Source organism: Cryptomeria japonica, chromosome 3 (genome assembly GCF_030272615.1).
Source record: "Cryptomeria japonica chromosome 3, Sugi_1.0, whole genome shotgun sequence".
NCBI classification, from domain to species: Eukaryota; Viridiplantae; Streptophyta; class Pinopsida; order Cupressales; family Cupressaceae; genus Cryptomeria; species Cryptomeria japonica.
In genome coordinates this window covers 239,778,728-239,922,906 of record NC_081407.1, presented here as the reverse complement: position 1 = coordinate 239,922,906, position 144,179 = coordinate 239,778,728, and the positions used below count along the sequence as shown (strand labels likewise).

Genomic DNA, 144,179 nt, shown 5'->3' with positions numbered 1-144,179 from the left:
TCCTTTTTGCTCTATTGGGCTCCACCGAACTGTTGCTTCCTCATCACTCTGACAAACTATCCTTTCTTCTTTGCCTTTCCTGCCTCCTCCTCAGACTCTGTCTTTGAAGCCATCGAAGATACTGAAACATAAGTTATTTTAGGCTTCTCCTTCTTCTTCAACACACGTTTCCCAGATGGGCTAGGTTTTGCAGATTGTGTCACCGGAGTAGAAGCAAACTATGTCTCCTTCAATTTGACCTTGGAGGGAACCGAATCAACCTTGGGCTTCTTGGTTTCCTCTTTGGCCTCGTTCTCCGCATATCTCTCCCTTTCTTTCTTCACCTCCTCCTTGGTGAAACCCATCTGAGTTGCTACTTATCTTAGTAACTTTCCTCTTCCAGGCAGGTGCAGTGAATTACATGTGTAAGATGAGGTCTTTTTCGTTGAAAGTCCCAAATCTCCCTTCCTTGGGATCCACCGGTTGACTTAGAAGATGTTGGGCATATGCCTCAAGTGTAATAGAGTCAACTTCATACCCCATGGGCATGATCCATACAATCCTAGGTTCCACTGCTTCCATTAGGCACTGATCCTTGTCGATCATGAAGCAAATGGTTTGCTCATATTTTTCAAATATCTCCTTAGGGATCCTTTCCCTACTATTCATTGCAGCTTGGAAGGTTTTGAAGTATCCCTGGAGAGAAGATATTCTCATGGTTGCATCTCCAACTCCCCATAATCCTTCTTTGATCTGCATGGCCACCGGTCTATCATAGGCCCATTAGACCTTTCCTTTTACACCAAGTATCTCATTCAAGAAGTATAAAGCCAAGCAAATAAGAAGTGTACCATATTTGAATGTGATCATTTTATCCTTCTTGATCTTCTTCAAATTTCTCAATAATTCATTTAGGAGGGTTGTGCACAAATCATACCTTTTGTCTTCCTTGAGCATCTGATATGCAAAGTAAATAGCGATACCAGAGACAAAGTTGTACCTGCTTGACTGGTAAAATTTGTATTCGACTACCTTTGATGCAAATTTCACATCATTCTCCAGAATGTCATTAATGGTCGTTGATCTACTATCAAACTTTGATTCGATGGCTATCACTGTGTCTTTTGATACTTTCCTCAAGCTGGGCACCTTACCAGTTTTAGCTAATCTTGTCATAGCTTGAATCGTCTGCTTGGTGATTTTGTGTGGCCTATCAAGCCATATGAAGTCATCATGAACACGGCTAAGAATAGACTGGATCCACTCTGCTTCATTAAATAATAGAAAGTGAACAAACTGTGAGAAACCCTTGTCCTGAAGCACCTTGCACTTGGGTTTGAGATTGCCCAAACTATTAGCCAAATGTTTGTTGTAAAGATCTAGCATGTCCACATTTTGAAGCTCTTTGAGATCACAGTGAATGTAAGCCTTGATATCTTCATTATGGAGCACATTGTAGGGCACCGATGGAAATACACCTTTTGGATCGTCCTCAACCGACTTAAAAGGGTGTTTTTTGAAAATAGGTCGGGCCATGTCCTTAATCTCAACCACCAATGGGTAGCAACACCAGAAGCTTAAGCCATTTCGAATGTTAGGGTTTGTGAAAACAGAAAGCCTGAACAGATAAATACCTTTCTTCATAGTCGGGCGTTGAAATTCGCTTTGGAGTCATTGAAATTGTTGTAAAAATCACCAAATCTCGTTGTGCTCTTCTCTACTCTATTCGCTTGATCACATTGTGACAAATGAAACTTCAAAATGCACTTTTATCCTTCAAAAACCTAATTTTCCACTGTAATAAATGCAACAATCGATTATCATGATTTTCATGAAGTCGCATACCGAAGCATCAAATCATTACTGAAACTTATGGATATCATCCATACACATGATTCAATCCTTCTGCAACCTTCTGAAATTAATTGCAAACCACTCAAGAGGGGGCTCTTAGAATCTGCATGAAAAAGCTCCCCCTAAGGCTTAAAGCCCTAGTTACTGGATGAAGATCCTGCATCGGATTCGGGTGCGGACCCATTTTCTACTTTAGATTCATCTTTTCTAACCCACATCTTCTCATGCTTCTCCTTGATCTCTTCTACTTTCACTTTTCCCTTCTCATATGGTTTTCTCTTGTCTATCGGAGCATTGTTCTTGCTTCTGCAGTGCTTTGCAATGTGACCGGTTTTGTTCCATGCATGGAAAACAACATTATTTTGCATAGGTTTGAAGTTTATTTTATTTTGTCTTATCTTGCACTGATTATAGTTATGTCTAAACATCCCACAAGCATAGCATCTTTTGTTTTAGAAGCTATTCATTACTGCTCTACACATATTTGACTTGTGACCAAAATTATTGCATATGAAACACTGACCGGTAAAGGTAGGAACATTATTCATGTTGTTCATTTCATTATTCATCCTACTTCTGCATTGATTCACCATATGACCAAACTTATTGCAATTAAAGCATCTACCATTGAATTTGTAAGCATTAGGTTGTCTTACCGAAGAATTCTTGTTCCTCTTTTGATCAGGTTTAGCATTGCCTTGTCCAAATCTGAAGGATTCACCTTTCTCAAATCCAAGTCCTCGCATGTCCTTTCCAGCATCTCATCAAGCCTTTCTGAGCTAGCTTTGAATTTTTCTTTGTATTCATTGGTTGCAGCAAGTTCATCTCTTAAGGTAGTAATTTGTCTTTCAAGTTCTTGACCATTATTCCTTGATTATGTCAACTCAAGATTCAACTAATCATTCTCCTAGGTAAGCCTGAATCATTCATTAGCTCTTTCCTTCAATGATTGTGCCAGATTCTCTTCATTCTTCTTCTGGTCCTCAATCTTCTTATTCAGCCTCATCACAATGGATTGCATCTCATTCTTCAAAGCAACATTCTCTCTCTCAAGCTTGTTAACTTCATCAACTTTATCTTGGTATTCCATGATCTGATCTTATTTCTCCTTCAGCTTATCCATCAATTATTTCCTCTTGTCTCTTGAAGTGTTCACTTGATCCTTAAAGTCATTAATGAAATCATTAGCGGAATTCAGGTTCTTCTTCAAGGTACAGATCTAATTTCTAGTTGCATCAAGATCCTCAAGTGCCACACTGAGTTGTCTCTGAAAACTAGAATCCAATAAATTAATCTCTCGGACCTTCCTCAAGCGGTTAAGCTTCCTCAGATGTACTAGGCTCTAATACCAATTATTGGAATCAGGGATCACTGAGAGAGGGGGTTGAATTAGTGATCTACTGGTTTGCAAATTTTCAAACTTAACTTTTAACTACTAAAAGCAAACACATAAAACTGAAATGCAGAAACATGAAACAAACAACCACAAGATCATAACACCGATATTTTTACGTGGAAACCCAAATGGGAAAAACCATGCTGGGATTTGAACCCACAATATTATTCCACTATGGATAGTAGCAAAATAATATTACAAAATGGGAATGCACAGGCATTCAGGCACATTGCCCAGAGCTCACTAATCAATTACAATAACCCGAAAGGCTACAACCCTTAGGGAATTCTCATTGTCTTAAAAAGTTGTTATAGTGATGAATTACAATGTATGAACTCTAAAATAACATCTAAAATTCTTGGATGAGTTTTGGTTGAGTGTTGAATACACTAACTGGATCACCTTCTTTGTTCTTCTTTGTTCCACCCTGTACTCTGTTTCAATCAACTACTGGATCAAGAATGCGCACATGAAACTATGCCAAAATGGATTCTCGATCTCCTTTTGCTCACATACAATCATACCATTTACTAGAAAAATCACCCACACCAAACTTATATATCGGCAACCACAAAATAGATCATTTATCATGTCAGCCTGAAGGTGTAACATGTAGTCACATGTTAGCTTGACTGGATCCAAAAGAATAAATGTAGATCACCAAAATGTTAATATAATGATGTGTCTAAGTTGTCACAATCATCCCAAACACACTTCAATGCACTACAATCACCGAAAAGCTTTCAAACCCAAAACTACTATGTTCTTCCTTAAATAACAATTGATCAACTACCAGTTAACACCCGCTTCCGGATAAGAAGAATCACAACCACCAGATCGAATCTCTATGAAGAGTTGCCATCAATGACAACCCTAAACTAATAATCATCCACCAAAAATCACCAAAAACTATCGGATGAGTGTCAATTGACAACAGTTCATCCTCCTTTTAATGTGATGCATGTGAAAGTTAGGTCATTTCCTAGTTTACAAAGCATAACTTGTGAAACCCTAATTTTTTGTCTATTACATTTTGGTGAACCTTTCATTCTTAAATTTGAATTATTTCTTATTTGTGGTCATAGATCTGATTTGTATGCACTTATACTTTCATATTTGCAATTGTTTCTTAAACATATAGCTTATGCACTTTCATTAATTGCGTTGGTTAATTCATATTCTTACACCTAGTTAATCACATACTTGCTTCATTGCTTAGAAATTTAGTTTTATTTCTTTGTATAGTTTCTTTCATTGCATTGTAAAAAAAGGGACATTTTCAAATCTTTTTCTGTTACCAAAAAAAATTTGAGGCGTTGCCCTAAACCCCATTCCATGACATCAATTTTAGGCTAAAATGTCAACCTTCAACCAACTTGTCTTTGCATCATGATAGTTTCTTAGACCTTCTTATGACCCTTCACCCCCTCCTAAAGATGCTCCCAAGGAAATTTTGAGGCAAGAGGATGATTTCAATAACACCTTTATTAACGTGCTTCCTTCTAAAGATGAATTACTAATAAATAGTGCTTGTTCCTCTCCTTAAATTGGTCCTACGCATGGCTCATAAATGGGCTTTTCCGAGTGGATCTAGAAAAGAAATTTGGGAAAGGGGAAAAAAGGGTGGGGATTGAATGGAAGAAGCCAAAGGAAGGTCAGGTTAAGGTGAAATTCGATGAGGCATTAAGGGGTAATATGGGGCCTTCTAGGGTTGGATTTGTTGCTCAAGATTGGAATGGTGATATCCTAGCTATTGGGGCTAGGAGATTGGTGGACTACACAAACAATGAAGTAGACGTGCAAGAAACATTGTGGGGGATGAGGATGGCATAATTTCTATCAATTCCTTGTTTGCATTTGGAGGGTGACTCAAATAAATTCTAATGCCATTATGAAAGGCGAGGCAACTGCATGGAAAATCAATAAATATATCCATTTAATTTAAATGGAATTAGAAACCTTCCATTCTTTTCAAATTTATCGTGTGTTAAGAAAGTGCAATGATCTAGTTGATGTACTTTCCAAATCAGCTACATCATTTCATGAGGTGGGCAATGAAAGTCTTTGGGAGGATTATCGAGGTGTGAAGCTAGCCAAACTATGATTCATACGTCATCAAGGGAGAGTGACTTAATGATCATTAAATATGAATTTGACAAGGGGTGATGTGGTGTATTGTAAATGCAAGGGTGGGCTTGGTCATTTTGTATTTCCCAGGTTGAGGTGTGCACAGGAAGCAACTGAGATTGTGACACAAATGGTGACTGGGAGAGCAACAACTAGTGAGCATGGAGGCAAATTTTTCACTTCATTGTGGAATTAAACAACTTACCTTTTTTGGCAAAATACCTAAGAAAAGGCTTGAGGGTTTATTTGAATTTGATGACCCCATTTTCTTGCAGATTTTGGAAGTGTTGCTTGCTGATAAATACTTGAGATTAGAGTTTTATTATAGGATGAACGTCAATATTTATTTCCATGGTAGTTGCATGGGGGCTAGTTTTTTCCTCGAAGAAGGAGGTGGTGTGGGTGGCATGAGCATGCATCCCTAATCATTCTTTATATGGGATGACATCTATCATAGTGTAGCATCCTAAAATTGCGACACTTGCAATTTCGACCGCATTTGGGTCTTCACGATGGCGACGCAACATGCAACCTGAATGGAGACCCCGAAACCTGATTATGACGCTGAAAACTGCATTTTCTTGCACCCTGGCCTGAACCTCCTTTGCACCCTGCTGTCCCGGGAGGTGGGACCAGAGCGCCCAGCGCCCTGGTCCTTCAGGACTAGGGCGCCCAACGCCCTGGTCCCTGGGTCCTATTTTGGGCCCGGTCTCTTTTGGACTTCAGGTCTTTATGTTTGCAAATTGGAAAATTATCTTTCCTGGTTGGCCTAAGGTCGGGAAAATCAGTCTATCAGCCCTAAATGACAAGTATATAAACTACATTTTCCTCTCTCATTTGGGGAGATAGATACATGACGGAAAAAGCGTGGAAACTATACTCAAGCATTCAAGCATTCAAGCATTCCTTCAAGCAATTGATCATTTCAAGTCTCCATTCAAGGCTAAGTGTTGCATTCAAGACAAGGATTCAACCATTGAAGAGGAGATCACTTACAACAAACTACTACAACATACAACATCTATACCTTCGCACATAAGGATACAAACATCCTTACAACAAGGTATTAGTACTTGTTTTTCATTACAGACATTTACATTTACAGCATTGCTCATTTCTTGGTTAATTCCAAAACCGGGGTTTGACCTAAAGGCAAACCCCTAATCCCTAACCCCCCAATCGTCTTCGCTTTTCTGTGTGTAGGTTGCAGGTGCGCGGCTGAAATTGAAGATCTGGAATCCTTGTGCAGAGATGAACAGATCCCCCTTTGTTTCGCGGATTTTTCGGAGGACCGTGGCGCTCGGGCGCCATCATCCCGGCAACTTTCGCTCAAATTTGCAGGACAGTACCGTATCGACATTTTACTGCTAATTCCAAGTCCGCAGCTTCATACTGTATTCCTATCTCAGTTTATAAGCGAATCTTTCTCACTTTCTATGCATTTCTAGCTTAATTCCTCTATGCACATTCTTTACAAAAGAGGGTAGCCTTGCTGTCATAGCCCTTGAAACTCATTTAGCATCCAATCTTGCATTACGTGGGATTGGGTCTTGTGGGTTTTCAACCCCTCTTTTGAATGTAAAGTCTCTCCCCTAAGTGAAAACCATCAACCCTAGTGAACCTCCCTTCTCTCTCCTTGAAGTTGGAAGAGGGGAGAGCAACTAGGGTTCGATCGCGATTTTCTAATTTACATTTTGGTGAACCCGACGTGAATCATCCTTTCTGATTATTCATGGTTAGATCTGAAAATTGGATTCCTTGATTACATTTCCATGTTTGATCTTTTGCAAATTTTAGAGGTTGATTGCATAAAAACCCTAAATTTTCTTTTTAGTAATTGAACTTGTGAAATGTCTAAATGTTAATGCTTGTTTCAGATCTGCCCTTCTATTACAAATTATCAATTCATATCTATGCTTTAATTTTAAAAATTAAGTGGTTAAGTGTTAAAACCCTAATTTTTGAAACCCTCTTGATTCAACCTTTGTCCGACAATTTCACTGATCAAAACATCTCCAAATCAGCTGTAACTTTGGATTCCGCAATAAAATCACAATATCTTTCATCCCTGAAAATTTGGAAAAAAGTTGCGAGGACCGTGTGCACTCCGAGCGCCATCGTCCCCGACATTTTTTCTGAAATTTCGGGAGCTAGATTTTACTGTATTTTCCTGCTAAAATCCAGAATTTTGGCTGATTTTATCAATTATAACACTTTCAAAATTAAAGTCAAAGTTGGTCTTGTGATTGCTTGGATTAAGGCTTCTAAACATTCAAAAAATCATCGAAATTGAAATTTTGTGTCAAAATTTTGTTCTTACTGTCCTAAATCTGAAAAGTGTGTTTGCATTCATTAAAAATTTCAGTGCTTTATTCAAATTCTTACAATTTGTGACTTTTGAAATTAAGTGCTTAATTACAACAACTTTAATTTCCGCTTTCAAAATTGAATTTTGCGTGAAATTGAGTCAACTTTTGAAAATCAAAACTTGCATTGCTTTCGGCATTCCCTCTAAAATCATAAAATTCAAAATTTTTGTTTCCCTCTCTTTTTCAAAATTCAAATTTTTGCATTTTTCGACAATCTTGGTAGGGTTCAATTTTGAGATTGCAACTTTAATTTGGCCTATCTACAGATCGTAAAACCACTCAATTTTTTCAAATTAGCTCCAAAATCATCATAACTTTCATCCCTACAAATTTCGAAAAAAGTTGTCGGGACCGTGTGCACTCCAAAGCGCCACGGTCCCTGACATTTTTTCTGAAATTTCGGGAGATTGTCGTGATTGCATTTAACAGCTTAAATCCAGAAGATTGGCTGATTTTACTGAAAATTGCTACCTCTAAAATCAAAATTTTTTCTCCCTCTCTAGTGCATGAGTTTTACAACAATAAGCCCTACTTACACTATTCCCGTTAGACGAAGCCGTAGAATTAAGTCTTTCCGAGGTTTAATTACCGAGGAGATGGAACCTAATTTGAATAGCCTTTTTAACGAGGACATGGGTAATTCCTCTAATCCTCCTAATGATGAAGAAGCTCTCCATGAGGTTTCTGAAGAACAACTTTCAAAATTGGATAACCAATTTGACGATTTTCGACAATGGATGTCTCAAGAATACCCCGATAGTCAAGCTCTTCCTTTAATTGAGGGTCTAAAACGTATGCTTCAAAGTGATAAGAATGGAATTGATATTTTGCGTGGTATTGCACACATTGTGGATTCGAATGTGATGCCTATGAAGAGTTGTGCTGAAAATTTGGGTTATACACAACCTCCTACTCAAGTCAATCATTCTATTCCTTTGACGACTTCTATTGCTAGCATACCTACCTTTACATCAAACATAATGGCTACTTCTACACAAGACATTCCTCCTGTGATCACTAGTCATGGGGGCAATCCTTCTTCTTCAATTAACCCTCTTCCTTCATTTAATCCGACTTCTTCATTCATTCCTTCAATGAGTGTCCCTATTATATCTCCACAAATGAACATGACGCAAGGGGGCAATTCATCCAATCATTCCATTCCTCCTTGTAGTGTTCCTCCTGTCCAATCATCTCCTATGACTAATTATCATAGGGTCCCACCACCTTACTCTTTACCTTCTTTCAATAACATAACACCTCCATCACAATCTAACACGTCTAATATGAACTCTTCGACTGAAGCGACCATTAACAATCTTGCACAAACTGTCTCTTCTTTACAGCAACAAATTGCCTCTATGAATCAATCTAAGTTTAGTGTGCCCACATTTGATGTTGCAAGCCCACTTTCTCTTGACATTGTTCGAGCTATTCCCCCTAAACATGTTGAAATTCCACATTTGGAGCTTTATAATGGTAAAGGTGATCCTCTAACACATGTTAAGACTTTTCAAACAATATGTACCGATTTTGCTTATGACCAAAGGTTGCTTGCAAAATTGTTTACTAGAACATTAAGAGACAAAGCCCTACAATGGTATTGCTCGTTGCCTTCTTATTCTATTACTTCTTTCGAACAACTTGCAAATGCTTTCATTCAACAATTTCAAAACAATATAAGTCCTAAAGTTACTTTGATTGATTTAATGCATTGTAAACAAGGTGTTAAAGAAAAAGTGACTGATTTCATTGGTAGATATAAGCATTTGTATGCTCAAATTTCTTTTCCAGTGCCTGACAATGATATTCAAAGAATCTTTATTTCTAATTTACAAAAAGATATTCGAGACAAACTTTTGTTTTTTGAGTTTACTTCTTTCCAACAGTTGTGTGCAACTCTTCACAATTATCAACTGACTGTGAGTCAAATGGAACAATCACATCCTATGGCTCCGAGTGATAAGGGTGATAGCAGTCAACAACCATTTGGGAAGTTTAAACCGAACAGAGATTTCATCAAATTCAATGAAAACATCATCAACAACAATGTGAATGCAGCATCAGGTGTGCCTCCTATTTCTAAATTTTTCAAGAAAGAAAGAAAGTATACTCCTTTGAATGAATCATTGCATAGTATTATGAATAAGTTATTGGAACAAAATGTGCTTACTCTTCCTCCTATAAGGAAAATTGATCCTGCAAAGATTACTTCACCTTATTTTGATAACAAAGTTTTTTGTCAATTTCATCGTCAGCCTGGGCATGATACTGAAAAATGTTTTTCTTTAAAGGGGAAAATTCAAGATTTGATTGATAATAATACTATTTCTGTTTCTGGAGTGAATGATAAAGGCAATACATCTGTAGCTCCTCCTAATCAAAATCTTCAGATTTTCACTGATCCATTACCTTCTCATACCTCTAATGCGATTGAGACTAATGATTCCTCTCTTTCATCTGATGGTCTTGTGTCTATGACTCCAAATGTGATTAACTTTGTAGAGCAGCAAGAAAACCCTAAAGAACCTTCCATCACATTTGATTCCAGTGAAACCATTAGGGCACCTGATGGTCCTTTATACATAGTTGCAAAAATCAAGAATACACCTTGCCGTGGAGTGCTTATTGATCCTTCGTGCATGGTTAATGTTATTACTGAAGAATTTCTTTTTACTTTGCAATTGAATCAAGTGATATATGACAAAATAGATGTGATTGTGAAACTATTTGATGCATTTTCTTCTCCTGCAATTGGTTCTATTACATTGCCTATTGAGGTCCATAACAAATCCCTTGATGTGGACTTTGCTATTATTCCATCTTCCGAACAATTTCGTGTGAAGCTTGGCTATCCTTGGCTATCTTCCATGAAAGCTATTGCTTCTCCTATTCATAAGTGTTTGAAATTTCCCCATAATGGTGAAGTTGTTACTGTCAATCATAGTCTCTTTAAACCAGCTGAAAGAACTTCTAGCGTTCCTATTGATTACTTTTGGCCTAAACAATTCCAATCTCTTCCTCCGCGAAGTGATCATCTTTTCAAATCTTATCAAAAGTGGAAAACAGATATGATCCTATCTCTAAGTGAACCTAGAACACCCAAACTTGACATTCCTATCATTCTTGAGAAGGAAGTTCTTCCTTTGAAAGATAAAACTAATGTCTTTCCTCAAGAAGATTCCCAACCCATCCCTATGGATGTGACTATGCCTATGATTAATAAACTTCCTAAAAGTAGACCTATACCTCCTCGTCATGATGGACTTGGTCTTCTTCCTAAACCAAATATTCCTCCCTTGTATGGAGCAGTCCCTCCTCCTTCTTTTTATAGAGAGAAGAGACCTTCTTCTTCTCCTATTATCCAGCCTAAGAGACCACAACCTAAACACCCAAGTGATAAGGATGAGAACATTCCTCCTCCTCAATCTTCTTCACTTCCTACTAAGACTAGACGAAATCGTTCTGCACGTGAACGCCGACGAAAGCGTCGTCTTAGAGCTCAAGCAGCTGCTTCTCAAACTTTGCAATCTCCAAAAACACCTTCAACAAGCATTATTCCATTTTCTCCAAAATCTCCTAAACATAAGATGCATGATGGTCTTGATCCTGTGCGAATTAAAGACCCTATTTTTATAAATCTTGATGATGCTATAGATGAAAATGTTATTCATGATGAAAATGCTACTTCTCTTGCTTCTGATAGTGAATATGAACTTGTTGATATTGATAACCATTTATCCAATGAATTTTCTAAAGCACTTATCCTAGCTCCTAGACAAGAACACCGTGGCTTGGAACATGAACATAGCCCTTGTTTGGATCTTGTGATAGCTCCATCTGCTGTGTTGAATGTTCCTCCTCTAGCGTGTTCCCTGCCTTCCCGAAACATTGATCAGCAAGATCGGGGGGTAGATGACGTGCTAGACTAGATACATTAGCATAGCAGATTCTCTCCTCCTCTCTTGTGTTACTTCTTCTATCTGTTATTCTCATTCTTCTATTTATTGTCCTTAGTGTTGTCTACTTGAGGACGATGCAAAGCATTGAGATCTCTTTTGGTCTCTCTCATGTTGACTCAAAAGACACATGTGTTCCCTTCTTCTAGGTGACCTTCCTTGATTGGGGAATGAAGAACAATTATGCATACATACATATGATATATATACATGAATTATCATACAGCATACTGACCCCGAGGAAAGCGAAGTCACCTTGTGCTTTGTGTTTTGTGTCTATTATCATTGGGCTTATCTCACACTTGGGGGCTAAATCCTTGTGATAACGTGCTCCTTTCCCTTCTCATTCCTTATATGTATCACTACCTTAAAGCAATCACCCCCGGTGAGGCCTGTGCGATCACTTTAACGTAGGGGGGCATACATCCCGTTCATATCTTTTCAAGATACTTGAAAATTTCTTGGCAAATTTAACCTTGCCTTGAAAATTTTTGATATCTTTCTTGCATGACTCATAGTGAGGGAACCTTACTACTGACAGTCATGGCTCTCCCTTGTGATCTTCCCTTTTACTTTGTCAATCGAAGTCGTAAGATCCTTAGTCCACTGGGGGCTTGGTGTATCTTGCCTCCTTGACGTGGTGAAAGTCTTTCAATGTTGTTTCCTTGTACTTTACCGGAAGTATGAGCATACATACTCCTGCTAAAGTGGGGGCTAAATGAAGCGTCCTAAAATTGTGACACTTGCAATTTCGACCGCATTTGGGTCTTCACGATGGCGACGCAACACGCAACCTAAATGGAGACCCCGAAACCTGATTATGACGCTGAAAACTGTATTTTCTTGCACCCTGGCCTGAACCTCCTTTGCACCCTGCTGTCCCGGGAGGTGGGACCAGAGCGCCCAGCGCCCTGGTCCTTCAGGACCAGGGCGCCCAGCGCCCTCGTCCCTGGGTCCTATTTTGGGCCCGGTCTCTTTTGGACTTCGGGTCTTTATGTTTGCAAATTGGAAAATTATCTTTCCTGGTCGGCCTAAGGTCGGGAAAATCAGTCTATCGGCCCTAAATGACAAGTATATAAACTACATTTTCCTCTCTCATTTGGGGAGATAGATACATGACGGAAAAAGCGTGGAAACTATACTCAAGCATTCAAGCATTCAAGCATTCCTTCAAGCAATTGATCATTTCAAGTCTCCATTATCGGAAGTATGAGCGTACGCTTATACTCCCGCTAAAGTGGGGGCTAAATGTAGCATCCTAAAATTGCGACACTTGCAATTTCGACTACATTTGGGTCTTCATGATGGTGATGCAACGTTAAACCTGAATGGAGACCCCGAAACCTGCTTGTGACACCAAAAACTGCATTTTTCTGCACCTTGGCATGATCCCTCCTTGCACCCTGCTGTCCCGGGAGGTGGGACCATGGCGCCCAGCACCCTGGTCCTTCAAGACCATGGTGCCCAGCGCCTTGGTCCCTGGCCCTATTTTTTTGGGCCCGGTCTCTTTTGGGCATCGGGTCTTTAAGTTTGCAATTCAGGAAATATTGTTTCCTGGTCGGCCTAAGGTCAGGAAAATCAGTCTATCAACCCTAATTGACAAGTATATAAACTACATTTCCTCTCTCAAAAAGGGAGGAGAACATATGTGTGAAAGAGGCGGAAGCGATATTCAAACATTCAAACATTCAAGCATTCAAGCATTCCTTCAAGCAATTGAGTATTCTAAGTCTCCATTCAAGGCTAGGTGTTGCATTCAAGACAAGGATTCAACCATTGAAGAGGAGATCACTTACAACATACTACTACAACATACAACATCTATACCTTCGCACATAAGGATACAAACATCCTTACAACAAGGTATTAGTACTTGTTTTTCATTACAGACATTTACATTTACAGCATTGCTCATTTCTTGGTTAATTCCAAAACCGGGGTTTGACCTAAAGGAAAACCCCTAATCCCTAACCCCCCAATCTTCTTTGCTTTTCTGTGTGTAGGTTGCAGGTACGCAGCTGAAATTGAAGATCTGGAATCCTTGTGCAGAGACGAACAGATCCCCCTTCGTTTCGCGGATTTTTCGGAGGACCGTGGCGCTCGGGCGCCATCGTCCTGGCAACTTTCGCTCAAATTTGTAGGACAGTGCCGTATCGACATTTTACTGCTAATTCCAGGTCCGCAGCTTCATACTGTATTCCTATCTCAGTTTATAAGTGAATCTTTCTCACTTTCTATGCATTTCTAGCTTAATTCTTCTATGCACATTCTTTACAAAAGAGGGTAGTCTTGTTGTCATAGCCCTTGAAACTCATTTAGCATCCAATCTTGCATTGCGTGGGATTGGGTCTTGTGGGTTTTCAACCCCTCTTTTGAATGTAAAGTCTCTCCCCTAAGTGAAAACCATCAACCCTAGTGAACCTCCCTTCTCTCTCCTTGAAGTTGGAAGAGGGGAGAGCAACTAGGGTTCGATCGCGATTTTCCGCTTTACACATAGCAAGAGCGAGAGTGGGTAAATTATTATGGTGTCATTTTGGAGAAGGCATAATGCAAGATGGAAATGACACGGAGTTCAAGCCCTTCATCCTTTGGAACGATGGAGTTGATTGTGATGCTTGAACAGAGGAGGCATGTGTGGGTTGGGAGGATTTGAAGGACTTTATCTATGAGGAAGAAATGGAGATACAATTGGCACAAGAGGCAAAGCAGAAGGATGCAAAGAAGAAAACAAAATTTGCTCCTGAATATTTTTGGGTCAATGGACTGGGTAAAAACAAGAAAAAAATTGTAACTCTATTTTAGTTTTTATTTCACATTGTGGGTGGATGGTCTTTAGGTCTGTTTTTTATTTAAATTTTGTATAATGTAATTGTGGCAATAAATCCACATTTTTGTGGTGGCCAGATAGTGGACTGTATGCAGGCAGGGTGTTAAATTCATGTGTAGGTTTATGGTTAGTGATAAGGCATCTTTTGGTTCAGGCGGTATAGATGTTAGTAGTATTTTCTTTATCAAAGACTAATATAGGGCTTAATCCCTAATTTTGATTTTGATATCCTTTATGTATTAAACTGCTTTTATATTAATAAAATATACTTATAATCACCTATCAAAAAAAATTGGCGAGGACATGCCCTAGTTGAAGAAGAGAGTGTGTTTTCACAAAATGAGTTACCTTTTAAGGATACTCAAAATCAATATGATCCTCTTATGATTGTTGTTCTTATCAATGGTAATGTTATAAGATGAACCCTAGTGGACAATGGATATGGCCTTAATGTTTGTAGCATTGATTTATTGCATAAGGTTAATGTGGATCCTTCTCTTATTCAACCTTAATCTCTTTCTAATCATGGGGTTTGACAATGTTACTAGACCATCTTTAGGTACTATAACCTTGCCTATCAAGATAGGACCTATTATTTCACCTACAACTATCAAATTCATGCCCGATGGTCTTACTTATAATCTTCTATTAGGATGACCTTGGATTCATAGTATGCAAGCTATCCCTTCTAGTCTTCATTACCAAGTCAAATTCATTTATAATAATAAGATGTATACTTTGCACGTTGATACTAATTTACAAGCTTGTTTGCAAACTTCATCTGATTCTAAATCTTCTTCACATTATTCTACTACTCAAGTTGAAACAACATTTCCTCCTGAAGATAATTCTTCATCTAAAGAGGTACTCTTAGATGATGATTGGGGGTTTTATATTTTACATGTCTTCTTTTATAAGAGAATATAAAATGCCTCCAATAGAGCCTAAGACTAAAAAGGATGATGATATGGTGGAACCTAAGAAGAAAACAATTTTGCCTAAACAACTTACTAATAATTTTGTGGTTACTTCTAATTCAAACAATTCTTCAAAATCTTCTTCTAGTTCATGTAATAATGACATTGAGACCTATGAGGCCCTGCCATCTCTTTCCGATATGGCATCCCTTTACGGTTTGGGTTTTCACATTTTAGCTAAAATTGGTTATAATGGCAATGGTTGTGGTTTAAGTGAACAAGGGATTAGAGTTCCTTTAGAAAATAACATACGAGAAACGTCATTCAGACTTGGATATAATCCTTCAAATCCCACCAAAGCATCTAAAAGATCATCTCTCGATGTGAATGTCATATTTAGTATCGATGACTGTGATATGTTAAATGAAGCCCTTCATGACTTTATTTCAAGTAGATCATCCTCTACATCTCTCAACACTCATTAAGAAATAGTGATGATTGACAAACCCCTTTATGACCTCTCCAAGAGGTTAATAGGACTAAAAATCCCATTTGTGAGGCTTTAGCTTCTATTCATTCCAATACCCTCGCTTATAAAAATGAGGCCCTAATGAATTATGATTGTCCCTCTCCTAAGGTTTATTTTATGTATGAGGAAGTTTTTGTTAAAGAGGATCATGACTTAGAGGCCTACTCTTATAGAGATTATTTTGTTGATCAAGATATTTCAATACTTTTCATCATTTGTATGGTTTTACTTTCATTTATTTTAGAGCTATTAAACATATCATATTCAACTTCTTGCTGGCTTGATGATGATTTTTATAATGGATGACTTTATGTGTTCATTGATGGCACATATACACACACATATGTTCATATTGTCATATCCATCTTATTGAAGACAAACCGGTACTACTCCTAAGTCTTTGTATTGCAAATCGGTATCATTTGTATAGAGAAGTCCAACTGATTTGAAGGTGTCTAACCAGTATATGCAGGAATGACAATTGGTTTTGGTCATTTTCACTAACACCAGTATGGAGATACTGTGGAGATCAACAAGGAGGCAAATAGAGGAAAATCAGTCTATGAGTTGGAAGAGGTTAACACTCAACCGGTATCGATGTTCCAATCGGTTTCACTAATTGTGTGATGAGTTATCACCGGTTTTTTATGAGTTATCTCTAGCTGATAGATTTGGTGGTGATCTATGATGTGTTATGAAAGATTGTCTAGTTATACTAAACCTAGGAAATTGTGATGAGGTTCCTGAGCCGACATGAAATCTAATGTCTATAAAAAGACATTGTGATGAACTATTTTGCAATGAAAGATACAAGTGTTGTTATGAGTTAGAGTTGATGCGATTTATTGAGGGAGTTGTAGAGTATGTCGGTGATGAAGTATTGAGTGAGCAAAAGAGGATCTTTACAAGCAAGATGTGCTATTTCTAGATCATACCACCTATTGTTTTCTAATCACTACAACAGTTAAATCCCCTAACCGGGTAAGCTCTAACAAGCTTCATTGTACAAATCCTCTAGCCAGGTGATCCATTAGTTTGGGTTTGAAATCCTCTACCGAGGTTACTCCTAATAGGGTACTACTTTTAACTGGGTATAGCTCCTAACAGGTCTTTGGGATCTTTAACAGGATTCGCTCCTAGTAGAGCACTTCGTAGACCTTAACTAATCAATTACCTATTTTTGCAGATATTTAACTTGTGAGTCCCATCTCACTGTGGTTTTTCCCAGTTGGGTTTTCCATGTATAAACACTTGTGTTATGGTGAATGTTTTACTTGTTGTGGATGCTTTTATAACACTTTGGATCGTATGCAAACTCTTAAGTAAATTGGTTAATTGTTTATACTGATCTGTGTTTAAAGTGATATTCTTTTTGCTATCACTGATTTGCCCCCCCTCTCGGTGCTTTATAAGTCTATCAATTGGTATCAAAGCTTAAATTCCTTTAGGCTTAATCGCTTGGAAGGAAACCCTAAAGCCATTATGGGCGATATGAGTTATAGAGAGATGGATAGAGTGTTTGATGAAACCAGGGAAGAGCTTGAAACCCTAAGAGGCAGATTTAAAGCTTCAAAAGTTAAGAGGAGAGAGATGACTTAGCAACTACTGGAGATCTCTGACAACGGTTCTTCAAATGAGGCCAACATTGATGCATTGGCTCAAGAAGTGGAGAAACTGAATGGTGAAAAGCTAAATCTAAGGAGAGAACTTGAAGCCCTAACAATCTTTACGAGTCAAGAACTTGAAGCAAGGAGGGCAGCTAAAGACCTAATCAAAGAGAGAGATCATGAGATTTATAAGATCAAGCAGGAGAATGCAGCTTTGCATGAACATTGACATGAGGAGAAGGAAGAGAAAGAAGCGTTATAGTTAGATCTTGAAATGGCAATGTCTCGTAGAAAGACTCTGACAAAGAATAATTATGATCTTACCAAAGAGCTTACTGAGGCCAATGGGAAACTTGAAAAATTCAATAAAAGTTCCTCTATGCTAGATGAATGGATCCAATCTCAGAGGATGAAAGGTGACACATCTGGACTAGTATTCAATACATCTAAGAAAGGAGAATCTTTCAGTACCAAGAGAAATGTGCACAAAGGTAAAATTGCTCCTAAGGCTAAGAAGCCTACTGGTAAGAAATTTTTTAAACTTGTTTTCTTTATCTATCACAAACCTGGACATATTGCTAGTGTGTGTAGAAGCAAATCTAATGTGAACACGGGATATAATGCTAACACTAGATATGTGTATAGAAGATTTGAAGGTCATTGTTACACATGCAATATATATGGACATAGATTAGTTGAATGCAGATATGGAGCAAACAATCTGACACCTCACATAAATCCAAGACCTATCGGTGACTGGAGAAGGACCTAGGACAACCGAAGAAACATGAGCTGGCAAAAACCCTATGTCAATCGGTTCAGTCCCTATGAAATGGAGAAGGTAACAAATGTGATTTGCACAATTTGCAATAACTATGGACATGTGGCTATGAACTGCAGAAGGAGAACTGGAAGAGGTAATGTGGGACCTTGGAGAGCATCCGGGATGGCCTGCTATCATTGTCACAAATTGGGATACATTTCAAAGATATGTAGAACCAGAAAGAACAAATTGGTTAACCACTTTGAAGATCATAAACGTAAGCAGAAGGTTGATGTTGAAGAAACTAGAGCAAAGATGAACAAAATTTGGAAGAAGAAAAGTGAGGACAAGCCAGCAGAAGAATCAAACCCTTCACCTAGTGTGGAGAATCCTGCATTGGTGAATTAAACTTTTCAACAAGCCTAAGGGGAGCATAGCAACAAATCTACTTTCGTACCCCTTGAAGAGTGTATGGTGAGAGAGTTTTGCATTTCGAGTTGTATTATGATAATTCTTGATATTATTATCTATTGGTTTTCTAAGGTTTATCAACTGGTTATATACCTATCGGTATAGGTGAGCTTATTAAGTGGTAATTAGGGTTTGTTACCCTATCGATTGAGTAATTAATGTTGTGGGTAAGTTTATAAAAGAAAGTTTTTCTAAGTTATTTTTACCCTAATTGCATTCAAAGAATAATTTGTGAGCACTTGCAAAGAAAAAAAAAGCATTGTTAGCTGATTGTGAACGGATTTGTGCTACGTATCAAAAGTTGAATCAGATTCAAAGATAAGGAAAGGCGAAATGGGTGTGCATACGAGAGATCAACTGAAAACCCTACCAGTGCGAAGGGAATAAGGTATTCTTTTGTTATTCTCTCTCAAATCAAAATTATCTAGAATGGCATCATCGTCTACACCAGCAGAGAGTCTTATGATTACTGTTGAAGCTATGGAGTCAATGGAATTAGATATAATAGAATCTTATAATGCATTGTCTCAAGTTCCGCAAGGTGTTTTGATCAAAGGTGATTTATCTAGTTATATAGGCTGTAAAATTGAGGATCTAGGATCACTGTTAATCTATTCGCAACTCAAATATTTGTGTGATAAGAGCAGGAAAATCAAACCCAAATACATTAGGGTTTATGAAAAGGGTTTTCACAATGTGGCATATTTTATTGAAAATTTTGAGGATGAGCATGTTAGGATTATCCTTAGTCATGTACATGGATGGAATATGTATCTTGACAGGTCGCACACAATCACAAAGGAAGTAATTCATGCAATGACTGGTTTCTGGCAAACCAGTGAAGCACTAAAACTAAGGACAATTTCAAAAGAGTGTGATTGCACTGACACAGACCACTATTAACGGTCATGCTATATCGGTAAACAACATTGCAGATCCAGCAGTCAGATTTGCAACTATGGTTATTGGCTATCGGATATTCTATTCCAACAGGATGAACAGTGTATCATTTGTTGTTGTGCATGTCGCCTACAGGATGATAGTAGAGAATGTAGATTATGATTTGTGAGAGGCAATGAGAATTCAATTGATGTTGAAGTTAAAATCAATTAAGAATGACAATAGTCAAAAGTTCAAATATGGTCAACTGTTGATTGGTCTGTTATTCTTCTTTCAGAATTTCATACCAGGAATTGGTGACATTCAATGGTCTAAAGACATATTGGTTACAACCCAAATCAAAAATAGCATTAAGGTTGTAAAGAACACATTTACTGTTTCCATGAATAGATATTTTAATGAGTTTCAAAAGAAGATGAGCATGAGGTTAAGGCTATCTGATGAAGTGGTGAAACACTTTGAAAAAGATATCTATTTCACTGTAACCACTAGCTTTTGCCTTATAGAGGCCGTTGAACCCAAGGAAGAAGAGATGGAAGAAATGAGCTATGAAGTCAACTATAACTTACTAATCGGTTATGCCAACAAACTTTTGGAATCTCCTAAGGATAAGAAGAATAAAAGATTGGGAACTTACCAAGAAAGGATTGCACCTACTCAACCCAGTAGTGCCAAAGAGAAAAAGAAGAAAGTTGAGCAAGCAACTTTTGTGACCACTAGTACAAGGGTGACAAGAAGTATTCAAGTCAAAAAGGAACCGGTATCCAAGGTGTATGCAAATAAGTAGACTGCAACAAAGAAGAGAGATAGACATATCATTCTTCAAGTAGAATCTGAGGATACTGATACTGAAGAGGAACCAAAGAAGATGAAATTGACTGGTAAGAAATCCAAACCAGTAGGAGACATTTTAAAACAAAGTAGTCCTATTAATGTTACATCATACAAACCAATGAAAAATTTTGAGAGGACATTAAAAACATTAGGGATGAAAAGGTTTGATAATGTAAAAGAATATTTTGATTCATTTGATGAAGGACAGAAACAAGAAATTATTCAAGAGGTAATCAGCCATCTATGAAAATACAATCGGTTGCCTCGAGATATTGAAAAGGACATTTATGATACTTTGTATTCTATTCTTGAAAATAAATGGAAAATAGTTGTAGAACAGGATCAAGAAATTATTTATAGAGTTTTCATTCAATATTTTCCTGAGTTGTCTAGAGATGAATTATTAGCATTACTTGCTAAGTTCAAAGGACAGTTTCATTCTAAGACAAGAAGATTGAGGTTATTAGATGGAAAGATTCAACCTATTGAAGATGATACTCACCAGATAGTTAAAGACATTCAAAGGATGAATGAGCAATTGAAGTATCATAAAAATAAACCTGACCAAACAGAGACTGGAACTCCACTGGAGCTAGATGTTGAAGAGTTTATTACACCAGATGTTGTCTATCCTATTAAGAATAAGGATGACACTAGTTCTCAACCAGTTATTTTCTTTGTAGATGATACTGAAGAAATCCAGGACACTATTGACACAACTGGTAATGTCATTGAATCAGTTAAGGAAACTGAACATCTATCGGATATTGTTGAGCATCAATTAGTAGTGGAAGCACCAGTCAATGAACCAAGTGTGGATATTCAACCGCCACCAAAAAAAGAACACCAAGTTGAAAATCAATTGCTACCGGTCACTATAGCTACACAGGAGAAACAAACATAGAAAGAGAAACCGGAGAAAGAGGTTGAAGAGAAGGAGACTGGAAAGAAAAAGGATGAAGAGAAAGAGAAAATAGAGGAGAAGATAGTAGAGAAAAAAGATGAAAAGAAAAAAGCAAAGGTGAAGCAGCAAACTGATGATGAGGATGACTCAATAAGAATTAAAGGACCTATAGATGTAGATAGTTTGAGTGCATCTGAACTAATGGAGATTGCTACAGTGATGCAATCCTAGGCTCAAAAGAAAAGGTTAAAAAAGCAAAGAAAAGAAACACAAACTATAGAAAAGAAACACAAACTCAAATCCTTGAAAGAACTAAAGAACTAGTTGAGTCCAAAAGTGGATCTTACAAAGGGCATACAAGGATTCAACCTTGGATTTTGGCAAATCAGTTGATGCTTTACAACATCGGTTAGATGTTTATGATTTTGAACAGGCTAAGTGACTCAAATCCTTGAAAGAACTAAAGAACCAGCTGAGTCCAAAACTGGATCTTACAAAGGGCATACAAGGATTTAAAAGGGGTTTTGGCGACCCCGGATGAGCACAATGGATGCAATGTAAGAATCCGTTGCACAAGTTATGACAACTATTGAGATCACTGAAACATTATTAATAACATGGGATAATGATTTTGTACAGATGAAGATCACTTTCAGTGACATTTTCTTAAAAATTGCAGTGAACACTCCTTGAAACTCTTATATTTATGTATATGTAGTTTTTGATGCAAATTTTGATATAACATATATATATATATATATATATTTCACTTTTGAATTTGGAATTGTTGTCAAAGGGGGAGTAGAAATATGTATGTATGTGATGTGAAAATTTTGTATGTACTATTAAGGGGGAGTTTTTAAGGGGGGGTAGAAATATGTATGTACAATTTTTGTAAGCACACTTAGATGTAAAGTTGTAAAATTTTCTAAGTGTTGCCATCAATGCCAAAGGGGGAGATTGTTGGCTTGATGATGATTTTTGTAATGGATGACTTTATGTGTTGTCATTGATGGCACATATACACACACATGTGTTCATATTGTCATAGCCATCTTAGTTAAGACAAACCGACACTACTCCTAAGTCTTTGTATTGCAAATTGGTATCATTTGTATAGAGAAGTCCAATTGCTTTGAAGGTGTCTAACCGGTATATGTAGACAACCGATATATGTAGGAATGACAATTGGTTTTGGTCATTTTCACTTACACCAATTTGGAGATACTACAGAGATCAACAAGGAGGAAAATAGAGGGCAATCGGTCTATGAGTTGGAAGAGGTTAACACTCAATCGGTATCAGTGTTCCAATAGGTTTCACTGATTGTGTGATGAGTTATCACTGGTCGTGATGAGTTATCTCTAACCGACAGATTTAGCGGTGATTTGTGATGTGTTATGAAAGATTGTATAGATACATTGAACCTAGGAAATTGTAATGAGGTTCGTGAGCCGACATGAAATCTAATGTCTATAAAAAGACATTGTGGTGAACTATTTTGCAATGAAAGATACAAGTCTTGTTATGAGTTAGAGTTGATGTGATTTATTGAAGGAGTTGTAGAGTATGTCAGTAATGCAGTATTGAGTGATCAGAAGAGGATCTATACAAGCAAGATGTGCTATTTCTAGATCATACCACCTGTTGTTTTCTAATCACTACAACAGTTAAATCCCCTAACCAGGTAAGCTCTAACAAGCTTCATTGTACAAATCCTCTAACCAAGTGATGCATTAGTTTGGGTTTGAAATTGTCTACTGAGGTTACTCCTAACAGGTTACTACCTTTAACTAGTTATAGCTCCTAACATGGCTTTGGGATCTTTAACAGGATTTGCTCCTAGCAGAGCACTTTGTAGATCTTAACCGGTCAATTACCTATTTCTGCAGATAGTTAACTTGTGAGTCCCATCTCACCGTAATTTTTCCCAGTTGGGTTTTCCACGTATAAACACTTGTGTTATTGTGGATTTTTTACTTGTTGTGGATGCTTTTATAACACTTTGGATTGTATGCAAAGTCTTAAGTAAACCAATTAATTGTTTTTACCGATCTGTGTTTAAAGTGTTATTATTTTGCTATCATTGGTTCACCCCCTTCTTAGTTCTTTATAAGTCTATCACTTCTTTGTCCAATATATCATATAATTAAATAACATTAGTGGCTATTATGTTGCTCCTCCCTATGTGACATTTGTAGCTTACCTATTGGAGGCTCATTGTCATTCATTGTGGTAAAATTCATGTTCAATCATACTTTGGTAGCAATGTAATAGCCTATTTTTTAGCTTCTTTTTTCTCTATGTTGGGGGGAAAGAATGATTTTCAACATATCTCCTTCTTAAGATTAAAATTTCCCTTTGTGAAGTAGTGTCTTCTATAAGGATCTCTCATTGATTGTGGAGGTGTTTATCCCTAGTGATGATCTTCTCCCTCTTATTGGAACAAGTATCCCTGATGAGGATCTTGTCCTTGCCTTATAAGTACATATCCTCAATTGTGACCTCTTCCCTAGTATTTAAAATCTATAATCATTCACCAAATTCTTTCCATTTATTGAGTTGTATCTATGAACCCTTCTATATTATGGATGTGCATATCTCTAATGGGATCTCATCCCTCTTGTAATAAAATAAATCCTTGATGAGGATCTTTTATTTATTTTAGAAGAGTGTTTCTCTTTATGATTTCTCTTTGGAGGTTGTTTAATCCTTCCCCTTGTATCCATGCTTGGGGGCATTGATCTTTCCTATCTTTTCTAAGGATCCACTTTTCCTTTGTTGAGTGGTGTTTTCTTATGATACAATGTTATTCCTTGTGTGAGGTTGTTTGTTTGCTCAAGGATTCTCTCTTATGAAAGAAGTGTGTATCCTTGTGTATAACCTATTCTTCACTTGGTAATGTATATCTATTATAAACAAATCCCTCACTTTGGGTCAAAAGTGTGTTATCCTTCATCAAGAATCACTTTTTCCTAGCAATAGGAGGAAGGTATGAATTCTTGTTCTCCTTCCTTTCGGTCGATGATGTTATATTTTTTCAAAATCTCCTCTTGGAGGTAGATGTCTTTCAACAAAGTTCTCTTACTCCTTCTCTTCCAAAGGATTCCCTTCACACTTGTTGCAAGATATCTCTTTACAACTATCTTTCCCTTGCTTCTAAGAGTCCTATCTCTTTAGCTTTGATTTATGTATGTTGTTGCCTAAAGGATATGTCCTTAGTGTTGAAGGTGTGTCTCCTTGTTTCTCACTTCCTTAAGACATCAACATACCTTAATGTTGACATCTTAAGGAGGGGCATACATAACGCCCTCTTTCTACTATATTTTTTATTTTGCATGTTATATATGGGGTGCTCATTCTCAAAACCAGACCACCAAGTCTTCTACGACATGCTTCATGCCCAAAACCAAAAATATTTTGGTTTTTATTGCATTTCTTATGCAGGTTGATACATTCTCAAAACCAAAACTAAAGTCTTAAATGAGATTATTAACTCTTGAAACTAGATGACATTTTAGCAAAATAAGTGGAACTATCATAAAATAGCTTGCTAAACTATTCCAACACTTACTTTCAACATAGATCACCTAGCATAACACAACTTGCTAGCCTAGGGAATCCATGTTCCTTCTTTCTCTCCCATGAACCCATAGCATAACACACTTTTCTAGTGTTGGATCATGGTTTATTGTGCTTTCAATTGGTGTATGGCCTTGTTCTTTCTATAAGTCCACTTGTGATCTTGCAATAACATGTCGAGAATGATATAAGCAGTTGAGACATTTTGATCATTGAGGTCTCTTCAACTAGTTGACTTGGAACTTTGTGTTTTAGTACTAATGTTGTTTTCTTTTCTTTATATTTGAAGGTTACTTGCATGGAATGATAGGATCCTATGCTTGGGGGCTTCACCATCCCCTAATATTATCTTATCCAGAGTTTGTCTTGATCTCAAATTCTCTACCTTTTCATTTCTACTTTACCAAGAGTATGACCGTAAGATCATACTCTGCTAAGGTGGGGGCTAAATGTAACATCGTAAATTGTATACCTTTATTAGTATGTCCAATTTCACACTCTCCTAAAACCTATTTTAGTATTTCCCTTTCCTCTATTAAGTATAGGATGGTTTCTAATTTAAATTAATATTATGACTCTTATTCTGCTTTACGACATCATCACACTCTTATTTGGGCCTTTAATTCTAGGTGTGCCTTAATTATTTTCTGATTTATCCTTAATCTTACCCTAACTTCAACTCTCAAAGCATATTTATCTTACCTATGCATTATATTTGGAGCCACCGAGTTGGATTTGATATTAGAACCCCATAATATTCCATTCCCTAAAAGTCAAAAAAATATTGTCGGGACCAGGTTTTATACTACTCGATCTCATACTTTTTTCCTCGGATTTCAAGAGGATAATAAGGCGATCCTACCCTACGCAAATCTCACTTTATACAAAAATATATCTATTCTAAGTCACCCTAATTGTGGTTTTAATTATGAAATCCTTTTATAAGACATCTCTCTCATTTTATTTTCAACATAATTACATCTTATGCTAACATTATCATCAATTTAAGAGCAATACTTCTTCCTCAAGAGAAGATTTGATTCAATGAGCAACAAACTACATCAAGGAATCTTCAACTTAAGTTTTATCTATGATTTTATGGTGTATTTTATGTAATTTATCATATTATTGCATCAACACATGGAGGACTTATCCTCAAAACATTGCATCACCTATTGAAGGTATAATCATCTACATTCAAGCATTTCAATTCCAAGTCTTGCCTTTTCCCTCAAAAGGCATGCTTTCAATTCCATTTATATTTCAATTAGAGTTAATTCCAAACCCAAGGTTTGACCTAGCGCAAACCCCTATCCAAAGCATAATTTCCATTATTTTGGTGTGCAAGTGACAAATTTGGGAGCTGTGAAAGCGAAAAAAGATAAAGACAAAAACAGATAGAACTAGCTTTTGTAGAAGTTTTGAAGACCTCTCAAGGCCAAGACGCTACAGAAGGACTAGGATGAATTTGGAGGACCATGGCAAATTTTTCCCTAGTCCCAAGAATTTTCCTAGATATTTTACCAATGGACTCAGTGGGTCTTACCATTCTCAGAAAGACCCAACTTACTTATGTTTGCAATTAAAGGTCCATAGCAATTCTCAGCTAACTGGTCCTGGAAAATTAGCCCAAATTTTTAGGTGTAGGTTTTGATCCTCTTCTACTTTCCATATCTCACTTTACAACTTTATTTGACTTCTACAAAATTCTATTTTCATCATTTCACTTCAATTTCTCATTGTTAGCCCTAAAGTCAACTATATGATTCAAATCCATTTTCAACTCAAACAAAAGGGGAATAGGACTACAATCAGTATTGAACCCTCTTCATAATAGAATTGAGGTTAGATCTATTGTGTTCATCCTAGTTTTAATTTGATACATGTGAAAGTTAGACCATTTCCTAGCTTACAAAGCATAACTTGTGAAACCCTAATTTTCCATCCATTACAGTTACAATCTTATAGATGGTGTTGCATAATGAAATAGGTCTAAAATTAGCAAAGGAGATTGAATTAGTGCCTTTTGGGATCAAATCAATAAAGGTGGTGTTGGATTACTTTAACATGTTTCCATTTTCCCTTGATTCTTCAACAACCATAAGGATGTCAAAGGATATGAATGCCCATGCACATCCTAGGCAAAAAAGTGTAGTGAAGTCATCGGGGCCTGGGGCTTTATCTACTACCATAAAGAACACCATATTTTGGATTTCCTCTATGGAGAAAGGCTTATATAAAATAACATTGTCTTCCTCTCAAATAAGTTGTGGGATATTTTTAATAATTGAATCCTCTATAAAATTGGAATCTTGATTGGGATCAGATTGATTGGATAATAACTATGAAAAGGAGACTGCTTCTTGTTGGATATCCTGCTCCTTGGTTATGCAATTTCTAGCCCTATATGAGATCTAAAAAATTGAATAATACTGCTTGTGGATCTTGGTTGATGCATGGAAGAATTTTGTGTTACGGTCACCTTCTTGGAGCCACAATTCCCTTGATTTTCGCCTCTAGTAAATCTCTTTCCTTTGGTAGATCTCTTGAAGTTGGTTTTCAAGGGCTTTCTAAGAAGCGTAAGAGGATGTAACCAAACCATGTTGGATGATGTGCTCATTTAAAGCAGCTAGTTGATATAAGATATCCCTTTTTTGGAAAATATATTTTTGAAGTGGTGGATGTTCCAAGCTTTAATATGTTGCTTGACTAATTGAATCTTTTTGCACAGTTGGAAAATTTTGGAGCCTTGCTGGTAAGGAGTTGATTACCACCAGTACTTAAGAAATAGGATAAAATACGAGTCCTTGAGCCACATTGCCTCAAACTTAAAGTATGATATGATTTTGCTAGAGTTGTTCATTGAATTGATTGTGAGTTGCAATGGGAAGTGGTTTGAACTTGTTAAAGGAATGATTTCATTAGACCATTTGAATTGGATGGAGTTCCACATCGGATTGATAAAGAACCAATCTAATCTGAGAGCAACATGCATAAAATCTTTCCTCCTATTTTTCAAGTATATTTTCCATTGATCGACAAGTAATCTAGCAACCCATTTTGGTCTACAAAATTAGTGAAATTGGCAACAATTATTATTATTATTATTATTGGGGGGGAATGATACCTCCAAATTTGTCTTTAGTTGAGAGGATGGTGTTGAAATCTACCCCTAGGATTACCAATTCATCTTTTAACTAATCCAAAATATGAGATTAAGTATGCCATAGAGATTGCTTATCTCATATGGAAGAGGGGTCATAAATATGAATTAACTAAAGTTTAGTCTCAAAATGTTTGAAATAGACAACCAATAAATTTGGGGATGCAACTACCATCTTACCCAAGACTGTTGCTTGTTTCCATGGAGAGGATAGACCACCAAAGACACCATTGGAGGGAGAGAAAACATAATTCAAGGATGACCATTTATTGAGAATCTTGGAGGCTTGATTATCTGCAAATTTTATTTCTTAGAGAATAATAATGTCAGCTCCACAAACATCAATCTATTTCTTGATGAGGAGCCTCTTATTACATTCTGGAAGGATCTTCATTGGTAGCGAGGAGGGATTGAACAATCCCCCCTCGATCTACAATTCATGTCCAAAATGGCTTGGATACCAACCTCAAATTCTTCTTGTGTTTTTTGTCTACCTCTTTTTCTAGGTGTGATCACTTCCAAAGTCTTTTGAGACAATTCTGAATGGTAAATTGACAATGTTTCATCGAAATTGAAGGTAGGAGGTTCATTACTGACCTCCTCATTCTTGAGGGAAGGGGGTTCATTACTAACCTCTTCTATTATTTTATGCACAAGCTGAGCTTCAACTTTGTCATTAACCAGACCTACAATTTCTGAATCCTTATTTTGTTGAAATAATGTATGAATATCTTATAAAAGAGCTTCATATTGGTCATCTAGAAGTAGACGAGGACAGATGAGGTCCCGATCCTTTACAAATTGCTACTCCTAGGAAGCAACATGCCAAATTGAAGGAGTTTGGTTGACTTAAGGGTAATGGAGACCCATCTCTTGAGGGTCATGAAGAAAACCCTCTTCATGTTGTAGACCAGTTGGACAAATAGGGGAGGAGGATTCCTTTTGGGGCTAGAAATGCCTATCATGTTTACTTGAGAGCCATATGAGATGATGGTGGAGCATTTTGGAGGTCACCCTTTGGGTCCACAAAATATGGGCAAAAGGGGAGCAACTCCTCTTGCAAGGCAATGAAATTGTGGACTTTGTTCCTTAACTTGGGGATTTCAAAAGTTTTTGGCTCTAAAGAAAAACATTTTTCATATTTGGAACAAATGAATGAAGAATGATGCACTAGGATGTAATAAAGTCCTTATCATGGGTACCCTTAAAGAAGATGGGCACATTTTCACCTATTTTAGAAAGATTGAATCCATGAATCAAAGGATCCTCTAGAAATTTGCTCAAATTACACTTTATCAGGCCATCAAAGGCTACCTCGGTTTGAGCTCTAGGTCTATTGGGAGGCTCTATTCAGGATGAAGCTCAAATTCTTCAAGTCTCAAAGCATTAGGGACTTGAAAAGCTTCTAGATCTTTACCAATTTGGATATGAAGGGAACTCGAATTTGAGCATTCCCTACTGAGTGGCTTGATAAATGATATGAAGCACAAACTAAATCCAGACCTTCCGAGAAAATGGGTTGAGTCCATAACCCATTTTCAAATTGAATGTGAATATGTTTGGGCAGATCTTTGGTAGCATCCAACAAAACACAAAATCTCACTGGGTATTCAACATTACCAAAAAAATCATGGTCATGCTTTTGGAAATTTCCCATCTAGTTACCCAGAATCTCAACCAGTTCTAGTTCTCTATACTTCAAGGGAAAGGAATGAAGTTGGAGCTAAAATGGGATAAATCTGGTATATTATCAGATGGGTTAAAGTTTGGGGTCCACTATTGGGCAATAAACCCAATCCTTCAAGTCTCTCTCTCTCTCTCTCTCTCTCTCTCTCTCTCTCTCTCTCTCTCTCTCTCTCTCTCTCTCTCTCTCTCTCTCTCTCTCTCTCTCTCTCTCTCTCTCTCTCTCTCTCTCTCTCTCTCTCTCTCTCTCTCTCTCTCTCTCTCTCACACACACACACACACACACACATTTGATGAGAAAATAATGACAAAATAACCCTACACGTGATTTGTGTGACTCTCGCCTAGTGCTCATCTATCCATTGAATCAAAACTTCTTTAACAAGGCAAGAGTCCCAGATTTTACAGATAAGAGCCTTATCCCTCAAATCTTGTGTTTGGGGGTGCAAGGATGCCTCTGGAAAGGTCACTTTGATAATGCCTCCTTCACTTTCTCGATTGATATTTTCCGAGGTGTAGGACCTCACTTTTAAATATCTTCGTTTCCAAGACTGGTAGTCTTTTGAAACTATAAGTACTTCTAGAGATCTTGTTTTGGGACCCAACGAAGGGTTTTGACAGTATTTCTTTGTAGTTTTTGAGAGAACGATTTTTGTGAAGGTTGACCTTAGCGCTTTCTAAAAGCCTTATTATGAGGAAATCTGCCATGACACTTTTGGCTAAAGTGGGTCTTATTCCTTAGAAGAATTTTTTTTGGAAAGTTAGTTGCGAGGACCTTTTTTCCAATCTAAAACCATTAAAGGAACACGGTCTTTGAGAATCTAGGGCCCATCTTGAAGATTATGCTTCTGACAAAAAGCTATCCAAAGTTATTTACTCTTATGCTACTACCAGCTATTCAGACTGTTCCAAGCCTCTGGAGCCCTAGGAAGGGAGGAATGTGTTTGTTCTAAAAATGAAGGATTTGAAATTTATCAAAGTGCCATCACTTATTTTTAAACTTTAAGATTAGTGAAAATAAACATAGAATAATTGATTTATAAGAATATCAAAAATATCTTGAAAACTAACTCTTTAACTCCCTTTAAAAATAATTAACAATTTTTTAATCAAAATTTATAACAAAATATTTAAAATTTTTTAAAAATATCATTCTAATACAATTTATATCCTTCTAATAAAAAATTAAAAAAATATAAAAAAGAAATAAAAAATTTCATTCATTTGTAAAACCAAATTATCTTATAAAACAAGCACAGAATTAAAATTTCTGAATAAAATTTGTATAATTTATATTTATTTTTTATTTTTTATGATTATATAAATACCATTTATCTTTTTCCTCATTGATCTATATCACAAACAATCACTTTAAAATTTAATTTTGTTTTTTAAATATTATATATTTCATTACATCAATCAAATCAAATTAAAATATGTCAAACAATTTATTTCTGATATGTACCACAAATAGCTATAAAAAGAAAAAAACAAAACTATATAATATCTGGTACAATCAAATCAAATTAAATATATATTGATATGTACCACAAATAATCATAAAAAAGAGAGAGAAAGAAGCTATAATATATCCCTCTCAAATACATCCATTACCCTCTCGTGCCTCTCAAATACATTTAATGCATTCTGAAAATAAAGTTTACCAATGCAAATAAAAGTTTATCATTGAGAAGAAGGCCGATTAGAAAATAGTTTTATGGAAGATATTTTTAACAAAAGAATTTGATTTTTTTTTAAATTGGTGCAAAATTTGTTTAGGTTTTGAATTGGTGACATAATATTTATTTAATAATTTATTTATATTTCAATATTTTTTAGAAAAATTTAATCATGATTTATTAAAAAATAATTTCTCTTTGTTGTATAATATTAATTTAAGTTTTATTAATTTTTAATTGCTAATTATTTTATTTTTATTTTTTATATTTTTTAAAACAAATCAATTATGAATGATTTATTATTCATAAATTTATTTTTAAAACTAAAAAAAATTAAACATTATAATTAATTTCAATAATTTATTAAAATAATCATTAATCTTAAAGAAAAACATTCCTAATTTAAAAGTAAAAAATCACTCTACTCTGGAAAAGCAAAGATGCGAAACAAGGTTTTCACGAATGTACACCCTCCCTCCAGGTTTCCAATGCAAAAGTCAGACAAGAATGACAAAAACATGCCAAGGAACTTTAATCTACAAAAGCATACATCGAGGGCAGACTGTTTTTTTGTGACTCACCCTCGACAGGCTATGGGAGCTAGTAGGATTCCCTTGGGCCCTCAAAACATTGCTAACAAATCCATTGGCGGGTGGACAAAATTTAAACCTCAAACTGGAGATTACAGGCCACAATGGGTTTTTGCAAATGGCAAATGGGTTGATAAATGTTGGCAAATTCATAATAAGAATGAAAGTCAACCAATTGCCAATAATGACTGGCAAATTGTCAAATCTAGGAAAACAAAGAGGGCTGAGAAACTTTCATAGTGCATCTCTAATCAATCCCACTCTTACCAAGCAAAATTTGATAAGGGATGGAGAACAAATTCTGGAAAGGGACTTAAAAAGTTTGGCTTTGAGGTGGCTCCCATCAAGAAACCTGGCAGAGGACATTTAAATTATGGCAATATAAGGGTCAATCCAAACCCTAGCAATATGCATGTTCGCAAGGTTTTTAATAATCCGGTTGATCCTAAGATGGCTCTAGTGAAGAATCATTTTGACAGAAATCCCAAACAATCAAAGAATCTAAACAGAGGAGATAGCAAAGCTTTTATCATTCACAACAAGGTTATAGATACCTACTGGGATAACTGTGAAAATTTCAGGCTATTCGCGAAATGAAGCGGCTAGGGACAATCAATTAACATGATTGAACAATGGTGGCATTGGGCATACCACCAACAGCTAAGTATATCTATCCTTCCTAATGATTTTCTCTTTATCAAATACAAAACTAAGGATTTGAAAAAAGGATTGTTAAATGGGAAACTAATTGTTTTCTATTGGTGTAAATAATTATTCATCATGGATATTATTACACCTTACTTAAGTTTACTTAGGTACATGCATTTCATAGTAGTCTGGGTATGAGACACTTGGGTGTTTGTGCCACATTGGGATAGTGTGTGTAGGAGAATTTCCACCTTTTATGGTGTGATCTTGTTGTTACACTCCACATTCAATGGGTGATCCACCTCATGTGGAATATTATATTGTTTCTCCTACCTACCCTTGTTTATTATTGAGCCACATGTCATGTTTGTGTGCTCACATATCCATATAGCCTTGCCTATATAAGCAGGCTCATATTCATTGTATGGAACATTTGATGATCCAGTTGATCAGTATTTTCATCTTGATAGAATGCAGTTTATTTCTATCATCTTGATAGAATACAGTTTATTTCTATCATATATTTTGTCTCTCTTATTTGTGCTTTCCATTGCATCTTGATCTTGGCAAAATCTCACATGGTATCAGATCTGGTCTAAATTTCACGTAGTATCAGAGTCATTAGAGTGTCATTGGTTTGCTAATTGAGAGAAATTTGATGCTATTCGGGGTTTGCATTTTGGATCTTTCTATTGCAAGTTTTTATTGAAGCTTGATGGTTCAAATCTGAGGTCATCATTGGATTGAGGAGGTCCAAGAAAGTCATTTTTGCCTTTTGTTTCATCCAAATCGAACTTTGGAGGCCAAATCTAGAGGCATTTGAAGTTTGACGCTGCGACGGAAATTTTCCAGAAATTATAATTTTGCAGGCAATTTTCAAATAGCGATATCTCACTCATACGGACTCGTTTTTTCGAGAATTTTTTTTTGTTTCGGGGTAGAATTTTGTGATCTGTATAGTGGTGCAGGAGTTTTCTGATTTTCGGATACAAGTTTTTTCAAAAATCGTGAAATCCCGGTTTTTACAACTTTGGAGGCTTCATTTGGGTTCATATGGACTCCTTTTCAGGTGCCGTTTTTTTTGAAAGTGCATATTTTTTTATCTACTTTCATAATTTGTCATCTGTTTGCAGCAATTTTAAGTAAAAATTGTACTTTCAGTATTTGGCCATTTTTGGCATATTTGGTACTTGCATTTTGCTTGGATCTCAATTTAGATCACTAGCAGTATTTTTTGAATTCTCTTAGATCTCATTTTGAGAAGTTGTAAATTGAAACCAGAAGTCCACTTTGCCTTGTTTTGCAAGTGGCCCATTGTATATGCACTAAATATAAAGTGCCAAAATCATCATTTTGGGGGGATTTCTTGATTGAGTATTCTGGGGGGGTGACTTGTGTGATTATGCCTCTCTCTATCTTGTGTTTTTTCATTTTGGTGCTATGGGTTCTCCTAAATTTCAACTTTTAACTCCTCATAATTATGCATCATGGAAAATTAAGGCATGGAGTAAACTAATGGAAAAAGGAGTCATTCATTATGTAAATGAAACTATTAAAGCACCACCTAATCCTAAGGCTGATCTTAATGCTCAAATTGAATGACTTACTAAGAATGCTATGGCACTTGGAACTCTTAGAAAGTATGTATCAGATGACCTCATTTTTCACATTGATAAGTGTACAACAATTAAAGAGGCTTGGGATATTTTAAAGAAATTGTATGGTCAAGTTGATGAGATTAAGGGCTACAAGCTTGATAGTGAACTCACAACTTTGGATCCCAAGGATTTTGATACAATCCAAGATTATGTCACAAAAGCAACTGAGCTAAGAGCAAAGCTAAAGGATTGTAGAATTGACAAAAAGGATGCTCAATTGGTTTATAACTTGTTGGACAAGCTTCCTTCAGAGTATGCAGCCTTTGTATCTAGCTTTCACACCCATAGGTTAGCTCAAGGTTCCTCATACACTTCTTCCTCATTTGATTCATTCACGAAGATGTTGATACTTGAGAAATCTAAGTTGACCATGATGGGGATTTTCAAATCTTCAAAGTCACAAGCTTTGGTGGCTAACAAAGGGAATCAAAGTAATCAAGGAAAAGGCAAGAATCAAAAGCAACCTAAGTCTAAACCACAACAAGATGGAGCACTATCTTCCACTCCACAACAAGGTGATTCACCATTCTCACCTAAGAGGAAATCATATAAGGACAATCTTTTTGTGGATATTGCAAGAAGTCAGGACATAATGAACATCATTGTTATAAGAAGGATATTGATGAGTTGAAGAATCTTCTTGAGAATAATAGAATCAACCTACCTTCTAGAATGTCTACATCAGCTTCTTCTTCCGAGGATAAAGGAAATGATCACTCTTTTGGGATAGATAAAGGAAAGGGACAAGCTCTTTGTGCTACTACAAGTCATGATTTAGGGAGATGGCTTCTAGATTCAGGGGCTTCTCATCATATGGCATCTTCGCAGTCTATGTTTTCTACATTTGAGTCTTGCCACATGCCATAGATTTTGATGGGCAATCATACATACATGGATGTGATTGGGAAAGGATCTATTTCCATTGGGGATAACTCCTTCAATGTTGTGTTGTGTGTACCCCACTTGACAAATAATCTTCTTTCCATCTATCAAATCACACATGGGGCAACTAGGAAAACTGTGGAGTTCACACCTGATTTAGTTATCATTAGAGACTTGGAGAGTGGAGCTATCATTGCGACTGGGGTGGTTGATCATGCATCTCAGTTGTACTCTTTTTTGCTCCTATTGATAAGGTTGGTTCTTCCTATGTTGATGATTCAGATTTTGAGGAGAACTTTGGGCATTTGAACTTGGGGATTCTCACATGTGACCCCATTCTTGAGCCTTGCATTTCATCTCCTTCTATTGATATCACACCACGTATTGCACCTGATGATGCAACTAGTGCGACAGTTTTGCCTTCTTATGATTCAGTGCAGCAGGATATTTCATGTCTTCCAGCTTCAGTTGATTGGGATGCCTACTTGACAAACATTGCAAGTTTGTTTGTGGACTCCTACATTGCAGATTTGGGAAACATCATTGATGATATTCATCTTCTCTTTGATGAAGATGATCCTTCTTTGATTGTTGCGAGGGATAACTATGACCCTCTTGTGCATTCTCTACATGATCAATCTTTAGAGGTTGACATGATTGTGGATACTTTTGTACAACACTTGGAGGTGGTATCTTTATCTTTTGAGGAGACATATGAGTCTTTGGATATTGTTCTACATTCATCTCCACTAGATCTTAGAGTGCCTTTTTCAGCAGTGTGGCACAGTTTACCACCTTTGGAGGGGGTACCTTTCAGCATCGACATGGGGACACTTGAGCAGTTTTTCAGAGATTCCTTTCATCATGAGTATTTTTGCTTCATCTTCCCTTCATGGTTGGGGAGACTTCATGGATACACCTTTGGTTTTGCTTCTTCCTAAGGGGAGGAATGGTGTTTGACGTTCATGGAGCAGTTTCTTCATTCATCTTTGAGCTTCTATCATTGGTGCAGATTCCAGATTGAGGGGGGGCTTCCTAGTCTCTCTTCTTCTTCTCTCATATGGGGGGGACTTTTTCCTCACATGGGGTTTTGTCCTTCACATACTTCTATGAGAGTTCTTTGTATCTAGTTTTCATCTCTCTTTTGGGGGAGGGTTTTTTCCCATTGGGTTTTTCTCTCTTTCCCCACTTTGTGAGAGATTTCCTTGCATTGGTTTTCATGCATTTGCATTTGTACATGGGTACCTAACATGGCCTCGTAGTCGGGACCCATCTTGCATTGCTTAGTTGCATTGTAGACTTTAGTGCATTCCCCTAAGTTGCACTTAAGGGGGGGTGTTGGTGTAAATAATTATTCATCATGGATATTATTACACCTTACTTAAGTTTACTTAGGTACATGCATTTCATAGTAGTTTGGGTATGAGACACTTGGGTGTTTGTGCTACATTGGGATAGTGTGTGTAGGAGAATTTCCACCTTTTATGGTGTGATCTTGTTGTTACACTCCAAATTCAGTGGGTGATCCACCTCATGTGGAATATTATATTGTTTCTCCTACCTACCCACACCTATTTCCTACCTACCCTTGTTTATTATTGAGCCACATGTCATGTTTGTGTGCTCCTGTATCCATATAGCCTTGCCTATATAAGCAGGCTCATATTCATTGTATGGAACATTTGATGATCCAGTTGATCAGTATTTTCATCTTGATAGAATATAGTTTATTTCTATCATATATTTTGTCTCTCTTATTTGTGCTTTCCATTGCCTCTTGATCTTGGCAAAATCTCACATTTTCAAAGGATACAGTTTTCATTTCTTAGACTAGCATATTAATTTTAATCCATTTGAGTATAAACCTAAAACATTTCCTAGATGGATCAAAATTAACTATCTGCCTGTAGAACTATTAAATTTTGATACCCTAGCGAAAATAGGGAATGTGTTCGGATCTTTTATAGGGGTAGAAGAAAAATTTATGAGTTCACACAAGTGAAATTGCTCATAGAAATGGATTGCAATGACAAAAACCCAAAACCCATGGAATTAATCACTGCTAAGATGACTTATAATATTAAAGCTGAATTTTACAATGGGGTTATCCATGGCAATGTGATTTCTGCTAAGGAAGATTTGGACATTAAGGATAAGGTTGTCTCTTCTCCCCAGATTGAAATAGGAATTAATATTAACTTTAATAATGACTTAGGTGGCAATTTTATAGAGACAACTATCCCTAGAGCCATAAAAAATAGAGAAAATAATGAGAAACCTTTAAGTTCAAAAATCACAAGAATGTCACAAAAAATGGACAGGTTAGACCATAATCCACTCTATTTGGAGGTCTGGAGCAATAGGCGGATCAGGAGGAGGACCTGTTTAATCTGGATTCAGCGGTGTAGGAACATGTTCTGAATAATTTGGAAGTGGTGTATGGACTGATGGCTATAAATGACTCTGAGTCAGAATATGAAACTAAGGAGGAGAACAATGAATAAGTTGTCAAGGAGAAAACAAAGATCATCAAGAAAATCTTGGAGTTAGACTCTAAGACTGAGGGGGAAGATAATGATGTAATTCAGGAGATCAATATGACTAATGCAGAGTACAAGGGCAATGCGGTTAATCTTGGCTTAGCCTTAACTTGCCCCGATAAAGATACCCCAGATTATGGGACAACTTCCAGGAGGAGAGGTAGACAGTTGCTTACAGAGCTAAGAGAAAGAGTTGGGGAAGCAGAAGATCAGACAAAAATAACTGATCTATTTCAAGTTGGGAAGGGGAAGTGCCTTCCCAAGGAAAAATGAAAATTACAACCTAGAACGTTAGGGGATTAAACACCCCTAACAAGCAACACTTGATCAAGCGTAGTCTAACTATTTTCCATTCATATATTGTAATGATACAAGAAACCAAATTTAGGGATGAGGAATGCAAGTTCCTTAAAATGAAATTAGGGATTTGGAATGTGGAAAATAACTTAATAATAGGGGTTGCAGGTGGTCTGGCAGTACTTTGGGATCCAAGAAGAATTAGATATGAGCCAATAGTGAATAATGTGCATTGGCAATGTGATAAGGTCAGTAGTTTGCACACCTCATTAAGCTTTCTTCTTATAAATATTTATGGTCATTTGAGTACTATTCATAAAAGGGATGTTTGGGTAGAATTAGATACCTTTATGTTGCAAAATCTAGACTTAAACTACATACTAGGGGGAGATTTTATCGCAATATTGAGTCTGTCAGAAAAAAATGGGGGTTTGCAAAACATTTCTCAAGCCCAAACAGAGTTTGGAGAGTGGGTTAATAGAAATAACATGGTGGATATCAGGATGAATAATGGTTCCTTTACCTGGAGCAATAGGAGGATAGGAACTAGCTACATAGTAGAGAAACTAGATAGGTTTCTCTTTAAAGAAGATCTAGCAACTTTTCAACATTCTTTGAGCTCTTCTATTATTACCTTGGCAAGTTCTTACCATTATCCAATCCAATTAGATATGGCAGAGGATAAGAGGCCCAAGCGTTGCCCATTTAATTTGAGCACATGTGGTTTTAGGACAAATATTTTATTGATCTAGTAGATAAATGGTGGAATGAGGAGCAGTTTCAAGGGTCTAAAATGTTTTGCTTTATTTCTAAATTAAAAATAAATAAATTAGATATGTTGCGATGGAATAAGGAGCATTTTAAGAACATTTTTAGTGAAAAAAAAATAGTTGAGTTAGAGTTGAACAAAATTAATGACAATATTATAAAGGAGGGTATGGGTCAAAATAAATATTTCAAAGAAAAAGAAATGTTCCATAATTATGAGGATCTATTGACAAAGGAGGGGATTTTTTTGGAAACAGAAGTCTAGAGAACACTGGTTAGGAGCAGGTGATAAGAATTCATAGTTCTTTCATAACAGTGTGAAACATAGAAGGAATTTCAACAGAATTAGCAGGATTAAGGGAGGTAGAGGCACCCTTCTAGAGGATCCAGAAGAGATTGGAGTTGAAATAGTGAATTATTTTAGGAATATCCTTAATAATTGGGTAGCTCAGATTTAGCGGCCAAGCAAGAGTTACTTAGCTGTATACCTAGAGTCATTTCGGCAAAGGTTAATAGTAGTTTTACATTTGCAGAAATTGAGACAACTTTAAAACAATTACATCTGGATAAAGCGCCTGGGCCAGATGGATTCACTATAGGTTTCTTTCAGAAATGCTGGCATATTGTTGGGAAGGAGATATGTGGGAAGAAATAAAATGTATGAGGAACTCAGGTAGAGTCCTAAAAAAAATAAAAAAAATGTTTATAAAACTTATACCCAAAAAGAATAGTGTAGAGGAATTGGATGACTTTCGGCCAATTTCATTATGTAATACAGTATACAAGGTCTTATCTAAGGAACTAGCTAATAGAATCATAAGTATTCTTACTTTTGTTATATCATAGGAGCAAATGGGCTTTGTCCCAAGCAAATCTATCCTAGATGGAGTAATAATAGCTCAAGAAACCATCCATACAATTCAGCATAACCATAATTCTAGTATGATAATCAAATTGGATATTAAAAAAGAATATGATAGAGTAGATTGGAGGTTCTTATGTAAATGTTTGGAAACATTTGGCTTTGATAAGCAATATGTCAACCTAATTTTTAACTGTATTTCTACGTCGAGATTCTTTGTCTTGGTAAATGGTTCCATAGAAGGGTATTTTGAGTCAACTAGAGGGTTGAGACAAGGAGACCCTATTTCACCATTTATGTTCATCATTATGGAAGAGGCCTTTGGCAGTTATATATGTAGAGCTAAACCCATGGGTTGAATTATAGGCATTATAGTAACAGAAGGGGTTAGCACTATAACCCACCAGCAATTTGTTGATGATACAATGCTCTATGGAGATGGTAATAAATTTGAAGCAAAGGCTTTTAAGAAAATTCTAGATCTATATGCTTCAGCTTCAGGACAGGTAACTAATGTTAATAAATCAGAGATTTTCTTCTTTAACACAAATCAACAAAAGGAAGTTGAGCTTTGTCAAATTCTAGGCTTTAAGAGAGGCAAATTCCCTAGCAAGTACCTTGGTATTCCTTTAGATAAAGGATGTAGGGTTAACAAGCTATGGGACCCAGTTGTGGGCAAAATGGAGAAGAAAATGGAATCATGGAAAGGCAAGTGGTTGTCCAATGTAGGTAGAGCCACAATGCTAAAATATGTCTTATCAATGGTTCTGACATTTCAAATGTCTTTTCTACCATTAGGTCAAGGTGCTAGAGCTAAAATGGAAAAGAGAATGAGGAATTTCTATTGGCAAGGGGTTTCCAAGGATAGGAAATTAGCACTTATCAGTTGGGATAAGATTTGTAGGCCTATAAGCACAAGAGGCATAGGGCTTAGAAATATGAGTTGGCAGAGTAAAGCTCTTGGGGTAAAATTAGTTTGGACTATGTATAGAGATCCGAATAGGAAATGGGTGAGAATTTTACAACACAAGTATCTATGTGGAAGTGATCCGTGTAGTATTTTTAGATCAATAAACCCTCCTAGAGGACCTAGGGTTTGGAATTTTATCCTGGAATGCAGGAAGTTGATCTTGGGATATTGTGGATGATAGTAAAGCGTTATTCTGGAAGGATTCATGGGACGAATATGCAGCCTTGGATAGTCTTCCCATCTCCCTAAGAATTAAAGAAGTTTTAGAAAGTACATGGGGTATACAATTAAAAGATTACATTGACTGCTATAGTGATGACCCTACTTTAGGATAGAAGTGGAAATGATTGGACAACATGCCTCTTTCAGAAGGAGAAAAATAGGAGCTAAGAGATGTCCTATCCACTAGGAACATAACCATCAAGAAAGGGGTGGACAGATTGATCTGGGTAGGATCTAACTCAGGTGAGTATAAAGTCAAAGATGGATCTATGCAGAGTTGGTTAAGTCTCAGCATTGGAGAAAAACAACATTACCAATACAGTTGTGTTGGGATAAGGAGTGTCTTCCTAAAACAGGCATGTTCCTCTGGGTTGCTCTTTAGAAGCGAATATTAATAGTAGAATGGTTGAAAAAACTCGGTTATGAAGGTCCTTCTAGATGCATTCTATGCGAAAGTAGTGAGGAAATTGTCAATCACTTACTCTTGAACTGCCCTTATGCCTCAGAATGCTAGAATTGACTATGTAAGAAGTTAAATTGGAAAACAATATTTCGAAATGATATTTTAGAGGCTATGAAGGGCTGGCCAGATATTTGCAAGGGTAGTCTTTACAAAGTCTTATGGAAGGTAGCTCCCTCTATTTTGGTGTGGGAGATCTGGAAGGAAAGGAATAGAAGAATATTCCAAGATAAGAAGTTGGATGTCAATAACTTCACTAATAAAGTGGAAGTAGCAATAGATGAAGTGACAAACAACATATTAAGAAGTAATATGCTGGAGGACAACTTCTTCATGGTTTGGGATAGCGAGATCAGGAAAGAATGGTGTGGATTAATTATTCCCCCCAATATGGCAAAGGAGGAAGGGTAAGTAAGGAATGCAAGAAACAATGTGTTTGGTCTAAACCGGATTATGGTTGGCATAAGCTCAATTTTGATGGGGCATCTAGGGGAAACTCTAGAGTAGAAGATATAGGATGTATCATACAATTATGGGATGGGTCTATATGTGCGAAATTAGCCAGACCTATTGGGGAAACTACAAACAATCTGGCTGAACTAGAGGTTGTCATAGAAGGATTATTACTTTGCAAGGACTTAGAAATTTAAAAGCTAGCCATTGAGGGGGACTACCAAATTATCATCAATGCCTTAAGAACTAGAAGAACCCCTAATTGGAAACTTAACTCAAAATTAGGTAGAGCCTTAGAGTTGATTGACTTCTTTGATGAAGTGTTGATTAATCATATCTATAGAGAAGGCAACCTGGAAGCAGATAAATTAGCCAATGTGGGAGCAGATGGCATTTACATTGAAAACGTAGGATGTTCGAATTGAGGATGTCCGTTTGAATTTGAATTCTACGGAATATTTTGTCTTATGGCGAGTCTGTATATTAAGTCATACAGATTGAGAATGTTGGTATTTATAGTTTTATGTTATCATATTAGGTAGTGGGTTAGAAGTTAAGGTGGGGTCCACTAGGTAAGGATCAAAAGGACAAGAAATACTCTGTATACGGTGAGATGCATCGTCTTTTTAAGCCTCAATCATTAATAGTTAAGTTTTCGCCACTCATGTCGACGCATGTAAGTTGTATTGCCTCAATTTTAGGTTTCCTAATTAAGGCCTTCAGGAAACTTCTAGACACTAATCTTCTTTAACTAAGTGAGTAGGCTTTAGAAAGCCACATTTGAAGCATAGAGTCAAATTTGAAGCTAGTGTCTACAAAAGATAATCTGCTTATGGCTTTCAGGGGTGGTGTTAAGGCAAAATGTTGGAGCAAAATTTTACTAGAACTGGATGATTTGTCGGTTCGTGTTGTTCAAGAGATAATGGGGGAAGACTTATTCAATTATGAGTAGATTTATTGGGTAAAATGTGACATCTCTACCACCTTTGTTGCTATTTTTCTTTCTGTAGGAATCCCTAAGGATGATACTAAACTACTTTCTAGGAATTTGTTTAAGGAGGAACTTCTAGGTAATCTAGATGTAGTAGTTAACAGTGTAGACCATAATTTCACCATTCCATTTTTTGGAGAATTATGGGGTGGATCAGTATAGTAAACTAGAGGTTAGAATTAAGGGACAATCATTGCTGGAAATTAGGGACCAAGAGAGGTTTGAACAAAGGAAGCAGTTAATTTTGAGGAACATCGATTTTCTTCTCAAGTGGCTCCATCTAAAGGAAGCGGTTGGAAATAAATGGTGGGTGGATTATCTCGTAGTAGAAGGTTTTCAACCCCCTAAAGATATGGGAGAGGTGGAGGTTGAAAGGATCCAGATGATAACTCAATGATGAACGGATAGTACCAAACCGGTACTGAGGGGGGGGGTGTGAATTAGTACAGACAAAAACACAATCCTAAACCAGTTTGTTAGCAGACACTGTGCTTTGGCAGACAAACAGTAACACCGGTCTTAAACATAGTACAACCGGGAAAACCCAGAATAACTGAGACAAGCATAAACCGGTTGACACTTATCTTTTCATACAATCTAATAATTCATTTCCATTTCACCCTAGTGCATGAACATGTAATCTATCATCAAAGATATATAAACAGCTAGATCAACATGATTTACCTTCAGACACAAATCACTTAAACCATCACATGAACAACACCACACATGACACACATATTTTTCATGTGGAAACCCAAATGGGAAAAACCACAGTGGGGATGAATACCCACAAGTTATTTTTGAACTCTTTAGAAGTTCGCTCTGTTAGGAGCCTTGTCTGGTTAAAGACTGATACAATAGGTTCTGTTAGGAATCGATCTTGTTAGGGATCACCCGGTTAAGGGATGGCTAGAATACCCAGTTAAGGGTTAAACCCTATTAAAGGTTACCTTGTTAGAGGATTTCAAGAACTCAATGGTTTTGAGTCACCCTGTTAAAGGATTTACAGTAAGCCGGTTAAAGCTACCCTGTTAAGGGATTTCCCAACTGTTGAAGTGGTTAGAGATCAACAGGTATTACAATGATCTGGTAACAACACTCAATGCCAATGTAGATCTGCTTTAGCTCCTCTTCACCTTCAGTACTTACACTATGCAGGTATCACTTCTCTCCTCTGGTCTGGCAAGAATCATGTATCCCTTCACTTGGATACACACACACAACTTTTGCCAACAACCTCAGAAAGAAACACAACATCAACCTTATAGGAAACAGATAGGTCGGTAGCATAAACCCTAAACCTTAAACCTGTTAGGTTAAGCAATTCAAACGGTTCAATCCTGACCGTTGAGCACATTGCATTAAATGCAACAGTCTTGAACCAATCTCAAGACATTCTCCATCGTTTGTTTTCCACCGCTTTCATGGCGGCTGATAACCCATCATGCATTTTCACCGTTTACAGACTTCGCACATTCCCGAGGTAGATAGGAACAATCTCCTTCATGCAAGATCCTTCACGCACACAAGGCTGACGTGGCAACACGATCTGTTCTTCGTTACAATGCTAACTCATCACACAAAGTCACCGGTTGAGTCACACAGGCTTGAAGTACTTCAACCGGAAACCTTGAAGTTGAGACTACCAATCGGTATTCATACAAAGCTTCCATGTACCGGTTCCCATAACCACATGCTGGTTCACCTTGAACAAACACGCTGCTTCACTTTGGCACATATACCAGTTCACAATGTTATACTGGTTCTCACATATACCGATTCTTGGTAACATACCGATTCTCTCTTCTTCAGCATATTGACATCAATGACAACATACAATGTCATCATGTCCTCATACCAGTTCACATAATGCCAACACTAGATGCTCCCCCTAGTTATCATCAAAGCTAGTTGGATTAAAAAGGCAAGGAAAAATCAGGATTCATCAATGGAGGGTGCAGGACCGTTTTGTCCCCATACTGATGACATGGCTAGTGATTATGTGGATCACAACATTATCAACCTTTATTAGTATAGGATTAAGGGCTTAGTTCTGCTTTGGCTAGGGCCCGAATTTTGGTTTTGCCTTCCTTTTAAGGAATTTTTGGATAGTTAAAATTTGTATCTATGGATCGAAAGATAGATGATAGGCAAGGGCTTCCTTTAAGACTTATGAAAAATATTCGTATACTGGTAATACTTTTAAATATGCATGTTTTGATACTTATATTAATGCAATGATCTTTCGTGGTTAATGAATTCTGTGAGTAAGATGGTTATGTGATTAGTTATGGTTTTTGGTATTTTTCTTGGTTTATCTCTAGTAGAATAGAATTATTTGGAATTCACAACAAAGCTGGTAGCATTTGCTTATAATAATTTTTGGTATTAAGCATGAGTGCATTGGCATATAGGCGGATGTATTTAGTCTAGGCTAGTAGTTAATGATATCTGAGGAATATTGATTTAGCGGAATACAAAGTATGGGTGATGAATAGGTATGAACTATATGCAAGCATTGAGTTCTTTTTGTCTGAATTATTCATGTTCAGTCATATTATTTTTATATACGATCAACCAACAATTTGTTAGCTTAGTCAGATTTCTCTTCAGTAGGATTATATCATTAGTCAAATGGTATTGATGAGTAGGTTAACATTGGTCTTCAATGATAAGGTTTTTTATTTAGGTTTATGTGGTAGAGAAATGTACTCTTATTTGTTTTCTACACAAAGGGGTTCTATGTTATTTATTTAAGATGCTCGCTTCAACGGTCATATGTTTATTTTGTGGATAATAGGATTTCTTGTCCAGAGAGCATGTGTTTCAAATAGAGCATAGTAAGCTTTCAATACATGAATAGCTTCAGATGGTTTTACTTAATTAGATGTATGCATGGAACTGACAAATTTTCAACTAACATGATATAGAGCTTTGTTTGAAGGTCACAATATTTTTCTGGATATAGAGAACAATTGAGGATTCTTTCACAAACTAGTTTATGGTTTTATTGACTAACAAGCTAACAAATCATTGAGTTCTAGTGATTCACAAAATTTCGGGGTAGGAGTTATTGCTTAGTAAAGGTTATGAATGATTATTATCCAAGGGAGTAGAGAAACAAGTTGGGCCTTCAGATGTATTATAATCTATGGCAGTTAGCTAATGATGTAATTAATGACAGATATCTAAGAATGTAATTTTGTAATGTTTCCAGGTTTGAATTCCTTGGGCTAGACCGGAGGTTTTCTTACCCGAGTCTTTCCTACCGGTGCCTACACTGAATTGGGATTGTAAAAACTCTTTAAAAATCAATAAAATTATTCGGCTACGACTGTTTACCTATATAAAAAGATCATTAATCTTAAAATTCAATTTACAAATAATTACTTCTTAAATATACAATATTCAATATGTCCAAGGGGTTGAGCTTAACTGGTTAAAACATTAGGTGTGGAGACCCAAGTTCAAAATAAATTAAACATTATAACCATTTTTAATACTTGATTTATTAAAAATTGCTATTAATCTTAAAATTTAAAATTTAATCTATGAGTAATTACTTTTGAAATATACAATTTTCAACACTAAAACTTTATAATACTAAGCTCTATTACTTTAGAGTCTTAACTCAAACTTTATTAATATATTATAAATTTAAAAGATTTATTTATTTATTCAATTTTACCTTTCAAATGACAAGAATTTTACTTTATTACTTTTGAATATTTACTTGTTCATCTTGAGTTGTTCTTATGCAAATATCTATAATGTCATAATATATTTCAAATTATTTTATTACCAATAATAATTCTAGATTTTTGCAATATTTATTTATTCATCTTCTACAATGTCACAATATATTTCAAATTAGTTTATTACTAATAATAATTCTAAATTTTTTAATGAACATCATACTAAATGTTTTTCTTGTTTAATTAATTGAATCAATAAAAGAGAGATATTTGAGGGTTAATAGATTCCGAACTGTACTTTCACTGATCATGCCATCCGAATGGATATTTTAATAATAAAATTAATAAATTAATTTTTTTATTTAAAAAAAAATCTTATTTCCCAAAACAAATACAAAAACAACAATATCACCAGTCCACCATAGTAATTCCACTGCGAGTGGAGAAAAATGGCCACGCTAATGGCAGCGGTAGCTGTTTCAATTCCTGCCATTTCAACCCCTTCTTCAAAATATGTGCAGGCATTTGGCTGCAAAAATTCAGTTCTGAAGAGCTTTTCTGTACCTGCCAACGTCACTTCTACGAGAGGAGGAGAAAGGAGATTGTCCAGCAGCTTCATTTCTTCTTCTTCTTTGAAGAAATTCAGGTCATTTTCTGTTCAAGGGGAAACAGACAGTAATAGCAGCGTCCAAGAAAAGGTAAGTCCTTATCTTCGTTTTCTTTTTAATCAGGTCTAGAACAAGGAATTCTTATTATTAGTTCTAAGTTATATCATCTAAAGAAACGAATTGGTTTTGTTTCTTTAAATTTCTAATTTTTATGGGTAAATACCTTTAGATTCTTTATAGAACCTTCCGTTTAGATACCAGAATCTCGAGGCGTCTGTTCCGTCAAATTCACGTTTGGCTTGCACCTGGCCTCGTCTGTTGTGCGAGCGAGCTAGTTGAATGTGGGATTTTAGTTAGTTTTAACACTTTATTGTGCTTCCAGATTCGAACCTGAGGCTTGGTGTTCCACTAGGCGACTTGGATGTGGGATTTTATCTAATACATTTTATCGTGTCTCATCCCGTTTGACGTTTTCTTTATCTTAAGCAGTGAATTATTATTATTTTCTCTAATTTCTTTTAGTTTTGAGCAAAATTTTGGATAGAATAGGACTTAAAACGCCCGACTTCCCTTTTTATTTGACTCTGTAATCTCGAATCATCTTCAAGGGGTTTTGTAGTAAATTGTAATGGGCAGCTGTGAGCCAAGTTCAAATTGCCTTATTGATATAAGACTGCCCAGAACTCTGGCAGAGATGTTTTAATGTTGTAGTGTTAATTACGTGGTACCGTTACATATTACTTAATTTTGAATTTCCTTATCAAAATAAGGCAGTCCATAACTCTAGCAGACTTATGGTAAGGTTACAGAACAATAATCTTTAGGCACGTTGGAGTTTAACATATGATTAGAAATCTTTAGAATGTAGTCCAAACTTGCCTCACACCAAATTTAAAACTGTGCATAACATCCTTGCCCAGGATTTAGCAAGCAATTAAAACAGTAAATCATAAATCCAGAATCTTCTGTTTCATTGGGTTTATGAACTCTCCATTTTTAACTTTCTTTAATCTGACCATTCAACACAATGCCAGCAATTGATGATTTATGTTAAAACCTAAGTCATAAAGTTTGTGTTTGCATTAGAATTCAGTGACGAAAAAATTCAGAACAAGTCTGACAGCCGATAAAAGTTGGAAAATAAAGCTGTGATTAATCTGCATTTTTTATTATATTTACCACAAATAGTAAATCAATATAAACAATAACACATCAGAGGAAATCAAATAAAAAGACGCCAATGTCACCTTGGAGAAACCTAGTGTGGGCAAAAGGTTCATGCTTCATTTACATTTATTGCTTAGGAAATAATGTGAAGCAGAAGCTCCTTGGAGCATGGAATTTTATTAATCCTACAACTTTGAAAAGTTAGTGCTTTCCCAGAAAACGATACAATCCTTACTGTTAACCCATCATAATGGATGAATCCTTTCAATTTGGAAAGGTTCAATTGAATGTGTTTGGGATTATGTTTGAACTTACCTTTATCTTCCAAAGATTCCGGACTCTTCCAGGGTATTTCCCTATGACTCCTTGCATTTTTGTGCCCCATGGGTGACTGTTCAGCTTCTTTATGTGACTCCAAAACTGCCAATCAGATGTACAAAATCACTAGATGTATGGCAACTGTAGATCTACCACATTAGCAGTCCAAACCGACACTTTGCAAACTGAAATGTCTGGTTTGCTTCTTGAAGAAATCTGACTGGTCAAATGGATGAATTTATACACAAAATTACTGGCAGCTTGAATAGCGGATCCATCTCACTGACATCAAGATTCAGGATTTTTGGACATCACATGCTAAGGTTAATTCCTATGCACTTAATCTGCATGTCTGTGTGTTGTCAATGGAGCAACTACTCTCTGTTGCTGAGTTAAAAACCCATAAAAAATCATCAGAGATCCATGAACGCCTTTGTGTAGTTAGTGTTTATCAGATTTCATGACCTCATATGTCTATTTAGGTGTTTTATCTGAAATCCTTCTAGGTGCTCTGGTCAACTAATTGTTCACTACAAATTCTTGACATTCCTTGCTTAAACCAGAGTGGAATGATTTCTTGTACTCATGAATGATTGTTTATGATACATAAGACCCAAGATGTTGATCAAGAGTTTTGACTAAAAGCTCCTTGTCCTATGCCAGTACTTGCTCTCTTCATCCTAAAATCAATACTTCCCATTTTTCCATGGCAAAGTATTTAAAAACAAGGAGGATATTGAGTGGCTTAGTATTCTGAGGCATTGTCACAAGCTAAGCTCAATTGTGGCTTGCAACCTTCAGCACCTTATGAGATTGCAATGGCTCTTTCTGCCCAGGATATGTACACCAACAAAAGTAGGAAAGTTTTGTCCTTGTGTAGAATCTGTTCAAGTTTGTGCCCACATTAACAGCAATAGCATTTGATTTCATCTAGCTAAGGTGAGTGATGTAGAGAGTGTTGGAGCTTGGTTCAATACACCTTCTTGAGTGACTTGTCCTACTCAACCCTTCAACTACTCAAGTCCATCCAATGGCACTTAGTAGGGGTTATGCTAATGAGACCTCCAAGGTCTGAACCTCTTTGGCTTGCCTCCTAGGTATAGCCAATGGTTTTGGACAATCAACTCCACCTCTTGAGGTTGCCACCTCAGTCACACACACTCCACTCCAGGGCTCCAACCACTCCTGCAAGGATCTTAACACACGACCACCTCCTATGGGTCCCCAATGCATCTACCAGGTGTCTTTGAAGTATTTTGAGGCTTTAGGCTCACAAAACCCATCGCTTTAGCTTCCTAACCTTTCTAGGTCCCTACCGGGCTCAAAATAGGCCTAATTGCATTAGCCCTCCCTTGGCGGTTTTAGGGTCTTAGTTTGTAAAAGTCCCAAACAAGGCTAGAAATAAATCATGGATTCGAGTACCCTTTTGGAAGTTACAGACAATACTGGAAAAGTGCATCTGGGTTATCCGTACAAGTGGGGTTTCCAATGCTGCACATTTTTGAAGGGTTTAGGCCTCACCGGGTGACTTGGCAAGATGGGTCTAAAACTCTTCACCAGTCAAGACTCCTGCTCAAAACAATTTGGGAATCTTCAAGGGCACTCAGAGGGCTTTACATTCATGTGTCACTTGTTCTTGCACCAATCCCCACGTGCTCATAAATCACACTTTTCTTGCTGTCCTAACTCACCTACTCCCAGTGGTGAGCCTAGGGCTTCATTGTTTCTCCTCCACAAGGACCTGCAAAACCACAAATCCTATCCTAAAGCTATGTACAGACCCTAACCTAGCATTCTTAGTGATTTCAACAGGTGCCATCAAAGAATGCCTAGGTTAGAGCCATTTTCTTGCTCTTAAACCCTACTTGCAAGGGTTTTGCACCTAGTTGCAAAGAATGGAAGAAATCTGCAACCTAGGACAATCAAACCTGCAAATCAACCTTAATGAAGACAAATACAATGAACACTCAAGAATTGCAAGGAGTTTACACCATCTAGTCCATACTGGACCGTACAAGCAATGAAAACAAGTGAAAATCTATCTTTGCAAGTTGATTCTTACAATTGGTAACAAATCTTTTTGGAATTCGACATCTCATGTAAAAAATACTATCATTTTATATATTATGTTTAGGATTTACCTTCATATTGTACCTAAGCTCATATTAATTAGAAATTAGAACTTTTTTATTGGCCTCTTAGTTTCATCTATTCTTGAATTCCAGTTCATATGTATGCCACAAATGTTTCATACCTTTAGTTTATTTATCACAAATAGTCAAGATTGTGATATTTTTCAATATTCCAAATCTTACTTCTAGAATAATCTAGAATTGTCTTAGTATGTAGTTCTATACATTTTCCCTATGATTTTCAAAATTCATTTTTAGTCATGTTGGCAACGAAATTTGTATGGCCAAAAATGCATAATCTTCTAAGTCTTATCTCCCCTATGTTGCCTTGGCCATATTTTGACCATCATTAATATTAGATAAGAGAAATCCTTCAATGGACCCCCTTGGTCAAATTTATTAAGTCTTGTTTTTTACCTCCCTTCACACCTTATTATACCCCCCTTCACACCTTATTATACCCCTAAGTCTCAAACATGCAAATAATCCTAAGTCTTAGGGTTTATTTTGTGCCGTGTTAAAGTTGTCAAGAGTTTGGGCTTTTCTTTACTTGATTATTCAATAGGAAGGAATCTTGCTTCCCCTCGCTCCATACTTCACCCTTCTCTATTCCTCTTTAAATGGGTTTAGGACTTTTCATTACTCATCTATTTGGAATCTTATTCTTGCATATTTATTTTTCTTGTCTTTTGTGTACTTTTTGTTGTTGAGCCTAGGCTTTTGGACATTCAACAAACCTTGTACCTCATAGACGGTATTCTCAAATTACAATTTACAATGGGGTTTTGTGCTCCTTTTCCTTTGGCAATAAGAATTCCATGATTTCGATCCCTAACTCTCCCATCTTTCCTTCTTCCTCGCATTGGTCTTTTGGGTTTTTGCTTTAGCCTTTGCTATTGGTACTTGGGACACTATCAACTCGATCCCTAATGTATTGTGGCCCTTTATAGATCTTCAAACTTTCCTCTACCTCAATCCCTAGGATCTATCCTAGGTCCCAATCTACATAATTCTACTAATACTCTCTCCTTGGGCATCTGGGATTTCCTTTCCCTTTCTACACTTTTTTCGTGGTAGTGGGTATTCCCTTTCTCAATCCTCACTTCTTGTCACACCTTTGGTTTTTAGACCTGTAGGATTCTTAATGTCAACATACCTAAAGCAAATTTCCATGTGGCATCCCAAAGCCTTGAATCTTGATTCCTTCATTCTATTTCCTTGAGCCCACAAACTTTCTCTTCCATTTGCTTGGCATGCCTTAGTCTTGGCCCTTGATTCCTCGTCCTCCTTGGCTTTTTGTGCTCCCTTTAAGATTACTTTTCCTTGACACCTTGCGTCCAGCCTCAAAAATGCTTTTTACCGTTCAGCTACTATTCAAGCATCAGAAATTGTGAACTTCCATTGCTCAAACTAGAGACTCCACCTACCTCTATGCATGTCCTTAGGACATTATAAACAACCACAAATGAATGTGGTGGATGTGTAAAATCATCAGAATCTCACCAAAATAACATTGAGCCCCTCAAAGGCATAGATCCACACACAAGGCCATGAATTGATTATGAAAGCGGATATGGGTACCTATAATGTCCCAAATCATATTTTTCAATGATAATAACATATTTGAACATAAACAATAAACTTCACCAAATTACACCAAACAACTCATATTTTTCAATGATAATAACATATTTGAACATAAACAATAAACTTCACCAAACCACACTAATAAAACTAGCTAGACAACAACCAAACTTGCACAAATTGAACTAGAAACACATGCAATTTTGATATTGATATGATTCTGATTTTTACAGTATAATGGACTGATGTCACAATCATGACAATAGTCACAATGGAAAATATAGAATTCTGAAACTAACAATGCTTAACTCCAACACACGCTGCCAACCAAACCACTGAAAACTCTTAGATTTTCTCCACAACAAGTTTGATATTCCTAGCTTTTGGAAAGGATTAGGAACAACAAAAAGAACAACAGTCATCATCACCTCCCCAGATGACAAGATGAAGGCACTATGCTTGCTCTGCCATCGCTCCACTAGTGCTATCATCGTTGCTAGGATAGCCCTAATCTTGGGCATGTGTGTGCTGTACCATAATCCCACTGTGTTGAGGAGTGCTCCATCTCACTTAGGGTGAAGCAAAGTCCTTGAAGGAGATGGAAATTGTCTGATACACTCCAAATCTTTGTTCTTGACTCTCCTTCAATAACATGACTCACTAATGAACATGAGGTGAGTTGTTTGTGGCATCAACGGTTTGACCTCTTGGACTACCATTACTTACAGCAGCTTGGTCAAAAGGATGTGGTTTTAGGGTTGCCTTATATTTTCTTTTCTCATGGAGTTTGCTAAGGATGCATTCTTGCTAAGCATCTTGAGGAGAAATATGATAAAGGCAGAGCATGGAGGGCTACATAACTATTGTGGAGAACTGAAAGGAAATTGTATATTTGTTTTCAATATAATGACAGTCTGAAATCACACTCCAAAGCTTTCTGAAGATACATAGAACCAGATATCAATTGCTCCTATAGCATTTGCAAGCCTTAGTCCTCTTTAATCGCCATATCCAAGATATAAATCAGATTGAATATGTAATTCTAATACTGCTGTCTTCAGTCAAATCTGTTGTGAGGTATTCACACATCACCCCATCGCAAATGGGGACCCCCACCTTTTTCTTGCTTTCTAGGTGGTGTTAGAATCTTTAGCTATTAGCCTTTGCATTAGAGGGGTATAGGTGGTCAAAAGCTAGGAGTCAAGTGGATAGCCTTGTATGAGTGTGAAGTGAGTAAGTTTGTAAAGTCTAGATATCATGAATTCAATCATGAGTGAAGAAGGATTGCTAATTAGAAGGTCACTTCAAGTGCTTCTCTTGAGGAGCGAACTTCACTTCATATGCACCCCTTATGTAGCAAACTTCTTGCACTTCTCCCACAGAGCGAAAACTCATCCTAAGACCTCATGTTGAGCATGTTATCATGTATTGAAGTTGAGAGAGTAAGTGAAAGTGAGCAAAAGAGAGTTTAGTCTTGGTTTGAAATCAACTTCATAAACTCAACCATATGAGCGAACTTCAAGATTCAAGGGAGATGAGCGAATTTCATATTCAAGCACCTAAGAGTGAACTTCATGATTTAAAGGAGCAAAGCTAAATTCATGTTGGAAGTAAAGAAGCAAAGGAGGTTTGAGAGCGTTTACCTTGAAGTGATTCGATTTGGAATAAACTTCATGTTCAAACACTCAAGAGCGAACTTCATGTTTCAAGGTAGATGAGCGAACTTCTCAAATCAAGCTATATGAGCGAAATTCATGAACTCAACAACAAGAGCGAACTTCAAAAATGAAGACACATGAGCGAACTTCACAAATTGGGCTACATGAGCGAACTTCAAAGATCAATGCACATGAGCAAACTTCAAAATTCAAGGTATATGAGCAAATTTCATATTTTGAGGATGAGTGAACTTCAAGATTCAATTTCAAGCGAACTTCATGAACTCAACTACATGAGTGAACTTCACAAATTGGACTACATGAGCGAACTTCATGTTTTGAGCTATACGAGTGAACTTCATGATTAAAGGGAGATCAACGAACCTCAAGAATCAATGCATATGAGCGAACTTCATGATTGAAGGGAGATGAGCGAACTTCTCAAATCAAGCTATATGAGCGAAATTCATGAACTCAGCTACATGAGCGGACTTCATGATTTGGGGTAGATGAGCGAAGTTCATGTTGGAAGTGGAGGAGTGAAAGGGATTTGAAAACATTTACCTTGAGTTGATTCAATTTGAAACAAAATTCATGAACTCAATAACAAGAGCGAACTTCAAAAATGAAGACACATGAGCGAACTTCACAAACTCAATGACATGAGCGATCTTCAAAGATCAACATAGTGAACGAACTTCAAGGATCAGCATAGGTGAGCGAATTTGCCCAAGACAAGATACAAGGCAGCTAATAGATCTTTTCCTAGAGCTAATTTGATACTTTAGCATGCCTAAGAGAGAACGATTTTGAATGATGAAAGACAAGTAAGAAGTTAACTTCATGAACTAGAAGGAATGCGTAAACTTCATGTTTTGAGGTACATGAGCGAACTTCACAACTTGAGGTAGATGAGTGAACTTCACAACTCAAGCTATATGAGCGAACTTCATGTCTTGTAGATGGAAATTGAACTTCATGAGAATGAGTTTGAGAGAGAATTTCATGTGATGACCTCCAAGAGTGAACTTCATATGCAAAGAAATAGTGATTTTGAGTTGAAAGTGAACTTCATAAACTGAGTGGGGGGAGCAAATTTCTTCTAGTAGTCTTCCCTAAGGGCAATTCATCATATTTACATCAATAAATGGTGGAAAGGATCAACAATGAAGATAAATGAATGAAAGTGAGTTCAAAGGCAAGTTAAGGGTAATTTCATGAACATCAGAGGGTGGAGTGAACTTCAGGAGCTCCTCTCTAGGAGCAAAAAACAACTTCAAGTGCTCCTTCATGAAGGCGAACTCTCTCTAAATCCTCTTATCAAACCTGCAAAACACATAAAATCAAGGGATATATCAAGTTAAGAAGAACTATCAAAGTTATATATTATGTATTTGATATCATTTTTGTTTTGTTTTGCAGATGAGAGAGGATGGTGATTGTAAAGTGGAAGGAGAAAGATTGTAAGATCTACATCACCATGCAAGGAAGAAAACTTCATAGAATGCCCAAGAGGAATCTCAACTCTCACAGCACCAGGGAGTCACAAAGAAAGAATTCCAAAGGAGAGAAGCAGTGGTGACATCAAAAGTTCGTTCCAAGGCAACATCAATACTTCAAAACTAAGAAGAAGACAAGATCCATACTTTGCACCTCCATGATCGAAGCCCTCAAGAGGATAGTTTCAGGAAGAGTTAATCAAAGTTAGAAGATCATCATCATCATCGCTGAAGCTGAATAATGTGGAGTATCAAGAAATATTCCTTCATGATGATCTATCAAGCCTACAAGTGCAAGTTAAAGGTGGAATCCTAGTCATCATCCCAGTCACCATTCACCAATCAAAGAAGTTCCACATCAGCACGTCTTGATGCAATGTACTTGTCTCATCCATGATGGCACAAACTTCGAGGCACCTACCCTTATTATCTATTGGTCATGCCAAAGTATTGTAATTATTTCATTGGCCAAAACTGAGTTTGTTGTAACAAACCCTAATTAGGGTTTTCATTGTAAAATCTCGTCCATTGATCTCAAATTGATTTGAGCCATTGAATTGTATTAAGATCTCTATAAAAAGGCTCAAATATTTCATTTGTAAAGGTTAATAGTGTTAGCTAATAATTAGCGAATAGTAGTAGGAGATGGATAAAATAGAAGTTAGAGTAGATTAGAAGGAAGAATTGTTGTTATGACTTGTAAACGAGATACTCTTTTCATTGAAGTTGTGGTGAAATTTGTTATTTCAGCAAGCCTCATGGTTCTACTTCTCATTTTGTTTTCATGTTGATTAGATTGGATGGAGGAAATTGTTGAATGCATTTGTGTGGAATCCGTTTCATCCATACCACTAGCCTCTTGCTGATTGTAAGTGTGCCTTGCATGGTCAACTGGAATGATATGAGCTTAACTTCAAATTGTTATGCGTCCATTGTTTATGCATTAACTTGAGTGGTGAGCAATGTTTGATGGTAATGATTTGAACATCTTTGAAATGTCCTTAGAAGATTGCACTGAGCTTGTGTCAAATTGTTCAAGTTGATGGTGAGGCCTCGCCCAGTAGGATTCCATCTAATCATTCATCCATCTTCTTACATTCTAGGTCTTAGAATAAACTCCTTCAACCTATTACCTTTTGCCCTTTTTTCAATTCGAGCTAGTTTAGGACAAAAAGCATCACAATATTGCAACATCAGATGATCGAGTTCCAACGATTCAAGCATTCGACAATTCAACGTAAGTTCCCTTGTGATACCAGCAATCACATCAACCAATTGTGCTTATCCACACATCAAGACCTGACATTTATGAACCTTGGAGTTATCTCAAGTGATCCTGAAGCCAATCTTCAGCATTTGGGAAGCTTTGTTCAAGAGAGGATAAGATACTTTTGGGTATTTTATTTTGTGTTCGCATGTGCATGAAAAACACATCAACAAAACCCACACCCAACCAAGTTTGCAGTGCTAAAATAACCTTTGTCCAAGTCACCCAGCACCACGACTTCTCTCTATCTCTTCACATTTGTGCCAAGGTCGCCAGTTATGGTCAGATCGGCAGATACGTCTAAGGAAAGACTCCCATGAATTGTAGGAAGGGGACTAAGATCCATGTCTAGCAATGATAGGGGTTTTAAAGGATTCAACCCCTTCAATATGCCCAAATTAACTCAATCAGTTGCCCAAAGAAGTAAGACAAACCCTCATGGATCTAACTGATAAGTTTCTACAATATCAGACAACCAACACAAGATGAAAATGCAATTCCTTCACACTGTGAGAAAACTCCATCACATGACCTGCAAGCATTTAATTCCTAACTTCCAAACGCCCAGCACATTGATTTATTTCCTCACATTATGATAGAAATGTATTTTTCAAAGAAATCATGGCAATAGAAATATTTTATCATTTTGCTTTATGCGACCAGCAACTATAAATATTAACTTTAAGTGATCAATTTAAACCAAGAAAGAATTGACCTAAAGCTTGTTTGGTATGTGCAATATATTCAGCTATTAAATTTGTCTCTCATAGACTTCACAAGTTTTGATAAAACCAATCGATGAATCCTTTGTGAGAAATCTAAGTAATTCCTCCAACAATTGGCTAGGGCAAATAGTTCCAACTGCTGAAACCAGCAATCCCTTAGGGTTTTCATCCTAGGGTTTAAGCTCCAAGAAGCTCTCCATAATCAACAAGAGAAAATAATCCAAGCATATCTCAAATCAGCCATAAAACGCTCTTTTATAATAACCCTGGAAGCTTCTGGAAAAACCTTTCAAATTCTCACTCTTTTAATATTTTAATTTAATCTGGGAAATAATAAGCAAATTTATTAAATTCTTTCTTAATTAACCATTAAAGTCACTTTATACAACTTATAAAATTAATTAAATAATATTACCCTTATAATAAGCTTTGTTGGATAAGATTAAATAATTGTTCCAACTATAGCCTACGAGAATTATATAGGCTAATAAGTCCTCCTGGATTACTCGGTGGAAAGGGACATTACAGGAGAAACAACAAAGTAAATGAAAGGTCATAGTTGAGTATACAGAACCTTTCCAGCTTCCATTCCCTTTGGGATTGTTTTAGCTAACAGCTGCAGAAATCTTTAAAAAATTATGATTTATTCTTATTAATTTCCACTTGGCCCTAAAGCCAAGTTTGAGAATTGATCAAACCAAAATTTGACCAAAACATTGCAATTTTTTTGTTTATGTAATGCATTTATGTGTCTTGTTCCCTCATTTCTGCAGCAATTTTTCACAATTTTTATAGAGAAATTTTGAATGAAATTTGACCATATCTTTGACCCTAACCCTATTTTTTCCAATTAAAGACTGATATATTGAAAAATATCTTTATCTGTTGTTTTGCCAAGTTATTTCTAAGAGATATTTTTGCTACTATGCTCTATGGGTCTATAAATATTAAATACCTGTATCAGTTGTGTTGGGACGGTTGAACAAATGCTTGCAGCCTTTACCATGTCAACATTTGGGTTCTACTTAGTGTTCCGTTATCATACAATGTCTTTATCATGTTTTATTATAATGGTTGTAAATTATTTAATAATTGCTTGTTGGCTTTCGGGTAGTTGTAGGAGTCAGTTATAGATGGTTATGTTCTAGTTGGCAACCATCAAGTTCTTTAAATAAATTTTGTGTACTCAAGGAAAGTAGTTTGATACTTGGTTGATGATTTCGAGTCTACTTAGAACTACATGTGAATATAAATTTATTTTAACTACTCTATCTGGTATGCATTGTTATTTATGTTCATTAGTTGAAGTATTAGTTAAATCAGATAGAAGAGTAAACATAGTCTTGTTCTAGCATTATTGCTTGCATTGTGCTCTTATCAGTTCCTAATATACTCTTTATTCTTATTATCACTTAGTATATAGTGTTTCATTGGTCATCATGTTTAAGAATTCATCATGGTAGTGCAATGCATGATAATGCCCTTGTTGGAGGTCACATGTCTGCTGACGTAGAGGAGACAGATCATCTCATCTGCATTCTAGGATCCACATGATCTCTTCTCTTGTCTATTCTCAATCAATATTGATATAATAGACTTTTTTTGTCTATTCTCAATCAATGCTACGTCTGATTGCTTGAATTAAAAAAGTATAAAATAAAAAGTATGTGTATAAAAAAAAGGTCAAAACCTAAAATTTATTGCTGTTGTGAGTGTGCTTTCTCATACTCTTTGTTTCAGCATTAGCATTAGGGTTTGTTTTTGCCTGTTTCCATTTATTTTTTGTTATTGCTGTTTCACCATTAGCATTAGGGTTTTTTGTATGTCCATTTCCATTTATTGTTTATTATTGCTCTTTGCATGTTAATCAGACAATAAACTCCTTGTTTGTTATCAACTTATCTGTATCTTTGTATGTTTCAATGGCCAGATGGATTTCAGGGACAGCAGTCTAAAGAGGCATTTTTTGGGATGAAAATATAATGCTTGTTGATTTGAGTATAGGAGCAATGAAAATAGAATTTTCTGAATCCATTGTTCATTTCTTTTCATTACAACAAAAGACCCAAAGGATACACAATCATAAATGAAAGTGTTATAACTTATAACATGGCACATTTCTTACAACTGTATGCTCTTATTTGACATATGCACAATTTCACTTTACAACTGTTTGCAATCAAACTTTTGCTCATTCCACATCTGCATACTCTCATTATATAATTGTCTGCTCTTCTACAGTTGTTGTTAGATGCAATGACAGTCCCAAAGACACTGAGAGTGGGGGGGTGAATCAGTGTCTAACCGGTGTATGGAATAATTAAATTTATTTATAACTTTGCAACCCAAATCAATGTACCGGTAAATAAGAAATAATGCAGTAAACAGAAATAGCAGAGACAGCATAAGTGCACACCATAACACAAGATATTTTAACGAGGAAACCCGGTGTGGGAAAAACCTCGGTGGGATTTGTGACCCACAATACTTACTCACTGGCCAATATGAATAAATATTACTTACAATAGGGGCCTGCACATGCAGGGAGGCCAACAACCTAGAGCACACTGCTCAATGAAGAGTCTCACTGACTACAATATGGATAATTAAATCCAATACAATGTACTGCTCAAATAGCATCTCTAATGCTTGGTTCAGTACCGGTTTAAGCTCAGTCATATACCATAACCAAAACCTTCGCTGTCCACTGTATCACAATAATTTCCTATTATATTCAACCATGTCTACCACGTCTACCACATCAAAATGACCTATAAGATCTTATACATATATGAGTCTTTACAATATACCAAGTCGGCTTTACAAAAGATAATTATATTTACAATACAATTCGCATAAACAAAACTTGTCACATGTCGGCCTGGGTGCCGGTATACTTTATTGCCGATGTAATCTGGATGCCGGTGAATAAGCCTGCCGGTGCCGGTGCCTGTCGGTGATTGTGTCTGCGATGCCGGTGCATGTAGAATCCTGATACTGGTTGGTTGCCATCAATGACAACATCAACCATATTCTCATTAGAGTGTAGAATGCCAATAGTTGTATGACATCATAGAATTGCCCATTGATGAAAAGGGTAAAACTGTATGTTGCTGTTCACTAGGGGTACATTTTCATTCCATAGTTGTAAACAATCATTCCGCAACTATAAATTTTCATTCCATTGGTGCCTGCATTCACACAATTCTCATTGATGAAAAGAATAAGAAATGTATGTTGTCTTTTCATTTCATTCTACAGTTGTATGCAGTCATTCAGCAATTGTACACTTCAATTCTATAATTGTATGCAGCCACTCAATAGGTTTACACTTGCTTTTGACTGTTGTATGTACTCATATATTTTCTCTTTGTAATGTAGATTTCGCTTTTGTTAAGAAAATTTAAACTTCCGGAGGGGATGTCTGATTGCCCCAGAGACAGTTGAGGGACATCTCATATGTCCCTAGCTGTCCTGGATATGACAAGACATCCAGAGGATATTAGGTCTCTGGATACTGTCTTAGAGATGTGTCATTGATTTCCACAAAGACGGGATGACAAGGGTACGTCCTTTGCCATCCCACTGTCCTTAGGATACTGGGAAGGATGGGGACGGTAGTCAGGGGGTAGTGATTGCATCCCCATGTAATGTAGGTTTCTTTCTTTCAGCTTGTTGGCTTGATTATGTGTGTGCTTTGAGGTGTCTGGTTGTTGTTTGCCATAGATGAGATTTTACTTAATTGCATTTAAAATGGTTTCAAAGTGACATTAAGCTAGTCTATCCTTCTTTGAGCCTTGTTAGTCCTTTCCGAACTTTATTGTGTCAATTTTTATCAGTGTTTCTCTAAGTTTCTGGAAAGGGGGTACATGTAGATGCGGTATATGGACAGCTATTTTTTTGGTCCAAATTATGGGGATGGCAAGGGCATGGCTATTTAAATAACTTAAAAAAACTAAAACACCTGAAATTTTAAAAATTAACTGTGTTGGATTTGCAATGACAAGTGCCCCCCTTTTAGGTTTTTAGCATTTTTTTCTGTAGAAAGTTACCTTTTTTATTTTTATGCACCAAATGGCAGGCTGTCCAGTTCTGAAAAAAGGGATGTTGTCTCCAAGTCCACTAGTCCATGGAATGCCTAGGATATCATCTAGATCCCTAGGTACTCATCCCCCTGGAACACTGTTTTTCATTGCAAATATTCACATTTAATTTATATATTCAACCTTATATTTGGTAAGTATTGTATAACTTCATCTGCTATGAAATTATCTTACCCTTGCTTATTCGTTTTCTAAGCTTTCCAATCTTTCATTTGGAGGATATTGGGTTAGCTGTTTGCATGAATAACCTATGCCTAAACATACTCAAGGGAAAATGGAAGTATTTTGCAAATACTTAGATTATTTCATTAGTGCAGATCAACATGTACTTTGTGCCAGGTCCTTTTTCTGTAAAAGTTAAATTTTCTTCCAGGATATTTCCATTTGTTTTAATGACTTATATCCTATAGTATGTACCCTGACAGGCACCATTTGGATATACAAGGAAGGACGTTTTGCTCATTGGTCTGGGGGTGACTGTTCTTGGATTTGGTCTAAAATATGGATTGGAGGTACCCTAAACGTGCACAAATAATTAATTGCTGGAGTATTGTGTGCTTCAGCTTCTCACTTTTTCAGATTGCAGTGCATGAAGTTGAACTTGCTAACTTTTTGGATTTATTTTTATAATATTTTTGGCTCATTTTGTGGTTCAGTTTATTGGAGTGGATTCTCTTAAGGCAGGGAATGTTGTGCAACTGGTGCTGGTTCTTGGGCTCACTGTTGGTTGGATTCTAACATACATATTCAGGGTTTCAACAAAGGACATGACTTATGCCCAACAGCTCCGTGACTATGAAAATAAAGTATTGGAGGTATGTTGATTTATATCAGCTGATGGCCGCTATTATAACATGTTTCAGGGTTTCAATGAATAATATCTTTTTTTTTCTAATAACTGTTCTTTATTTTTGAATCCATTGATTTATTATGGAGATCTTAATTTCTTTGTAAATTTATTTTAAAATGCATTATAAGATTGTCTGGAAGCCTTAACAGTTCATCTTTTCTTAAGAATTACACCAAGTTCCATATATAATGTGTTTGCTTAAATGGGTAACTGTAATTTGACTATAAGTAAACATTCATTCTGTGTTGGTATACAGGACTCTGGTAAGAGTTCAGACTATTTGTGTTTTATCATAAACAATTATGAAGTGGGCATCAAATTGTATCCTATATGCGTGAGCATCAAATTGTATCCTATATGCGTGAGCATCTGAGTGATTGAGACTCTTCTCCTGTAAAGATGAGGCAACGCCTCGTAGATATCATTCAAGCCATGCTAGGGAATAAAAGTCAAATAATTTTGGGTTTTCATCTGAACCCAAGTCTTTACTACTTGAAATCAAAGGGAAAGACTATAATCACATCAATGTTCCTGTACAAATGTTCCAAGATCATGAATTTGTCTTTTAATTTTCAAATTTTCTTTCATCTATGGTTGGCTCAGTCAGATTTTGTTAGACAATATAATATTATACCTTTGTGAATAAAGGTGTGAAAGAAGCATTGTTTTCTTGTTTGTACAGAAAGCTATTAAAAGGAGGCGTGTACTTAATAAGCTAATTTTGTTACAACCATTAGTTTTCATCAACAACAATGATTTTGTCAAGTATAATCAATAGGACTTGTTTGTCACTTCTGTGTATTGGGACTCTTCACAATGCTTTTTCTTTTGGTTATAGAGGAAAAACAATGTAGAGGAGTAATAATTATAAAGAGCAATATATAAATTATAATATTGGCCAAAAAATCACAATTGGTGGACCCATTGCTTAGCAGGAATATCTAGAGGCTAGGGAAAATCATTCTGTCATCCAATAAGTTTTTGTACCTTGAATTTGAAGTGATGCTTGTACTGATAATAACTAATAAGCATTGAGGGTTGATTTACTCCTGGAAGATAGATTGCATGAGAAATGTTAGGATGTCTTTGTGAACCTGTTGTGACCATTTCACACATCGCCCCATTAAAATGGGGACCCCCTCTTTTTCGCTTCTATCTTGCCTGTTCTTCTCTCTGCTTTTAGGATTTTGAGTAAGTGAGTGAGTCGTTTGGACTAGGGTTAAGCCTTAGGAGTTGCCTTTTGATATTTTCAAGCCGAGTCCAGTCTAATTTTGAAAGATTATTAAGCATCCTCACGGAGATTGCAATTTTGAAATAGGATGAGCCTGCCAGGAAGTCAAGTATGTCTCAGGATGGGTCCAGTTAAGATTTTGAGGGCAAATTCAAGTTAGGTCTTAGGGTTAGCATTTTAATGATGGAATTATACATTTTGTCTGGGCAAACTCTAACCAAATTTTGGAAGGAAGGTGACCAATTCCTGGACTTGAAGATGACTTAGCCCTGCATGATGGAGTGATCTGAAGACGTAAATTTTTTATATTTTGGCTTATAAGGGCAAAATCGCTCCTGTCCCTCTCTCAGGGACCAGGGCGAAAGTGATATTTTATGCATCTTGGTTATTGACTTGTTTTAATTGTTTTATGTAGGGTCGCCAGGGGATACAATTGGACGTGAATTGAAGATTTTGAAGATTTTGAAGACTCAAAAATGACAAGTTTTTAAAGTTTAAGCCCAAATCGCTCCTGTCCTTCACTGAAGGACCAAGGCGAAATGGATTACTTAGATCGTTTTGGGCCTCATTTGATCAAACTGAAGCATCAAGGATGCAATGAAGGATGAAATGAGCATGAAGGAGTATCCAGACTTAGTCGTTGGCAATGAAAGATTGAACTTTTGGCCCAGCAAGGACAAATCGCTCCTGTCCCTCACCCAGGGACCAGAGCGATTTTCTTCAGAGCATACCTTCTTGGACTTTTTGGATTTGGACTTTTGTTCATAGCTTGCAAAATGATGGTATTTTCCCCAGCAAAGGAAATTTGAGATGAAAATTATAAAGATTTGACCTTGAGGACCAAAATCGCTCCTATCCCTCACTGAAGGACTGGGGCTTGTTTTTCAAAGTTGCACTGTTCTTGCAGGATCAAGACAATTTTATGATTGGAAGAGATCAAGGAGGGCATGTCTTGTCCATTGAATATAATTTGAGTAATCGACAAGCAAGGAAATATGCTAAGATGACAAAATCGCTCTTGTGCCTCACTGAAGGACCGGAGCTTGAATTCCAAGTTTGCCTTATCCTTGCAAGATTTAAATGATTTCGCGGTTTGAGAAGGACAAGGAAAGTATGTTTTGCTCATTGAATATAACTTGAATGGACCACAATGGAGAAAATCGATCCAAATTGGCTAAGGCGCTCCTGTCCCTCTCTCAAGGACCAAGGCGATTTTTAAAGGAAGCTCCTGTCCCTCTCCCAGGGACCAGAGCGATTTTCCCTCAAGACAAGTTTTTGGCAAAGGAAAAGCAAGTTTTTCGTTTGAGAGGAGTAAAGGAAGGCATAATCGATCCATTGAAGATAATTTTGAAAGTTTGCAAAACACAAGTGGAGCCTATAATGGCCAAGGCGCTCCTGTCCCTCACCCAGGGACCAGGGCGAAAAATGCATTATCAAGTCTTCCCGTCGAATCCAGGCCAAGGCACATGATGGCGATGATATTTGGAATGCTTCAAAGAAGAATGAAGTTACAAAAAACCACAAAACTTGATGAAATTGGCTAAGGCGCTCCTGTCCCTCTCCCAGGGACCAGAGCGAAATCTTCAAATTTGCCTGATTGCCTAACATTTCGGAGTGCTACTTTCGTTTGCAAGACTCAAGATGGATTAAGGAACAATGTTTTACGCCTTGAAGATAATTAGATATTGATATGATTAAGGATTTGTGCCATGGACTAAAGATTGCTCCTGTCCTTCACTGGAGGACCAGGGCGATTTCTATAGAATCAATCATTCCTTTCCAAAACCACGTCAAGGCGAGATGATGCAAAGTGAGAAATGTCTTTAAGAAGATAATGAACGAGGAATTAACCTCAAAATCAACAATTTTAAGCTCAAAAGCAAAAAATTGCTCCTGTCCTTCACTGAAGGACCAGGGCGAATATCCTTGGAAGAGCTCATTTTGTCTTGGAGAAACGAGTTAGGCATGCATAGAACAAACGAGGAAGATCATTGATTGCCCTGCAACGTGAATTGGCGATTGGAAAAGACAAGGACCAAGGCTAAAATGCATGGGCGCTCCTGTCCCTCTCGCAGGAACCAGAGCGATGTTGTTGATGTCCCAAATACCTCCCATGCTTAGGCGCCAATATTTTTGTGAATTACATTAAATGCCAAATTCGTTAAAAGGCTTAAAATATTTTAATTAAATTGGCATTTAATAAGTTCGCATAAGACATTTAATAATTAATTTAAGCCTTTTAAAAAAATCGAAATTTTAATTGCAAAGGCATTTAAATTAATTATTATTAAATTAAATAAAAAGGGAGCGCTTGGGATATTATTTTAATATTTTTATAAAGGTCGGCCTCCTCTTTTATTTAATTTTTATTTATTTTTTGCCTATTTTCCAAGTCGGCCTATGGGCAATTGCAATAATAAGCGCCTATATAAAGGAGGTATTTTGATGCATTTTAATCCATCATTCAATCATTTATTTAAATGCGATTTGGAGAAGCAATAGAGGTGCGAATTTTGATCCAAGAAGAAGTGCGAATTTCAATCCAAGAGGGAGTGCGAACTTTGTTGGAGGTTAGAGGTGGAGCGAGTTTTCCTCAAGGCGTTGAAGACCCAAAGGGTGGTGAAGTTGATGAAGGAGGCGCATTTGCTAGAAGACTTCGATCTTCATTTTGCCTAGCGAATTTCTTAATTTTTGCATCATTTTTTTTAGAGCTAGTTCTCAAAGAGAGGTATGGCAAGATCTCCCTTGTTCAAATTTTGAAATTTTGAATTTCCAATTGCATAATCGTATTTAGGAAATGATAATTCAAAGATTTATCATGAAGTTTGCTAAATTTAAAGCTTAAATCCAATCTATATTTCTACGTTCCAAGGTATATTGCTCATTATGAAATGTTGTGTAGGTGTCAAGATGGCGACCCCAAAGGTAGGAGCATCCACCAGTCGTCCAGCCCTTATGAAGGAAGATCAAAGGAATGAAGAAATGGAGACCAAGATCGTGTCAAAATGGAGCAACATTGGAGATATCAACCTAGGAAACTTCAGTGTGAAGAAGTTTCGAGAGGTCCCTTACATTGGAAAGCCATCACCTGTCGCAAGGAGAATAATTGAAAGTGGCATTATCAAGGCGGCCGGCTTCCCTCCAGCAATCCAGTGCCATGAGCTGATGATCGAGTGTGCCCACCATTATGACCCACAGTCAAGATCGATCGTGTCCAAGGAAGGAAGCACTTTGGCTTATCTTTCAGATGAGGCTATCAGTGAAGCTCTCCATCTGCCAGAACATAAAGATATGATTTACAAAAGCTTGGAAGGATCTAGATCCATGTACGAAGATGATCTAGACACTTGCTTGAGCATCATTAACAAGAATTGGTTACTCAAAAGTCGTCCTCGCCTGAGCAAGATTCCCAACACACCACATAGGATCGACTTCCAGGAGGAGTACAGAGATTTGATAACCTTACTTAATCGAGTTACAGGGGCTACTCAAGCCTTCTATTTTGAGAAGTGGATGTTCTTCTTCATCCAAGTGATAGTTCAAGAAAAAGGAACAATTCATTGGGCTAGAATTATTAGCCATTGCTTGGACGTGCAGTTGAGAAGACTGAAGGCTACTAAATCCTTCCACATGAGCTCGTACATCATGTATGCCTTGATCAGGAGTTTTGAATATGCAGGACTACCTCACAGAGGAGCGATTGGAAGAGGACCTGGAGAAGTCAGAGTTTGTGACTCTTATGTTCATTTGCATCATCCACCTGGGAATAACTACAAGTTAGTCAATGATACTTTCACGATGAACATCACTAGGACACTGCAAGGCGGGATTCACAATCGGCTATCTCAAGAGGCACAAGAACTTGTAAAGAGGTATGGTGCTTGGTTTATCCAATTCCAGAAGTTTACATATATTAGAGTTCATGGGTGTCCTTCACCTCCATATATGTTGCCAAGATATCCGACAGACAGGATAGTACTACTTGAGGTAACTAGGCAACTGGCAGCTTATGCGAAGGCATTCAGACATAGGCATGGAAATGGGATTCCTGTACCTATCATACTAGGAAATTCAGTTGAGGTATGTCCTAATGCTCCAACTTTAGATGATGCAGAAAGAGAGTTGGCCTTATATTCATTTTCATTCTTTTCATTGAGGGAGAATTTTGATCCTTATGGGTATATAGAAGAGACAGTTGGTAGAAAATACAAGCATGAATGTTAGGTAGAGGACTTTTGGATGAATCTCTCAGGTGATTTAGAAGTAAAAAGAAAGATGCATTCCAGATTGCCTTTGGATTTCATCAGGAAATGCAAAGTTTATAGAGTGGCCGATCAAGCTCAGGACAGTGGCAGGCACCTCCAGTCATCCTATGATAGAGAGGACAAGGCAGTAAAGATAGATTGGAATGAACCCAAGGTTGTGGACTTAAAAACTTTGATGGCCCCAGTTTTGTCCTGTACTCGCAGATGGGTTGATGTGCAACATCAAAAGTTGAGAGAGCAAAACATACCTATGACTTTTACTTTGGAAGAAAGGTCGGCAGAAGGAGCAAGCGCGAGTGAAGTTCATCCTCATCCTAGAAGCACAAGCGAAGGCAATCCTCACCCCAGAAGCGTAAGTGAAGGCAATCCTCATCATAGAGGTGCGAAGAGGAAGGAAAGACCTGAGAAAAGGGAATCTTCCAAGAAGAAGCAAGAGGCCAATCGAGATCGCTCATCCGGCACATCTTCTCAACAAGAGAAGAGGACACTTGAAGTGGAGGAATCTATGGAATCAATGGTTCAGAATGATAAACATGAAGAAGGACATGCATCTCAACGTTCATCAAGTCAATCTCCCCAAGTCAATGAGCTACATGAAGACAAGAATGATGATGAAGCGACATCTCCTCTCCGGAAAGAAGAGCCACTACCTAAAGAAATACAAGTTAGAGAGACAAGGTTCGCCATTCTAGATTGGTTGAAGGAGAGACTAACAAGGGTGATTCTGATCGAAGACGAAGATAATGTGATTGATTTAGATAGCCTTGTTGGAAATTCTCAGGGACTAACAGAAAAGAAGAAGGCCACCAAGATGTCCAAGATGATCAGAGATGAGACAGGGTCCAGGAAGTTGCAGATAGCTACACTGGCAGTGGACAAATATGAAGGTGAGATCCTTGCAGAAGAGTATGATGTAGAAACATTTGAGCTTGGTCCACTCACAGCCGAGTAGACACTAGATGAGGCCATTGATTCATTTGAGGCACTTAAAAACAAGCTTAGAGGAGAAATGGAAAAGAATAGAAAACTTGAGAGAGAGGTCGATGCTTGGAGAGGCTACTTTAGCCACCTCAGTCAGCCTTTGGGACGTCAGGATCCAGCAGTATCTCCTGTGCAAGCACTTCCCCTTGAATCAGTTGGTGAAGTAGAGAAAGTTAAGAGCTTGGTCCAGCTTATGAGCTCTTGGATTGACAAATCCCATACAATTGCCATTGAGTTTGCAACAAGAATGATGCAGACCATTCATCGGGCTATCCAGGTCCTTGAAATCATCCACAACCTAATGATAACAGTAGCCGCCTTTGCTCATACTAAAGATGTTATCATTCCTGTTCTTCAAGTAATCAGGCAAACACCAAGGAAGACCTTAGCACAAGAAAAGATAATGGATGGAGGAGCTCATAATTTACTCCAGTGGTCTACTTTACTCCAGATGAAGGAAGTTCTTTTCGAGGACACCAGCGCCAAATGCAATCAAGTGGAGGAGGTCATCCATCCAATCCAGGACAAGGTGTTTGGGGTGTTATGTACTATTCTTGGCAGAAGGATCGAAGTTGAGACAGATGTGGATCTTTGAGAGTTGGAAGAAAGGGTCAAGGTCATCTTTTGCAAAGATGAGAATGTTATTACAGATGAGCAAAGAGATCAAATGTTTGCTACTATGCTCCTGATTGAGAAAATCAAGGAACTCGAACCTGAATGGGACGCAGCTCTTCTCAAGGCCTTTGATCAGATCATTCACTTGGAGGAACGAATGAGGAATCTTCCCGAGATTCCTATTGTTGAGATTGAGGGAATCATGTCCAGATTCATTGCATATGCTAAAAAGGAGCATTGGAAAGGGAATAAGGTTCTAGAAGAGAGGTTGTTATAGATGACATGGCACCTCAATTATCATTGGTCTATGTTTCCTAGATTTTTGTGCCAAATTAAATATTTGGCTATGCATTTAATATTGTTCAATAAAAAGGGAACTTTTGTAATAAAACCCTAATTAGGGTTTAGGTGTCAGAATCTCAGCCGTTGATCTTCTTTTGATCTGGGCCGTTCATTGTAATTGAGGGCTATATATACCCTCATTCATTTTCATTTTGTAATTAGAAATAGTGAGCAATAAGAAATAGTTAGAAGATTAGAGTTTTTGGAGAGAAGAAAGTTATTTTGTAGCAAGATTGAGTTTTGAAGAAAGAATTTCAAGCAATTGTTGCCTATTTTGGCTTTGAGATCAATAAAATATTGAAGTTATGGTGTTTTATTGCAATTCTTGTGGCTATCTTCATGGTTGTTTACTTTCTTGAATCATTCTCAGTCGAAGTAGTATTTAAGTTTGAAGGACTAAGTGTTGGGCTTGATTTTGGTGAGATTCACGTTCCAAACCACTAGCTTCTTACTGATTGTAGGAACGCCTTGTGTGGTCAACTGGAAAGACTTGAATTGCTTAAACCTTCAATCGTGATTGAGCTTTGGATATGTGCCTTTGTGGTAGTGTCAATGATCCTTGATGAATTGAAAAATCATTTGTTACCTTAGAAGATCGCATCAATTTCAGTTAGGTTGTTATTTCATGGCAATATTGAAATTGGTAGAATCTTGCCAAGTCTAGCCTACATTAGGTCATTCTTAGGATTATATTAGAATTTATCCCTTGCAAACTCTACCCTTTGGTCTTTTTTGAGAACTTGTTAGTTTAGAGAAATCTTGTTCCTACAGCTTGGAGGACGTAAGGCCCCTTGATGAAACAACATTCACAACGACCACTGGTGCTTATCCACACGTAGAGACCCTACATAAAAGAACATTGGAGTCACCCTGATTGATCCTTTTTTGCGACATCTTCAGCAATCAGAGGCTTTATTCAAGAGAGGATAAGGTACCCTTGGGTATTTTATTCTGTGTATGATTGTGTACAAAATACACGTCAACAGAACCCAAGAAGTGCAGTTATGAGATTTGCAAGCCCAGTGAATGTCTTTTGAGGAGGACCATCGCGTAATAAGTGTTGGTAATTGTAAGTTGCTGTGTGTTAAATGGGAGCAAACACTGTTTATATTGAGGTTAAAATTTTGAGTTGAGTTGGCAGAGGGAATGACTTGACCTTGGTAGCTGATGTGAAAACATATTTCAGTGTAGTTTTGTATATTTAGAATATATTGAGTTTTCCAATGATTAAATTTCTTTTGGCATGGAAGGGTCTATTGATGTTTTTGAAAGGATAGCATTAAGGGAAGCAATCTATATCAGTTATGCAGGAGCATTTCGTCCCTGGAGTTAGTCTTAACTTAGCACTGAAATCAACAATGTCTACTCTCTATTTAAATAATGTTACCAAGCTAACGAGAAGATTATGCATTCTTGTTTATATATTCCCTTAACATTCATTCATTTTTTTATGAATTGTGATTGTTTTGTTTCTATGGACTGTCTCTTCAGAGAATTGAAGATGTAATCAAGTTGCTGAACCCGTGTGATGGTTTGTAGTTGAAGGAGAGCCCACAAGCTTCTGCAATCCCACTCTAAGCCAAATACCTTCCAAATCCAAGCCCAAACAAGCCTCCAAGAATCCAAGCCAAAAGAATGGAACCCGTGAACAATCACAGGCATTCCATTAAAACATGAAAAGCTCTAGAATCCCTAATCCTCCAACCAATAGGATTATTCCTTTTTGGAATATTTTTCCCCTATCCTATAGTTTTCAAAATCATTTGCCCATTCGAAATCCACCAATGGGAGAATAGGGTAGGTGAGGAAAATGAAAATTTAATATAAGATATAAGTGGGATTAATTTATTTTATATCCCAAGTATATTATTCAACTATATAAATATTAATGCACAAACTATAGTCTACTTAGGAAATAATATTCAATCCACCATAGGCTATAATTAATTTAATTAAATAATCACAAGGGAAGAACATAATTAAATAAATCATGCACTAAACAATCTAATTTACCGGTTCGGGTTCGAAGAACCCGGTACGCCGGTACAGCAAAATTTTGAAAAGGGGTTTGGGTTCGTTAGTACACAAACATGTAAATTATATATATATGCAACCTATAAGCATGAATTAAGATTAGCATGTCACATAGCATCATATAAATAACAAAACCAACATAAACTTGTAATCATAGCATCATGATCATACCATAACAACATCATATACATCAAGTTTAATATCAAAATGATAAAATATTCAAATATCATTGTTTCAACTTTCAACAATTTAAAGTTTGATCATTAAATGGATTCTCTAATGGGGGTTTGGGGCAACGCCCCCAACGGGGTCAAGGGGCAGCGCCCCTCACGGGGGTCTGGGGGCAGCGCCCTTAGTGGGGTCAAGGGGCAGAGCCCTTTGCGGGGTCGAGGGGCAGCGCCCCCGCCGCCAACACCAAATCACAGCCTTCAAACCCACACGGAACTCCATGGCATGCATCAATTTTCTGCTTTTTTAAGACGTCTAATTTTCTGCTTTTTTAGGTTATAACTTTCACTTTTTACAAGGCGGAATTGAAAAAAAAATAAAATTTGCATTGTTTTTTGACTTTAAGGACCGCCCAGCCGCTCGGGTTCGACTGGGTTCGACCCTAGTCGAACCCACTCTGGGTTTTTCAAACCTTGGTCGAACCCAGGTTGAACCGAACCCGTCCCACGGACCCAGTCGAACCCGGACCCGTACCAGGGGGGCCCAGAGGCGAACCCGATAACCTAGTAAACAATTAAATACTCAAACCAATAAAATATTAAACATTAATTAAATAATTAGACTATAGTCATCAACCAATAATTAATTAAATAGTCCTCAAATAAATATCTATTATTAATTAAATAAATACTATATATCTAAAATCATAAGTCAAATAATCAAATGCTCAAATAGCTAAAATCAAATAATAAAAAATAAATATTACTAACTATTAAATCGTGCATCAAATAATCAAATAGTCAACCACAGCATAAATAATCACATAGCCAAATAGCTCAACCATCACTTACATACTCACAAAACTGAAAGAGCTAAGCTGACAATTGACATGACAAATTGCACCTGGTGATGACTTAGACCTAGAGTATGTGAAGGGAACCTGTGCCACCTCTGAAACCACATATTACCATTGGGATTAGAGACACGCTCGCACATGTGAAGCTAGGAGGAACTCGCACCTGTGAAGCCAGGAGGAATAGGTGTCTGGTACCTGCAAGTCCTGCAACCGCAAAGCGATAAAACATATATATATATATATATATGGCAAGCAAGTGGTAGAATTTCACAACGACACATCCTGCTCACAATGAGTGATGTGACGTTGATTCTACGACGAGGACAGTCAAACAATAACAGACACACCATAAAATCATCTCATCATATAAGTCCATGAAATAGGGTTAGTACATCTATGATAACCTCAATTACATAATTAACACTACCCTCAATATCAACTAATGCATAGTCAATGTAATCCATCAATATAGATAGGGCATATAAATCATCAAGTATGTGAATACATATGGAATCCATCAAATCACATATATCCATCAAGTCATATGATCAATAATGATAGTACCATCATCCATATAAATCATCAAAGTAGCATGGGTCCACATAATGTCTAATCATCAAAATAGGCATCTGAAACGCAGTTAGAATCGTAATCCCAATTCAATCATCAAATAGAAACATAGATAAGTCTATTTGAATGACACCAACGACAGGTCAAGGATAGGCACTACAAAAAGCGTCTCTAGATGGCTCCTCATTGAGGACCACAAACATAAATCCTTTACTGTTGATGTATGTAGCTAGGTCGGAGCCCTTCTAGTGCCGACCTAGCTCACCTAGCGTGTATGAGGCCTTGCTGACCTTAGAAGACATTAATAGTCGAGCCCTCATTGGACGTCATATGTAACTTGCAATCATCTCTCACATGTAACTTGTAATTAATTATGACCTATTCCTCTTGGCGCCAAAGTTGACAAGGCCGACTTAAGTGATTTGGGATGCTAGCAGCACATATATATGCAAAGTCAATACCATTGTAAACACATACTCAAGCAACTACTTCTGTGATCTGCGAAGCATAATTCAAGGACAGCAAACCGTCATTGAGCAGCAAATTATCTTATATTGCTGACGAACTGTTCTTAAGGTCAAGTGAACTACCATTGAGGGCAGCAAACCTTACCCTAGGTGCAGCAACTGTTCTTTCTGTCAGCGATCATCATTGGAAGGTCAGCGATCTCCTTATTGAAGACAACGAACACCTTCTTGTGGTCAGCGAACATCATTTGAAGACTGAATTATCATTGGTGACTGTGATCTTCATTCTAAGGCTGCGAACTTCATCTCTGAGTCAGCAAACCTACTTGTGAGAGCAACCACTCTATTCTCAGAGATAAGTGCATCATTGTGTATGCTGTTCTTCTGTGCATATCTTACTGGTCTTAATTGCTTCAAGTGTTGAAGCATGTTGTAATTACCTCTGATTATTGCATAATAAAGATCTGAGATTAGTTGCTGGGTTTTACCTCCCAGAGGGAGGTTTTCCCAGGGTGGTTTGGTGTTCTTTGTGTGCATTGATTTGTCTATCTGTTATTATTATCTAATTTGCTACAGACTGATCCTAAACTTAACATGGTATCAGAGCTTGGTTCGAATTGATTGTGATCAGATTGTTAGCAGCACTCCACCTCCTTCTCGCCATTTCCAGCATTGAAGATGGTGACTGGTTTAAAAGTTGAAGATAGGCTTGACGGAGCTTTGAACTTCACCTCGTGGAAGGCTAGAGTTCTTATTGCACTTGAAGAGAATGATCTACTTCAGTTTGTAGAAGGAAAAGATCAGCCTGAGCCTAAAGATCAAGAGGAGAAACTCCAATTCAAGAATAATGCAGTCAAAGCCAAGAAGATCCTGATTAACTCCATGAAGGATCATCTTGTTCCTATCATCTCCAAGATGTCTTCAGCTAGAGATATGTTCAAAACATTAGAAGGGATGTATGAGATCAACAACACAAGTAGAGCACTTGCATTGAGGCAGCAACTTCACCAAGTCAAGATGGCAAAGGGAGAATCAGTCATATCCTTCTTCATGAAGATTGCAGAATTGAGAGATCAGCTTAGTGCCATTGGAGATGAAGTTGTGGACAAGGATCTTGTCATGCTAGCGTTGAATGGCCTCCCTCACTCTTGGGAGCCATTTATCCAAGGCATAAGTGGGAGATCCAAATTTCCCAAATTTGATCGCCTTCGTGCTGATTGTATTCAAGACGAGTCAAGGTTGATATCAAGAGGAATTGAGCATGATCATTATGATGTGGAAAATCAAGTCCTTGCTACACACACTTCTATGGAAACAGGCAAAAGAAGAAAGAGGGATAGAGATAGAGGTCTAGATCCTATTCCAAAAAAGGACTTATCTCACATTCAATGTTTTAGGTGTGACAAGTATGGTCACATTGCTCGAGAGTGCAAATCTAGGTCTACTCTAGCTTCTTCTGTGGAAGTTGACATAGGGACACCTCAGGAGGAGCCAAGGTCAAATGTCAACTCAGAAGGGTTCTTGTTCTAAAAGGAGGAAATGTCATTTTTTCAGCTTCAGAGGGAGCCTGACATTTTCAGCTTTAGAGGGAGCCTGACATTTCAGCTTCAAAGGGAGCCACGTTATCATGAAGACTTGGTTAATGAGTTCTTCTCTGTGAGGGAGAAATTCGAGGTGCAATCCCTTGTTAATGAGTTCTTCTCTGTGAGGGAGAAGTTCGAGGTGCAATCCCTTGTTAATGAGTTCTTCTCTGTGAGGGAGAAGTTCGAGGTGCAATCCCTTGTTAATGTTTTCTTCCCTGCGAGAGAAGTTTGAGGTAAAAGCCCTTGTTCCACCCTTTGCGAGTAGGCATGGTGGATGTCATGGAAGAAATTCCATGTACTTGTCTTTTTCCACCCTCTGCGAGTAGGTATGGTGGACCCACCCTCTACGAGTAGGCATGGTGGATGTTATGATTTAGCACTTGTGCTTGTTCACCCTCTGGGAGCAGCTATGGTGAACGTCATCCATGGGAGTTGTATTCATTTGCATTTTTCATGGGAGCAGCCATGTATCTCCGATCTTGAGAAGGTCTCCTCCCTAGCTAAGAGGGAGTGTTGATGTATGTAGCTAGGTCGGAGCCCTTCTGGGGCCAACCTAGCTCACCTAGCATGTATGAGGCCCTGTCGGCCTTAGAAGACATTAATAGTCGGGCCCTAATTGGGCGTCATATGTAACTTGTGGTATATGTAACTTGTAATCATCTCTCGCATGTAACTTGTAATTAATTATGATCTATTCCTCTTGGCGCCAAAGTTGACAAGGCCGACTTAAGTGATTTGGGATGCTAGCGGCAAATATATATGCAAAGACAATAGCATTCTAAACACATACTCAAGCAACCACTTCTGTGATCTGCGAAGCATAATTTAAGGACAGCAAACCATCATTGAGCAGCGAATTATCTTCTATTGCTGGTGAACTGTTCTTAAGGTCAAGCGAACTACCATTGAGGGCAGCAAACCTTACCCTAGGTGCAGCAATTGTTCTTTCTGTCAGCGATCATCATTGGAAGGTCAGCGATCTCCTTATTGAAGACAGCGAACACCTTCTTGTGGTCAGCGAACATCATTTGAAGACTGTGAATTATCATTGGTGACAGCGATCTTCATTCTAAGGCTGTGAACTTCATCTCTGAGTCAGCGAACCTACTTGTGACAGCAACCACTCTATTCTCAGAGATAAGTGCATCATTGTGTATGTTGTTCTTCTGTGCATATCTTACTGGTCTTAATTGCTTCAAGTGTTGAAGCATATTGTAATTACCTCTGATTATTGCATGATAAAGATCTGAGATTAGTTGCTGGGTTTTTCACCTCCCAGAGGAAGGTTTTCCTAGGGTAGTTTGGTGTTCTTTGTGTGCATTGATTTGTCTATCTGTTATTATTATCTAATTTGCTACAGTCTGATCCTAAACTTAACATTTACCAAGCCCTCAAGATGATTACATCTTCGAACCATGAGGCCCCCTAGTTGTTTGCAAAACATTTAAGCAAATCCTTTTGTAGTGGTTCCCTTTGCATAAAATTGAAAACAATAACTGCTTTATTGAGTCACTTAGAAACAAATTTGACCTCCTTATCTTCTAAAGTGCCTATATCAACCCCCAACTAGGGTTTTGATTTTGTATTCTACAATTTTAGGTTCTGTTGATGGTGTTTTTATGCACTATGCAACACAAAATAAAATACTAAGTATTCTATCCTCTCTTGAACAAAGATTCCCCAAATGTTAAGCTGCATGATCAAATGGGATGACTCCAAGGTTCTCGATTTCAGGTCTTAACGTGCTCTTGGATAGACTTAGTTGTTTGATGTGATATTGCTGGAATCACAGGGTGGCCTTACATTGAATCTTGAATGCTTGAATGTCGTTGGAAGGTGGAAACTAACTTCATTTGAAAAAATAGCAAAATGATCAGGGCTTAGGAAGCTACTCTAACTTCAGGAATGTAAGAGCAAGGGACAATCTTTGGTGAAACTCAACTAAGCTTTTCTTTGACATGCATCGAACATCTCCACAAAGCTAGTGCGATCTTCTAGGGATAGCTTTATGATTTTTAAGTCACCACTACAAGCATAGATACCCTCAAGATGAAGCATATCAATGAAGAAGTAGCAATTGAAGTTAATCTTGGCTAAGATGGATCCAATTGACTATGCAAGACACTTTACAATCAGCAAGGTGCTAGTAGTATGGATGTACGAATTTCACCATTGATCATGCACAAAGTTCTTCCATTCATCTAAACAACATGAAAATTAAACAAAAAGTAGAGACCATGCAAATTGCTGAATCAACACATAGAGTTCACTATATCTTCAATGAAGTTCATATGCTTCTTACAACAACGTCTTGGCAACAATCTTTTCCTTCTCTTCTTACTCTACTCTAGCTATCTGCTATTGACTATTCTTGAACTACTGACCATTAACCTTTACAAATGAAAGTCTAGAGCCTTATATAGTGCTCTCATTAGTGTTATTACAATTGAGTGGCTTAGATTGATCACAATCAATGGCCAAGATTGAAAGATAGAAACCCTAATTAGGGTTTGTTAAACCCATTACAAAGCTTTTAATGATTGACCAATGATAAAATTACATTTGATGGGACACATGTCCTCCTTCCTTGAATAATTGACCAATAGATGACGACGGTAGGTGCATCAGACTTTGTGCCCGCATGTGCTAGTTATCTCTTTGATGGATGGGTCAAGTACATTGAATTTGGACGCCTTAGCTTGAAATGATGTGATTGGATAAGTGACTTGTTCTTTGTAACTCATCACAAGTTGTAGATCAAAGAGGCATATCTCTTAATACTCAACATTGTCAAGCGCCTGATGTGATGATGACTTTGCTCAAATCGACCCTGAAACTCTGATTAATTCTTCTGAAACTAACTTCCGTCTTGATCACTTGCCTTCTTCTTGTCTTGTGTCGAAACTTCTTCATCTTGGATATGTTTCACTTCCCAACCTTGGAATCCTTCGTCTTGATTGTCTTTGATCTTGTTTCCCTTTTTTGATTACTCCTATGTACTAGCAGTGCTTCTTGGATTTCCGGAGGAAATTCAAGATTGTGTAAATTCCTTCCTTGAATGCTTGATGTTGATCGCTACTCTGTGTCTTGATGTTGCTTGCAGCCTGCCACTTCACTATCAGCCACCTGCAACACAAACAGAGATACAATAACACACCAGATATATTTGACATATACTGATTTCACCCATTTTCAACTTTCTAATCTAATATATATTTTAAAACGGTGTGAAATGATGTTCTTATCGCTGTTCTTATGTCTTACTTTTATCACTCCATGTGTGATTTTCATTGCTTAAGACCTGATTTGGGATTTTAAGTCTGAGATTTCACATCATGATGTCTAATTGTGGATAGTGGACAAATTGTTGCACTTCCAAGTCATGAATGATCTCTTGCTTCTTCATGATGGTATTCTTTAGCACTTCATCATTCCAAGTGCTCATTACCATGTTGCTGCTTTAACTAAGGCAGATACAAAGTTGAGTTCCAGCCTCACAGTCATTGACCCAACATGGTTGTAGATTTGCTCACTTCATGGACAAATATTGATCTTTAACTCTAGCCATGAATGAAGTTGATCAATTCAGCCCTTTCATTGCCTCGATCATTTCATGTATTCACCTTGCTCAGGCGCTCAGAAACTTAGTGAAGGTCACTGTCCTCTTGGTGCAACAAATTCGCTATTTATTTGATGAAGAAATGAATCGCTGATGTTTGGGAATTTTTTCTGCTTGCAATGGTGAAGATCACTGTCTTGAAAGTAAATTCATTTATCTTGAATGATGAACTCTCTTTGTGCCTGAATAAGTTTGCTTCCTTTAGAAGACAAATTCGCTGATAATATTGTTGATCCAATGAAATGATCAACCTATCTCTTATAGGCATCAAAAGGATACATCGTTTAATCCAACTAGGCCGACTTGTTTCTTTCTATTTAATGCTTTACAATTTCAAATTTTGTTTGAAGAAGGCCGACTAGTCTCATCCTTGTAAATTCAGCACATAACATGTCTTCCTCCTATGTGGGCCCCTTCCTACAAGCTGACGCTAAACATATCAAATGTTTCCCTTTTGCACAATCTTATTTCCTTAAGTCGCTGATTTGGGATGTCAAAGGAAATAAAATTCCTTAAGTCACACTTTCAAGGGGTCAATGGAAATCATTCATCTCTTAAGTTGCACTTTTCCAGGGGCAAAGGAAATCGCTCGAACCCTTAATTCACTCTTTTCCATTGGCAAAGGAAGTAATTCAATTGTTAAGTCGCTGATTTCCATTGCCAAAGGAAGCGTTAAAATCCTTATGTCGCTGATTTGGCTGGGCAAAGGAAATGTCAATGCTTAGCTCATGTTTTTGAATGGTCAAAGGAAGTGAGAACCCTTAGTTCGTGTTTTTTTTTTGAAGTCATAGGAAATCACAAGGCTTAGTTTGTCCTTTTTGGTGACCAAAGGAAGTGGTGATCTGGCTTGTGAGGTGGCGTTGTAAATGCCTTAAAAACTTTCGCTCTCCACCTTAGAGTTTGTGAGGCCCAAGCAATGGCACGGTAGTGAAGGGGAGTCGATGGTAATGAGTTGGAAGGGATGTTGTGAAGAAGAGGGAGTGGTAAGGAGATGCCACAGGGGTAAGGTTAGGATAGGATCAGGGTAGGATGAGTGACATGGTAGGTAGGGGTTAGGAAAGGGAAGTGGGAGGAGGTAATGAAGAAGGTGCCAGGGATGGGGAGGCATAAGGGATAAAGGGTAAGGGATGTGAGATGTGGATTAGAGGATGTAGGAAATGGAAGTTGGGGGGTATAAGGGATGGAAGAAAGGTAGGAAGTGGGGGTGATGGAAGGAAGTGAGGGTGAATAAAAGGAGGGGTTTAGGGAAGGTAAGTTAGGAAATGGGGAAGGTGAATGCTATGGTTAGGAAGTGATAAAGGAAGAAAGATGAAGGAAAATGGAGGGATAAGGGATGGAAGAAAGGTGGGGAAGTAGTAATGGTAGGTGCAGGTGAAGAAAGGTAGTGAAAGGAGATGGGAGTCAAAGGTGAAGTGGAAAGGTAGGAAGTAAGGATGGAAGGAAGGAAGTGGAAGGTGGCGAAGGGAAAGAAGAGAAGATGGATGGACTATGGGATGGAAAAGGAGTGAGATGGAAAGATGGAAGAGTGAAAGGGTGATGGCAATGGTAGGGAATGGAAATGAGGGGAGATGGAAATGGGAGTGATCGGGCTTGAGCACCCACTGGCAGTGCTGGGAGAAGTGGAAGTCATTATGCCTTAGGTCTCACATTTCTAGTGTCAAAGGAAGTAACTCAATCCTTAGGTCGAGCAAAGGAAGCGGTGGCAATGCCTTGGCTGGGCAAAGGAAGTGCATAAAAAATGCTTAACTTTGATAACTTTCTCATTTCTCCTTGATCCTTTTCATGATGATTCGGACTTCCTGCCTATCTTCTTCCAAGCATTGAAAACAATTTGCCTTAGATGAATTTAGCATTTCATTTCTGATTTTGCAAGTAAAAGATGATGATCAAATGGAATGATCATCATGAATTGTTCACTTCGTAAGCCTTGAAAACTAACTGACCTCACTTCATCCCAAAGAGAGAGAGCTGACTTGATTACCTCCTAGCCACCTAAGACACTACACCTCTTACAAATGAAAGGCTAATAGCTAAAAGACTCTACAACTACCCTAGAAAGCAGAAAAAAATCTTTTAGCTATTAGTCTTTCATTTGTAGGGTACAAAAAGCCACTTTGATAGATAGGAACACATCCAACCTAAAAATTCATTTGTGTCTATAGGTAAAGGTTGTCATTTTTGACTTCCTCACAAGTGGAATTTCTAGGGGCAATAAACTTGTCTACCGTTTTGTTTATTGGAAATAATTTTTTTTTTGGTTCAATAAAGGTTTTGTTGTAGTTGGCAACACATGGCCATAGTTTTTAGCTCTTCTTTATAGACCTATTGACCCTATGACTTAAAAAAATCCGAATGCAACTTATAAATTGGTGTCATGCCCACACCTCAAAAGAGACTTTATCATGAACAAATAGGATAGAAAGTAAGGAAGCAAGCAAATAAGAATGAATGATCTTAAGGCAGTGATCTTGATGATAAGTCAACAATCAAGGATTAACAGCGATCAGATTAATAGCAAACAATGATAACACACAACAACATTATAAGATAATTAAAGTTGTTAATAAAACATGAAGAGTGTTGCCGGGAATAATCATTATGTTATGTTGTCATATTATGTTTATGTTGTCGTCGGTAATAATGAGTTACGACAGTCAGTTAGTTAGTCGTCCCGAAGGGCAGTTGGATGCGACGGTTGGTCACACCCCTTCGGGTATTATATATTGCATACCGTTCCTTTGTAGTGGCATCATCATAGTTGTATCTGGGTGTAATGTTATAAGCACTTGATGTACATGTAATTGTCTTGGTTAGTTGGCAACTGAGGGATGGTAGTTGCGGTGCGACGGTTGGCGCTTGCACCCCTCGGTATCTTAATATACTTCCGAATGTAACTTGTGACACACGATTATGAATGGAATAACATCTCTTATACTTTATCTGATATCTATGGCATTATTATTCTGCATTACGTGTTTTATCTGTATGTTTTAAGTTATTCACCCGAGAGGGTAAACAAAGAGGTGTGATCAAGAAAAAGAAACAAATAATTAATCAGCAGTTAAGCAAGAGGCATGTCTCTTCACAAGAATTGCCTCTCTTCAAAGGAATAATGGGATATAAATAGAGAGGGTTGTGGTAGAAGGAAGGCATCAGGCAATTGGTTGAACATTCATTCCTCAAAACGTTCTACAGATCAACAACAATCAGTAGGCAATATACCTACATCAAGGAAGATCAATTAGGAGGATCGAAGCACTCAAACAAGAGCAAACAGATCTAAGATTGACTCATAGAAGTCTAACAACGAATTAATATTCAGATCAAGCGTAATACAATAGTCTATATTATTTCGGATTTGCCCTTCTCTGCACTCTCATTCTCACATTCACTTGTGGTATATATATGCTTATGCATAAATAGATAAAAGCTTGAGTGTATAGTAATATAGAATATAAGATATACTTGACTGTTTGAAATCTATCTTTTAGGAAAGGCCTAGGGTGTAAGAGGAGGGTTATAAGAAGGTTATCTAAGTAGGCCACCCTAGGGATGACCGTATTACTCACCCTAGAGCCAAGAGGGCTTTGAATACTCATCCGCTCTTGGGCTTAGATAGAACCACCAAGAAACCCCCTTATGACTTCCACCCAACTCCATATATATGCTTATGCATAAATAGATAAAAGCTTGAGTGTATAGTGTATACACCTAAAAATGGTCTGAAGATAGTTAATTAAATACGCAGATATTTGATTAATTCCCCTTCCTAATTAATTGAATTCACAAGCAATTTAATTAATTTCTCTATTCATCTACTAGTAAATAAATCTAAATGATTTATTTATATAATTCATCTCACATCCCCCTTTGATTAATTAATTCTCAATTAATTAATGTCTCCCCATACTAATCAATTCTTCTAATCCCTAATTAAGATTAACAAACTCAAGTTTGTTGAGATTAATTACCATTTTTCTATTATTTGAATTTCTAAATTCAAATGAGCACATGGCTCCTAACTTTAACCACCCAACCTAACCATCCCCTAACTTAACCCATTCAATCTAATCTTGGGTCTAACTAAACCTATCCTATCTTGCACATTCTAACCTCCTTATCCTAACCTCTCATGGTGTGGATATTCTCTCCTTGAGACACATGGCACTTTTGCCACATGTCTCCTCCCTTGGACACTTGCCCTCTCATGAGCAAGGCTCCTTGACACTTGTCACCACAGAGATGACAAATGTCCCTTTCTCCAACCTCTTCTCCAACTTCCTCAATCTTGGCCCTTGATATCTTCAGATCAAATCTGGACCGTCGATTCCTGCCACCTCAGCTTTGGCCTTGGAATTCCTATAAATACCCCTCATTTTGGAGCAATATGGATCCCATCTCATATCAATTTAGGCATCATTACTATAGGCAATTTGCATTTTGATTATCTAGTAATTAGATTTGGAATTGATCATAGCATGTTAATCTAGTTTCTTACATCATGCATTTCATATCATCTCCATAATCAATCATGATCAATTAGCTACTCAACTCTTGAGTTGCCACTTTGGGGGTCATTGCTCCGCTGAGAGTCCATCAATCCAACACCTTCAAGGTCCTTAAGAATAGAGGAAAATGGGACATTTCAAGGAAGGCTTATGGTTTGCGTCTTTGATTTAGTTTTTTAATTAAGCTTTTCAATTATGTTTTTATTGTCTCATTATATATGTATGCCTCTTATACTAACAAAATTTTTAGCATCTCTGTCTCTACCATCCCTCCGTCGTCTAGGAGCTCTGCGTCGTGGCCTCTCATCATCCTCATCTAAAACTGGCTCTGGCTCATCCGGACATGTCGACCTTGGAAACCTGTGTGCAATACAATACACGGCGTACTCATGTGTCATCCCGCTATCCATCACACCTGGAAGATAATCCCGATCCATAGGCCCCAATGATCGATACTCTGCGCAAGCATAGTCATATGAAATAGAAGGCCCCCAAGTAGCCACATCCAATCTCCGACGAGCATAATGAGCTGTACTCTGTGGCATCCCTTGTATCCTGCCATACTGTCTCAACACCCTCATACAAGGGAATCGCTTGATGATGTAAGGTGTCGAGCCAATCAGATATCGCGTCATGAATACATATGGCATCTCCAATGCATCCTCGGGCTAGATCTCGCAGTCCCTGTATGACCTCCATATCACAGTATCTAGGTCATCCAAGGTCCGTCTCCAGTGCTCTAATTTGCCCAGCTTTCGCTGGACAATGACACCAGGATACCCCTCCGCATAAGGCCTCCCTACAGGCCTATCTCTGTCAGCCAATGGTCGTGTAATAGGTAAATGCTCCCAGGCCCATATCTAAAGCATAGTCACCCCTGCTGAAAATGCAGCTGACCCTTGATAGACAACTCGGTGCAAGTCATGATACAAGTGTGCTAACATACATGACCCCCATGAAAATCGGGTCCCCTCTGTCACCATCTGCTCAAGCAGACGACCCCATCCAACGGATAATCCCTTTGACCTGTGATTAGGACAAAGGAAGCTGCCAATAAATCCAGCAAGTACAGTCGGCAACGTGGCATACCCTAGCTCCAACATCTCCTGCCATGCAATATCGTACCCACCTATCTCGTCATCCTCAAACACGCGACAAAGTGCCTCTGTCCCACCCCGCTCGCTCAGATCATAGTATACTAAATCGCCCCATCACCAGGATACGCAAAATTCGGTAGACATCCTCAGGTATCACCGTCATCTCTCCAGTCGGCAAGTGAAACGTGTTATGTTCACTATGCCAGCGCTTTGCTAAAGCTGTTAGTAATCCCCAGTTTATCAAAGGCCGGGGCATGTCAAGAAGGGAAGCTAAACCACACCTGCCAATGTGGTCTCACTCTGCTTGGCTAAGACGGGGTATCAACATCCATGTCTTCGAGAAACATTCCCGAGACTGAAGAACGGAGAAGTGCTCCTGCAATCAAATCAACTCATCATATCAGTTTCTTGATTTATCTATCTATCAAATCAATCTATCTATCAGTCTATTTTACTCAATTGAGATTTTTATCAAATCTCGTTGGACCCCTATCAATGACGCTCATCTATCATGAGGTCATTATCAAATTTCTCTCATCTCGCGCATGCATCGAGATAATCGGAACTGATCATCAAATTTATCAATCAGGAGCGCTTAATCAAAAATCAAATCTTACCCTATCAAAAATCGAAAAATCAAAAATCAAATCTTACCCTATCAAAAATCGAAAAATCAGAATTAAAATCTTACCCTTTCAAAAATCGAAAAAAAAATCAAATCCAATTGACAGCAAATCTGACGAATCAAATCAATTTATAGAAAAATCAAATTAATTCATCAAAATCGCGAAAAGAAATCATCACCTAATCGACAACATCGAAAAATCGGAAAAAACGACAACATTGAAAAATTGTTCAAAAATCGAAAAATTCATTAAAACCGAAAAATCAAATCAATGCATCGAAATTGAAAAATCTAAAAATAAAAATAAAAAATAAAAAAATTTAAGCCCTGGCGTAGGCGGCGCCGCCCGCGGTGGCGCCTGCAGCGCCGTCCGCAGCATCCGAGGCGCCCGCAGCGGTGCCGGCGGCGCCTCCCGTGGCGCCCACGACGCCGGTGGTGGTGCCGGTGGCGGCCGCCGCCGGGCCTCCACCGCCTCGCCTCTTCCCTTCCCGCCCGAAAATTTTTCAAAAAAACAAATTTTTAAATGCATGCATAAAATAAATAATTTTTTTGAGATGCAAAGTGAAAATTTTGTAAAAATTAAAAAACCAAAAAAACCCATTTCACTATTCGAAAAACCCAACTCAAAAATGCAATTTTCTCCCCAACCCATCTAACGAAAACGTTAAAAAAATGATTTTTTATGCTAACAGCTAAATTATTTTAAAAAATTAACAAAGCTGGGTTTTCTCGAAGTACGTACTGGTGGACTGTATGCCGGAGGATGCTCATATCGCCGAACTCGCTCGAACCTATGCTGGTGATACGGGATCGCCATTTCCTTCCTCCAGAGCAATTTTTCTCCAACAACTGCAGTGCACAAATGAGGAGTGAAAAAATGATTTCACCTTTTTAAACTCATAATTGGGCATTTGAGTGGGATTTTTATTCACTTATTGTTAATCATCTAATCAACTAATCAGTCTGGTAGGACGACATTTTAAAATTTCTTATCGGGAAATGAATCAGATTGACTCTACAAATCTCTAAACATCGGAAAATCATAAAAAATCTAAAAATTTCAAAAATTTCAAAAAAATAAAAAAATCACGAAAACATTCGAAAATTATCTGATTCATCTCCCGAGGGGGCATCCTTGCATCAATTTTTATTAATCAAAGTCTGGGACACCATATCGAGATTTATCATTTCCAAAATCGAAACCGCATCATATCAAAATTTATCATCTCCAAAATCGAAACCGCATCATATCGAGATTTATCATCTCCAAAAATCGAATCAGCATCGTATCGAGATTTATCATCTCCAAAAATCGAATCAGTATCGTATCGAGATTTATCATCTCCAAAAATCGAATCAGTATCATATCGAGATTTATCATCTCCAAAAATCGAATCAGTATCGTATCGAGATTTATCATCTCCAAAAATCAAATCAGTATCGTATCGAGATTTATCATCTCCAAAATCGAATCGACATCATATCGAGATTTATCATCTCCAAATCAAATCAGTATCACATCGAAACCAAATCCGCATCCAATCAAGATCGAATCTGCATCCTATCAAAATCAATATCAAGAACATCATCAAATCGAGCTTTCTTTGAACCAACGCGTCGTCACACATCACTTCAAAGAGGGGCAAAATGTATACACCTAAAAAATGGTCTGAAGATAGTTAATTAAATACACAGATATTTGATTAATTCCCCTTCCTAATTAATTGAATTCACAAGCAATTTAATTAATTTCTCTATTCATCTACTAGTAAATAAATCTAAATGATTTATTTATATAATTCATCTCACATCCCCCTTTGATTAATTAATTCTAAATTAATTAATGTCTCCCCATACTAATCAATTCTTCTAATCCCTAATTAAGGTTAACAAACTCAAGTTTGTTGAGATTAATTACCATTTTCCAATTATTTGAATTTCTAAACTCAAATGAGCACATGACTCCTAACTTTAACCACCCAACCTAACCATCCCCTAACTTAACCCATTCTATCTAATCTTGGGTCTAACCAAACCTATCCTATCTTGCACATTCTAACCTCCTTATCCTAACCTCTCATGGTGTGGATATTCTCTCCTTGAGACACATGGCACTTTTGCCACATGTCTCCTCCCTTGGACACTTGCCCTCTCATGAGCAAGGCTCCTTGACACTTGTCACCACAGAGATGACAAATGTCCCTTCCTCCAACCTCTTCTCCAACTTCTTCAATCTTGGCCCTTGATATCTTCAGATCAAATCTGGACCGTCGATTCCTGCCACCTCAGCTTTGGCCTTGGAATTCCTATAAATACCCCTCATTTTAGAGCAATAAGGATCCCATCTCATATCAATTTAGGCATCATTACTATAGGCAATTTGCATTTTGATTATCTAGTAATTAGATTTGGAATTGATCATAGCATGTTAATCTAGTTTCTTACATCATGCATTTCATATCATCTCCATAATCAATCATGATCAATTAGCTACTCAACTCTTGAGTTGCCACTTTGGGGGTCATTGCTCCGCTAAGAGTCCATCAATCCAACACCTTCAAGGTCCTCAAGAATAGAGGAAAATGGGACATTTCAAGGAAGGCTTATGATTTGCGTCTTTGATTTAGTTTTTTAATTAAGCTTTTCAATTATGTTTTTATTGTCTCATTATATGTGTATGCCTCTTATACTAACAAAATTTTTAGCATCACATAGTAATATAGAATATAAGATATACTTGACTGTTTGAAATCCATCTTGTAGGAAAGGCCTAGGGTGTAAGAGGAGGGTTATAAGAAGGTTATCTAAGTAGGCCACCCTAGGGATGACCATATTACTCACCCTAGAGCCAAGAGGGCTTTGAGTACTCATCCGCTCTTGGGCTTAGATAGAACCACCAAGAAACCCCCTTATGACTTCCACCCAAGTTAGGAGGATGAGACATTGCTAGGGAAAGCAGGTACAAGCAACCCACTAAGTAGACCACCTCAATGAATGTCCATATCGATTGCCCACCAAGGCCAAGAGGGCTCTAACATTCACTCTGCTCTTGGGCTTAGTGTAGAAATGGCTTTGGGCGGACCTATAATGTTTCTTCCTCCAAACCCTAATGTGATTGTATAATATTATTGATGATATATGAATATGATGTGATCTTGTCTAACCCAAATAATTGGAAGTTGAATATATATATATATATAGGTGTGTGTGTGTGTGTCCATATGTATATGTTTTTTATGTTATGATTGCAGGATTCAAAACCAGGATCATATTATCCAAAGAGATATCTCACTTGGTAAGATGTAACCCTAATTTGTTGCAATTGTGATTCTAGGGCAAATTAGGAAGGGGGCATTACAGTTCAATGAAGGTTTTGTTGTAGTTGGCAACACATGGCCATAGTTTTTAGCTCTTGTTTATAGAGCTCTTTAATCCTATGACTTCAAAAAATGTGAATGCAACTTATAAATTGGTGTTCAATATGGGGATTTTGGACACTAGACTTGAGATTCCCAACTAAAATCCCATGAAATCCAACTTGTTTATTTTTAGCTTCAACAATAAGAGATTTATCAATTGAAGACATAATTGAATCCAATGCTTTATATTGGGGATGCATAGACTTGAATATGACCGCAATGATAAAAGACCTCTAGAAAATGAGGTAGATAAAACTAAAAATACATGGAGAATGTAAGAGTTGTTAATTTAACCCCACAATAGCCTTGGGATCATCGACAACGAGAGCAACCTTTTATACAGGAGAGAAGCAATAGATTTTCTATAAAGCCTAAGAACTCATCAAATGCAAAATGAATAATGATACAATATACAATGAAGAAATCCTTTTTATAAAAACAAGTAGGAAACAAGATTAAATAAGAACATGGCATGTGTCTTAATCTTATGCAATGAGACACAAAAAACAAATGACCTGAGTAAACATAAGTATGCTAGTGTGAATTGGACCTAATAAGAAACTAGTTAGGTAATATACCATGTTCACACCACCACCGCCCGCCCCCCACACCCTTAAGGACAACTTAGAGAGTATGATAAGATGCATGGATGGGTTCCCACTACATGCCCATGTTAGGTATCCATATAAACATAAATATATCTCTCAAGGGTGGAGAAAAGGAGAAAACCTCATGGGAAAAAGCTCCTCTCCAAGAGAGAGGAAAGAAGCAAACAAACATGTACATGTAATAGAAGAAAGGAGAACTCAAGATAACCCCCAAGGATTACTTATATCACTAATGTACAATAGATATCCCCCCCATATGAGAGGAAAAAAAAAGATTGTGTTTTAGATCCTATGCCAATGGTGAAATCGTGAATATAGAAAACAATCCACTGCGTGCAAATAACATTTCTCCCCTTGGGAGAAGTGTTGGCGGTAAATAGCCGACATATGAATAATACTTAGTTATGTCTAGTTTAATAAATGGCAATGTAATGTTCCCGTAGGGGTTAGTTAGTAGTTGTTGGCGGTTGGTATTATTCATATGTCGGTAATTTACCGCAATATAACAAAGTATTATTCATATGTCAGCAATTTACTGCCAACAAGAAGTAGATCGACTACTGATCATATAAGCCATTCCCATATTCTAGATGAATAAGGAACCCAAATCTAAATGTGTTTCTTTAAATACAACTCCAATGTCCTCATGCTAAAAAAACATGTCAACTCCAAAACAAGAATTGAATGCTCAATTAAAGAAGTGGAATCAAGAGAGGGAAAAATCTAAATTGCATTTGGAAACACATAAGATATGATGACATCATTGCCATTGAAGAGGTAATGCACATCCGTTAATGTATCCTCCAAATAAAAAATGTGAGACTCCACAAACAAGGACTAATAAATAGGAATCCGAATGAGGTGGATCTAGAAGACTAGAGTTTTCCTATTGCAAAAAATTAATGGAACTTCCCAAAGAAGCAACATTGTTCTCTAAAGTATCAACATGTGATGATGGAGTGGGGATCTCAATGCATGTGACTACATTGCTCATCCCTGAATGAGATGTCCACACAAGATGTCTTTCGTAGATTTCCAGAATCCAGATGCATTGGGAGGGTTCCAATATTCTTGGTGAGCTCAGTTCTCAATTTCAGTAGGTTTCGACAACAGTTGCTATTTATAGTAAGTTCATGGATGGCATCGATCTTTTTGGGTTTTTCTAGGTTTGTTCTTCTTTGGTCCTTGGAGAACACTACTATTTATAGTAAGTGCTTGCATGGCAACGATTATTTTGGGTTTGTTCTCTTTTATCCTTAGAGAACACTGCTATTTATAGTAAGTGGTTGCATGGCATTGATCTTTTTGGGTTTTTCTCTGTTGGTTCTCAGAGAACACTGCTATTTGTAGTATGTGCTTGTGTTGGCATCAGTTATCGTCTGTCAGTTTTAGTTGGTTTTGGCATGTCTGATTCTCTATTTCTAGTGTCTTTGTGAGTTTCTATAAGGTGATGGAAATTATTTTAATAAGTGTTTTAAAAGTGACTTTAATATTTAAGTGAATTAATATCTCAAAAAGTGTCTCCAATTGGGACATCTAAGCTATGGGAGGCATAAGTTGTTTTTAAAAGTTATATGGGGGTCATTTTTGAGAGAATATTATATTCAAATATTTGAATTTGCCTTAATTTCTCCCTCCAAGTCTATATATTGGATTTGGGCTCTCATCCTCTCATACAGAGTTTGCACACATAATAGAATGTTGTTGGAATGAACAGAGAAGTTCTTTTGAGATTCATTGAGGATGGAAACCCTTGTCAAATACATTAGTTTTGGTGGTGAAAGATCCTCCCTAGCTGGTTTAGCGTTTTCACACAGGAGACAGATTAGTTTTCACAGATTTTCGGAAATCGGGGTTTGAAGAAAATGAAAATATACAAGTTATTCATTGCAGATTTGTGGGTTTGATTTTTGGTGATTAGCAAAGATTTTTGGGTATATTTTGGTGGTGTTTTCAAGTTCTCTTAATGCTGGCCGTACAACTAAGGATTTAATTGCAGAACCTTCTTTTGGATTTTGAAAAATAAGCTAGAAAGGGTTTAAATTTATGGATGATTAATCATACAGTTCTCCAAAGCAAGGCCACTAGGATATGATAGTTGTTTAAGGGTTTTGCTCTTGGGTTTCCCTTGTGGAATGACTGTCATAAAGTTATGAAGTTGGTTTCATGGTTTCCTTGGCTGTAGCAACCTGTCTTCTTGTTGTCCTTTGTTCCCAGACCTGGGAAGTACATTTTGGCATCTTGGTTGAGTGATTTGGACTGTTTGCAAGCCAGTTTGGTCGGAATCAGCTATGTACCTAGTGCCCAGCTTTACTGTTGCAAACTTTCTGAGCATGATTCCAATTTGGTAGATGAGATTTTCAGGTGTTGGGAAGGCTGAAAATTCATTCTGATAAATCAGGAGTGTGGGGTGTCGATGTGGAGAGTTTATTTGACCTGATGCCTTTGGGGCTTTGCATAATGATTATGAAATGTTGAATTTCAGACCTGCTGTCGACTGTTCACTCGGACTGCTGCAATACACCTAAAAGCGCATGTAATACTTCAGATTTGAGGTATTTTGAATGTGAAGTAGTTGGTTGTTCATCATGCTTTTATTGCCTAGTTTTGTACTTCATTGTAAAGGCAATAAACTTATGAACCATGTAAGCATTTGAAAGAAGATTGCTAAATCTCAAATCAGAAAATTGCATTAGCAGGGAACCCTTGTTTGCATTATAAAAAAATATAACTAATGCTACAGCAATGACCATTCATATCTTATGTTGATTGTGGTTAATTTGTTTGGCAAAACAAATCAAAAAAAAAGTTTAGGGGTGTATATTACAAAAGTAACTTTAGTTAATGTCAATGTTAAATTATAAAGTGGGTCACTATATGAGTGAGAAAATGAAATAAAAGAAAATAAGATTTATTAACTCTCTCAAAGATGGATATAGAAGGGGTTGAGAGCCAAACGCAATTCATTTTTGATTTGTTATTTTCTTGGATAGCTTTGAGAGCTTCTACTTCCGATTCAGCAAACCCTAGGATGAAAAACCTTGGTCTCCTTAGTTGATTAGATGAAAACCTATTTCAGCCAACCTTGGTGGATTCACATAGGATTCACAGATGCATTCATTCCAAAAAAATAAGGGATTTGTTTGCAATTGCCAACTTTTGTACTTCAAGTACAAATTTATTGTAGGTTTGCTTGCAAAAATAAATTTATCTTTTGATTTGTGTGAAAGGTAAAAGATCCCGAGATTACAAGGGAAGGATGCATTCAGAAAATAAATTAATTAATTAATAATTTTTTTTGTAGCAACTAGATTTCACCAACCCATACATTTTTCAGCTCCATATGGAAGCTGTACTACTATTAAGTATAAAGAGATGGTCCGAATCATTGAATGGAAGGATGAAATTCATGTTTGAAGGCTCAAAAGCCTTTGGGAAGATTCAAATGCAGCACTTAAAAGGTCAACAATGTCAACAAGCTATCAAATTAAAGAATTGAAACTCTTTCCTTGGTTGTCATTCATTATGCAAAGGATCCATACAAATTAGGAAGGGCCAATGGATGTTGTTTGAAAGGCATAAAGCCAATGGAAATGCCATTTGGGGAGCCAATAAAGTCAAGCAAGTCATAAAAGGTGTTGTTTATGCCTTTGAAAGTAATCGTACTTCCTCTAAGGCTGCCACGCCTCTTTGCAACAGGGTCGTACATGATGGGGAGGCATAAGGAGGTATAATAATAATAATTAAATATATCAGCAGGACTAGAAATTGTAGAGGTGAATGTTTGACTAGTGAACAGTAGGCTTGCAGGCATCTCAAGTAGCTCAAGCAAGTCAACATTTGAAATATAAAACATTGTTGATTTATTAATGTTATTATTGTTGTGTTTAATTCTGAACATATCATATCAATTCAACAGTTTGTGAATTGAAGAAATGTAACTATTATATCTGGAATGTTATTGTGTCAAAATAAGATTACTTGCAAAGCGTTTGATGAAATGTCTGCATTATAAAATCGAAGGCTTTGAGAAAATTTTGGGGTAGAATCTTGGTGGGGTTCTTACATTGGTGTTAGAAAAGGCTTTAAAAGTTTCAAAATATGAAGAGGATGTTGAAATTTTTAAGCACAAGGATAGTAGTTGACGGGGAAAGAAGAAGAGAAGAATATGAATAAGGTTGAGTCCCATTATCTTTTTGATGATGAATTGTTTACAGGTAAACCTGTGTGTAGGAAAAAAAAAGAATTAAAGATTGCAACAAAAACATGTCTTTTGCAAGGCATGGAAGAAGTGGTGAAAGAAATTGCAATAGAGGGTGTTGAAGAAGATATTGTAGAAGAGACAAAGAAGAGTGATTTTGTAGCAGAAGGTAGTAAAGAAGATGTTGCAGCAGAGAATGATGAGGAAGGAGTTGCAACAGCAGTAGAAGAAAATGTGGAAACAGAAGTAATATTTAATTTTTCTAAAATAAGTAATGATAAAGATGGTAATGGATTGCATGCAGATGAGCTGGTGAGAGTGAAAGAAGAGGGGAATGCTGAGGAGAAGATAGAAGTTTTTTATTTCCATGATATTGTTAGTGCAAATTTGTAATGTCCCCAATTTGTAAGGTGAAAATTAATTAAATTGATTTTTATTAAGTTGTCAAAAACAAATAAAATATCCAATTATGACATAATATTAATTAATTTAATTGAATAAACAATAAAATAATATTATAATGTCACTTTATTAATATATATTTCTCCAACAAGTCGGCCTATCTTCTAGATACTTCCTAGAGATCTTTATGAGGGGGTTCCTGGTGATGTATTGGGCATGCTTTTGGAATTGATAAACGTTTGAGGATTTCTGGAGACGAAAACCTTCAGTTGTTTGACAGCAGGGCTGGACAAAAACCTAGTTATTCTGAAGAGGTGGATTTGCGATAGAGTTCATAGCTGAGCCAAATTTGTGAAGTCTCCATTGGAGACAAATTTGCATTGATAAGGAATTTTCAAATAAGTTTTAGCATAGATCTAGAATTGTATCTGCCTAGAGATTTGATATTCCAAGTTTAAAGAATAAGGATATTTTGTTGAATAATATAAGTTGTGGAAGTGTATGAACCGTAATATGTTTGCCATGAGTATGTTCTCTGGATGGTGATCATATTAATCTGCAGAGGCTAAGAAGAGAGTTAAAATATCTATATTGCCCAGTGTTCCACGGGCGTTGGGGACGGGGGGATGCGTTTCTGGGACGGGGGGACTGTTGATGTGTATTTTGTACACTATCAAACACAGAATAAAATACCCAAGGGTACCTTATCCTCTCTTGAGTAAAGCCTCTGATTGCTGAAGATATCGCGGAAAAGGATCAATCATGATGACTCCAAGGTTCTTCGTGTAGGATCTCTACGTGTGGATAAGCTCTTTGTGGTATGATGTAATTTGCTGGAATCACAAGGGGACTTACATTTGATGATTGAATGTCTGATCTGCTTTGAATATTGCTGGAACACAGGCTCTTACTAGCTTTGATTTTAAAAAAAGAAAAAAGATGAGGGTGAGGAAAGGATCTAATCCTAACACTAAGAATGTAAGAGCAATGAATGATCTTTGATGAAATTCTAACTAAGTCTTGTTTTGACATCGCTGGACCATCTCCACAAGGTTAGTGCGATCTTCAAAGGAAAGCTTTATGATGTTCAAATCATCACTGCAGGCATAGACACCATCAGGTTGATGCATATCAATGAAGAAGCGACAACTGAAGTTAAGCTTAAGCTGAATGATTCCAGTTGACTACACAAGGCAAGTCTACAATCAACAAACTGCTAGTAGTATGGATATACGAATTCCACCATCAATCAAGCACATTTCTTCCATTCATCTAATAACATGAAATCAAATATAAGAAGTATAAAGACCATGCAAATTGTCGAATCGACCCATAAATTTCACCATTTCTTCAATGAAGTTACAAGTCTCTTACAACAACATCTTGGCAACAATCTTTGCCTTCTCTCTCTACTCTACTCTAATTGCTATTCTATCAACTAGCTAATCACCTTCTAACTACTCTCTATCTATCTTCTATTAACTGCTTCTATATACCTTTACAAATGAAATGCCAGGGCTTATATAGTGCCCTCAATACAATTCGATGGCTAAGATCAATTAGAGATCAATGGCCAAGATTTTACAATGAAAACCCTAATTAGGGTTTGTTACAACCATTACATAACATTTAATGCTCGACCAATGAAATAATTGTATTGCTTGGACACATGTCCTCTCTGGAAAATTCCACCAATGGATAGTCGAGGTAGGTACATCGAAGTTTGTGCTACCTTCTATGAGTTAGGTACATTGAATCTGTACATTGTTGAGGTGGACCAATCCGACTGGAGGAGTGATGACTAGGATGCCACCTTGTCTGACACTTGTAGCTTGGTAGATATTCAATTTGATGTTGTTGAGAAGCTATCTTTAATTAACTCTTCTGAAATTATCTGCTTCTTCAATGAACCCTTGTTCTAACTCCTTTTGTCCTTGATTTGCAGGATGATTGATGTACCTCGCCTTGGAATGCTGGATTGGAAGAGGTCGCCCTTGTTGATGTTTGATCGAAGAAAGCCATCCTTGTCGATGCTAGACTGGAGGAGGTCGCCCTTATCCTTGCTTGATCTTCTTGGAGGAGACCGTCCTTGATTTGGCTTGATTTTCCTTGAGGAGAGCCTTCCGACTTGTAGATCTTTCGAGCTTGGGAGTCGCCATCTTGATACCTACACAACATTTCACAATTAATAATATATCTTGAAGTGTAGAAATTAGGATTCAAAAGGAAGATTTAAGATTTTAATTAGGAAACTTCATGATAAATCTTGAGTTATCATTTCCTAATTAACCATGTAATTTTCAAAAACTTGAAGTTCAAAATTCAAAATCTCAACATTCGGACTAGGATGATCTCGCCATACCTCCACTTGAGAATTAATTCTAAAAAATGATGCAAAAAATAGGGTGAATTTTGGCTAGGCGAAATATAGATCAAAGTCCTTCCTTTAGCAAAATGCGCCTCCTTTAATCTTCTCAAGCATCAATTCCACCACCTTTAGTCTTCAACACTTAAGATAATTCGCTCCAAATAGGCTAGCTTTCGCACCTCCTTCCTTGCTCCTCAAATCGCACTTGAAATAATGAATGAATGATTAAAATTGCACAAAACACCCCTACTATATAGGGCGCTCACCACTTCATCTCTCCATAGGCCGACTTGGCAAAAAAGGCCAAAAAATAAATAAATTTGCAAAAACAAGAGGCCGACCTAATAAAATAATAAAACATGATACCTCAAGCGCCCCATTTTCAATTTTAATTTAATAAAAATTAATTTTAAATGCCTTTATAATAGAAATTCGATTTTTTGAGGCTAAAAATTAATTTATTAAATGCCATGCGCCTTTATTAAATGCCAATTTAATTTAATTTTTTTTTCAAATATTTCGAAGTTGATGATTTTGGCATTTCATGCAATTTGGAGGATGTCAACGTTGGGATATGGCAAAAAATAAAGAATGCCAATATTAAGCGCTCTGGTCCCTTAGAGAGGGACAGGAGCACTTTTTCATTTTCAGGCTAGGATTCTCAATTTTTTAAAGTCAAACCTTTGTTTACCATGTTTTAGAAAATCCTTCCCATCTCATACAACTTTGCCTTAGCATAATCTCGGAGGGAATTAGTTGTTTTCAAAAAAAAGTGCTCTGGTCCTTTGGTGAGGGATGGGAGCACTTTTGAGTCCATGTGCAAATTCTTGATCACATTAATCTTCAATTTACCCTCAAGGCGTAGAATATCACATTTCACTCCATCTTGAGCCTTGGTAATAAAAATATCCTTTCAAAATGCAAGGTAAATGGTCATATTTGAAAAAAGCGCTCTGGTCCCTTGGTGAGGGACGGGAGCACTTTTGCAAGTTGTCGTCAAAATTTGCAACTCTCGCATCTCAATTCCACTTCAAGGCATTTTAAACACTTTTTCAAACTTGCGCCTTGGCCTCAATTTGTCCAAAATTGGCGAGAAAGGCGAGATAACATGTTAAGTGCTCTGGTCCTTCAGTGAGGGACGGGAGCACTTCGCCTTGGTCCCTTGGTGAGGGACGGGAGCACTTTTTCAATTTCAAGCTTATCCATCCTTTGCTAGCTTCCCAAATTATCTTCAATGGGCTAATCATGTCCTCTTCCATTCATTTCAATCACAAACTTGCCTTGGCCTTGCAAGAGATTCACACCTTTTGGAAAATCGCTCTGGTCCCTTGGAGAGGGACGGGAGCACTTTTTGTAAAATCGCTTTGGTCCCTTGGAGAGGGACGGGAGCACTTTTTGCATCTTGGTGTATTTCTTTGTTCTTTTAAAAGTTCAATCGCGTCCAAGGCATAAAACATCATTAGTCCTTCCCATCCAAGTCAAGTTTTGCCATAAAATATCAAACAAAGAGGAGAAACTTGAAAAAGTGGCATGGTCCTTCAGTGAGGGACGGGAGCACTTTTTGTCATTTGGGTTGATTTACTCCTTTGTGAACTGCTTAAATTATATTCAATGGACAAAACATGCTTCCCTTAACTTCTTCAAATCATAAAATCACTTTAATCTTGCAAAGATAGTGCGAATTTGAAATTCAGTGCTCCGGTCCTTCAGTGAGGAACGGGAGCACTTTTTGCTCTCTAAGCCAAATTGTCTCACTTTTCATCTCGAAATTCCTTTGTTAGGGAAGATTTCATCTTACTTCATGCTATGAATAGAAGTTAATGTCCAAAAGAGGTCTAAAATTGTGCATATAAAGAAAAGTGCTCTGGTCCTTCAGTGAGGGATAGGAGCACTTTTTACCTTCTAGGCAAAAACTTCATCATTCTATTGTTTTCAATCAAGTCTGGATGCTTTATCATGTTCGTTTCGTCCTTCACCATGCCTTTGATGTTTCGATTTGACCAAACAAGGCCAGGAATGGGCTCAAATAAGTCTTTTCGCCCTGGTCCTTCAGTGAGGGACGGGAGCACTTTGCCTTGGTCCCTTGGAGAGGGACGGGACCACTTTTTCCTTCAACCTTCAAAATTCACCATTTTTGTGCCTTCAAAATCTTCAAAAGTATCAAGTCATGTCCAATTATCATTCCGGAAGACCCTGCACAAAACAAAATAGAAAAGTCAGTGACAAATGTGCATAAAATAACATTTGTGCTCTGGTCCCTTGGAGAGGGACGGGAGCACTTTTGTCCTTTCTGGCTAAAATATTCAAAATTTTAGGTCTCCAAACATTTCACAATGCAGAGTTAGGTCATCTTCAAGGCCCGGAATCAGTTAGCAAGCTCTCGCAAAACAAGAAATTGCACTTAGAATGAAATTCGCCTTGGGCCTCCAGTGAAGGACAGGAGCACTTTCTCTGTTTCAGGCATCATCTTGCCTCCAAAATTTGATCAAAATTTACCTAGGCAAGAATATACAATTTCATCTTCAAAATGCTAACACTCAGACAAAATTTGAATTTTCCCTCAAAAACACTGACTAGACCTAACCTGGGACCTATCTGACCTCCTGACAGACTCACCTTACTTCAATAATCAATCCTCGGAAGGATGCTTAATAACTTTCAAAATTTGACTGGACTCAGCTTGAAAAACATCCAAAAGAAACCCCTAAGGTTTAGCCCTAGCCCAGACAGACAACTCACTCATTCAAAACCCTAAAAGCAGAGAGAAGAACAGGCAAAACAAAAGCGAAAAGAGGGGGTCCCCATTTAAATGGGGCGATGTGTGAAAACGTCACAACAGGGACCAAGGGCCTAAGTTTGGGGACGGCGGCGGGGGGGGTGGCGGGGTGGTGGTGCTGATATAGCTATACATATACATATAGTACTTGAAAAACTAGTTTTGAAAAGATGTATGACAATATTACATTATAAGAATTACATTTCAAATGAGACTATAGGAAATTTGAAATACTAAATCTAAATACCAAGATTTCTTCAATGCTAATTGTGTTGTTATATGGAGCCTAATTTGACTCAGAGGTTAAATTTTCCCTACTTCTATCGACGCGTTTTCCCCCTATATTTTTCAACGGGGGTTTGGGGGCAGCGCCCCCAAGTTGGGGTCAAGGGGCATCGCCCCTTGCAGGGTCAGGCGTCAGGTGTTATTTTTCTATTGGCCCACGTCCAATTAGGGTTACCCCTTAACCCCCCCAAAAGTCACATGTTTTTTAAAAACTGCTTTTTTGGTTAGCATTGATGTGGGAACGCAGGAGACGCCTGGGCATCTCCCCGTCCCTTGAGAGACGTCTCCACGTCTCCTTGGGAGACGCGAAGACGTCTCCGCATCCTAGTGGCGCTTGGGTGGCAGTGGCGGGACGGCGAGGGACGTCGCGTCCCCGTCCCCCTGTCCCCGAGACATTTCTGACGGGGGGACGTGCCCAAAAGGGGGGGGGACGCGTCCCCGTGGAACACTGATATTGCCATGATTATGCTTAGAGCCGACAATCCTTATTGACGGGTCTTCTTTGTATGGCGGTGTATTAATATCATAAGCAGTGAGTTCTCATATTTATGCTTCCAATATTGATGATTAATATTGATCGACCTTGGTTTTTAATACAAGGGTGCTGCCCCTCTGCAGCTATTTACTTATTAAAAAAAAAATATTGATCGACCTTGGCTCAGCGAGTGCTATGGATATTATTGAATTGAGTCGATTCAATTGAAGGTTGCTATTTCTGCGTATTATATTGCATTGATATAATCTGTGGGTCCCGAATTGTAATGAGCCACCATAGTTGGAAATAATACATTCTACACTTGGCAATTAAGATGGATGTGACTTGGTTGATACACGGGCCTGAAAATGTTTCATGGGAGAATTTATTTAATTTCATTCTTAATGCATGCGGGTGAGGCGGAATAATTGTTAAGCGGTGCAAGTTAGAACATCAGGAAGATTATTGTGGTAAAATGAAGGTCCAGTGCAACAGAAGGTAAATATTACAGTCATGAACTATTGGCGGAAGGTTTAATCACTTATCTTGGGCCGGGAATATTTTATGGGAGATGACTAAATTATATTGGCAAGAGTATAAAGTAGCTGTTGTGAACAACAGTTAAGTCCGTCTACTTATCGCAAGAGCAATCTTTGAAAGCTGGCATCATATCTATATTGGACAGATCAAATATTCTCTTGTTTGGCAACTTCCAATGCCAAACTATATATCTGTATCCATTCAATGGGGAATTAATGCAATCGATTTATTCTTGGTGCCAATTGTGTAAGGTCAGGCTTTTCTCTTTTCTGATTCAACTTTTAGTTTGAATGGTTCTGTAGATGATTCTGAAGGCTATGATCAGGTCAAAGAATTTATTTCTGTTATGCATTTGTTCTTGAAACTTCAACGACGAGTAAACAAGAATCTGAGAATTTAATAAAATTGGATGGGAGGCTTAATAAAATTCTGTATTTCAGAATTTGTAAGTGTTGCAGGGAATGGTGCAGATGCATTTTGGTGGAGGAAGTCAGAGTATGGTGGACACTTACTGGAGGTCAGAATAATAATTATATTTTTTTTGTTTTTTCATTTGGGTGGCATCCGCTGTAATTACAATAAGATAAAAAAGTAATGAAATACCGGGAAAGACAATAACAGCATGGTGCTTGTGTACAAATTAGGATAGTCAAAAATGTCACAAGTACACAGATTTATTCAAGTAAGATAAAAACAATTTAACCATTACTAAAGACAAAAATTAGTGCAACTGAATTCAAAGCCAACAGTAATTTATTTGCATTGCTGAAGTGTTTTGAGGAAGTAAATGAACATTGAAACAAAGCTCTCTTTTCTCAAGATAACAGGTGGCATCATGGGTTGTAAAGAAACAGGTATCATATTGCTTGTTTCCTCAAACTGTAGACTGATCTCTCAATTTTGTCACAATTCATTAGGAATTGCATGCTTCTCAAATTTCTAAATACCCAATGTGAGTTTCATCAATACGTGTGATCTTATTCATATAAATGGCAATACTCACATGTCATTGGATCAATTCTGAAGATACAATTGCATTTGTGAAAATGATGATGTGATAATATACCTGCTCTTTTTTAAAATTATCTTGCCATAAACAAATGTGCCCCATCATATTGAAGTCCACAAAATTAGGTTTGGCCATGATATTATCCATATTGACTATTTGTCTGCAGGCAATCAATGCTTAATACAACTCGGAAATCAGAATGAGCCTGCAAAAGTAATTCATTGCAGTAATAGTGCATATTATCAATAATAACGATGGCAGTAATTCATAATCACCTAGAAGGCTAGGGCATTGAGTGATCCTTATCAAACCTAAGAATAACTAATGAATGCAAAATTCATCAACAAATTGAATTCACATGGCGAGACACTACGAAATTTGAGAATTAATCGTTCTTTGTAGTTAACAGCTTTTAGCTAGATGTTTAACTCCTGAATTCTTTGGCATTGACCTGAATACTTTGGTGAGATTTCTGTTTAAGGTACTCAATTTGCTTTGTTGTTCCCTCATATATCATGCAGTTTAACTTCTTAGTCATTTTGCTTAAAGTCTTTCTATACTCTTATAAATAGTGAATTCTGTTGGTGCTGCCTCTAGGTTTCTCACCATAGTATGACTTAATTGTGGTAGAGATTATATTTAGTAGTCAATGGTTAGCTGATTGTCTATCTTCTTTGCATCTTTATTTTGCTGGAAGTCAATACTGCATCTTTACTTTTTACATACATTGCTTTTTGGTTTTCCAAGTGTATGAAATTTTGTGATGACTTAGCAGGATTCAACTGTGTAGTTTCAAGTAAATCTTCATTGATCCATATTTCATGAGTAATGGTTCACAAGAACTTTTATCTCATGATCATATTTGTTTCAATCTTGATGGTTTCTTTAACAGGCAAATTAATATTATAGTTTTACCCAGAAATACTAATGTGCTACTGCTTAGTGGACCACTTTTAATGAAATGCTAAGGTTTTTAGAGAAGCTGAAACCAATATCTGCATCATCTGGTCAATCTATAAACAGAGTCTTTCTAGAGTTTGTATAGATACCACTGGAAGTCTTCTATCTCTGGATTTCCTTTTTGTATTTTTTCTATGGCTCTTTCTCTGCTCTTTTCCTTTGAAATCGACATCTTGAACTTGTCTAGCGCTGGCACAACTTGGCAAACGTGGGAACATTCATAATTCACCTTCTATTAGGTGCTTGGTGTACCATTTAAGATTTTTGTTTCATGTGCTTGTGGTTCTTCCTGCCAAACATGCTCTTTGATACCAAGTGCTCAAGTGAAAAATGAAATCCATTATCATTTAAACAAGGCATACATTGTGCTGTAAGCCCATTACAACCTTAATGGTGGATTTTAAGTCAATAATCGACAAAGATAAGCATTTGTTCGTTAGGGAATAAGATTATAGTTTGTATTCCTCAAGTTTTTATGTGTGTCATTTATTAATTGACAGAGTCCAGAAAAATAGAGACCTCAATAGTTGATGCCTGATAACTTTCTAGACAATTGTTTAGTACACCGATTCGTGTAGGATGCATAAGTTTTATAACAACTGGAAGCAGATATAGAGACAAAAGATTTACAAATTTAAAGAACATACAGTCTTCATGCAAATGTGAAGAGTCATATGCTAATCCAGCTTGATGGGATTGTATACCATTTAAGTGTTCATTTTTAGTCAATTCTTCTGTCAGTTTTTGTATCTCGATTATGATTGCTAAAGTGATGTTGTCTATCATATTTCTTTGTGGTGGCTACTTTACATTGTTCCCTGTGAATATGCTTCATAATTTGTGCACTCTTATTTTTCTTATTATTCAGTTTGCAGTATGTTAGTTGAATTGTTCAAATTTTATTGGATTATAAATTATGGGGCTGGTGCATCCCAAAATTTGTGCCACAATCTGAAAAGCATTCAATTTCATATTTTGGGGTTGCATAAAACTAAATGTTGCCATACATCATTTGAAATCTTGTTCATGCAGAAGCGACTAGAGGAACTACCTGAGGCTGAGCTTGAAGTATTGCTAGCTCAAGTTGAGGAGGAAAAGCAACGTCTGCAAAACAAAAATCGTGATGGTTTGAATTTATAGTAGCTCCTTGCACGTGTTATATCCTTACAAGTATTTGTAAATTGATTGTGAATAGAACACTTTTGTGATATTATATTTTCTCATAAAGAATATATTGCTATGGGAGTTCAAGCCAGGCTTGGATGGATTTTCCATTTGACCTACCAATGTGCTAAAATAGTCAGACTGCTTAAGCATCACACTTTCTGACCAGAATTATTCAACTCAGTTTCCGTGTTCTCTTCAAACACTTAGGCTCAAATAAAGAAAAAATCATAAAAGCAATAATTTTCCATTAAAATTTACTTATCTCAAATTCATGTGGTAATAGATTTTATTTTTAGAAAATTTGGTTAGGGCCATGGTTGACTAAGCTGCTTGAGAAGTGGCGCTGACACGAATTTATCCCATCTCTAGACAAGGAAGAAATTATATTAATAATTTAATACCCATACATGACAAATTAAGTCAACGTAACCTAAGTGCATTAGCCTATAACAATAACAGCTCGGGGTTAAATAAGATCCTCAATCCTAAAAGGAACAATAGATTAAAAGCTAAGAGTACAAAAATTTATTCTCAATCTCCTTTAGGGAAGGGAAAGTTTATTCGAATCTTAGGTAGGGTTTTCATTAATTTGTTTGATCATCCATCATCTTACAAGGGAGAGTGTATCTCTTCCAAAAGAGATTTATCCTCTTGTTGAGTGTTTTGAATCTTCTTTCCAGTTTTCAAATTGGATTGATGATTTCTTTATGATTTCTTTTTTCGTTACTGTACTAAGCTAGGTAGGACTAAGATTTAAACTGCCAGCTTGTGGTCTACAACTCGTAGCAATTCACCACTACGCCAAATTTCTATAGACTAAATAATGATGTGTATGATGACATGACTTCCAAATTTATCCAATTATGAATTTGGATGTTGTTGACACGTAAGGTGGAAGTCTAGAAACTATAGAATGTATATCAAAAGAAAAGCTATCCAATCGTGAATTTGAATGTTGTTGAGGTTTGAGCTTAAGTTCATAAACTAGAGACAATATTTTGTTAGGTTTTTGCCTTGTTTATTTATATTTTCATAACTTTGCATAAATAAGCATAAGATGAAAAGATTTAACTTAAATTTCGATGAAAAAGATACACTTATTCCAATTTAAAAGAGGGGAGAGGAATTAGTGTGAAGGCAAGCTTGGATACAAGTTATCATTAAAAAGTTTCAGAGGTTTTAGGCAACACATACCTAGCTTACACTTGTATGCCTTCATAGGTAGGGATATGAGTGTTTGCCAATTTGACATGTGGATTACATTCTAGCTAATGTATATGACTATGTTATTATTTTTAAGTAGATAATGTTTGTAATTGTGAAAATTACATATCCATACCAATTCCCATTTAGTTTTATGACCATTTTGAGAGGATGCCTTAATACATTTACAAATTGACACATAGCATAATCTTGTGTAAAGTTGAGCTCCTCCCCGACTTATTCTCCCAAACTTCCCACACATTTATCCTCTACCTTATCTATATATGCACACATTTGTATACACTCACCTATATTCATTTCATTTATCCATCCACTTATTGCTATTAATCTATTATCCACCTTGATCTAAGGCTTTTCATGTCTTGGGTCGTTTTTGCAAATGTGGTGTTGATTCCACAACTATGGAATTGACCCCTAAAATCTCAAAATTAGAACTAAAATTTTGTATTCCCACTCACCCCTTTCCTTCATCGCTAACTTAAGACACATGATCCTACAACTGCAAACTTGACTCATGAAATTTTAAATTTTGATTTTGAATTTTAGTCAACTCTCATCCATTCCTTTCCCTCCACAAACCTACTTAAGACACATTTGCGTAATTTATACCTTTGTCTTGTAACAACCCTTGAATTGCAACCTCAAAATTTCCCGTCTATCAACAAGATTAAATAACTCTTATGAGCTAATAGCAAGTACAATCTACATATAAAGATCATCTCCAAAATTATTTCCCAATGAACTTCCATTGCAAATCAAATACAATAATTCTATCCATAGACCATTTATGATAAATACAACAAGCTCGTAGTACAACTAAATCAATAATACTTCCAAATAATAATTATGTGCATGCCCAAAATGCAATAGTGATCTAATGTCAAGAATCCAAATATCCACTATAGCAGTGTCCAAGTAACTCCAACTCCATCTAGTGCTTTGGAACTACTTATGGGAAAGGTGATATGAACCCACATAACACTTGGAGCCTCTCCTCTTTAACCATTAGTTTGGTTTGAAGTGATTAAACAAACAACTTATAGTCCATGAAGTGATAGGCATCATATTTTAATGATTATTTTCTCTAGATTCATTGCATATTCATATTCCAACTTACTTATTCTATAATCATACAACATCAACCAAATTAGTCAATGTTCACAACACTATCAAACACATCTCAACACCTCACCTAACAACACAAAAGTGGAGTCAACAACACTTATCCAAAACACACTTACAATCATACGCAACATAATCAAACTGATACATAATTCTATAGCTCCAAAATACTATACAATACCTACCAAAGGAACACTGCACACATCACATACAATGTGAATGGCCATTCTCAATGTCATGTATCTTAATTATTCCATGGGAGGGTCCCTCTACCTTGTAGGTTGTGGGAGGGTTAGGTCATGTTGTTGTGGCAGATGCTCCTCTTGCTCCTTTTGCCCTTCCTCTGCAACTGTGGTGAACCTCGATACTACTATTGCTCATTAGGGGGTTTCACCTTCTACTATGGTTGTGTGTGCTGGGGTACCCCCTCCAAAACCTTTTTCTTCTGCTGGTGGGTGGATCTTTGCTCATGTTGCCAACTTTGTTGCTACTCATCCTCCCAAGGGGAAATCTTGCCCTCTTGCTTGTGCCAAGACCTCCCCTATTTTGGGTTTTGGTCAAGATGTGGTGGACAATGCGGGTTGTGTTGATGTGTTTTTAGGCACATGCGAACACAGATTAAAATACCTTAAGTATCTTATCCTCTCTTGAACAAAATCTCTCGGATGTTGAAGATTAGCTTAAGGATCATTCGAGACGACTCCAAGGTTCATGAATGTAGGGTCACTACGTATGGATAAGCTCTGTTGGTTGATGTGATTATGTTGGAATCACAAGGGGACTTACATTCCAATGCTTGAATGCTTGATTTGCTGGAACTTGATCATCTAATGTTGCTATATGGTGATGCTTTTGTCCTAAACTAGCTTGATTTTGAAAAACTGGCAAAAGGTAAAGGGTTGAGAAGGTCTATTCTAAAGCCTAGAATGTAAGAACATAGATGAATGACTATATGGAACCCTACCGAGTGAGGTCTCACCATCAACTTGAACAATTTGACACAAGCTCAGTGCAATCTTCTAAGGACATTTCAAAGATGTTTGAATCGATACCATCAAACATTGATCACCATTCAAGTTAATGCATAAGCAATGGATGGATGACGATTCAAAGTTAAGCTCATATTATTCTAGTTGACCACACAAGGCACACTTACAATCAGTAAGAGGCTAGTGGTATGGACTAGGCAGATTCCACACAAATGCATTCAACAAATTCTTCCATTCAATCTAATTATTTGTCATCTAACATGAAGATCCAACAAGAAACCATGCACGTTATAAAGAAACACCACACTTCACCATAAATTCAATGAACGTTTTCATTTACAACTTAGGCAACAATTTATGCCTTCTACTCCTACTCTACTCTAATTACTATTCTATTCTCTTAAGACTATCTATTGACTATTAGCTATTCTACTCACTATTCACTATTAACCAACTATTAACCTTTACAAATCAAGAGTTTGAGCTTTATATAGAGAGCTCATTTACAATGAATGGCCAAGATTAATTCTCCATCAATGGCCAAGATTTTACAATGAAACCCTAATTAGGGTTTGTTACTACAAACTCTCCTTAGCCAATGAGAAAATTACATTCAGTGAGTGTGGACCAATAAATATCAAGGGTAGGTACATCGAAGTTTGTGCATCCATGGGTGAGTCTAGTACATTGAATCAAGACTTGTTGAGGTAGACCTTCCCTGGTTGGTGAATGGTGATTGGGATGATGACTAGGACGCCACCTTTAACTTGCACCTTTGTAGATTGGATATATTCATCATCATGAAGAGATATCAAGAGACATCTCTTGATACTCAACATTATCTAGCTTGCTCAAAGTAGTGGTGATAGGAATTATTGATATAGCTAAGTCCTTCCAGCTAAGTCCTTCCATCCTTGCATGCTTGCCTTGGAGTGATTGTATGATCTCTCATTTGCCATCTTATGATCTCTCCATCTCAATATGATAGATTGAGAACCTTGAAGATATCCCGCTCTACTACTTGCAACTATTGAATATTTGAAGTTTTTCAACCTAGTAGCACTTTGAGTCTTCTTAATGCATTCGAGGTGTTCTTGATGTTGATGAAACTTCTTGAAGAGGTCTTCCTTGTATCTTGTCCTTGGTGTTGAAATTTTCTCCTTGAGATCCTTGTTCCGATCTTCCTTCAACCTGGCCCATTTGATCTCTTTCCTTACCCCCTGCAAAACAAACAATTGGGCATCAAACATACATGATATATAACCTCACATAATCTCTGATTCTGATTTTATGCAACTTTCTCCAAATCTAATCAAAGAGAATTGATAAAATAAATTCATTGTGTGGAAGATAAGTTGAGTGCCCTAGGACAAATCTGCGTTGTCTTAAGGTGAATTCGTTGGTTGATAAGCTTGTTGGCTGAGCAAATCCGCTTCTCTTTGGTGCTCAAATGATGAATCTTGCCTGCTTCAAAAGATTAGACCTGTATCTCCAATGATGAAATTCGATCTTATACTGATGGAATTCACTAATGTTCTTGCTAAAGTTCGCTAATTATGCTCCCATGTTTGCATTTGAAGAGAAGATAATGTTTGAGTTGATGGTTAGAATGAATGTTCTAACTTCTCCTTTATAGGCGTTTAGGGTAAAGGTCATGTCTTTTGAGTATAAGGCCGACTTACTTTGACAAAATAATAAATTGTCTTCCTCATGCTGGCCGACTCAACACAAACTTTCTTCATCTTGTCTTTAGATAAATTTGCTCTAGGCCTTTTGAAAGGACATGACTTTGAGGTTTGCTCTATGTCCTTTGGAAGGACAAGGTCCAAGTAAAATTTTGCTCCATGTCCTTTGGGAGGACATGACCTATAATGAAAATTCGCTTTTCGTCCTCAGGAAGGACAGGACCTATAATGAAAATCCGCTCTTCGTCCTTAGGAAGGACATGACCTATAATGAAAATTCACTCTTCGTCCTTAGGAAGGATAGGACCTATAATGAAAATTCGCTCTTCGTCCTTTGGAAGGTACACACACGATTCTAGACAAAACTCGCTCTAAGACTTCTCCAAGGTATACCAATTGGACAAAATTTGCCCTAAAGTCCTTCTAAGGTACACATCTTCAAATTCGCTCTAAGGTCTCTATGAGGTACATACTTGGCAAAAATTCGCTCAAGGACCTTGGCAAGGACAAGAAACAAGTTCGCTCTGGATCCTTAGCAAGGACAAGGTCAAGGTAGGAAATTTGCTCTATGACCTTAGCAAGGACAGGGTCAAGTAAGAAATATTGCTCCATCACCTCTCCAAGGATAGGGTCTAAAAGATTCTCTCCATGTCCCTAGCAAGGTACCTATCTCTTGATAAAAAAAAAATTACCCCAAGCTTTGAGCAAGGTACATGGTTAAGTGAAAAAGTTCGCTCTATGTCCTTTGGAAGGACAAGGTCAAGGTGAAGAGTTCACTCTATGTCCTTTGGAAGGACAAGGTCAAGGTGAAGAGTTCACTCTATGTCCTTTGGAAGGACAAGGTCAAGGTTCGCTCCAGGACCCCTCGAAGGACATGGCTTGAAAATCGCTCATGGACCTCTCCAAGGACAAGACTTACTAGTTTTAATCTCAAATCTCAACAAGGTACATGCTTGAACAATGCCCAACTTAGCAAAATTTCGCTCTAGACCCTAGGAAGGTACATCAATAAGTCTAAGTTCGCACGGTGTCTTTTAGAAGGTACGCACATGTTTTGGACCAAACTCGCTCTAAGACTTCTCTAAGGACATGACTTTGGAAATCTTCTTTCACTTGGTTGGTTTTGAGTTCAAGTTTTCCAAACTTTCCACATAAAAGCACCATCAATTCGACCCTTAAAAACACCTATGGAGGAAATTCGCTCTAGGAGCTTAGCAAGGACATGACCTTGGTGAAATTTTGCTCTAGGACTTTTGCAAGGTACGAGAGTCTATGTCCTTAGCAAGGTACGAGGTCTAGGTACTTGGGCAAATTTTGCTCCAGCGAGGGAGCAAGGTAAGCATCCTTAGGAAAGATTCTTGACTTAGTCCTTTCACATGACTTTGCTCAATTTGTTCAATCCTCAACTCTTTCATCTACAAATTATTTTTTTTTGCAACACTTAATGTCTTACTTCACTCCACTTAGGAGACAACCCTGACATGATGACCCTCTAGATACTTGAGAAACTCTATCCCTTCAATGCAAAGACTAATAGAAAAGACTCTAACACAACCAAGAAAGCAAAAAGTGGGGGGTCCCCATTTACAATGGGGCGATGTGTGAATATTGTTAGATAGTTCAAATAATCGGAAGACAACTAAGAGGGGGGGGGTGAATCAGTTGTCACAGATTACCAGAACATTTAGCAATTAAAACTTTAATACCGGAACCCAAAACATTAATACCAGAATGTTTAAACCAAATACCGGAATAGCAGTTAAACCAATTAAGCATAAACAATAATCATAGAATAAATACCATCCACATGACACCAAAATTTATACGTGGAAAACCCGATAAAGGGAAAAACCACGGTGGGAAGCCTACCCACAGTTAGATAATACTTCTGCAATAAGTATGTGAATTACAATTGAAGGGCCTGCACTTGCAGAAAGGCCAACAGTCTAGAGCGCACTGCTCATCACAATAGGAGTCTCACTGACTACATAGAAATCTAGACTACAATCCAAAAGAAGTGTTTGAACTGCAAAGATAGCATCTCCTATGCCTTAGTACAGTTCCGGTTAAGTTCAATACCAGAGGACTAAATTCTCTTACATAAACCCAATTCGATCTCCAATGATCGACCAAATCCTCCGCCTGAATGATATTACATTATTCACACATTACATATCCATATCCATTCCCTAACCTTATCTCTATTGTGATCTCCAATGAGATCTTACATCATATATATACAAACCCTTGACCATAAACAATCAGGTCGGCCACCAGACAATAACCAAATACATAATTACAAAACATGTCAACCTTAGACCAAACAAATAATATCCAACACATAAGATATCCTGGAAACACATCAAGAGGTCCAATCCACACGTTACATTAAGTTGGTCCATAACCTAGATCAACCAAGACCCAATATAGGTACACACACTAAAGAAATGATCTCCATCCGCCAAGTCTCGAATATGACCACCAACAACATCCTGAATCTCCACCAAAAGCTGCACCAACACCACTTATGCATATCATCAAAGATCTTCATCAAAAGCTCTGCCGGTGAAACCCTTGCCGGAACCACAAGCCAAGCTTCCAAGCAAGCAGGATAGAATCCAATCACCAGACCAAAACCAACTTACTGAATATGAACATGAGTATCATGAATAAGCCAATTCCATAACCAAACCATATCAGAGCCTATCGGATCATGCCAAATCCAAACCAACTAGAAACCACTCAACCTACCAAGACCAGAAGGGTGCTGGTAAAACATCCAAACAACTAGTGTTGACATCAATGACAAAACATCAATGCAACACATAATCAATTTGACCAAAATGACCAACAATCTCCCCCTTTGGCATTGATGGCAACACTAGATGTGAAAAACATCTAAATACCAAGAAATGTCAAACAAGTCTCCCCCAATGGAAGACAACCAACAATCTCCCACATACAGATGTAGTAATGAAGTTCTGAAACAAAGACCAAACTCCCCTATGAATGATGTCTATGTAAAACTCTGAATTATACATATATCTCTCTCCCTAATGTATACAACTCCTTAAGTTTTTCTTTTCTCACATCAATATCTCTCCCCCTTTGACATCAATGCCAAAAATCTGACAAAAATATTAAAGCAAAAATATAAACCACTGAATCACAAAGCTGACTACTCCCCCTGAGCAGTAGCATCTCCACATCAGTGTCAGAATGAAAAATATCTCTGAGAATGCATACTGGACTGATGCCAAACCACATCAATCAAGGTTCTACTGGAGGGGCAGAAACTCCCAATCTGTCTCTGAAGTACTCAAATCATTCTTTAAGCAAAGGTTTAGTGAAGATATCTGCAATTTTCTCTTTAGTGTTCACATAAACTATTCTAACTTCATTTGCTTTCTCCTTCAAAAAGTTGTACTTGATAGATATGTGTTTTTATCTTAGAATGAAATACCGGATTCTTTGATATATCAATAGCAGCAGAGTTATCACAGTGAATAACTACCAGTCCAATGCAATGCACTTTGATATCCTTCAACATTTGCTTCATCCATAAAACCCGTGTACAGTTAGTAGCAGCAACAACATACTCAGCTTCAGCAGTAGATAAAGAAGTACATGATTGCTTCTTGTTGATCCATGAAACAAGTTTCTTTCCAAGAAAGAAAGCTCCATCAGAAGTACTTTTCCGGTCATCAACACCTCCAACCCAATCTGCATCTGTATATGCACATAATGTAAAGTCATCATCCTTAGGGTACCACAAACCATATTCTGATGTACCTTGCAAGTATCTAAAAATCTTTTTCACCACACTCTCATGATTTTCTCTAGGATCACTCTGAAGTCTAGATGCAATACAAACAACATTCATTATGTCAGGCCTAGTCTGAGTCAAATAAAGAAGACCTCCAATCATAGATTTGTATCTTGTAAGGTTTACCGATGCAGAAACATCTTTTCTTGTCAATTTCTCACTTGTAACCATAGGAGTACTTACTGATTTAGAATCTCCCATACCAAATTTCTTCAACAATTACCTAGCATACTTAGTTTGACAAATGAAAATACATTTATCAGTTTGAATAATCTGCAAACCTAAGAAAAATTTCATTTCCCCAATCATAGACATTTAAAATTCTTTCTCCATATTCTTAGAAATTTTCATGCATAACTTATCTTCACCTCCAAAAATAATATCATCAACAAATACTTCAATAATCACTATATCATCATCAGTGATCTTATAACTTATCTTCACCTCCAAAAATAATATCATCAACAAATACTTCAATAATCACTATATCATCATCAGTGATCTTATAATATAAATTACTGTCAGCATTACCCTTGGTAAAACCAAACTTCAAATGGTATTTATCCAACCTTGCATACCAAGCTCTAGGTGTTTGTTTCAATCCATATAAAGTTTTCCTTAACCTGCAAACCATGTTTGTATCATCTGATAGTGAAAAACCATCAAGTTGCTCAATATAAACTTCCTCATTAAGATCCCCATTAAAAAATGCACACTTAGCATCCATCTGATAAACCTTGTAGTTTTTGTGGGCAACATAGGCAAGAAATAATCTTACTGCTTCAATCCTAGCTATCGGTGCAAAGGTCTCTCCATAATCAATTCATTCCTTCTGAGAATATCTTTTACAAACCAATCTAGCCTTATTCCTTACAACTTGACCATCCTCATTCAATTTATTCCTAAAAACCCATTTAGTTCCAATAACATTCTTATTTTTAGGTCGGGGAACGAAAGTCCATGTGCTGTTTTTCTTGATCTGATATAATTCTTCTTCCATAGCTTTCAACCAATATTCGTCTTTACATGCCTTAATTATTGATACTAGTTCAACTTAAGAAATTAAACATACCTCATTAGTTGTCAGTGTTCTTCTTGTCATTACTCCATTGTTCTTATCCCCAATACTCTGATCTTCTAAATGATTCAATCTCACATACCTAGGAGTTTTCTGACTCTCTGTTCCTTTTCCTGGTTCTTCAGTTACTGTAGAATTTTCTGATACTGTCAGAGTAACTGGCTCAACACTCTATTCCGGTAAAGGTGCTACTAGTTCAGATATAATCATTTCCACCATCGATTCCCTTTCATAAACTCTGATTTTACCTCTATTCAGCTCATCCACTTTGACATTAACTCTTTCCACAATTCTCTGCAATCTCTTGTTATAACATCTATATGTCTTGCTTTCGTTAGAATAACCAAGAATATGCCTTCATCACATCTAGGATCAAATTTGCCAATGATATCATCTCTCCTGATATCATTTACTACCAAAGATTTTGAAATACTTAATTGTAGGTGTATTGCCAAACCATAATTCATAAGGTGTCTTACCGGTTTCACCTTTGATATGTACTCTGTTGAATGTATAAACCATTGTGCTCACTACTTATCTCCAGTAGATATGAGGTAGACTAGCTTTAATCATCATTGTTCTAGCAGCATCCAAGATAGTTCTATTTTTCTTTTCCACAACTCCATTTTGCTGAGGTGTCCGGGGAGCAAAAAAAATGTCTTTTTATACCATGCTTCTCACAAAATTTATTAAACTCACTGGATGTGAATTCTCCACCATGATCTGACCTCAAACATTTAATCTTCAATCCTATCTCAGTTTCCACTTTAGCCTTAAAGATTTTAAACTTTTCAAATGCTTCAGATTTTTCCCTTAGAAAAGTAACCCACATCATTCTCGAATAATCATCAATGATTAGCATGAAATATCTATCACGTTGAAAACTTTTAACTCTATCTGGGCCACACAAATCAGTATGAATAAGATCATAAACATCATTAGATTTACCTTGTATACTCTTAAAAGAGGTTCTGACCTGTTTACCCATTTGACATTCTTTTCATACGGGATTATAGGGCTTCACAATCTTAGGTATATCTCTAACTGCCTTAGTTGAACTGATCTTCACAATGCAATCAAAATTCACAGGACATAGTCTTTTATGCCATAGCCAATTCTCATCAATTTGTGCAATAAAACATGTCTTCTCATCGGAATTCAAATGAAATATATTACCTTTTGTCTATGTACTGGTTGCAATCTCCAAACCAAATTTGTTAATGATTTTGCATTTTCCATCCTTGAACTCTAATTGAAATTCTTTATCCACCAATTGTCCTACACTCAAAATATTATGCCTTAAACCTTCAACATAATAAACATTGTTAGTATTGTTCTTACCATCCAGTAATATAGTTCATTTTCCTTTGATCATACATGTTTTGTCATCTCCAAATCTAACCAGACCGCCATCAAATTCTTGCAAAGATAGAAACTTCCCTTTATCTCCAGTCATATGATGTGAACAACCTCTATCAATTATCCATTCATCCTTGTCTTCAATTTTAGCTGCAACTGCCTTCTCTTCAGGTACATTCTCTTCCAGTGTCAGAACATCTTCCTTGATAGCCAGGAACACCATTCCTTCCCATTGCCGGTACCACTAGCAGAGTCTTCTGCCAGTTCATCATCAGAATTAGTAATGCCTTCCTCATCCGCTATGTAGCATGATTTGTGTATGTTTTTCCTATACTTATACTTGTTCTGATATCCAGGGTTAGGCTTAAAAGATCTTCTAACTCTTTCTTCAAATGTTGAATTCTTTTCAAGACATCTAGATGCAAAATGACCAATCTTATTACATGCAAAACATTTAAAAGGTGTTTTTCCTTCATACTTACTTCCTACCGGTCCTTTAGGTACTCTTATAGAAAATAGTGCTTCAAGTGGCTCAAATTCATCATCTTCTCTCTTCATATCATCCAATTCCTTTGCATATAAAGCTTTCCAATCTTGCTTACCGATTGCTGATGCAGATGTATGTAAAACAGGTTTAGTCTTCACAACTCCAAAAGGTCCAAATTCTTCAAGCTCAAAAGCAGATAATTTTCCAACCAAGGTATCCCTGTTGATAGATGTATTAGCCATTGTTCTCAACTCATTAATAGCAGTAGCCTTCATCTTGTAAACTAGTGCTAGGCTCTCAAAACTTTAGAAACAATTTCATCTTCACTCAGAGCTCCACCACAACATTGAATTCCGATAACAATCTCATTTACCCTTTCAATGAATGTAGTAATCATTTCATCTTCTTCCATCTTTAGGTTTTCATATCTCACCTGGTAACCATCAAGTTTAGCAATCTTCATTGTAGGGTCACCTTCATTAAGAGTCTCCAACTTATCCCATATAGCCTTTCTAGATGATTTGTGGTCAATCCCATTATTTGCTGATCAAAAAGTGCACACAAGAGGGCTTCTCTTGCTCTACAATCATTCTCAAGCTCCTTATCCAGGTTTGTCAAAGGAAGATTGTCAGATGTCAGATTATGAGGTGTAACACCATTCTGTGTGATCTCCCAAATCTCCTTTCCAAGACATCTCAGATGAGTCTCCATCTGAATCTTCCATACTATGTAATTTGTTCCATCAAGCCTGGGGATATCCCTCTGAAAGATAGCTCCAGATGAACTGGATGAACTTGAACTGTTAGTTTCCATAGGATCTTCCTTAAGCAGTTAAGCTTTCTGTAGAGAGGACCAAAGCTCTGATACCAATTGTTAGACAGTTCAAATAACCGGCAGACGACTGAGAGGGGGGTGAATCAGTTGTCACATTTTACTAGAACATTTAGCAATTAAAACTTTAATACTGAAACCCAAAACATTAATACCAGAATGCTTAAACCAAATACTAGAATAGCAATTAAACCAATTAAGCATAAACAATAATCACAGAATAAATACCATCTACACGACACCAAGATTTATATGTGGAAAACCCGGTAAAGGGAAAAACCACGGTGGGAAGCCTACCCACAGTCAGATAATACTTTTGCAATAAGTATGTGAATTACAATTGAGGGGCCTGCACTTGCAAGAAAGCTAACAGCCTAGAGCGCACTGCTCATCACAAAAGGAGTCTCACGGACTACATAAAAATCCAGACTACAATCTGGAAGAAGTGTTTGAACTGCAAAGATAGCATCTTGTCCTCACCCCTTAGGGTGGTCCTATGTTCGGTCTGCCCGATCTCCTATGCATTTATTGTCTTCGGGGTTTGTTATTCCTCTTTGTCGGCCTTCGGTGGTTGAAAATTAATCCTTGAGGCATGTATAAAAGGGAATTCAATGCCCTCATTCAAAGACAGATGAAAAACGAAATGACAGATAGAGAGCATAAGGAGAAGATACAAGATTTCAAGGTCATATTCAAGCATTCAAGTCTTCTTCATTCATCCATTGGAACAACATTACAACATTCATTTGCAAGCATGTGTGTGTGTTAGGGTTTTGTCATGTTACATGTTATTTCATACAACATTTGTGATTACATTCAAGAAGCAAAGCAATCATCATCAACAAGTTGCAGATCTACAAGGTATACATCTCCATTGTTTACATTCAAGCATTTGCAATTACTTTCGTTCTAGGTTGATTCCTCAACCGAGGTTTGACTGAGGCAAGCCCATATCCACAACCCCCTTTTCTTCTTTTTATGTGTGTAGGTTGTAGGTGTGCAACTGTAATTGTAGGTTTGGGCTTCATTTGCAGAGACAGAAGAACCCTTTTCGTTTCGTGGACTTTGTGGCGGACCATGTACTCTCGCCACGGTCCCGACAACTTTTCTCCAAATTTATAGGGCAGATCCGCGTCAGTTTAATTAGCTCAGATCCGAAGTTACAGCGCGATCTCGAACTGGTAGCTCCTCATTTCACTCATTTCTTCTCCCTTTTCCACATAGTCAACAAGTCAACTTTCTCATTTACAAAAGAGGGTAAATTACACTTCAACCACTTGCAATCCACTTAGAATTCATATCCTTGTTTCCCTCAGATTTGGATCTAGCAGATTCAACCCCTCTTTTGGATGTAAAGTTCCTCCTAAGTGAAAATCATCCTAGTGGCTTCCTTTTTCTCTCATAGGTGGGGAGTCACTAGGATCCAATTTTCCACTGTACACCAGCCTTAGGTGGTTGACGTTTTGTCTTGTCAGCATTTTTCTCCCTGTGATGAAAGTCTTATTATGGGGAGTCCCCCTCTTGATCCCCCTTGTGATGGTGTTCCAAATGACAGTATTGCTTGGATTATTGTTTATCGACATAGGAGATATTGTTCTTCCTCCTCCCAAACTCTTCTATGAGTTTTGGATGTTTTTTCTCCCCACCCTTCATTTGGATTACTAGTTATTCTACTAGTGTGTTGTAAGTGGTATGCTAGGGCCTTTGTTGTCAATGGCTTGTTCTTGACCATTTGTTTGTGCCTTTCTGGTATGTCTATGTACAGGGCCAACCCTTATTTTGTTGCTTTTTTAATTAAAAACATACATTCCATACTTTAACTTCTTAACACAAACCTTGTATCATTCACATAAAATATTATTTATACACACTATACATTAACTCCTATATGCATGCAACTAATATAGACGTGGTATAGCTATCAAATTCTTTGTAATTCTAATGCATCCAATGGTGTTAGCACAGTATACCAATTAGATGATTCTTTCAGGAGGTGTACCATTTAAATGAAATAGATGCCCAAGCTTAAACAATATTTTTTGAAGAAATGGAATTTTATAACTTATTCAACTTAAACAAGAATATTGTCGGTGTTGGATATTTTATAAATTCAATACTCTCAACAATTCATAAGAATTGTAGACATTTAATTTCTATAGTCCATAATTTTTTATAATGGGTCATGGATGATGTAGTTTGATCTGAAATGTTGAGGAAATAAACTTGCACGACCAACACCAAAAGATGCACGCAAAAATTCATAAGAAGTTAATTAAAGAAACTACTTATAATCTTTAGGGGTTGTGAGGTTTTAGAGTTTGACATACTTTTATAATTAAAAAGGTTGAATAAATAGCAACAGCGACAAAATAATGCTTTTACCTCCTATGTTTTTGTCTCTACTAGGATCATGAGGATAATCCTACTTGTTGTGACCATTTCACATTGCCCCATCAAGATGAGGACCCCCCCTTTTTTTTCAAGCCCTAGCCTCTTAGTCTAGTCTCTCTTCTTTTCGCAAGATGAAATGAGTAAGTTTATAGGGTTTAGATGTCATGTCAGTTATCAGGAGTCCAGCTGAAGAGTCTAAGGAAGTTGCTAGTTAGCGACACTCCAAGATTTTAGAGTTCAAGCGTAAACTCCAATCACTTTAATTATCCTTAGCTGAAGTTGTTTCCAAGAGGCCTTATTTCACAAAATTAAAAGGAGAAAATGAACCAAGGTGATATGCAAATAAGAAATTTTAGATGTTCAGCCACTTTAGTCTCCAAGCCTCAAAACCGCACTTCACGTTGAGTGGTAGATGAGCGAATTTTCCCTAGAGTGCATTATAGGTATGAGTTTGAACATTCGAGCGAGGTAATCTAAGAATTGAGCTCATATGCAATGGAATGATTGAAAGGCTCATTTGCAATCTACTTCATCTCCAAGTCTTCCAGAGGTTTGAACTTCATGACTTCACATTTTGGAGCGAACTTCATGACTTCACATTTTGGAGCGAACTTCATGACTTCGCATTTTGGAGCGAACTTCATGAGTTGAGTTTTTGGAGCGAACTTCATAAGTTGGGTTTTTGGAGCGAACTTCATGTTTAAGGAGATTGGAGTGAACTACACCTTCAAGCTTTCATGAGCGAAGTTGGGAATAAAGGAATGCAGCAAATTTGAGAACACGAACTTCATGAGTTGCACTTTTGGAGCAAACTTCACAACTTCCCAATTTGGAGCGAACTTCATCAATGAGCACACATGAGCAAGCCTACATGAATTAAATTGAAAGAGAAGTGAGGGATGTTTGATAGCACTTGCCTTGAATGGATTAAGTTTGAAATAAACTTCACGAATTCAACACTCGGAGTGACTTCATGAGTTGATAATTTGAGGCGAACTTCATGAGTTGACAAATTGGAGCGAGTTTCATGTTTGAGACTGTAGTCACATAAATCTGTCCACTTAATTAAATGAATATTTAATATTTATTTGATTATTTAACCATCAATTAATAATTAATTAAATTAATATTTAATTAATTCATCTTAACTCTCTTCTCCTATTAATTAAATAAATTATTCAATTTATTTGATTTAATTCACTTAACCAAATTCAGACCATTAATTAAATAAATAAATCATATTTATTTAATTAAATATTTTCTCACATTTAAATAAATTAATATTTATTTAAATCCCCCAAAAATCCCACCTCTCACATTTAAATAAATTAACATTTATTTAAATCACCTTTATCCTCTACCCACTTGCATTTTCCTACAAATACAAGTTGCACAATTATTTTAAATAAATAATTTATTTAAATCACCTTTATCCTCCACCCACTTGTATTTTCCTACAAAAGCAAGTTGCACAACTATTTTAAATAAATTATTTATTTAAAATCCTATTTATCCTCACCCACTTCAAGCCTTTAATGGTTTCCCTTAAAGTATTCAAACTTGATGGCTTTAAAGTCTTCAAACTTGATGGCTTCCTTCTATAGTCTTCTTAAGACTTTAATGGTTTTCCTTAAAGTCTTCAAGCCTTTAATAGTTTCCCTCAAAGTCTTCAAGCATTTTAATGCTTTATCTTCATTTTTCTCATTTAAATAAATTAATATTTATTTGAATATTTATCCAAATGCAAATTACACCATTTAATTGAAATAAATGATTTTATTTTAATTGAAAATACCAAAATTTCTCCCACTTGCATTTTCCTACAAAATCCACTTGTATGCCTAAACCCCTTCTAGATTCTTCTAAACCCTTCCTAATTAGCCTAATCCATCCCCTAAATATTGTCACATTCCTAAGCAAATTGGAGTCACTTCTCAAAGACTCCAAAGTCTTTGAAAAGCAATTAATGCTTTGTGTGTTCAACCACTAAATGGCTCAAAGTCTTTGATAACCATTGAAGGCTTTCAACCTTCAACCACTTAATCCCCAAAGTCTCCAATAACCATTAATGGTTACCTCAAACCCTCCCACATGGTTAAAACATTTGTTTTGACTCAACCTCTACCCAACCCAAAGGTCTCATCAAGCCTTTAATGCTTTGACCATGATTATCTCTTTATCATTTGCACAAAGGTTTATCCTTGGATTAACTCTTAATCCAATGGGTAATCTTAATTTAGACTTGACCCTTACCTTCTAGATAACCATGAGGTCTTCTCGGGCCTTTAATGCCTCCAACCTCTTCTCTCAACCCAATCCTATGTTGACACTTGTCACCATTTTATTGGTGCCAATTGTGCACATGGATCCCCAACTTTCAATCCTAACCCTGGTTAAGATTGCTCAATCTTAACCCTTCATTTCTCCATTTCTTCTATAAATAGAACCCTTCTCCTCAAGCAAAAGGAGAAGCATTTTAGATTATTGTTGTTATATTGGCATTAGCATAGAGCTTTTTCATAGCATCACTATCTACTCTTGCATAGTATTTGCTTATCATATTCAACCATCTTGAATCTCCATATGGCATCCATGGCTAGTGCTAAAAGCTGAGAGCTACACTCATTTGGGACTTGGAGAGGAGAGAAACAAGGGAGAAGCATCAAAAGGCATCATGGAAGCATCTTAGGGAGGCTCTTCTCCTTTCTTTTATTTTGTTAAACTTCTTTCATGCTTTTTGAAATCTCTCTTGATATGTTTGGAATGGTTTTTAGTTCTTTGTTTTGTTTTTATGGTTGAAACTAACTTATTAACATTGAACTTTGTTGTTGCCTTGTCCCCATTTCCATGACATCAGAGACATTTGAAGTGAACTTCACAAGTCAAGAAAATGGAGCAAGGTTAATACAAGTATACTTCATGAGTTGACAAATTGGAGTGAATTTCATGTTTGAGACATTTGAAGCGAACTTCACAAGTCAAGAAAATGGAGCGAGGTTAACACAAGTATACTTCATGAGTTGACAAATTGGAGCGAATTTCATGCAAATATGAACTTCATGAGTTGAGTTTTTGGAGTGAATTTCACTCAAATGAACTTCATGAGTTTGAAAATTGAAGCGAACTTCATGTTTGAGGAATTTGGAGCGACTTCATGAGTTAGAGGTTGAGAGTGAACTTCATGATTCAAAAAAATGGAGCAAATTCCCTACAAGGCGAACTTCATGAGTTTAAAAATAAGAGTGAACTTCATTGGTTTACAATGCATTAAAATTAACCACACATTACTTTAGCGCTCAAAATTAAAATTTGAAATTGATCAAGAGGTAAGTCGGCGTAGGAATTTTATTTTATTTTATTTCAATTTAGCTAAGTCGGCCTTCATAGGAAAAGACACAACTTTCACCTTAATCACCTCTAAGAGAGAGTTTGAAACAATCATTTCAACATCAAAACAAGCAACTCTTCTCCTTCTTCAGCGAATTTTCAATCAACAATCTGTGTTTGATAGCGAATTTTGAATCAACAATTAGCGAATTTCAAGTGCAGACCAACAAATTTAGTAGCAAGAGGATGAATTTACTCCATAAGGATCAGCAACATCATCTTCATAAAGGTGAGCTTTAGTAGATTGGAGGGTGGATTTCATCCTTCAGCAGCTAAGAGTTAAGGAGACAAAGATCCTTTGAGTACCAACATTCACATCATTAATTAGATTTTGAAGTTAAAGTTCAAAAATCAGAAGTAAGTGCATCATTAGGACAGATATAAAGTCAGGAGCAGGTCTAATTTAGGTCTGATTGTGATTTTGTTAAAGCAATTTTGACCTTCCTAATGCATATAATGAGTAAATTAGTGTTATTTAGCAATTAATTTCATATTTTAGATGCAAGATTTAGTTCATGCTTGAGTAAATGGGCTTCAATATTTCACACTACTCTAACTTGCATATCTCTCATAGGTGAAAGATGGCGGATCCCAAACCAAACAAAACCCTCTCCTTCCAAGCGCTCATCAAGGAAGACTTGAAGGGAAGTGCATTCGAAAGCAGGATCACGTCTCATTGGAGAAAAGTTGGAGACGACAATCTCGGGAAGTTCAACACCAAGAAGTTACGGCACCCATCATACATGAATGAACCTACAACTACGACCAAGAAGATGATTGAAAGTGGGATCATAAATGTAGTTGGCTTTCCTCCCGCGGTGCAATGCTGCGATCTCATTGTAGAATGTGCTAAATACTATGACTCTGTCGTTTAGAAGAATCGGGGTGAAGGATGGAACAGTGCTTGCATATCTTTCAAAGACAACACTCAGCTAGATATTTCATCTACCCGAGCCTAAAGACATGGTCTACATAAGCATATAAGGAGCTAAATCCACCTACGATGATGATGTAGATGCTTGTGCAAAGATGGCTTGAAAAACTACATAAGATGGACTTCAATGATGAATTTAGAGACTTCATCACTTTGCTCCATCAATTGATTGGTGCACCTGAGGCTTCATATTTCGAGGACTGGATGTTCTACTTCATTGAGACTATCACTCATGGCAAGAATGCAATCAATTGGGCAAGGCTCATTAGTAACAACATTGATCAACAATTAAGGAGGCTAATGCGCACCAGAGCGTTCTATATGAGCTCCTACGTCATATACTCCATTGCAAAAAATTATGAGTATCTAGGACTCATGTACACGGGCATAGTTGGAAGGAGACCTAGACAAATTAAGGTATATGATTGTTATCCACAGCTTAAGCATCCACCAAAACAACACTATAGGAGGGTGAATGATGCATTCACTATGCATATCACAAGGAAGCTCTAAGGTAAATTGCAACAAAGACTCTCTCTAGAAGCACAAGCATTGGTAGAACAAAACGGTGTGTGGTTCATCCAGTTCCTGAAGTTCACATATATCAGAGTTCAAGGATCTCTTGTTCCTCCCTACATATTGCCACGCTACCCAACAAATAGAGTGGTGCTACTCGAGGTGGTGAGATAGTTATTGGCATACATCAAGGCATATAGGCATAATCATGCAGTCATTGTTTCTTTTCCTATCACTCTCGGAAATTCTATTGAATCATGCCAATCCATTCATGCAGCAGAAGATGCCAAGAAAGAGTTAGCATTACATTCACTCAAGCCATTCACAGCTAGAGACTGCTTCGATCCATATGGTAATGTGAAAGAAATTCCGGGAAGAAAGCATGCACATCGATGGCATCTTGAGGACTATTGGATAAACATTCAAGATGATATAGAAGTGAAAAAGATGTATTCCAAGCTACCTCTTCATTTCATCCGAAGATGCAAGATGTTTCATGTTGCCGATCAAGTTCAAGATAGTGGCAAATATCTCCAAGAAGCCTATGCCAAAGAAGATAAAGAGATCAAGTTTAAATGGGCGGATATGGAGATTGAGGACTTGAAGGAATTGATGAAACCAGTTTTGGAATACACCCGCATATGGATAGACATACAACACCAGAAATTGAAAGAGCAGAATATAGCACCGACATTCCACCCAGAGGAAAGAGTAGATGATGAAGATGAAGCAAGTGAAAGTGGGAGCACACCTCAACCATCTCATTTGAGAGGATCTAAGAGAAAAGAGGATCATGGAGAAAAGGAACCCTCAAGGAAGAAGCATAAATCAAGTACGAGTCATCCTTCCTCTAGGCATGAAGAACGAAGGATAGAAAAGTAGTTGAACCAAGGGGCCAATGAATCAGCAGAATCTACAGTCCACAATGATAAATGCAAAGAAAAATCACCTCAAGAGAAAGAAGATCTCACCCATCTCATTCAAGAGATTGAAGGAGGTGAACAAGAAGATAATGATGAAACCACTTCACCACCTAGAGATGAGCAGAGGAATGAAGAAGCACAAATTCAAGAAGGAAGATCTTCTATTTCGGAGTGGCTAAAAGAAAGACTAGCTCCAGAAGTGATAGCAGTTGAGTAAGAATAAACATATGATATAGCGAGTCTTCTAAACCAAATTCGAGAATTCACGCAAAAGAGGAAAGCTACGAAGATGTCGAAGGTGATTAGAGATGATTCGAGATCAAGGTAGTTACAAATAGCTACTCCAAGGGTTGAGAAGTACAAAGGTGAGATCACAACGGATGAGTATGACATGGAAACTATTGATTTGGGTCCACTCACCTTTGAAGAAGCTATAGGTGATGCAACCGATTCATTGAAGGTAGTTAATGACATGTTGAGAGTTGAAATAGAGAAGAATAGAAGATTAAAAAAAGAGATAAGTGTCTGGAGGAGCCATGTTCAGCAATTTCAGCAGCCATTAAGACATTAAAATCCAGCAGCTACACCGCCTCCCTTGCTTTCTGCAGAATTAGTTGATCATATGGAGAAGATGAGGAACTCTGCACAATTAATGGATGCATGGATAGAGGATTCATATGCTAGAGTTAGCAAATTAATGAAGGGCATAATGCAGACACTCGATACAGTCATAAAGGTCCTTGGGAGAACTCATGCCCTCATAGAAGCCTCTGAAGCATTTGCTCATGCTAGAGATGTCATCATTTCAGTACTTCAAGTAATAAGGAAAACACCGAGGGAAGTCCTATCAAGAGAGAAGATAAGAAGAGAAGGAACTACACCTAGCCTTTTACAACAAAGTAGCTTACTTTGCATGAAGAAGATCATTTTTTAGGAGATTGGAAATGGGTGTAGTCAAGTTCAAGATGATATGCACCGAATCCATGATAAGATAGTGGAAGTAGCCCAAATTGTTTTGGAAAGAAAGATTGATCCCAAAATAATTATGGAAGCTAAGGAGTTGGAAGAAAGAATAAGAGCTATCTTCCATGGGACTGATGGAATGATCACCAAGGAACGATTGAATGATATGCTTGAGTTCATGGTTTTAGCAAGCAAAACTCAAGAACTTGAACTTGAATGGGAGGATGCCATCGTCAAAGCTTTCGACGAGGTCATGCACATGGAAGAGTAGTTGAAGTCTCTACCTGAGATCTCGATGACAGAGATAGATGATATGGTGACCAGATTCATCGAATATGCTAGAAAGGAATGTGAGAAAGGGAACCAGATTCTAGAAGACAGTTTGTTATGATCCCACTTGGCATTTCATTTTCCTATTGGAGGATGCTTCCTCAGTTTTTGTGTGGACCCATCCTTTTCTCTCATTGGTTGATTTTTTGATGATGTTTATCTAGATAGGGTTTCATTTGTATCAAACCCTAATTAAGGTTTAGGTGGCAAGATCTTGGCCCTTGATCTTCATTCGATCTCGACCCTTCATTGTATTTGGGAGTTCTATATAAACTCCACTCATTTCATTTGTAAAGGGAATAGAATATAATATAATAAGAAGAGAAAATAGAAGAGAGTAATAATAGTTCTAGAATAGTGGATAGATTAGAAGTCAAGAGTGATAAGAGAAGGACTTGAAGAATTGTTGTTGTTTGGTATGGGATTAATACAACATTGAAGTTGTGGTGTTTCTATTCATTCTTTGAAGTCTATTGCATGGTTCTTTATCTTCTCGAGTCAATCTTTGATATTATTTTAAGCATCTAGATTGAATGATGGAATGTTGTATTTGATATATTGTGAAACTGGTAATCCATACCACTAGCCTCTTACTGGTTGTAAGTACACCTTGTGTGGTCAACTGGAATCATTGATAGTGCTTAAGTTCAATTGTTGCTCAATCATCGAGATGTATTCGAGTAATGGTGTCTATGCTTAGCAATGATTTGAAAACCTCTAAATATCCTTAGAAGATTGCACTAGTTTTAGTGGATTTTTTCTTGTATGGCGATGCTAAGACTAGTAAAGTTTCACTTGTGTCATTCCTCATCCATTCATTCTTAGGATAGTTTAGAACCTCTCTAAACCCTTATCTTTTGCCATTTTTTGACAATCATTCAGTAGTATTAGGAAAGAGCCTCATTGCATATCATCTGCAAATTACTTCATGAAATCTTTCATAACCATAAATACCCATTGATGAAACAACAATCACAATGACCAACAGAGCTTATCCACATGTATTGATCCTACATTCATGAACCTTGGAGTCTTCTCAAGTGATCCTTAAGCTAATCTTCAACATTTGAGAGATTTTATTCAAGAGAGGATAAGATACTTCTGGGTATTTTATTATGTGTTTGTATGTGCCTAAAAAACCACATCAACAGAATTGGCACTAGAAGGAGGGCTCGCTTCGCTAAAGTGAAAGATTTCTAGTAGATCATGATGCAAAATGGTACTGTCTAAAGAATATCTCATCTTAGGTGAACAACAAGATATCATCTCACAATTGAACACTCTTGCTTGGAGAAATCAAAGAAGTCATGTTGAATTCCGACAAGTGAGAGTTGTAAGTGATAAAGAAGTATAGTTATGAAATTTGCCTCCAATTATCATCGTTCCAAGAGTGAGAAATACCGAGAATCTACCTGCTACCAATCAACAAAGAGGAAATTAAAATCTGTTCAAAAGTTGGTGTGTTGAATATGAATCATAATGGTGCTACCTGCTTCTGTTAGAAGAGGTGAACCTGCTAGAGAAGGCGAATTCAAGAAACCAGGCTTAGGAGACGAAAGAGACATCATAGCCAATTTAAACAACCTTGCTTGGGAAGTAAAAACAAGTGCACCACAATACTTTGGAGTTACTTTTGTGTTGGATGATGAAGAAGAAATAACGAATAGAATTGAAGCTCAAGTTGAAAGAGATTTGCTCGCCCAAAGACTACAAAACCAAATTGTTCACAAATAAGTCATTCAAGAGAAAAGCTTAATTGAAGGAGTCATCATTTTTCAATGGTATTACCACATAGAGGATTGGACGAAGTAGTACAACCAAACTTGGAATTAGGCAACGTGCAAGAAGAAATCCTCTCGGGATTGAATGGCCTAGCTTGGAACGTTAGGAGTCTTGGAACCCTAAATTTTGCAATTTTTAGAATTCCAGATTCCAAGACAATGAACAAGAAAAATTATATATATATTGAATAGGTACAAGTAATATGTTTTATATTTGTTGCACAATATGAAACCATAACATAAACACAATAATGGGCATAAAAAATGGATTGTGAAGCACCAAAGGGGGGTATTTACATCATTTAAAGACCATTTATCCATTATATACCCATAAAATAGCCTTAAAACACCTCTAATATGCCTAAACAACTTGTAAATTGACAATTATTTACATAAACTAAGGCAATTTCGGGATTTGGAATTATTTTTATTTAAAAGGGGGGTGTCTTTTCACCCAAAGGGGTATGAAAACCATTCAACCACATATATATGTGTGATGTAAAATGTAAAGAGGGGGAAATAGAGATACAAGAGGTGGAAGCAATTTTGTACTTTTAAACTTTTTATAAAAAATAACCAGTTGCATTTTCTTTCTCATATGTGTTGAGAGTTAACATATTTTCATAAGGCAGTTGCTTGTGATATTATCTAAAGCAGATAAGGTTATTTGTGTTCTTCCAGTGAAATTATGTGTTTCATATTGTAGATTTGGATCAAAAAAGATTTACTTGTGAATTGTAATTGTTCCATGTATTTCTTCCTTGGATGGTCTCTTAAAGTTAGGGTTAAATTCATTCAAGCGGTTTACAATATAGACATTGAAGTAGAACTCATAAGAAACAGTAACTGACAGACTTGTCGAGAGGGGGTGGGTTTAAAAATTGTCTCAAAAGTTTACACAATAAGTCCTAAAGAAATATAAGACTCTGTAGCCCAAATAAGAGGAAAGGCACTGATCATTTGTAAACAAACCCTTTAACCATACCAATCACCTTTTACTTTTAAGCATTAGGATTAGTAGAGAGGTATAGTAGGTAATTTAGCCAAAGTGTACCATATATACTTTTGTAAGATACATAGATCAGTATGTTTAAGAAACTTATGCCATTCTGAGACTAGGAGATATTAGATTAAGACACTAAATCTACTATAAAAAGCATTAGTTGAAGGAACAACTAGTGAGTAGGTATACCCGCCTAGGTCCTGCAGAGCCTAAAGTGAGAGAGTTAGTAACTAAATAGGTTCACTATATAAGCTGGCCAAGTCAATTGGAGGGTTTGATCATAGGAGTTGGCATTTCCTTAGAACCTATCCAATCTGTTGATTTGAGACCCAACAGATTGGCGACTCTGCTAGGGAAGAATTATTAAGACTCTGCTGTGGGAGAGAACTAAGAAGAAAGAAATAACTTATGTCCTCTATGAAAGAGGTGGCGACTCTATAAAAAGAAAAATTAAATGAATAAGATCAGTAGCATTCAGTATGTTTCAATACCCATATTTTTATGGAGAAGCATCTTCAGAAAAATATGCACAGTGGCAACCACAACCACAAAGAGGCAAGAATATTCCAAGAAGTTTTAAGCCATTGGATTTCGGTAACATCCTTGAGTATCCATATGAATTTCCTTGTGAGTTGAAGATCTGTATGCCGAGGTTCTATGGAGATGAAAGGGAATCACCAATTGGGCATCTAAAATAATTTTATTGGTTTATTGAGACCTTCAAAATCTACTCAGAAGAAACGATCATGAAATGGTTTGTGCTAACATTGGAGGTTGTTGCAGAGAAGTCATTCAACTTGTTACCCCCACAAAGTATCTCATCATGGGAAGAACTTGAGTTGTGGTTCATGGAAGAATTCTACAATGTAATCGAGGACAACACTTCAGTCGCTATCCCTTCAATTGGTTCTCCATACCAAAATCAGATTCAATCAGATTATGATTGTGGTAATGCAATCTACAACATAAGAAGAAAGGAAGGTGAATCTATAGAAAACCTGATTGGTAGAATAATGGTGACTTATTTCCAAATTCCTGATAATATACAACTTAATTCAGCTATACTGGAGGAATTGATCGTGAGAGAATGTGGGTCTGACAGTTTGGAATCAGCATGTTCAATTCTTGAAGAATTGAATAAAAAACTACATGATTTGCGTGAGATGAGTAACATCAACATAAGAGATGCAAATGAAGATGAATATATAGAAGAATCAGTTATCCCTTTGGAAGTCCCATCTGATGAAGAAGCAGTTGATGATGTTTGTGAGTACAAGTCAGAACCTGAAGAAATTGTTGCTAACATTGATGAAGAATATTGTACCAGTCATGAGGAAAGTGAATTCATACCTGAGTACCTTGATGATACAGTTGATAAAGAAGAGGTATGCAAATTTGAAAATGGCTTTCAAATATTTTCAAACCCCTTATGTGATGAAGTGATAGAGAAAAATCATATTCCCTACTGCCATGGTATGTGTGAAAAGGATTTTCATGTATTCTCAAATCCTTTATATGATGAAGAAGAAAAAATTTCAGACAGTATGGACAATACAAACATGTGTGAAGACAATATGGGTAATAATATGACTAAGTCACGTGATAAAAGGACCACAAAAATAAGAGAGTTACAAAAGGAAGGTACATCACATAGAGATAAAATAAAAGGTGAAAAGAAGTACCAGTTAGATAATATGCAGCATTCCAATAAAATAGAGATGAAGAATATGCGGATGCCACAAGAAGCAAACTTTTGTAAAAGTATAAATACCATTTCCTATGGAATAAGGGATAATGGTAATCCAAGTGAAATAAAGAATCCTTATAAAATAAGGATGGATGATTCATCTTATGACAGGAATTGCCAATCAGGTGATATCACTAATTTCAAAGTTTTTAAACTACTTCATGATGAGAATCAGATGTTTGATAGAGGAAAGAATTAGTGTTCAGTCTTTGGGGCTTGAGGCCACCAAAACAAGTCAATGAATAAGGCACATGGTTTGCTCTACCAGAGATCTGAATTCTTGCTATGCCCACAAGGGGCATACATCCCCAGACAGAGCCACTCTTGGAACCCTAAATTTTGCAATTTTTAGAATTCCAGATTCCAAGACAATGAACAAGAAAAATTATATATATATATATATATATATTGAATAGGTACAAGTAATATGTTTTATATTTGTTGCACAATATGAAACCATAACATAAACACAATAATGGGCATAAAAAATGGATTGTGAAGCACCAAAGGGGGGTATTTACATCATTTAAAGACCATTTATCCATTATATACCCATAAAATAGCCTTAAAACACCTCTAATATGCCTAAACAACTTGTAAAGTGACAATTAATTACATAAACTAAGGCAATTTCGGGATTTGGAATTATTTTTATTTAAAAGGGGGGTGTCTTTTCACCCAAAGGGGTATGAAAACCATTCAACCACATATATATGTGTGATGTAAAATGTAAAGAGGGGAAAATAGAGATACAAGAGGTGGAGGCAATTTTGTACTTTTAAACTTTTTATCAAAAATAACCAGTTGCATTTTCTTTCTCATATGTGTTGAGAGTTAACATATTTTCATAAGGCAGTTGCTTGTGATATTATCTAAAGGAGATAAGGTTATTTGTGTTCTTCCAGAGAAATTATGTGTTTCATATTGTAGATTTGGATCAAAAAAGATTTACTTGTGAATTGTAATTGTTCTCTGTATTTCTTCCTTGGATGGTCTCTTAAAGTTAGGGTTAAATTCATTCAAGCGGTTTACAATATAGACATTGAAGTAGAGCTCATAAGAAACAGTAACTGACAGACTCGTCGAGAGGGGGTGGGTTTAAAAACTGTCTCATAAGTTTACACAATAAGTCCTAAAGAAATATAAGACTCTGTAGCCCAAATAAGAGGAAAGGCACTGATCATTTGTAAACAAACCCTTTAACCATACCAATCACCTTTTACTTTTAAGCATTAGGATTAGTAGAGAGGTATAGTAGGTAATTTAGCCAAAGTGTAACATATATACTTTTGTAAGATACATAGATCAGTATGTTTAAGAAACTTATGCCATTCTGAGACTAGGAGATATTAGATTAAGACACTAAATCTACTATAAAAAGCATTAGTTGAAGGAACAACTAGTGAGTAGGTATACCCGCCTAGGTCCTACAGAGCCTAAAGTGAGAGAGTTAGTAACTAAATAGGTTCACTCTATAAGTTGGCCAAGTCAATTGGAGGGTTTGATCATAGGAGTTGGCATTTCCTTAGAACCTATCCAATCTGTTGATTTGAGACCCAACAAGGAGAAGCAAAGAAGAGTATACAAGAATCTAAATCTTACTAAACCGAGAAGAAGCAAAGGCTAAAAGAATTCAAAGAGTTGCCGCAAGAGCACTTTTCAATCAACAAAACCCACAGTAAGTTTTAAAGGGCAATCATTTCACACTGGAGTGCATAGGTTCTTTCTCACCCGAGAAGCATCAAAGGATATTGAGGTCAACACCAAGAGAGAAGGAGCTAACTGAATTGCAGTTCACTTCAAGATCAAAACAAGCAAAGAAAGGAGAAATATTAAGAGAACATATATTGAGAATACAAGATCAAACTAGTTCATCTGATCAAACCAATTCATCTCAAACTCCTTCACTTCAAGAGAAAGTTCAAGTTGCAATTCAAACAAGTATTCAAGTAGTCACACAATCAATAAGTCAAGCAAGTTCTACTCCGACAAGTTCTCACTCTACTTCATCAAGCTCTAACATAGCCAACCAATCAAGTTCGCAAAGTACAGGAAGTAGAATGGCTCATTTGAGACCACCTCATCCTCCTCTTCATGTGCTTAATGGATCTACATGGATGGTCAACAATCCATCCCCTCTGGAATTTGCAGTATATCATGAGATGCCGAAAACCCCGGAAAACTTCTGCCCTAAGTTCAATGTGAATGATTTCAACCGAACAACAGAAGATCACATCAAGATGTTTGAAGACCTCCTCCGCAACAGGCAAATTGAATACAGAGATGTGGCTTGTAGAGTTTTTCCATACTCGCTAGGAGAGGAAGCATAGTTCTAGTTCATTCATCTGCCTACAGGATCAAAAAGAACATGGGATGCAATGAAGGATGCATTCATTGCAAAATTTGGAATTCCAGCCACTCATGTTGAGCTATACAGACAATTCGTGGAGATCAAAAGGAGAGAACATGAGCCTAACACCGCTTTCAATAACCGGTTCCATAGGGCTTATATAATGATGCGAGCTCCATATCTCATTGTCGATGCAAGAGAAATATACTATGGTGCCTTAGATCATTTGAATTCCATGTTCATAAGAGCCTACCCCGCACCAAATGATTTCAATGCAACATATACAAAGGCTATTGAAGTAAGCAAGAATATGGGGTAAAACACCACTGGACCACTGCTTCACATGGGACCTCCCCCGACACCTAACCAAATTCAAGCCATAAGTCAACCCTTGATGCATCAAACCCTAGTCCTGAATGCAATTCCGCAAGCAGCTTATCACAACATGTAGCCATCCAACCAATTAGTACTTCATCCAAGAGTTGCACTCTCTCAAGCTTCGCCAGCACATCCAGTCTACCTGCAAAATGCATCAACATCTACAAGAACGCGGGAAGAAAATGATGAAATGAAGGAATTAATTGAACAAGTCAAAAATTTGTCTACCGAAGTAACATACTTGAGAAATCAAAATAATCAGTTGCAGAGCATGCAAAGGAGTAATCAAAATTATCAAGGAAACAATCAAAACTATCAAGTAGGTAACAATCAAGGATTCAAAAGTAACAACCAGGGATATCAAAGAAGAACATGGAATATAGCTCCTAACAATGGAAATGTAGTTTCACTGCTGGATAATCCATCTAGCTCACAAAATCAAGAGAATCATCCAGCTGACAAAGTATTCTTAGAAGAAGCGGTATTATCTAGTTGGTGTAGATTACATAATACGAATCAACACTCAGAACTCCAATGCCTTGAATTCAAAATAGTTGCTAACATATTTCAACAAGAGATGCACAACACAGAGGCACCTGAAAATCCTCCAACAACAGGGTATGAAATGGTTCCTACAACGTGATATGACCAAGCACTAGTTGTTGATAGCTACAAGCCTATTTCAGCATGCTCAGAGGATCAATATCCCAAAGCTCCAACGGTACCACCAAGTTCTCCATTTCCACCTGCATCTGCAAATGGACCTGTTGAAGACTCAAAATATGTCTTCCCACCTCTTAACAACAATGTCCTAGTTGAAGGCATAAAAGAAGTACATACATTGCAACAATCATCGGGAAATGAAGGAACAAAAGTATATCAGAGGAATCATAGAAATCAAGACCCATTAACAACATTGATTCCTCCAAACAATTTTTCTACCCCACCAGATCCAAATGCCAGCAATGTCCCAAGCTATCCACAAGATGCGTTAGAATACAGACAAAGGAACACTCCTTCCCCTCCCAAGGACAAATTGAAGAAGCTCAGTTTGTATGTACTCGAAGAGTTCAAGAAGGTCAAATTCATCTTTTCACTATTTGAGTTGATGAGGGTACCTGAGATCAGGGAAACATTAGTTAATAGCCTGAGTGATGCTACGACAGCTAGGACAAATAATCAGAATACTTCCAATGCCTCAAGAGGAACAACTAATGCTCCTCAAGCTAATATACATATCATTTAGGAAGAAGCGAGTGAAGAACAACAACTAGCTAGCAACAAATGTATGGTCCAGATTTCATCCTTCTTGTCGAAGATAGAATATATGTTAGAAGGAAAGACGATGCTCAAAAGAGATAACAAAAGGACCTCGAAGACCCTGAAAGTAGAAGAACAACCTACTTCGAGTGAGATTGTCTCAAGGAAAGAGACTACCACCAAAAGGGATCCAGCTAAAGGTAAAACATCAAAGCAAGAAAACAATGTTGAAGGCGAGAGTTCAAAACGAAGCAACGATGCTGATAGAAATGAAACAAGTCAACAAGAGCAAAAAGATTGATCCATAGTTTTATGTCAAGGAAAAGATGAGCCAACTCCATTTCTACGTTCAATAAGATTTTTTGGGAAACTCCTACATAACTATTTGTATGACTCGGGAGCCTCAAGCAACGTAATGCCCTTAGCCATCTATCAGAGGCTGGGTATAACTCTTACACCTACTACAAAGAAGGTAACTCAATTAGACAAGACAAAAGTTCCAGTAGTAGGAGAGCTCAACAATATTCATATGCAACTAGCAGCAAAACCAAGAGTTCAACACTTCATTGATATTTCAATCGTAGAGATCCTTGATACCTACAATGTGCTATTGAGTAGGGATTGGTCACGGAAATTGAATGACTATGTTTCAACAGATTTTTCTCATATGTGGCTACCATGGAGAGGAGTTCCCAATCAAATCAAGATTGACAATACGACCAGACTAAAGCTGATGATAACAAAATATGGTGAGAACAATGAAAGTCTATTCCTTGAGATAGATTTGGGAACCTACAAACCCAAAGTTGAAGGATTCCTAATGCTACAAGGTCTTCATGAAGAAGATAATGCGCAAGAAATAATGGAGTCAACTGAGGCTATTATTGAAAGTAACCATGACTCAGATAGTGAGGGAATGTTTGAGAATTTAAGAAGATTTGTCCATAAGAATATCCAACAAGGAATTGAGTTTGGAAGCCTGACATGTATCTAAGATCTACTATTGCCAAATTGGTGTAGGATACATAACGCCTTCCATTCTGAACTTTCATGTGCCATGTGCAAAATTGCTTTGGAGCAAGTTTACAAGAAGATTCCTGAGGCTAAAGCACTAGAAGAGATTGGAGTTCCAGAGATTGACAATTCATTTGAAGAAGACACTTAATCCGACTCATCAGAAGAGAGAAATAAAAAGAATCAAACTTTACGAGAAGGAGAAGAAAAGAAAGATGAAAATCAAGCATGGACTCTAAGATTTGATGGATCAAAATCAAAACAAGGATCAGGAGCTGGCTTTGAGCTAATCAGTCCTTCAGGAGAACATATTTGGTTGCCCACATATTGCAATTTCCCTGTACAAATAATGTTGTTGAATATGAATAATCGATTCATGAGTTATTGCTCACCATCAAGAAGAAAGTAAAGATCCTACATGTGTTTGGAGACTCGGAAATAGTTATAAGGCAAATAAAGAAACAATGTGTGTGTCATGACAAGAGGTTAACAAGATATCGCAATCGAGTGTGGGATCTCATTGAGAGCTTTGACGTTTTTGATATTAAATCAGTATACAAACATCAAAATCAAGTGGCTAATTCCCTTGCTCAAGATGCCAGCTCATTAGCTCCACTCACCATGGAAGGATTAAATAAATTCACAGTAGAGCTAACACCAGTACCTTCAATTCCGGAAAATGTTACAAATTTTCAAGTATTTGAAGACGACAAACATATATTGGACTTCTTGACTAACACAAATGTCCTATTAACTCAAATCATTGATGACGAAGACATAGAAGGTGCTAAGATTGATCCAGAAGGTATCTTGAATTTGAAAACAAACACTATCCCAAAGGGTATGATAGAATTGGAAATAATTTTTTGACACAAATAAGTTGTCGGCAATCAGGAGTAATACTGTGGAAGGAAACACATGTGAGACCGTCAACTTGGGCAATGAAGAACAAATCAAGAACGTATTCATAGGTAAATCTTGCACTCCACAAGGAAAGGAGGGTATTTTGAAGAACATGAGAGACTTCCCAAATGTTATTGCATGGAGCTACGAAGATCTCAAGACATAAGACACTTCAATCATCACCCATACAATACCTTTGAAGCTAGGAAGCAAACCTTTCAGACAACGGCAAAGACCTCTCAACCCACTTTTGGAGCCACTAATATATCAAGAAGTGAAGAAGCTATATTAGCAAAAAACATTTTTCTAGTAAGACATTCGACATGGGTCGCCAACCAGGTTCCTGCACGAAAGAAGAATGGAGAAATCAGACTATGTGTGGACTTCACAAATCTCAATAGAGCATTAGAAAAAGGATAACTACATGTTACCTTTGTTGGATGAAGTATTGCAAATAGTTAACAGGTCACAAATGATGTCCTTTCTAGATGGATATTCGGGATACAATCAAGTGATGGTTGAACCAAAAGACAGATTGAAAACAACCCTCACAACCAAATGGGGAACATTTTCTTATAGGAGAATGCCTTTTGGACTTATCAATGCAGGAACCACTTTCCAAAGAGCCATGGATATTGCATTCATAGAGTTGATAGGAAAATGTATTATCATTTACATGGATAACATCACAGTATTCTCAAGAAAAAGAGAAGAACACGTGGAAGATCTCAGAAAAAAATTTCAAAGATTCAGGAGATATGGAATCTCATTAAATCCTAATAAATGCATGTTTGGAGTCACATAAGAAAAATTGTTGGGTCATGTTATCTCAGAGAAAGGTATCTCTATTGATCCTGATAGAGTTAAAGCAATCTCGACAATAAATCTCCCTACAAGCAAGAAAGAGCTCAAGTCATTCTTTGGCAAATACAATTTTGTGAGAAAATTCATCACTAGTTTCGCAGAAATAATTAGGCCACTAAATGAAATGTTGAAGGATGCTAAGATGCATTGGACTATACCAGCTAAAAGGGTGTTCGAAGAAATTAAGCAAGCAATTGTTGAAGCTCCAGTGCTAATCAGCCCAGACTACACAAAGCCCTTTTATCTATATTATTTCGCTTCAGAACACACATGTGCAGCTATCCTCACCCAGAGAAGCGAAGAAAAAGATGGGAATCCTATAGCATTCACAAGTGCTCCACTCAAAGATGTTGAATTAAGGTATCAAAATATTGAAAAGAAAACATAATCTTTAGTAAGAGCGATCAAGAAGTTCAAACATTACATCCTAAGGAGCAAGGTGCACCAATAGTCCCTGATGCAGTCGTAAAGACTCTCCTCATGGAGAACAAATTAGGAGAAAGAAGAGGAAAGTGGGTCACCACTATACAAGAATATGATATTGAGATCCAGCCAATGAAGCTAGTTCGAGGACAGGCTCTTGCGCAAACTCTAGCGGTAGAAGGACCAAGATTGATTCAACAAGTGTATGAATTGGATGATCTCACGCCAGATGAATGATATAAGAATATTGTGACTTATTTGCTCAACCATAAATGTCCTACACACATGACTCCTACACAAAAGAGAGCACTCAGATTGAAGAGTCGGCATTACATTCTCCAAGGTTCAGTCTTATATAGAAAGAATCATGAAGGAATCTATTTAAGGTGTGTAGGCAAAGATGAAGCAAAACAAATCATGGAAAACTTCCACAACAAATGGGTTAGTGCAGGATCATGGGGGACCAAAAAGTGGCGATGTGAAAAAAATAGCCTTCTCCACTCGTCTAAAAACACGAAAATCCGTGTTGACTTTTTGCTTGGCTTGGGTGTCAGTACACCTTGGCATGATAAACACCTAAGCAAATCGGATATCCGATTTTTATTTGTAATTTTAAACTAAAAATAAATTATATAATATATAATGTAATATAATAATATATTATATATTACATATTATATAATATATAATATATTATTATATTATATTATGTATATAATACATAATATATAATATAATATTAGATTATAAAATATTATATTAATAAATATAATGTAATAATATATTATATAATTATATAATATATAATATAATATTATATATATTATATATTATATAATATGTATTATATTATATATTATATAATATATAATATATTATTATATTATATATATTTTTTTTTTTTATCGGTTATTGGCCGAAGCCTGAATAGCTTTTGACTGGAGCTATGAACCAGTGGGGACACAGTAGGGGCCCCATCCCCATTACATATCTTTGAATTATTAGTATTATTATTATTATTACGTTTTATTAGATTGACCCAAGACCTTCCCCATCCTATGGAAGGCCAAGAGTCACAGCTTAGAATCTCACTTCATATGTCCCTATTGGGAATTGAACTTGGGTCTCCACAGTGAGAACCCAGTGTTTTAACCAGTTAAGCTCAACCCCTTGGACATTATATTATATTATTATATAGTACATATTATATAATATAATAATATATTATATAATATATTATTATATTATATAATATAATGTTATTTTAAGATAATTTAAGTATAAAAATTGTATCGAATCTTCGATTTTCTAAGACAATATAATTGGACTGTGACAGCCCGTGAGTTATCCACGGGCTGCGCGATTTTTGGGAATTCGATATCCGGTTTTTCGCCCAAAATTTGCTAAAAAATGCATTAAAAGGTAAGTTTTTTATTGTTTTCAATCATTTTCATTCAATTTTTGTATTTTTTTTAATATTTATTTCTTTTTTCATTGAAAATATGGTTTTTTTCATGAAAACTAGGTTTTTTTAAATCAAATACAAAATTGTTTAAATTTGTTAACTAAATTCAATTGTTTACATTCAATTAGGTTAAAAATGGGGGATAACAGTCAAAATATTGATCAACCACAACCGCAACAACCAAACCCTCCTTTGTCAAACCCCCCCTCAATTCAGGATTTAATTGCACAAAATTTGAACCAATTGAGGGGGATTGCAGATGTATATCATAGGATCCCTCGCCTAAACCCAATGTTTGATCCCCTCACATCGATCATAAAGAGAATGGAAACTATGACTGAGGAGCACAATGTCGCTCTTTTGTGGCGAGATTCTATGAGGGAACAATATGCGGATGGCTTGTCCTATAAGGAGATCAAGGATCTCAAGATATCCAAAGCCGCTATCGCCGCATTGTTTGTGAATCCCCGCACTGATCAACCTGTAGACCCCCCAAAAATAAAACTTTCTATTAAATGGTGCACAAATGATGGTATTGTGAAAAAAATTTGGGATCGTTGGTGGATGGTTTTCGACAAACCACCCAACAACAATCTTGATGTCCCCTTCTACTTCATAAAAAAAGTATGTGCTGAGTTTGTTTTAGGAAAACATGTGAACTACTTTGACATCCAACCTTTCCAGGGTGTGGGTTTAGGTATGCCCCAAAATAGACCTGGGGCAGTCAGAGTAGTCCAGGGCCCATATGTCCCCCCTCCTCCTGTTGATCCCCCACCTCCAGTGCAACATCCATATATCATTTGTGAGGCGACATCATGGACCATATCAGCTATTCACTCTTTGAGTAGCTTTTTGGTTTCTTGGGTTGGGTCAATAGCTCAGCCTACTTTTGATGGTAGTGGTGCATCCAATGGCGCTGACACATCATCCTCGGCTCCACACATTTGTGTGCCCCATAGTTGTGTGATGTGTGGGCACGTATGCTTGGGTCCAGTAGGACAACCTGTTGATCCTCCTACGGACAATGCAAATTATGAGGTACATGAGATGCACGATGCACCAGATGTTATGACACAGACTCGAGGATACCCTGGGGAGTCCTCGCATGCTAGAGGCGAGGAGGCACCATCATCATACATTGATGATGTAGTGGTAAGATTTGTATTTTCACAGTTCATGCTATATTTAAAATAAATATTTATAATCTAGATAATATTAAGTACTAATTTTTATGTACATGGTCTATTTAATAGTTGATGACCAAGGAGGAGTTAACACAAATTCAGGAGGGCACCTTGATGACCATTTCATTTGGCCTTGATAGCTTGACGGTACATATATTATTGCACCTAGTCGTTTGTATTTTATTATACATACATGATCATCATTTATATTGGTATTAATTAGATTATGTAGTAACTTGCATGTATATCTTATTTTACTCTTGTAGGGCACAAGCAGCACGAGTGCGGGGCTGTGTGATTTAGGATCTGGTAGTGCAGTTGGAGACAAGGGAAAGGTAATTGAATGCAAATATAATTGAATGAATAGTTTAAATAGCTTATAGTGATTATACATGTCTAGACATAGATTGATAGTTTCATATACTTGTTGTGTATATGTATAGAAAATTCTTGGCTTCACATCCTTGTTGACTACACCCAATATACCTGAAGATGAAGAAGAAGAAGAAGAAGAAGAAGAGATGCCTCGAGTACATGTGTGTTTATTTTATTTTGTGTTTAGTAGATATAATTTGTTATTATTAGTGACAATTATATGCTAACTTGTATCAATGTCATGTTTGTGAACATATGTAGGTTGTGTATGAAAATATTGAAAACATACCTCCTTTACCGAAGACATACATCAAGAGTCCTGCAAAGCCGAAGAGAAAACGTGGAGATGAGGTAAACAAGAATAGTTCAATTATAGTTCATTTTTATGTTAACTTTTCGAATGTGAGTTATATAATATAACTAATCTTAATTGTGGTTTGTTTTTTCTTGTGCAGGATCCTTCAGAGCCAAGCAGTGCGGCGAAGAGGATCAATTTTGATGATCCATCAACAGCTTAGGATGTTATAGATAGTTTTGGGATGCTTACATGTCTAGTTGGCATGTATATTTTTTATATGGACATACATTTTGTTTGAGTTAGCGTTTATGCCATATTTGTGTATGGACATACACTTGTAATTATTTGACATTTTTCATATATACAGAAGTTGATATTTGATCATATAAATTGTTGCTCATTTGTGCATGGTGTTATCATAGAAATCTTTAATCTTCATTCCAATAATTAAAAATGGTTAATAATGGTTATTTAATGAACAATACAATTCATTTTATTTCATCATAAGTGTTGTTTGTATAATGAACAGTACAATTCATTTAATGAACATTACAATTCATTTAATGAATAATACAATACAATTAATTTAATGAACAATACTTGATACAATTCATTATTACCCTATGCATACTCCTATTTCCCCCTCCCCCACTCAGTCAAACACTCAGGGTCATACCCTACCAGCGTCATCCCTTAAGCATCCTAAGTGCTAAAAATTGTCAAACTTTGAGGGGCCCTAACTCAGAATCCATGGCACCTGCGAACAATCGGTTTGAACCTATGGGGCCACGAGAGGGGTCCCTACAAAATTCTATCCCATTTTTTCAAGTTTCCCTACGGTTTTATTAGGGCAACATTTTTTCGGTTGGCAAAAAAATCGTCACTCGTTCAATCAAATGTTGTCGCATGGCCAATTTCTCGTTCTGCTCGTCGTAATAACAAACCGTCGGCTCTGACATGTCCAGTTAAGCATTATTACCCTATGCATGCTTCTATTTCCCCCCCCCCCCCCACCTCAGTTGAACGCTCGGGGTCATACCCTACCGGCATCGTCCCTTGAGCACCCTAAGTGCTAAAAATTGTCAAATTTTGACGGGCCCTAACTCGAAATCAGTGGCACCTGCAAACGATTCGTTTGAACCTATGGATCCACGAGAGGGGTCCCTACAAAATTCTATCTCGATTTTTCAAGTTTCCCTACGATTTTATTAGGGCAGCATTTTTTCAATTGGCAAAAAAATCGTCAGTCTCATTCAATCGAATGTTGTCACATGGCCAATTTCTCGTTCTGCTCGTCGTGATAAGGAACCGTCAGCTCTGACATGTCCAGTTAGGCATTATTACCCTATGCATGCTCCTATTTTGGCCCCCCACTCGATCGAACGCTCGAGGTCATACCCTACCGACGTCGTCCCTTGAACACCCCAAGTGCTAAAAATTGTCAAATTTTGACGGGCCCTAACTCGGATTTCGTGGCACCTGCAAACGATCTTCTTGAACCTACGGGGCCATGAGAGGGGTCCCTACAAAATTCTATCTTTGTTTTTCAAGTTTCCCTACGGTTTTATTAGGGCAGCATTTTTTCGGTTGGCAAAAAAATCGTCAGTCTCATTCAATCGAATGTTGTCGCATGGCCAATTTCTCGTTCTGCTCATCATGATAATGAACCGTCAGCTCTGATATGTCTAGTTAGGCATTATTACCCTATGCATTCTCCTATTTTGGCCCCCCACTCGGTCGAACGCTCGGGGTCATACTCTACCGGCGTCGTCCCTTGAGCACCCTAAGTGTTAAAAATTGTCAAACTTTGATGGGCCCTAACTCGGATTCTGTGGCACCTGTGAATGATTCATTTGAACCTATGGGGCCACGAGAGGGGTCCCTACAAAATCCTATCTCGGTTTTTCATTTTTTCCTACGGTTTTATTAGGTCAGTTGGCGAAAAAATCGTCAATCTCATTCAATCAAATGTTGTCGCGTGGCCAATTTCTCGTTCTGCTCGTCATGATAATGAACCGTCAACTCTGACATCTCTACTTAGGTATTATTACCCTATGCATGCTCCTATTTTGGCCTCCCACTCAGTCGAACGCTCGGGGTCATACCCTACCGGCGTCGTCCCTTGAGCACCCTAAGTGCTAAAAATTGTCAAACTTTGACGGGCCCTAAGTTCGATTCCGTGGCATCTACGAATGATCCATTTTAACCTATGGGACCATGAGAGGGGTCCCTACAAAAGCCTATCTCAGTTTTTCAAGTTTCCATACGGTTTTATTAGGGCAACATTTTTTCGGTTGGCGAAAAATCGTCAGTCTCATTCAATGAAAAATATAAATAAACAAGCATTACACTATAGACGCATAATGATCATCAATATTTCCATGTATTGTATACACATAATTACCATTACACTTGCATGTGACATCCATGAAGGGATATGCAAACATGATTTTTTTTCATTATCAATACAACTACACCAATGTACTCATGTACAGATACATTGTATATCATCAATATAACTAAACCAATTTTCTCATGGACATTGTATATCATCATAACAAAGTTACATCAATTAACATCCATATACAAATACAACATCCCACTTCATTTGCATCAGACATCCTCATGTCCTAAGAGAAAAGCTTACATACAACAATGTCTGCATATAAATGAAGACCAAAATAAGTAACCTTTTTATGCGGAATCAATGTGCTACAAGAAACAAATTTTAACACTTAATACAAATTATTTTGTCAAATTATAAATAGATCATTTGAAACATTTTTAAGACGTACAAGATTGTATAATTATGAAACTTACCAATTTCTCTGCAAAGTATACACGCATAACTTTGAAGAAAGATACATGTTGATTAAAGCCCTTCTCACTGCATTTCTCTGCATGATTAAAGACGATGGTAGATATGGTCATTTCTAAATAGAAATAGATTCACTTGACTTAGTGTTTATGCACAAAATTTAATCTCATTAATGCACAAAGGAATATGTACCATCACCAAGAGAGGGTCTTGTCAACGGTGAATGATCTAGCATGAACCTGTATTTTTAAGAATTGTTAGTCTACACATAAAATGCATGGATGAACATAAAAGCTTTGTGATAATCACTTCAACTGAAATGCATGATAATAAATGAAAAGGTGGGATTATATACCATAAAAATACTTCCCTTCCAATTATATCATGAGACCCTACTATGTTGACGCAAAAATCATAATGTGATATTGATGTATATCATCAAAAATTATCAAATAGTGTTGTCTAATAACAAAAATTGTAAAGCTCATCAAATGCATGATAATAAGTCATGTTGCAAAAATACATCCCTTCCAATTATATCGAGTGTACTCACTATGTGCATGCAAAAACCATGTTGCCAAAAAAAAAAGTTCATCAATAGACCTAC

The 144,179-nt window shown here is 37.0% G+C and overlaps 2 protein-coding genes across 2 annotated transcripts; both read left to right on the top strand.

The window, feature by feature from the left end:
* The first annotated feature begins 46,977 nt into the window (after window positions 1–46,977).
* On the top strand, window positions 46,978–103,864 carry LOC131074376 (uncharacterized). Its single transcript, XM_058010985.2, has 4 exons — window positions 46,978–47,280; window positions 62,069–62,155; window positions 62,300–62,458; window positions 103,530–103,864. The coding sequence occupies exons 1-4, from the start codon at window positions 47,032–47,034 to the stop codon at window positions 103,635–103,637; spliced, it is 603 nt and encodes a 200-aa protein (XP_057866968.1). The 5' UTR covers window positions 46,978–47,031; the 3' UTR covers window positions 103,638–103,864.
* A 34,876-nt stretch (window positions 103,865–138,740) lies between these two features.
* On the top strand, window positions 138,741–141,081 carry LOC131874482 (uncharacterized). The gene is made up of 6 exons (XM_059217880.1): window positions 138,741–140,049; window positions 140,151–140,228; window positions 140,348–140,416; window positions 140,525–140,617; window positions 140,718–140,807; window positions 140,912–141,081. The coding sequence occupies exons 1-6, from the start codon at window positions 139,033–139,035 to the stop codon at window positions 140,972–140,974; spliced, it is 1,410 nt and encodes a 469-aa protein (XP_059073863.1). The 5' UTR covers window positions 138,741–139,032; the 3' UTR covers window positions 140,975–141,081.
* The last annotated feature ends 3,098 nt before the right edge of the window (window positions 141,082–144,179 follow it).

Coding starts and splice junctions, on each gene's coding strand:
- LOC131074376 (XM_058010985.2), top strand. CDS start 47,032: ATGGCCACGCTAATGGCAGCGGTAGCTGTTTCAATTCCTGCCATTTCA. Junction 47,281..62,068: donor ATAGCAGCGTCCAAGAAAAG/GTAAGTCCTTAT, acceptor GTACCCTGACAG/GCACCATTTGGATATACAAG. Junction 62,156..62,299: donor GTCTAAAATATGGATTGGAG/GTACCCTAAACG, acceptor TTTGTGGTTCAG/TTTATTGGAGTGGATTCTCT.
- LOC131874482 (XM_059217880.1), top strand. CDS start 139,033: ATGGGGGATAACAGTCAAAATATTGATCAACCACAACCGCAACAACCA. Junction 140,229..140,347: donor TTGGCCTTGATAGCTTGACG/GTACATATATTA, acceptor TTACTCTTGTAG/GGCACAAGCAGCACGAGTGC. Junction 140,618..140,717: donor AAGAGATGCCTCGAGTACAT/GTGTGTTTATTT, acceptor GAACATATGTAG/GTTGTGTATGAAAATATTGA.